The following is a 144,179-nucleotide window of genomic DNA, read 5'->3' on the forward strand; positions in this document are numbered from 1 at the left end:
TCTGTACCCCAATGGATCCTTTCACAAGCGTTGATTACACAAGTGCATACTGAGCTGAAGGAGAGAGAGAGAGAGAGAGAGAGAGAGAGAGAGAGAGAGAGAGAGAGAGAGAGAGAGAGAGAGAGAGAGAGAGAGAGAGAGAGAGAGAGAGAAAAAACACTTCACAGCACATACAGATACAACAGAGTAATAAGAAGGACAAAGGGAGATGGCAGCAGGCTGTTCCAAAGTATTAATACGAGGTTGATAGCTAATCTGTGTGGCTGTGAAGCAACAAGAGCAGCCAAGACAACGTGGAGGCTATGCAGGAAAACCACTTCTTTTTAAATATCTCTAAATGAACCTGTTTCCTCAATGCACTGAAAGCTAAACAAAACAACTGTACAATTTTTACATGTGGCTTGAAATGGTGGGATGTAACAGCTTTATTCTGCAATATATACATGGAAAAAATCACTCAAAGGGTTAAGATCAAAAGCCATGACCAATACTAAATTCAAAATCATATACAGGAGTTAGTTGCGTATCCAACTGCCGTGGGACCACAGTAAGGGCGGATATGTAAAAAGTCTGATAATTGAATCCTGTTTTAAATACCATTATACACAGCTGTAACAATTACTATATTCACACAATTATTGTTTTGAGATTTAGATTTTATTAGAGAGCTCCCCTAAGTCCCTTGTTTAGAAAGATACAGGGTATTAATGCTTGTGACAGAGTAGCCGTCTGCTGTGTGGATGTGTACATTTCCTGCCGAGTGACAGGCAGGAGATCCAGATGGAGGTTGAAGTTGATATGTCCCCCTGCAGGCAAACAGGATTTATTTACTGTACATATCAACACACTGAACAGCTCACGTGACACTACCAGCAATGACAGTGCACAGAGCACATACAACACAGTGTACGAAAACTTAGGAAGGATCTACAATATCGGAACAAGCAGCAGTGTGGAGTAGTGGTTAGGGCTCTGGACTCTTGACCGGAGGGTTGTGGGTTCAATCCCCAGTGGTGGACACTGCTGTTGTACCCTTGAGCAAGGTATTTTACCTAGATTGCTCCAGTAAAAACCCAACTGTATAAATGGGTAATTGTATGTAAAAATAATGTGATATCTGTATAATGTGAAATAATGTGATATCTTGTAACAATTGTAAGTCGCCCTGGATAAGGGCGTCTGCTAAGAAATAAATAATAATAATAATAATAACAAATCTTCTCTGTTCAATAAGAAACTAACATTGCTGAAGAGATTGATCATGGCGGATAAACAGTTATGGTGGATATGTGACAGGCGGATACGCGACTGATTACTGTACTACTGTTATTTAATGTTCTTAATTTATTTTATCTATCATCTATTAATCCTGAATATAGGGTTAATAAAGTGTTTATTAGTAGACCTTATAAAGCACTAATAATGACATTTATAATGTGCTTGAATAATCTCAGCTCCCTATGCTGATTTGTCCTTAATAACCTCATTTATAAATGGCTTCATACATACAGACGTGCTCAAATTTGTTGGTACCCTTACAGCTCATTGAAATAATGGTTCATTCCTCCTGAAAAGTGATGAAATTAAAAGCTATTTTATCATGTATACTTTCATGCCTTTGGTATGTCATAGAATAAAGCAAAGAAGCTGTGAAAAGAGATGAATTATTGCTTATTCTACAAAGATATTCTAAAATGGACTGGACACATTTGTTGGTACCCCTTAGAAAAGATAATAAATAATTGGATTATAGTGATATTTCAAACTAATTAGTTTCTTTAATTAGTATCACACATGTCTCCAATCTTGTAATCAGTCATTCAGCCTATTTAAATGGAGAAAAGTAGTCACTGTGCTGTTTGGTATCATTGTGTGCACCACACTGAACATGGACCAGAGAAAGTAAAGGAGAGAGTTGTCTGAGGAGATCAGAAAGAAAATAATAGACAAGCATGGTAAAGGTAAAGGCTACAAGACCATCTCCAAGCAGCTTGAAGTTCCTGTGACAACAGTTGCAAATATTAAGAAGTTTAAGGTCCATGGAACAGTAGCCAACCTCCCTGGGCGCGGCCGCAAGAGGAAAATCGACCCCAGATTGAACAGAAGGATAGTGCGAATGGTAGAAAAAGAACCAAGGATAACTGCCAAAGAGATACAAGCTGAACTCCAAAGTGAAGGTACGTCAGTTTCTGATCGCACCATCCGTCAATTTTTGAGCGAAAGTGGGCTCCATGGAAGAAGACCCAGGAGGACTCCACTTTTGAAAGAAAAACATAAAAAAGCCAGACTGGAATTTGCTAAAATGCATATTGACAAGCCACAATCCTTCTGGGAGAATTCCTTTGGACAGATGAGTCAAAACTGGAGCTTTTTGGCAAGTCACATCAGCTCTATGTTCACAGACGAAAAAATGAAGCTTTCAAAGAAAAGAACACCATACCTACAGTGAAACATGGAGGAGGCTCGGTAATGTTTTGGGGCTGCTTTGCTGCGCCTGGCACAGGGTGCCTTGAATCTGTGCAGGGCACAATGAAATCTCAAGACTATCAAGGCATTCTGGAGCGAAACGTACTGCCCAGTGTCAGAAAGCTCTGTCTCAGTCGCAGGTCATGGGTCCTCCAACAGGATAATGACCCAAAACACACAGCTAAAAGCACCCAAGAATGGATAAGAACAAAACATTGGACTATTCTGAAGTGGCCTTCTATGAGTCCTGATCAGAATCCTATCGAACATCTATGGAAAGAGCTGAAACTTGCAGTCTGGAGAAGGCACCCATCAAACCTGAGACAGCTGGAGCAGTTTGCTCAGGAAGAGTGGGCCAAACTCCCTGTTAACAGGTGCAGAAGTCTCATTGAGAGCTACAGAAAACGTTTGATTGCAGTGATTGCCTCTGAAGGTTGTGCAACAAAATATTAGGTTAGCGGTCCCATCATTTTTGTCCATGCCATTTTCATTTGTTTTATTATTTACAATATTATGTTGAATAAAAAATCAAAAGCAAAGTCTGATTTCTATTAAATATGGAATAAACAATAGTGGATGCCAATTACTTTTGTCAGTTTCAAGTTATTTCAGAGAAAATTGTGCATTCTTTGTTTTTTGTGGAGGGGTACCAACAACTTTGAGCACGTCTGTATTTATAGTTTGTTCTTTCATATGTAGTATCTATCAATCATTCATAAATGGTTGAAGTGTTTATTAGTGGACATTATTAAGCATTAATAATGGCGCTAAAAAGGGGCTTTATAAATATTTATTACCTGTTTGTTCATAGTTTATATACTATGTATTCATCATCAATAAAGGGTTACTAAAGTGTTTATTATTGGACCATATTATAAAGTGCTACCAATAAAATTAATAAATAATGAAAATATGCACATGTGACAGGGATGGCTAAGTGGTGACGTCAGGCCAGAAGCAGGAACAAAAACAAAGGCAAAATAGTGTGGTGCAAAGGTGCGGCGGCGTTTATTGAAACAAATAAAATAAATATTCAAACAAAAACACTTGCTCACAGAGAGAAATAAAAAGGTCACGCAACAAGTAACGAACACTAAACACACAGATCGCTCAGGCTGGGCAGTAGCCTTCACGGACACAGATTACTTTGAGTTTCGTTTTCAGTTTACCTCACTTTTGTTCCTCCTTCCTAGAACCCACAAGACTCCTCTCCATCCGGAACACAGAAAACTGCAGGCTTTTATACAGATGACCATCTCCCGATTAGCAACATATTAAACAATTAATTAACTCGGGAGATGGTCACCTTCTGCACAAGGTTTTTAATGTGGATGGGGCTTCCCATCCACACTGCAAAAGCAAAATAAACTATGGCTTCGCAATCATATACATACATATATAAATCATAACAATAATAATAAACAAATACAAAATAAAACAACTGTACAGGGGCGGGGAGTACCTGCCCTGCCCCCTTTTATATGTGCAGGGTTTTCTACTGCCTTGCTACAGCATATATTACATTATAATGTTTAACTGCATATACACAACTGAAGTAAGAATTTCATCTTTTGTAACTTGGATTATAAATTAAATTGCTTTCCGAACTCCTAGGATATTTGATATATACTGTATATATATATATATATATATATATATATATATATATATATATATATATATATATATATATTTTTTTTTTTTTTTGTATAAACACTACCGTCTCATACACTATTGTTATTGTGTCTGTCATATGGACAGGACATAGTGCATGCAGCTGAACTACACCAACATAATGAAGCCAGCAAACCAGGACAGATACAATTGGTACATAATAAAGCATGTGTACGAGTCCACTTAATTATACATTAGTATTCCTACAAAGATTGAAGTAATTATTGATTAGTGCACAGACTGCTTAGTAAAGAGCATTGGCGCTGTTCAGTTCACAAAACAAAGTCATTAAGGAAATTGTGTCTGTTTCAGTAGGCTTGGTAGGCAGACTAACAACACACTACCATAATATTGAATACACAAATAAAATACACAAATATAATATTGTACTTGGAAATGACAAAAAAAAGTGAACCCTGACACAATCTGACCCTTTCTGGTTTCGTCACTTTGTGCAAGAGCCGCTGGTCTGTGAAGGCTTTCAATTCTAACGAAGGAGAAATAACGCTGATTTACCTGTTAAACTAATCTGATGTGAAATGTTATTCGATAGGTACACTGTTTCTCAAGTATTTGAGCATATTATTGTGTATAGATAGCAGTCCCAACAAACAGTACGTACAATTATTATATATAAGCTCAAACATTGGTGGTGCTGGTCCTGCATTACAGAATATTGATGGAGCATGTGCATAACACCCAGTGTCTCTGATTGTGAATGCATAGCAAAGAATAGGTAAGCATCGTAAAGCCCATAGGTACTGTAAAGCATGGTAAATGCATGGTATAACCATGGGGAAAAGCACAGAAAATTACTGTGCAAAGCTTGTATACCAGAGGGCTTGTTCAAGTCTTAACCTTCTGCTCTTTCAGCCACATGTCTGTAGTGAACTGTGTGAATACTTTGCATCAGTTACTTGTTAAATATATTAAAGACATGAAAAGCCTTGCAGTACCAGAAGTGGATGTCAATCTTCATATCTTCTTGTGTGCTTCCCCCTCCTCCTCCCCTCTCTCCAGGTATGGGTTATGCCAGTCAGTTGATCGTTGTCTACACAATTATCTTTTACATCATTATCCTGGCCTGGGCTCTCTCCTACTTTTTCCACTCCTTCAGCTGGGAGCTGTCCTGGGCCAGCTGCAGAAACACCTGGAATACAGGTACTCTGACTGGGAGGGCAGTGAGGGAATGGTAGCACTCTTAATGCATACTAATCATGTTACATTATATCATTTATTGTGGTCATGACACATTTATAGTTTGTTTATATTTAAAAACATATTAAGATTATATGTACATAAATATATGGATATGTGATGCATATATGTAACATATAAAATGGTTACATTGCATATATTTATATTTAAAATATGTGTTCTTTCCCTATGGGACATGCCTCTCTCCTTCACACTTCAGCAGGTACTGTTTTATATCTCCAGGTAGCTACCCAGAGCAACCTGCTTCAACAGCGGCTGGAACTGTTTGTCACTTTCCTTTCTGAAGTTATCCTCTGCCTTCCCTTCCCCGTGTCTGACAGGTACCTGTGTGGAATTCGACAAGCAGAACCTCACTTCTAACTGGACTGTTCCCAAGAACGCCACGTCCCCGGCCATGGAGTTCTGGGAGTACGTTAGTTAAATCCACGCATGCACATGTTTGTTTACAGTATTTTTCATTGACTCCCAATATGGTGTAGAAACACTGATTATCCCTGTTTAATTGTATGCGTGTCCTGGTCCCTTTAGGAGGCGGGTGCTGAAGATCTCTGGTGGGATTGAGGAGGTGGGCAGCCTGCACTGGGAGATGACGCTGTGTCTCCTGCTCGCCTGGATTATCTGCTATTTCTGTGTCTGGAAGGGAGTCAAATCCACAGGAAAGGTGAGGGCGCGACGAGGCACACGTGCAGGAATTTGACTTGCAAAGCGACACCAGTCGAGATGCATCCAGCCCAGTTCCTTTCATGTATAACTGGCTCTCAAACCCTCTCAAACCCTCTTCTCCTTTCCACCACAGAATCAACGTGTGTGTGTGTGTGTGTGTGTGTGTGTGTGTGTGTGTGTGTGTGTGTGTGTGTGTGTATATATATATATATATATATATATATATATATATATATATCACAGATTTGCATGTTCCATTGACTTGCAATGTTGTGAAAGCGTGAGAGTTTCATGACGCCACCTTGTGGTTTCTGATATCTGGACACCTGTTTTTTTTTTGTTTGTTTTGTTTTTTTTAGTAAAATTTGCCTTTTTTCCCCCCCATACTTTACATGTTTGTTTTTATTTTATTTCTTTGTTCTCATGTACAGGCTACACGGTACTAAATTTCTGCACCAAGCCGAGTAATGTACACATGGTTTGTGCTGTAGTAGGGCCCTTCGAATGTCTGGTAAAAAAAATATATGAAACGGTTCCTGTGTTATTAATAAGTACTCAGCAAGGAATCCTGCCCCTAAAGCAGTGTGCTTGTTAGTAACAGCTGGAACTAAACTGAACTGGTGGGCTTAAGGCCCCTGTATTTATACAACTATTTATATTACTGGAAAGTTCTAGAAAGTTCTAGAAGTTACTCCAAGTTTACTCAGCACTGAATCTATCTGGAATGTTCTGGAAAATAGGTGAATTTCAAAATATCACTGTCCTGGTCACAAAAGCAAAGTTTGTGGGGAATATTAGCCATTTTCTATACTTTTGAGGCATAAGCAATTAGGAAATAACACTTACACCCAGGAACCAAAAAAAAAAAAAAAAAAAATTGTTACACAGTGTTATTTCTCAACATTCTCTTTAATTCTTTCCTTGTCCTTGCTATCTGTGGGGAACCCCCCCACACACATTTCCTTCTCATTATGTTAAAGATTAACAGTTCTATTGTATAATATGAGCTGCAGTTGAAATCACATCCTGCTGTACAGCTTGCTGTGATAATATCTGATACCTTTTAAACCTGCTGGTTACTGATCCGATTCCAGCCTCAGGGGGACTTTCAGTGTGGAATGTGCATGTTCTCCACATGATCGCGTCGGATTTCAGCAGGTGGTACTCTGGTTTCCTCCCAGAGTCCTAAGACATGCTGGCTAGGTGGATTTATCTCTCTAAATTGTCCCCTAGTTGCTCTGTGATGGACTGGCGTCCCTGTGTCCCATATGTCTACTGGGTTAGACTCCGGCTCACCGTAACCCTCTATAGGATTAAGCGGTTACAGATAATGGATGGATGGATTGATGGTTACTGACCCTCAAAAATAATGTAAATTTGGCAGTAAACTATAATAATAAAAAAGCACAGAATATTTGCTTTCTCTTATGAATGTTAAGCAGTTTATACAGAGTTGGGGTCAATTCCACTAATTCAATTTAATTCCCTGTCCACATCAATTCAGATTCAATTCCAATTTCTTTAGTTTCCATTCCATCCATTATCAATAACCACTTAATCCTATAGAGAGTTGTGGTGAGCTGGATCCTAACCCAGCAGACATAAAGTGCAGGTTGGGACTACACCCTGGACGGAACGCCAGTTCATCACAGGACAAGTAAGGAACAATTTAGAGAGTCCAGTCCACCTAGCCAGCATGTCTTTAGACTGTGGGAGGAACCCGGCTTACCTGACGAAAACCCACGCGAACATGCAAACTCGACACACATCCCTGAGGCTGGAATTGAACCCAGGACCCCTGAGCTGTGAGGCAGCAACACTAATCACTGTGCCACCGTGCCACCCCTAGTTTCATTTCCAATTTTTCTAAAATCAATCTTCTCAATTCCAATTTCACTCATGGATATACACTACCGGTCAAAAGTTTTAGAACATCTCCATTTTTCCAGTTTTTATTGAAATTTACGCAGTTTAATGTCTCAATGTACTCTGAAATTAAAGCATAGAACAAATAAACAATTGGAGATAAAAAATAAATCATGGAATCGTTTTGTTTAACAAAATTTAATCTAAATTTTTGACTCATCAAAGTAGCCACCTTTTGCAGATATAACAGCCGAACACACTCGTGGCATTCTTTCTACAATGGAAATCAAATATTGTTCAGAAAGTTCTTCCCAACACTGTTACAGAAGTTCCCACAAATGTGTTGCACTTGTAGGTTGCTTTGCTTTCACCCTTCTGTCCAGTTCATCCCAAACCAGCTCGATGGGGTTTAAGTCTGGAGACTGTGCTGGCCATTCCATGATTTGAAGCCTACCATCTTGTTCTTTTCTTCTAAGGTAGTTCTGACATAGCCTGGAGGTATGTTTTGGGTCATTATCTTGCTGTAGGATGAACCCCTGACCTACTAGGCGTATACCAGAGGGTATTGCATGGCGCTGCAAAATGCTGTGGTAGCAGTTTTGGTTCAGGGTGCCACTCACTCTGTGCAAGTCGCCGACTCTGGATCCAGCAAAAGAGCCCCAGTCCATCACACTTCCTCCTCCATGTTTGACAGTTGGTGTCACTCACCGAGTAACCATCCTTTCGCTTATCCGACGGCGTACAAAAACCCTGCGTGATGAACCGAAGATTTCAAATTTTGATTCATCGGTCCATAGACCTTCTTCCAGTCTTCAGTAGTCCACTGGCGGTGCTTCATGGCCCAGGCACGCCTCTTTTTCTTATTTTGCCATCTTAGCAATGGCTTTCTTACTGCCACTCGACATGTCAAACCTGCAACTCGAAGTCTTCTCTTCACAGTTGAAACTGAGACTTGCTTACTTCGACCAGTGTTAAGCTGTGCTTGAAGCTGTTGTCCTGTGAGCCGCCTATCACGCAAGCTGTTGACTCTCAGAAACTTGTCTTCTGATTCTGTTGTGGCTTTGGGTCTGCCAGACCTCTTCCTGTCAGAGTTTCCTCCAGTTTCCAAGTGCCTTTTGATGGTGTAGGAAACTGTACTCACTGACACCTTGGCTTTCTTTGCAATTTCTCTAAAGGAAAGACCTACACTTTTAAGGGTTATAATGGTCTGTCTGTCTTCCTTTGTTAATTGCCTTTTTCTCGCCATTATGAGAGCAATATACTACTTCCTGCAGTACAATACTGTCCAAATAATGCTTAAGAGGGTGTAGTAACACAGTCTGTTCCAACACTGCTTTTATACAGACAGAGGGTTTGTAAGTAATCAACAAAAGTTGGGACACCTGTAGGAATTGTTAGCATCAACTTTCAAGGCTTAATTTACTTCCATTGCTGCAGAACAGCTGTAAGTTGTTAACCCATTACTTGTTCCCTGAAAAAGGCCTTTTGTATAACTCTGAAATGTACATTATTTTTCAGTTTTTGGTAACCTAAACTTTTTTTTTTAACCTCTGGCAGTTTACCGCTTACCTTCGTACCATTTCAGGTTATTCACTGGACTTGAACGGCTTAAATTTCAATAAAAACTGGAAAAATGGGGGTGTTCTAAAACTTTTGACCGGTAGTGTATATTCAGCTCCCTTTTAATTTTGTGATTCCAAATCCAATTCTACCTCTAGTCCATGAAATGTTATCATTTTGTATTAAAAGAGAAGGGACTGTGACAAAGAGAGAGTGAATTCTTGTTTTAGATCTCCCTTCCGACCGGTGACGGTGCTGGGGAGGAGGAGCAGACATCACCAGGAGAGGTGGAAGCCGGCCATCTTGGAAGGGGGGCGGGTCCACGGTGCGCAACGTCACCAACCCAGACGGGGAGCGCTGTGGCAATCGCGCATTGGTCAACGGCGGTTGCCCGCGCTGCCCAATGGGAGAGGGACGGAGCGTACAAAAGGGGGCGTGGCCCGGGGTTCTGTTCCTTCTGGCAAGGTACGGTGAGAGACAGAGAGAGAGAAAGAGAGAAAACAGTGGCAACTCAAACGGAGTACAAATAAAGAGGGGAAAAGAAATAAGAAGGACGGTTGGTTGGCACAGAGGTTCCCTGTTAACCCCCTTGTTTTTATTTTACTCATTAGAGCACTAACGGGACGCTCGGGAGCGAGACGGGAGGAGCGAACCCGGAAGTGCTACGCTGGTCCCGCCCTGTTTTACCTCGGGGGAAGGAGGAAGGACGGACGATTGTTTTGTTTTGTTATTTTCCGTCCTCGTTGTTAATTTGGTTCTTTTTTTGTGAAGTTCTTTTTCCCCCTGTTCCTTTTGCTTTGTGGTTGCCGGGTTACACATAGTTGTGTATCCCGGCTCCATTATTATTTCTATTGTGGCCAAATAAAGCCGGGCAGCAGTAAAAGTGAAAATCGAGACAGGGAAATAAAAGAAACCAATCGCCTACTCAGCTACTGATTGCCACTTTTAACAGCAATAATGATAATTTACATGTATTACAGTACAACGTGCATAAGAGGCTGTGTGGTCCAGTGCTTAAAGAAACAGGCTTGTAACCAGGAGGTCCTCAGTTCAAATCCCATCTCAGCCACTGATTCATTGTGTGACAATGAGCAAGTCACTTAACCTCCTTGTGCTCCGTCTTTCAGGTGAGACGTAGTTGTAAGTGACTCTGCAGCTGATGCATAGTTCACACACCCTAGTCTCTGTAAGTCGCCTTGGATAAAGGCGTCTGCTAAATAAACAAATAAATAATAATATCCATGTACAGTAGAGAGTCAATTGTCCAACCTTCGATTAACCAAACTATTCAATCAACCGAACAAGCCTGTAATCACATGATTAATTATGTGCAGTTTATTAAGCATATGACAAAGATGACGACTAAAAGAAAGAGGACTATTTTGGAAACAGAAAAGACTTAAAAGTGGAGAAATTGGCCTATATAACACCAATTTGCAAATACCGACACTTTTTTTAAATTGAATAAAATAGAAAAGGAAGCTTAACATGCATTAGCCTCATATGATAGAATAGGTTACTAGCTATATATCATCAGTAGGAAACGTGTGTACATCTATACATTATTAAATGTACAGTAATTGTTATTAATACCGGTTTGATTATCTGTATAATTTGATAATGCAAACTACTATCGGCCCCAATTAGTTAATTGACTCACTACAGCAATACAAAAGAAAATAAACCATACACAATATTGTACTGTAGTATGTATTGCCTCAATAAGAAAGTATCAAGTTATGTATACAGCCATAAAGATTATCATCATCACTTATCAGTTCTCTTACACCTGATCATCATAAACTTCACCTTTTTAACTGAATTTACATAACCAGGTGCGTAGATCTCCAGGTGCGTAGATCTCCAATTGCATGTATTTTAAAGATGATCCGCACACTATAACTTCAAAAGTGGCAACAACATTAAAAAAAATATATTGTACTGGCCCAAATTTAAGCCTGCTTTGAATCTAAGGTGACTTTTCAAAGAGAAATGATAAAAAAAAGCACAGCACAGAAAATGTACAATAGCCCAAATGATTCACGAAATTATTTTCTCTGAGGGTTGACATTCAGTAGCTGTTCTTTGTGCTCCCGCCACATTGTTTTCGGTGACACTGAATTTTTCAGCAGCATGGCAGCTTCTCTGATAACCATGATCTTAAAATTTGCATCTTATCTTCTTTTTAATCCCTTTGATACTTGCCCCTTTTTCGATAGAAAATAGGGTTGCCAACTCTGTTTGGATCTATATGGGTGGTTTCATCACATGGCGTAATGACATTAATGATAAACGCACATGCGCGGCGTGCCCGCATGCCTGCGTGCATATATATCTGTTACAGCACAGACTTTACATCATGACATAAAGTCATAGACACATGGTAAGAAATGCACTCACAGTGCAACTGTTGGGCAGACAAACGCACATTTCCATAACATTTTACACACTGACTGGACTACTGTATAAATTGGATTCAACATTCAATATTCATTTGTGATGTGATTTTCTCCCGGGTTGCTCTCAGCACTGGATATCTCTCTTATCTCTCATTCCTGGAGTTTCCAGGGCAATCCTGGAGGGTTGACAACCCTATGAGAAAAACCTTGCATTAAATTCGGGGCCAATACGGTAACCACTACACAGTCATTCGAAAACACTTTTACTACAACACAGTGTCTATCTATCAGTCTATTTGTCTATCAGTCTATTTGTCAGTCTGTCTGTCTATCTAGCTGTCTGTTAGTCTATCTCTCTATCTGTCTCTATATCTATCTGTCAGTTTATCTGTCTATTTGTCAGTCTATCTGTGTCTCTGCTGGTTTTTGCTTCCAACTGAGGAGCTGCTCTCAATTACTTCTTTGTCTAAAAGGAACTTGAATTCTCCAACTTTTTATAAGCTAAACAATAATAATAATAAAAAAATTATTAAATTAAGGGTTCAATGAAGTCATTGAGAACAGCTGAGTTGGAACAAAAACCAGCAGAGACACAGACAGACAGACAGACAGACAGACAGACAGGGGGGTCCTCCATGACCAGGATTAAGAACCAATGGTTAAATAGGTAGATAACAGACAGATAGCTAGCTCGTTAGAACAAGCAGATAGATAGACAGATAGATCGACAGATAGACAGATAGCTAGCAACTTAGATAGGCTGGATAGATAGATTGATAGGCAGATAGAAAGACAGATAGACAGATAGCCATTAAGACAGATGAATAGACACATAGGGCCTCATTTACTAAAGGTTCTTACGCGGTAAGGCACGTCTTATCCAAGGATAAGGTGCGTGCTATGCTATGTCGTATTTATCAAACTACTAAAAGGTTACAGAAAAGCGTGACGGAAATTAAAATGTATGACGGAAATAAAAAGGGGCAGCATCTTAAAAGGGTGGCAAATACAGGAAAGCATTTTTTTTATTTCCGTTATGCTTTTCTGTTTTCGCCACCCTTTTAAGATGCTGCCCCTTTTTATTTCCGTCATAAGTTTTTCTGTATTCGCCACCCTTCTCTGTGAATTCGACATGCATCTTTGTAAATTCGCCACCCTTAAGATGACACTGACTTGCACTTTTGGGCCACCGTACCTATGGCAAAATATATGAGTTAACACACACTAGGGCAGCAGTGTGGAGTAGTGGTTAGGGCTCTGGACTCTTGACAAGAGGGGCGTGGGTTCAATCCCCAGTGGGGGACACTGCTGTGGTACCCTTGAGCATGGTACTTTACCTAGATTGCTCCAGTACTCGAAACCGCTCTAATTAATCCAGCTCAAAGCATCCACACTGAACTACCGTTTCATGTTTAGTCAGGCTTATTGCGTCCACACACCATTAGATTAGTTAGTTCAGTTACAATTCACAGCAGCGCAACGAACCGTGGAAATTAATACGACAGTATCCCACCATGCACTGTATTTTATTTTAAAATAATGTGTTATGCCCATATTAACAGAGGTCCATACTGCATAAATTAAATATATCAAGTATTGTGGAAAAAGTAAATCCGAACACACACACCACTTACGGAAAAAACACATGTGATTCACATGGGAAACACATGTTATCACATGTGAAAATAATTATTCACATGTGTTCATATGTGACCACATTAAAATATCATCGATGATCACATGTGATTATAAAATTCTCATCTGAAACACATGTGAATATGAAATTCACATTTAAACACGTGAATATTTCCTGATCACATGTGATTATACCATTTTACATCTGATATGTGATAAGCTCTTACAGCAAATTAAACTTGTTTGATCAAATAAAAACATGTTAAGTTAAAAAAAATATAATATTGGATACAATAAAGAATAAAACTAAAAATACAAGTATAAATTAAAATAAGCCTAGTATTATTACAATGAGTTTACAGAACACCACGTATTTTCGCTCTAGCCTGATCAGACCTCGAGACCCAATTTGAATAGGATATGTTCTTTGTAGTTCTAACGGTTAAAACAGTTAAAATGTCTGCAATAGAAAATAAACACCACCAGTATGTTCTCATATTCTGGGTCAAATCAAAGGAAATTTGAAGAGAGATTTGTACAGGACAAAAATCTCCTCTCTGATCCTGAGAGAACTGGACTTGATTCATGGAAAAAAAAAAAAAAAAAGGAACCAAAAGATGAATGGAAATCATACCCGGCCCGAGTCTTAGCCGTCAGTGGTAAGTACGTTTGAACTATAAATTGTATATATTAATAAATTAGACGCATTAAGTTTGTGAATACAGGGTTTTTATAAACAAATATTAAGAATATTAAGAATAACAATTTATGACAACAAACTCGCAATGACTCCCTCTCTTCCTTGACTTTAAGTTTTCAGGTTTTATTTTTAATCAGGTGAAGTCCCTTTAAACAAATTGAGCTGATTCTGTTTTATAATTAAACTCAAAAAAAGCTTTTAATTACAAAACAATCTTTGTTTTTACCTTCATATCTTGCCTGAGCCTAATTCTGGTCCTCTTAATTTTATTTCAAACAGAGCTGACAAATTACGTGATTTGTTCATTCCCGATCCTACTTTTAACTCTTTTACTTTTAACTCGCATTTCATTTTTGCAGTCGCCTAATTTAACGCTGTGTTTTATTTATTTATTTATTTATTTATTACTTATCTTTCTTTCTTTCTTTCTTTCTTTCTTTCTTTCTTTCTTTCTTTCTTTCTTAGCAGCCGCCCTTATCCAGGGCGACTTACAGTCGTAAACAAAAATACATTTCAATGATCACAGTACAAGTAATAATACGGTTAAGAGCAAGAGAAATACAATGACTTTTGTTCTAGAAAGTACAAGTACGATTCAAGAAAAATACGATTTTCCCCACTAGTTTAACTAAATGCCCTGAAAGATTTTTTGAAGCATAAAAATGAATACCTAGTGCGGAGTGTACACTGATAGCAACAAAGCATTTTGGGATATTGAGGATACACAAAACATGTCGTTTGGTATTACAGCGTCCACACTTCTGATAAACCGCACTACCTGGTGCGATCTAATTAGAACCGGACTCGAGACTACCTCCTGAGGTATTAAATGCTGCGTAGTGTGGACGCAAACCGTATTTAGCACTTTTAAGACGGCTTAAATGCAACTAATACGGTTTAAAGGCATAGTGTGGACAGGGCCTAAGTTTGAAAAGGCTTGAGTAAAACGGTTGTCTGTTCTATCATAAGCTGTGTTAGTTTGACAGTTTTCCAAGTTTTTTTTTTTTTTTTTTAACAAGTTCACTGGAATCTGTCAGGTAATGATTCAGCTGATTTTTTGTAAGGAACAAGGAAACAATTAAAAAGGGTCGGAAAGAGGGAGGAATTAAAATAGCCTAATTGTAAAAAACAAAAACAAAACAAAAAAAGGCAGCTATAAAATGAAGGCGACCTCTTGAGACTGGATAAATGAAAAGTGTGCGAGAGAGAGAGAGACAGAGAGAGAGGCAGAGGGAGGACGGGACGACTTAAAATATATATTTTAGCCTATTTTGATTTTTGCAATTTACACAGGTAATGGTTATATGAAATTGAACGAATACTGATACAAGACGAGCTAAAAAACCGTCAACCCATACATTCAATATATGGAAATATGTATTGAAGTACCGGTTCATATATTTTATATATAGGTTTAATGTTTGTATATTAATATATGGAGGGAATATATTTTGAATATTTTGTTTGAAATTTAATAATAATAATAATAATAATAATAATAATAATAATAATAATAATAATAATACATGGAATATATTATTCATACACAAAAAAATGTATATAATATCTATATATAGTGTGTTGATTTTTTTTAATACAAATGAAATATAATTTCAATACATTTTTAGGCCATATAAGCAATATTTCAAAATATATTTTAAAATGTGTTTATTTAATATTTGTAATACATTTTAAATATATGTGCCGTATTACAAAAAGCGGCCGATTTTGTAGTATTTAAAATCGATTTATATCTTTATTCCTATGTTTTAATACATTTTAAAAACATTCACCTAGTTTTGAAATAACCTACTAATATATATGGGTCATTTATTTAAAATACATTCTTGTCTATATATTTTATATATGGTTCTTACGTAAGGGATGAGCAGCAGGTGAGCCTGGTTACCATATTGTTGTGTTTTCGTTCTGTAAATGCTTTTTTCAATACATAATGCATAAACTCACTATCGTGCCAATAAAGTTCAATTTGAATTTGAAAGCGAGTGAGCGCGAGAGATAGAACCCGTCGAGTAAAAATAAAGAATTTTAAAGAATTACAAAGAACCTCGAGAAAAAGAGAACTTGAGAGAATAAAGATGGAGAGGGTAAGCCTGTTTAAAATGTACAATTTAATGAGAAGAAAAAGATAATATAATGAGAGATAGAGAGACCTCTCTGCTTTTACAATGCTTCCCTGTGCTTTACTGTACTGTCCCTCTCTGTGCTTTTACAATGCTTCCCTGTGCTTTACTGTACTGTCCCTCTCTGTGCTTTTACAATGCTTCCCTGTGCTTTACTGTACTGTCCCTCTCTGTGCTTTTACAATGCTTCCCTGTGCTTTACTGTACTGTCCCTCTCTATGCTTTTACAATGCTTCCCTGTGCTTTGCTGTACTGTCCCTCTCTGTGCTTTTACAATGCTTCCCTGTGCTTTACTGTACTGTCCCTCTCTGTGCTTTTACAATGCTTCCCTGTGCTTTACTGTACTGTCCCTCTCTGTGCTTTTACAATGCTTCCCTGTGCTTTACTGTACTGTCCCTCTCTGTGCTTTTACAATGCTTCCCTGTGCTTTACTGTACTGTCCCTCTCTGTGCTTTTACAATGCTTCCCTGTGCTTTACTGTACTGTCCCTCTCTGTGCTTTTATAATGCTACTGTACTGTCCCTCTCTATGCTTTTACAATGCTTCCCTGTGCTTTACTGTACTGTCCCTCTCTGTGCTTTTACAATGCTTCCCTGTGCTTTACTGTACTGTCCCTCTCTGTGCTTTTACAATGCTTCCCTGTGCTTTACTGTACTGTCCCTCTCTGTGCTTTTACAATGCTTCCCTGTGCTTTACTGTACTGTCCCTCTCTATGCTTTTACAATGCTTCCCTGTGCTTTACTGTACTGTCCCTCTCTATGCTTTTACAATGCTTCCCTGTGCTTTACTGTACTGTCCCTCTCTGTGCTTTTACAATGCTTCCCTGTGCTTTACTGTACTGTCCCTCTCTATGCTTTTACAATGCTTCCCTGTGCTTTACTGTACTGTCCCTCTCTATGCTTTTACAATGCTTCCCTGTGCTTTACTGTACTGTCCCTCTCTGTGCTTTTATAATGCTACTGTACTGTCCCTCTCTATGCTTTTACAATGCTTCCCTGTGCTTTACTGTACTGTCCCTCTCTGTGCTTTTACAATGCTTCCCTGTGCTTTACTGTACTGTCCCTCTCTGTGCTTTTACAATGCTTCCCTGTGCTTTACTGTACTGTCCCTCTCTGTGCTTTTACAATGCTTCCCTGTGCTTTACTGTACTGTCCCTCTCTATGCTTTTACAATGCTTCCCTGTGCTTTACTGTACTGTCCCTCTCTGTGCTTTTACAATGCTTCCCTGTGCTTTACTGTACTGTCCCTCTCTGTGCTTTACAATGCTTCCCTGTACTTTATTGTACTGTCCCTCTCTATGCTTTTACAATGCTTCCCTGTGCTTTACTGTACTGTCCCTCACTGTGCTTTTACAATGCTTTACTTTACCACTGTCTTTAGGCTACATTTGAAAAGCATTTCTTAATGTATTTAACATTAGGTTTTATAAGACTGAAATCATTATTCCGCTGTAGTTTCAATCAGGGGCTGTGGAGCCAGGATGAAGCGTTTGCCTCGGGTTGACCTGGTTGAAAATATGTAGTTTGAAACTGTCTTGTCCAGCTCCGGGACGAATCTGAACCCATACATTGCAGAGTAATACAAATGTAAATGCATGCAGGGCTGAATTCAGGGTTGAGTCACCCAGGGGCAGCTCTGTGTCGACTCAACCTGGGTTTTAATGTGTAGTGTGAAAACAGCTATACATAGTAGCCCAGTGTTTCCCTTTCAATTCGAAGATGACCATCAAACATTATGGGATATCCCTGCCCATTGGATAGGTATCGCTGAGCTCTTTATATCAGAGCTGCCAATAGTCCCCTTCCTTGGATGATGCACTAGGTCCCGCCCACCGAGGGTATAAAACTACTATCCAAAGGAAGCCATTTCTCTTTTTCCTTCTCAAGACAGTACAGTAAGACCTCTGTGTTTAGCTGAGCGTATTGATAAGAAAAGAGCTTCTCGAGTCGAGTCGATTGTATTTCCCTTGGATTCGTGCTGAAAGCTGGCTTGCCGCTTTCTCGGAATCAATGACTTTGATTAGACCAAGTCTTTTGTCTTTCTGTCTTTCAGCGGCCTCCTCGCTTACAATAGGCCATCTTTTGTATCTGTCTGTCATGTGTGAGCAACTGCCTGTGCAGTCCTCCGCGAATGGTTGTCTTTTCTTCCGGAGAGTACACAGTTCCTCCACGGGGCTAGGCATTTTGTATCCCCGCTGTTGAGTGACTATTCCAGCTGCGTCTCCTCCATGGGGCTAGGCTTTGCTACATCCCCGCTGTCGAGTAGACCCTCTTGGCTATGTAGGCCCGCCTGCTGCGGCGGGTTCAGGCCCCCCCCCCAAAAAAAGTATGATTTTTTATTTCTTAGATGCCCTTATCCAGGGCAACTTACAATTGTTACAAGATATCACATTATTTTTACATACAATTATATTATATTATTTATTTATTTATTTATTTATTTATTTATTTTACACATTATCTTTACATACAATTACCAATTTATACAGTTGGTTTTTTACTGGAGCAATCTAGGTAAGAGAAAGTGTCAGTTCTCCTAGTGGCCCTCAAGTGGCCCAGGAGAGTCTGGTTTTTGACCTAGTGCCAGCTGTTGCACGGCCAGCTTTGGGAGATGCACTTCGCTTGGATCTCCTCAGTCAGACGAAAGGCTCTCTTTCGCACCCGGACCGGGCAGGTTCCGGCTATGAGTCTGGCCCCTGAAAGGAACCGCTGGTTAGCCCTAGAGCTATGAGATGCGGTTGTGGGTACATTGCAGAGCGCTAGGGCAGACTCCACTAGGTCTTTGTACACCTATAAGTGGAGGTATTTCCAGGCTTGGTGTCTGGCTGGAAGCCATGACCCCATATCTTGCCCTATGCCAGTCATCTTACAGTTTCTGAAAGAACTGCTTGATGCTGGTAGGTCACCTTCCACCTTGAAGGTGTATTTAGTGGCTATCTCTGTTTGCCATGCCTCGTAGATTCAATGTCTCCGGGCGTGCATTTCTTGGCTACCTGTTTTCTTAAAGGCCCTCGGCGATTACGCCCTCCTAGGAGGACTGTTCTCCCCGAATGGCCTCAATGTTGTACTGGAGGCTCTCACGAGGCCCCGTTTGAGCCCATACACTCCATAGAGTTGAAGTACCTGTCTATGAAGACAGCCTTCCTCTTGACTATCACCTCCGCTAAGCGGGTCAGTGAGCTGCAGGCGCTGTCTGTGCACAGCTCCTGCATGCGTATTGGGAAGATGGCAGCAGGGTGTCTCTGCGCACCAACTCTGCTTTCCTCCCCAAGGTGATGACAGCCTTCCACGTTAGTCAGTCTGTGGAACTGGAGTCCTTCCATCCACCTCCGTTTGCTTCAATGGAGGATGAGAGATTAGATTTTCTCTGCCCAGTGCGGGCATTGAGATGCTACGTGCATAGCACAAGAGCTCTGCGTCAATCTGACCAGCTCTTCGTCTGTCACGGGACACTGACCTTAGGACAGCCCCGCTGTAAGCAGCATCTGTCGCATTGGATTGTGGATACAGTCTTGACTGCATTTAATAGTGCTGGCTTGCCCCCCACCTGGTATGGTAGCTGCACACTCCACTAGAGGGTTGGCTGCATCTTGGGCCCTCTTCAGAGGTGCCTCGATGTCTGATATTTGTACAGCGGCTAGCTGTGCTACCCGCATACCTTCTCCAGGTTCTACCGTCTTAACCCTTTGTGGTCCTATGTGGGACCCTGTCCGACATCATCAAAAAGACGTAAAAAACAGGTCTCTAGTCATTTTTTCTCCAGAAAAAGCCGAGAAAACCATTCAATGGCCGAGTGAGACCAATAGGAGCTGAGAGAAGCCGAAAAAAAGGGGCGTATCTGAGAAACACAGATAGCCCCAGCACCACAGAGATAACACGGACATAAACAAACAAGATAGCTGCTTCTGCACCCAGTGCTCAAAGAATATCACGGACATTTACAGAGCTTTTTTGAGATGTTATAGAAATAAAATAATGACTTGGATCACATTATTGAAGAGTATAGTGATAAAACGAGTGATCAGGAGATGATTTATCGGTATGCACTACTATGAAGAGGTATGTGAAAAATACAGCGAACAACGGGTAGGGCGGGGCTGGAGATGCAGTACTGTGTGTCCTGTTGATATGCAGTGCCTTTTAAACCTGTTTTACCGTGAAAGAAAATACTTTTAAACAGCGTGTCTAAAATAAACTGTGCATGTGAAAATAAATTGGACCTGACGCGCCTGAGACGCACTGAATAAATGGACCGCAAAGGGTTAATGTGGTAGACCCTGCTCTGCCTTCATTAGGCATGAGGGTCCTTGAGGGTGTAAGTTCACACTGCTAACCTCTGGGTTAGACAGTGCTTGTGCGTCCCTCATATGCTGCCGTTCCTTCTCCCTCGTGACGGCTCTGGTATACATTATCCCATACATAATGTTTTAGGTTAATTACCATAACCCTGGTTCCCTGAAAGAGAAGATTACCACCAACCGCGAGATCGCTTCGGTCGTCCTCACGGGTTCGACGGAAAAAGAGAAATGGCTTCCTTTGGATAGTAGTTTTATAACCTCGGTGGGCGGGACCGAGTGGATCATACAAGGAAGGGGCCTATTGGCAGCTCTGATATAAAGAGCTCAGCGATACCTACCCAGTGGGCAGGGATATCCCATACATAATGTTTGGTGGTTGTCTTCTCTTTCAGGGAACCAGGGTTATGGAAAGTAACCTAACGTTCCCAGTCCTGCTCCTGGGAACCCGTTGTGCCTGCTGGTTTTTATTCAGAGTTTTTGAATTATTTTAAAGAGTTGGAGATTAAGTTATATACTGTATAAGGAACTGTATATAAGGAACTTGAAATCTCCCAACTTTTTATGAACTAAATAACAGTTTTCTGTTGTTGCTCTCAATCAAACTCTTAATTCAACCAATAGTGTGCTTAATTCAGACCTTATTCTCATTGTTCATGTAAAAAGTTGAACATTTCAAGTTACTTAATACAATTTTAGACATTATCTTTGAAATATCCTATTCTTTAGCTAACAAATAACTCAAAAACTTTGATCAGGTACATTATTAGTTCAATTAAGGGTTCAGTTAAGTACTGGTAATTAAGAGCAACTCAGTTGGAACAAAAACCAGCAGACACAGGGGGTCCCCAGGACCAGGACTGGGAAACACTGACTAGCATACACAGGGGGTCCCCAGGACCAGAATTGGGAAACACTGACCAGCAGACACAGGGGGTCCCCAGGACCAGAATTAGGAAACATTGACCAGCAGACACAAGGGGTCCCCAGGACCAGAATTGGGAAACACTGACCAGCAGACACACTATAGCGACTAGCACCCATTGATAACGTTTTCATACTCGCCGTGGATCGACCAAACACCATGTTTAAGGTGGTACGGCTGGATTACATTATTAGATGGTCAATTCCGGTTTAAGTTTAGTTTAACAATCCTGCTTTGAAACAGTATGATGTTGTGTCGCTATATGTTGAATTTCTTATATTTGTATTTAGCAATAAAAAGTCAATTTTAAGAATAATAATAAAAAAATGACCAGTGTTTAATTTTACCGTTTTGAAGCCTAGGCTACCTCAAATTCCATTGTGTAAAATAAAGGAATGATATGTAAGGGCTGAAGTAAAAATTTTAGTAATAAAAAGTTTATATTAGCCTAGATAACGACACATAATTAAAATGGAAAATTTAAATAATGGCAGAGAGAGGTTTGTATCACAATACTTAACATGGTTACTCTCTCTCTCTCTCTCTCCATATATATATTTTTTTCTTCCTTTGTCTAGGAGTTGAGAACAATAAGCTTCACAATGGGGAACGAACTCAGTTATGCTTATCACATCTCAGTTATCACTGCAGACTGCTCTCATGCCTCAACTATAGATTCTCTGTCAGTTACTCTGATCGGCACCAAAGGCCAGAGTAACAAAATGAAATTGGACCACAAAGGACTGCATTTCTTTAATGAAAGGGTGAGTATATTCATTATGAGTTTATCAAATACAATGGCTAGATAGACATATATACAGATAGATAAATATATAGATGGATAGATAGATAGATTGATAGATAGATAGATATTTTTATATTTTAAAATACTTTATTAAACACTTATAAAAAGTCAAAAACATTGAGACAAACATTAAACAATATTTCATAACAAATTAACACAATTGTTTCATTAATTAAATATTAATAAAGAATAGCCAATTATATGAATTCAAAAAACACAATATCAAAACTTCATACACAGTTTATCATCTTCAATGTCTCACAACACATCATATATACACCAAATCTGCTGAAAGCTCTCTAAATGATTTGTAATTTTATAATAACTAAAATCTAGCTTCATTCTGCTTAATAACAACATTCTAAAAATGGTAACAGGATCTTGATTACTAAAACAATTCATCTTATTTCTTCTACTTTTTAAAATAGCCAATTTGGCTTGTCCAAAAATACAATTGACAAGTTGAATTTTAAATCTGTCCTTTTTGTTAAATCTAAAACCAAAAATAAAGATTACGTCACTGAACTGGAAACCCAATCCAACAATAATATTTCTCAGCACATTTAACATTATTATTATTATTATTATTATTATTATTATTATTATTATTATTATTATTATTATTATTATTATTATTTGTTTATTTAGCAGACGCCTTTATCCAAGGCGACTTACAGAGACTAGGGTGTGTGAACTATGCATCAGCTGCAGAGTCACTTACAAATACGTCTCACCCGAAAGACTGAGCACAAGGAGGTTAAGTAACTTGCTCAGGGTCAGACAATGAGTAAGTGGCTGAGGTGGGATTTAAACCGGGGACCTCTTGGTTACAAGCCCTTTTCTTTAACCACTGGACCACACAGCCTCCTTACATGGGTTTTAATCTTTTACAAAAAGGAAAACAATGAAAAACAGTCTCTTAGAGCAAAAGGGCAACTATCTTTAGGGTTAATAATACACACAAAAGAATTAACAGCAACAATAGTGTGTAAAATTCTCCACTGCAGATCACCTGATCTTTTTGGTTGTGGTGGCTTGTATAAGGAACCCCCGGCTGGCTGTATATGTCCTTCCACCCCCAGCGTCTCTCCCCAAGGAGTATCAGGTAACGACTCAAGCTGTTTCTGATGTTGTGTTTTTACACAAATTCTATACCGCTTCTTCCCATCTACTGTAGCCAGGGAAAGATCTTTCAGATCTTTAACAGTCAACAGCTTCCCTGGTACATCAGAGTCAGGGTCAGGCAGAGGCAGAGTCTTATTTCTAAAAATATCCTCCAACAGCTCTATGTTTTCCTCAGGCATGGCATTCCACACTTCATTAATGAAACATTCAGCCAAGCGAACAGAGCGGATCCCTGGCTCTGAAACCAAGGGCTCTGACCTCTTCCATGTGAAGCTGCGATAATCCAGCAGCTGTCTCAGTTTTACTATTCCTGCCCTCACTAAATGCTCTATAAAACTGTTGGATTCCCCCAATTTTGTTTTTAAACCAGGATTTGCTACAAGAGGCTCTTCTAACAGCCAGTATAAGGTTACATTCCCAGGATCCCTCTTTACTGTCAGTAGCTTCCATGCTTTAAATAAACTGCCATAATATTCTGGCAGCTGTTTCAGACCCAATGTATTAAACTGACAAAAAAAGTTTTATCTAACCCCATCCCACTCACCTGGCGAAGGAACAATGAAGCAAACTACATCCAAGAATGTCTCTCGGGGAATACAGCAACCTCTGCAGGGCCTGAAGCCGGAACGCAGCAATTCTGCTGGAAATGTCTGTAAGGCCCTGTCCCCCTTCAACCAATGGCAAATAGACCACACTCTTTCTCACCCAGTGCACTCCACTACAAAAGAAATCCAACAGTACTGATTGAACTTGCCTAACCAAACTTTCCGGTGGGTCTAAACAGATAAAACGATGCCATAAGCTAGAGGCCACCAAGTTATTGATTATCAGCATTCTTCCTCTATAGGAGAGTTGGGGGATGAGCCACCTCTATCTCTGGAGTCTGGCCTTCACCTTCTCCAGTTTTCCCTCCCATTTTTATAATGCGGTCATCACCTCGATATACTCCCAGATAACGGATTCCACACTTGCTCCATTGTAATCTACTGGGTAAATCTGGAGGACGACCGCCTTTCCAGTCTCCTATAAGCAAACCACTGCTTTTAGCCCAATTATCCTTGCTGATGACAACCTTTCAAACAGTCTTTGACAGATAGTTAACTGAACAATATCTGCTTGATTGATCACAATAACTCTAATGTCATCAGCATAAGCTGTGATCTTCACTGGCTCACTGGAAACCTGAGGGATGGACAGACCAGTCATGACCAAAGGCTCTGTAGCCAATGCATATAGCATTCCAGACAATTGGCACCCTTGTCTAATGACTCGCTTTACAGGGAAAGGGGTACTCAAACCACCATTAATTTTCAACAGACAAAAAATAATTTAATCTTTTCTATAAAACCGGTCCCTCACTCCCACATTTTACCCTCGATCTTAAATTGAGCAATATTTAAATTTACGTCATTAAGCACCATAAATACCTGTCTTCTAAGTGATACTACATACTTAAGCTGGGGGGATTTACAGCCCAAAGGGATTCTCTTTAACCCCGACGTTAATTGCCCATGGCGAGCTAACTGTCTAGAGTTTCATTTTTTAAAAACGGAGGAACATTACACAGAGTTAAAAACCTGAAACCTGAAAAAACGTATCATCAGTAACAATAACCTGTTCCACTACTTTAGAGACTAAATCAACTGAACCCAAAAAACAACAATCGATCCACTCATCTGAGATGCCGATTTAATCTCTTCACAACCCACAACATCCCCTATTGCCAACACACATTTATCTAAGGGAATCAAAACTTCTGAAACAACTTTAACTCCATGTCAATGGGATTTTCAAATGGGAAATTAGTAAACGCTCCCCACTACTGTATGTATTTGTGTACTTGATATACACAAATACATACATAAATAAATAAATATTACTTTTTTTTCTTCCAAGCAATACATTAACAGTGTAACTTTCTTTTTCAAACAAAACAGATCACATTACAGAACAGTATGAAACAAAGGTTGTTTTTCTTTTTAGATAGCCAGCTAGCTAGCTAGTTTGACAAATAGCTAGCCTTTGTTAGACAGATAGGTAGATAGACAGATAAACTAATAGATACAGTAGATGGATCAATTACTCATGTTTTCTTTTTGCATTTGCAGCACAAGCAGTATAAAATGCACTGCAAGGAGAGTCTGGGAGATATCGTGCTGGTGAGACTGGAACATGCACGCTTTCAGGGGAAACGCTGGTTCTGTTCCAAAGTGATCGTGGAGGACTGTGCAGGCGGGAGGAGCTTCAGGTTCCCCTATAACAGCTGGGTGAAAAAGAATCGGAGTGTGGAGCTGAGAGAGGGCACAGGTCAGCACTGCCTTAGTAGTATTACACTCAGGGCAATTCAAACAGCTTCAAATGTTCTACATTTTCCACCAAACATTCGTATTATAGTGACTAAATGTGATACAGGTATAATACATTTTATGAAAAAGCAGCATTTTTTTTAAAAATAATAATCACAATAATGGCACCAATAGAAACTTCAGAGTCTGACAAAAAATATACATATATATATATTTTTTTTTGGTTTGCCAGGGGTATCTGAAATGGAAAATAGAGTAATTTTAATGTAAACCAGGAGAGTCACAAATTCACAAAATGCCTCTAGCACAGGGAATTACCAGGGCCTTAGCACAGAAGTGGTTAATATCCATCCATCCACCCATTATCATAATTAGAGGATCACAGCAAGCCAGCACCCAACCCAACAGGCAAATATTATTATTATTATTATTATTATTATTATTATTATTATTATTATTGGAAATCTACTAATATATTATTTTCATTTCATTGATAAGAAATAAAAAAAAGTATTATTATTATTGCTTTTTAAGCTAGCCTGACTGACAGATAGCTAGCTAGTTAGACAGATAGCTAGCTAGCTAGACAGCTACCTAGTTAGACAGATAGCTAGCTAGCTAGACAGCTACCTAGTTAGACAGATAGCTAGCTAGATAGACAGAGAGCTAGTTAGACAGATAGCTAGCTAGATAGACAGAGAGCTAGTTAGACAGATAGCTAGCTAGATAGACAGAGAGCTAGTTAGACAGATAGCTAGCTAGATAGACAGAGAGCTAGTTAGACAGATAGCTAGCTAGTTTGATAGTTAGACATATATTTAGTTGGATAGACAGATAGCTAATTTGAGAGCTAGCTAGTTAAACAGATAGGCAGTTAGACATAGCTAGTTTTTCCTATTAACGAGAGTGTAACTGTGACTTGTGTTGCAGCAAAGAAACCCAATGAAGATGAAATGGACATCTTGAAGCAGAACAGAGAGAAAGAGCTGGACCAGCGAAGGAAGACTTTCAGGTACAGTAACCATCAGTATAGCACTTTTATTTACTCATTTAAATTCTGGGAACATTCTATCATCTACTTTCTATAACGCTCAGCACCTATGGCGATGAAAATGTGTGCAAGTTTTTATCTTGCTCCGGATGCATTTCATTTATAATAATAATAATAATAATAATAATAATAATAATAATAATAATAATAATAAAAAATAAAAGTGCAACAATGATGGTTCTTGTTGTTATGTAAGCTCTGGCAAAGGAGTAATCGATTGATGTCGGACACTGTTTAGTGCCCCGTCCGGCAAGGTTGGTCTTGGCACAGCTTTTACCCATTCCCTGATTGGGATGCGGTGGGCTGGTTGGTTTACTATTTATCTAAGCAGTTGTTTAGAAACTTTGGGCTGGTAGTGAAAAACTCAGTCACCTAATTTAATTTCTTGGACGAGCCAGTGACATTCGCCAAATTGTGATTGTTTAATATGTATTTCTCTCATATAAATTTATCAAGTTGAACTACTCTGTTGCCGTGCGTTCATAGTTCAGCGATGGATGATAACAGGGCTGGGTTGATCGGGCGATAAGAGCAGCCTGCTGTAGCTGGGTTTTGGGGTGTAACCCAGCCTTTATGCTGCACAAAATCTGCACTCCATGAGCGGCGGCCATTATTTTGAGGACTTCTTTGCCGTGTGGAACTTTGGAAGTGTAAAAAAACTTGTCAGAATGTTAACAATGAAGGTTACAATTGAAGGGATGTTACTTAAAAGGCTGGAGCAACATGTGTGGACTGAACTCCAGTTAATAAAAATCCCAGATAAGTGCTCTTTAAAGAACTACAGCTCCCAGCATACCTTGCAATTGCCACGGGTGAAAAGGCATGCTGGGAGCTGTAGTTCTTACCTGTCTATGCCTGCTTTGTACAATCTTTCTCTTTACTTTTCACGCAGATGGAAGACCTATGCAGAAGGAATGCCGAAATGTGTGGATATTAAGAAGACCTGCAATCTGCCGCTGGATGTGCAATTTTCATTCAGCAAAAACACAGAGTTTCAGTTTACAGTCACCTCCGCGTAAGATCTCCTTTTCCCTCTCTTTCATCTTTTTTTATTTTCTCTCATTCTAATTCTTTCTTTCTCTCTTTCCTTCATCTTAACTTTTTCTTTTTTTCTGTTGTCTTTTTTCTTTTATTCTTTCTTTTCTCTCATTTATTTTTCTCTTTCTCTCCTTTCTCATGTATTTGTTTTATGTATCATTCTCTCATTTATTTTTATTGTAATTGTTTCTTCCTAATTCTTCCTTTGTTGATTTTTTTTCTCATGAATCCCACAGAAAATGATCAGAATAGTTTTTCTATTGTTTGAAACATTATACTCAAATCACAGAATTTGTACTCAGATCTTGTTTTTTTTCTGAAATGATGAAAGATTTTTTCTGTTTTAATCCTGCAGTCTGGTGAAACTAAAACTAGTGGAATTTATACACTTTCAAACTCACTGGAGATCCATGGAAGACATAGGAAAGTACTTTGGAGTCAACAAAACTGAAGAGTCAGGTACTGTCTGTCTGTCTGCTGTTATCACATTGAAAAGAATAGCATCTGTTTATCTAGTTTTCTGACCATCTGTCTAACTAGCTATCTATCTTACTGTCTATATGTTTAACAACTAGTTGGCAATCCGTTTAACTAGCTATCTGTCTTACTGTCTATATGTTTAACTAGCTAACTGTCTAATTAGCTATCTATATCTAACTAGCTGTCAATCTGTCTAACTAGCTATCTATCTTACTGTCTATGTGTTTAACTAGATAACTGTTTACTAGCTATCTATGTCTGATTATGACTATCTGTCTGTCTAACTAGCCAGCTGTATATCTGTTTGTCTAGCTAGCTATCTGTCTGTCTGTCTAATTAATCTACATATTTGTGTAACAGGGCAGCAGTGTGGTGTAGTGGTTAGGGCTCTGTGCCCAGTTGCATAAAACATCTTAAGTGAAATTTCCCCTTTAGTTTTCCCCTTAAATGTTCTCTAAGTATAAGTTCTCCTGTGACCTCAATACTCAACGGTGGCTCACTAACGTTCCTAACCGTACTATGCCACCTGGTGGCAATTACACGAGATCGAAGGTCAAGTAATTTATAAACTGTCACAGAAACCCGAGATGGAATTGTTTTCCTGTAACTCACTGAAGAGGCCCATCTATTATTTTTTATAATACATGGTTACCCTTGTGATACTAATATTAAAGACGAGGTTCAGCAGTAGAGTGCGTTTTTTTTAAACGTAGTGTTTAAGTGCTGTTCAGACGGTCAATGTCGTTATCCATTATCCATTTCTCCAGTTTCTCTGAGATACGAGTGTACCAGCTTTACATTTTTTTTTTAACGTATTCTCATTTTGTTGATCATTAATGAACATTTCTGTAATGTGGGTGTTGTCAAGTGTTTTAATTTAAAGTGATGGTCTCGAGGCGTTGAATGGGTCAAAGTTCAAGTACATTTTCCTCTAGAGGAATTATCACTTTTTGACGTCACTACTGTGGTATTATGCCTTTTTTAGAATGGCTCAGGATGCAGATATCATCCATGGGTGAACACTGGCCAAAAGTCCTGTACTGTCTAGCTCACAAAAGTGCAAAGTGCAAAAAAAAATAAAAAATCCACAGCAAGCCCCACTTAATCAAAATGGAAACAAAAACAGTGTCCAAAACAAACTCACTATATAAATCCACACTGTAATAAAAAATAAAAAAAACTCAAAGGGAAAACAAATCCAGTTTAAAAACAGTCCACACGCATCATAAAATATCAGAAAAACAATTCTTTCAACAGTGCTGCACCATACCACTGTGAGCGTCGGGCCCTTCCTCCAGACAGCCTGTGAATAGTTTAAGGAGCCACCAGATTCTTCCGTCCACCCTTTGGCTCCATGTTGACTTGGGGAGGTGGATTACTCTCACTGGGCGGACCAGGGGACAAACAACATGAAATGTTTTGTTCCAGGTACTCTCCCTGTGACTGAAATTTTTTTTTAAAAAATTAGTCACCATGCACAGCACCTGCCGTCCCTGTTACTGCCTGGTTCAATGTTTTATTATACACTTGTTCTTTCTTTTGTCCGTCCCGTGCTGCCTCCCGTTCATACACTTTCCTGGTCACGCTACCTTATCTCTTTCTCATCTCAGAAACAACCCCACTTTTTTACACTGAAAGTAATGCGCTTCAGTACCTGCACTGTGCCGCCACTGAGCCACCTCAAGAGATGCATTATACCAGCATTTCTCATTTACCCTTAAAGTGATACCACATCAATGACGCCACAGACACAGAAAATTGCTTCAGTGAAAACATGCCTTAGTTAAGGAGAATGGTTAAGATGTTTTGTGCAACACCCTTAAGCTTTTCCCTTAGCTAAGTGAAAAAATACACTTAAGTGTCATACATAAGTGAAATACTTCAGATGTTTTATGCAACCGGGCACTAGACTCTTGACTGGAGGGTTGTGGGTTCAATCCTAGGTGGGACACACACACACACTGCTGCTGTACCCTTGAGCAAACAGATACTTTACCTCCTAGATTGCTCCAGTAAAAAAAAAATCTGCATAAATGGTTAATTGTATGTAAAATGTAATGTGATATCTTGTAACAATTGTAATATATATCTGGCTAGCTATCTGTATATCTGTTTAACTATCTATATGTTTGTGATGAACCTAATGATCCTTGTGAACCCGGTCAGACAAACCAGCATAAGAGAGAAAAGAACCTCAGCGGGCACAAGCCTGGAGTTAAATGGCCAAGAGCTTGTGAGAAAACTGCATGGGACACAGTAAACACAGATCTCTGCTTTGCATTGGAAAGATTAAGTGGAACAGTTGAAAAGAAGCTGGATAAATTTGGGGACATCATCTACGCATATGGAAGTGAGAGGTTTGGAGTTGAAAAAGGGAAGGAAAAAGTACAAACTATTCCTGGAAAGTCTAGACGGCAGCAGGAGATTGAACGCTTAGTTAGAGAAAGGAGACAGCTGAGGAAGCAATGGAGAAGAGCAGAACAAAGTCAGAAGGAGGGACTCAATCTCTTACAAAGGGTCATAAAAGATAAGCTTGCAACATTGCGCAGAGCTGAGCGCCTACGGAAACGCTACAAAAAGAAGGAGCGTGCAAGAGCTAACTTTTATAAAGACCCATTCAAATTTGTAAAGAAGTTATTCACTAGTGAGAAGAATGGCACACTAAAAGCATCTAAGGTTGAGCTGTAGAGATATTTGGAGGAAACACATACAGATTCAAAAATGCAGGAGCCTATGTCAATTCCGTCAGACATCCCACCTATCAATCCACCAGAATACCAAATGGAGGACTGTGCACCTAAGTGGAAAGAAGTAGAGCAAGCTGTGAAAAAAGCAAGGGCTTCATCATCTCCAGGGCCTAATGGAGTTCCGTACGGAGTGTACAAGAGTGCTTCAGGAGTTCTACGAATTCTGTGGAAATTGATGAAAGTGGCATGGGAAAAACAGGTTGTACCAAGAGCATGGCGCCGAGCAGGTGGAATCTTTATACCTAAAGCATCAGTCAGTTTCGTCCTATTTCCCTATTAAACGTAGAAGGCAAGATTTTCTTCAGCATTATTGCTCAGAGATTGTCAACTTACCTATTAAAGAACTGCTTCATTGACACTTCAATACAAAAAGCGGGCATTCCAGGTTTCCCAGGATGCTTAGAACACATCAATGTGATCTGGCAACAAATTCAATCAGCTAAAAAGGAGAGGAAGGAGCTCCATGTGACATTCCTGGATTTGGCTAATGCATATGGTTCAGTGCCACATTAACTTTTTAGGGCAGCATTTGATTTTTTCAGTGTACCGATGACAATAACAAATTTAGTGAAAGCCTACTTTGGAGATTTGCAATTTAGTTTTTCAACTTCAGAATTCAGCACTACATGGCAATGCCTAGAGGTTGGAATAATGGCAGGATGCACCATTTCTCCACTGGCTTTTACCATGGCAATGGAAGTAATCATTAGGGCATCAAAATGGGTAGTAGGAGGAGAGCGCTTGGCTTCTGGAATGCGACTACCACCAATTCGAGCATACATGGATGACATGACAACCATGACTACAACAGTAGCCTGCACTAATCGGTTATTGGGCAAATTAACCAATAACATTGAATGGGCACGAATGCAATTCAAGCCCACTAAATCAAGGAGCATCTCTATAATTAAAGGCAAAGTAGTAGATAAAACATTCTTCATTAATGGTGAGGCAATACCAACAGTGTCTGAGAAGCCAGTGAAGAGTCTTGGGAGATGGTACGACGGGGATCTAAAGGACACAGTTTGTGTGGGAGAAGTTAGACAACAAACAGTGGAAGGGTTGAAGAGCATAGACAGCTGCGCTCTACGAGGCAAACTAAAACTGTGATGCTTTCAGTTTGGTCTACTGCCGAGGTTGCTGTGACCACTGACTGTGTACGAGGTTTCTTTGACAACAGTAGAGAAGCTGGAAGCTTTAATCAGTTCATACATCAGGAAATGGTTGGGAGTTCCACGCTGCCTCAGCAGAGTGGGACTTTATGGTAAAGGAATACTGCAGCTACCAGTCTCCGCTCTAACCGAGGAGTTTAAGTGCGCCAAGGTCAGACTGGAAATGACATGACAGTAGAGTCACGCGACAAATGCGTAAGGGAGGCAGCACCTGTGTTGAAAACTGAAAGAAAGTGGGCAGCAAAGAAAGCTGTGGAAGATGCAAAGGCTGCCCTTCGAATTGGTGATATCATGGGGCAAGTTCAGCGTGGAAGAGGGTGTCTTGGACTTAGTTCAGCTTCTCCTACATGGCACAAGGCAGCCCCAGCTCAAAGGAGGAAGCTGGTAGTCAACGAGGTGCAAAAGCAGGAGGAGAGGATGAGGTGTATAAAGGCAATTTCCCAGGCCAAGCAGGGAGAATGGATGAGATGGGAGAGTGTGGAACAACGCAAGATTGGCTGGCAAGACCTATGGTCAATGGAACAGAGCAGGATCAGTTTCCTCATCAGGTCAACATATGATGTTCTCCCATCACCACAGAACCTAAACCTCTGAGTAGGAGAGGATCCCTCATGTCCTTTGTGTTCATCACCTGCAACATTAAGGCACATTTTGACAGGATGTAAGGTGGCTCTTAGCCAAGGACGGTTTACTTGGTGTCATGACCAGGTGCTGCAATGTTTGGCCTTAGCATTGGAAGACAAGCGTAACATGACCAATAAGTTGCCACCTGTTCCATCAAAACATTACACACAAAAGACAACATTCCTCCGCCCAGGAGAGCAACCACCAAGAAAAGGTCTTAAAACCAATCCTCACCCAGGACAACTGGAAGCTGCTAGAGACTGGAAAATGCTGGCAGATGTTGGTCAACGGCTTATTTTTCCACCTGAGATTGCCACCACTAACCTTCGACCAGATATTGTCTTGTGGTCTGGATCAGCACGCCTTGTTCACCTGGTAGAGTTAACAGTGCCATGGGAGGATGCTGTAGATGAGGCGTATGAGAGGAAGAAACTGCGGTATGCTCAACTAGCCACTGAAGCGGAACAGCGAGGATGGAGAGTCCGGGTTTACCCAGTGGAAGTGGGTTGTCGAGGATTTGTGGCACACTCTACAACCCGGTTTCTCAGAGACGTCGGATTCAGTGGCCAAGAGTTGCGTCGCACAGTGAAGAACTTATCTGAAGCAGCAGAGAGGAGCAGCAACTGGCTGTGGTTGAGACGGAAAGATTCTGGCTGGGGATCTCAAGCACAATAGAAAGAAAGAAACGCTGATGTACAGGTAAGTAAGCTGGGCTGAGTTGAGTGGGGGACGGAGGGGGGTGATGCTGGGATGCCAGAATCACCGTTGAGCCCTCTTGAGGTGTCGTGGGCTAGTCGACGAAACACTGAGGATGGAAGGTGCCCACTTGAAGACCCCACAGATGTACCCTACTTAGCTCAATCCAGATGGTTGTCATGCTGATGCGCTGGGGAGGCCGCGCTGGGGAGGCCGCACTGTGGTTGATCTCCGGAGCCAGCATCGCAGCCGTTGTGTGTGCTGATGCGCCAGGGAGGCAAAATAAGCTGATCCCTGGAGCCAGCATTACACTTCAGCCATTAACACCAGACAGAAGGATATCTACATCATCATATGGAAGGAAACGTAAATGGATGGAGACACATATGGATCACATTAGTTTACTGTAAAGCTACGTCTTAGTAGGTGCTTATCTTGGCGAGAGCCGAGTTCAAATCAGCATGAAGTTTTAACATCTACTCTCGTGTAATGGAAATCATAACTACATACTTTATTTGTCTATCTGTCTGGCTATCTATCACTCTGTATAACTACACATTTGTCTAGTTATCCGTTTATCTGTATGTATGTCTAACTAGCTATCTACATATCTATCTACATACAGTAGCCTCCAGAATTATTCATACCGTTAATACAATGTAACTGGTTTTAGCAAAATAAATGCAAGTGTACATTCAGTATTTGTTGCATAAATAAATGAAAACATGAAAATTGTAAGACTATCAATATTAGAGATCACAAAAAACATATCTGTCCAAAATAATTGCATTTAAGTTTTAGATGTTCAGATTTATTCACACCCTGTAAATTAAAATACAATTATTTTGGACAGATATGTTTTTGCAATATCTAATACTGATAGTCTTACAAATTTTCATGTTTTCATTTATTTATGCAACAAATACTGAATGTACACTTGCATTTTTTTTTTGAATAATTCTGGAGACTTCTGTATACTTTGTTACATTGTATGAAGGGTATGAATAATTCTGGAGGCTACTGTATACTTTGTTACATTGTATGAAGGGTATGAATAATTCTGGAGGCTACTGTATACTTTCAGTTACATTGTATGAAGGGTATGAATAATTCTGGATGCTACTGTATACTTTCAGTTACATTGTATGAAGGGTATGAATAATTCTGGAGGCTACTGTATACTTTCAGTTACATTGTATGAAGGGTATGAATAATTCTGGAGGCTACTGTATACTTTCAGTTACATTGTATCAAGGGTATGAATAATTCTGGAGACTACTGTAGACTTTCAGTTACATTGTATCAAGGGTATGAATAATTCAGGAGGCTAGTGTATTTGTCTATCTAGCTGACTGTCTGTCTAGCCCTGATTGTAATTATTGTCTTTGTTGAATCATTGTTGTCAAACTTTCTAGAGTTTGTGAAATCAATGTGGGAAGAAGATACGTTTTTCGGTTACCAGTTTCTGAACGGCTGCAATCCTATAATGATCAAAAAGTGCAAAGAGATCCCTTCAAACTTTGCTGTCACAAACGACATGGTCTCAAGATTCCTGGAGAAATCCACTTCACTGCAGAACGAAATGGAGGTTAGAACTACAGAGCAGCCTTGCTCATTTAAAAAAGCTCTTTAAACACTGCTTCGCTATGCTTTGCACTGCTTCCCTGTGCAGAAGTGCATCCCTATGCTTTACACTGCTTCACTGTGTTTTACAGTGTTTCCCTCTAATTTACAGTTCTTCCCTATGCTTTACAGTGCTTCCCTATGCTTTACACTGCATTCCCTATGCTTTACACTCCTTTGCTAAGCTTTACACTGCATTCCCTGTACTTTACAGTGCTTCCCTGTGGTTTACAGTGCTTCCATATACTTTACAGTGCTTCCCTATGCTTTACATTACTTCCCTGTGCTTTACAGTGTTTATCTTTTGTTTTTGTTCAGAAAGGGAATATCTATCTGGTGGACTATCAGCTATTGGACGAGTTTACAGCCAATACAATTAATGGAAAACTTCAGTACCTCCCTGCCCCACTCTGTCTGCTGTACAAAGATCCCGACAATCAGCTCAAACCCATTGCTATCCAGGTACCCAGCATGCACTGCTGCTTACTCTGAAACACAACATGATAACTTCAGCATTATACACTTCCAGTTATTGTGTCAAACATCTGCCTATCTATATATATATATACTATAAAATAAAATTCATTTTGCTAATGGCCTTCAAGGTACATTTTTGCGGACTAAATGTTTGCACCACGTGTATTTTATGAATAATATATTTCATGGCACATATAATTTTGCGAATTTAATGAACACAGAATTAGCAAAACTTTATATAAATAGTATATTCATATATCTGCCTATCTACCCTCTATAACTGTTAATCTATCTATCTATCTATCTATCTATCTATCTATAGTCTAGTGAACTATACCTATCTGCTTATTTAACTATCTACATATTTGTCTGTCTTTGTAACTATCTGTCAACATATTTGCCTATCTAGCTATGTGCCTATATATATATATATATATATATATATATATATATATATATATATATATATATATACATTTGTCTATCTATCTATAGTATCTGTCTACATATGTACCCCTATGCTTTACAATACTTCCGTATTTTTATGTTCATGACAGTTGAAGCAGAAAGCACATCCACAAAACCCGATATTCCTGCCCAGTCACTCTGCAGACTGGCTGCTGGCAAAGATCTACGTGCGCAGTGCAGATTTCAACTACTTCCAGCTTATCACTCACCTGCTGCGCACTCACCTGCTAGCTGAGGTCTTCTGCATGGCAACACACAGGAACCTGGCCTCTGTGCACCCCCTGTACAAGGTAACACTGCATTCACCAGCACAATACACTGAAGAGCAAGTACAATATATACAGAAACTGTCTTCAGTGCTCAATTAAGAACAAAGTATTTTAGACATTAAAATATCAATTAAACTAAAGAATATAAATGTTTAGTTTATATAAAGGTTTTACTGCAGTAATAAACAGGTATTTACAGGGAAATTGTAGAGTTTAAACGTGACAGAATTAAATGTTTGTCTCAGACACACAGTAGAATTCTGGAAGGGCATTAGATCTCAAAGCAGGATTCGGTGTTGGCTCTTAAAAGCGGGATTTGCCAACCTTGAATGATAACCAATAGAAGGTGCTTTAAGAAAGACAGGGGTATGTATCTCATTATAGTATAAGAAAATAATGAGAGCTCAGTTATAAACATGAGGATGTAAGTTTTTTTTTTATTATCTGAAAAGATACCGGTCCAGGCGTCTCTTGAATCGGCCAGAAAATGACTTCATGCGGTGAATTTGGAAAAGCGTGTATAGTAGAGTTTCTTATTAATTAAAAACTGGCCTTGGCCAGTAAACAGGGTGTCTGAAACCTGCTTGTGCAGGCAACTTTTAGAAACAGAGAGAGGTCAGGCATAGTCCAAACATGGCAAAGTTAAATAAGGCTATTATACTTAATATGTTTATTATGGCTTAAATTTGAATAAAAATAACTGAACTAACCACTGTATGCTTATTCAGGCTTGTATAAAACCCTAACTCTTTGTCCCATACTTTGTAACATACCTGTATACAGCATCTTTTGTTACACATATAAAACTTGTATTGTATTGCATTGTATTGTATTATAGCAAGGATTCTGTGAACTCTGGTTCACCTGACTATGAGCTATGAAATCATGATTCAGTATTTTTGGCAAGAAGTTATATCCAATCAGTTTTAAAAAGGAGTTGAGCTGATCCTTCTAGAATGTATAATTAACTCAAAGATAAGAACTGTCAAGGCCGAGTTCAATTGGGACTCCTGATATATTCAAGGGAGGGAAAATCCTATATAAGCCCAGAGCAAGACCCCATTCGATATCACTGAACTTGCTAATTACAAGCTGACGTGACCAATGCTCTGAGGGTCTGTGAAAAACTGATTGCTGTTTGGTCGAAGTCAAGTTTCTGCCTTTTGAAGATTGTGTATTGCATTTTTTTTATATATATATATATATATATATATATATATATATATATATATATATATATATATATATATATATATATCCTACACTATACTTCCATACTGTATACTGGAAGGTAAGCATATATTTGAATTTAATATATCTTTTATATTTTGGATGCATTGCTATAAGGTATAGAAATGATATATTAGTTTTAAAAGGGTGATATATTGAACACTTTAGAACGTAGCTGTAAGTGTTTTAGCTGTTTTCATGGCTGGCCTAAGGGCTAACTATATAATTAACCATATCTGTATTACTGTATTGAAGTACTAATGCTATTAAACCTGTAAAGGCACTGGATCACCCAGGTAGCTTATTACTTGGGATTTACAGTGGTCTGCGCAACCAACCAATCCAATTTTTAAAGCATTTAATAAACCGAAAAGAGCACTGCTACTGCTCTTTGATTATGACCTAACGCGCATGTCCCCCAGCAACACATGATCATCCACGTCTTCTTTTAAAATATGTCCCACAGCATGAGGACTCGGTGGCAGAAAAAAAAGAATATGAAAAAAAGAGAAAGCGCTCTTTTGTGCCAACGTGGACTAAAAAATATTTTTTGCTCACATGTGACAAGGAGAAGAACGAAATGTTTTGCCAGGTTTGCTGGAAAGTCAATCAGATTGCATATCTTGGAAGTCCTTTCATCAGGGGTACAAATATGGTCCGTAAAGATCCCATAGAAACCCATGACTCTTCTGCACATCACAAGAAATGTGTAAACGCTGAAGAAGCCAAAGAAAATCCAGGGCAGATGCCAATGGCAAAAATTGTTGCTAAAATGGACATGTCACATTTTGACATGACACAGCTTTTTTGTAATGCCTATTATGTTGCCAAGGAAGAACTGGCTTGTAATAAATTTGTCAGTTTGTGTAAATTACAGGCAGCAAACGAACTTAAGGACATGCTGGACAATCAGACAGCAAATTGAATTGAACAGAGCAGATTCTTGTTGATTTTAGCTGATGGAAGCACTGACTCCGGTATTATTGAGCAGGAAATAGTCTACATTAGGTTTATACAGGATAACAGAGCAGTTATAACCAAAATGGTCAAATGTAATACTGTTAAAGATGCAGATTCACCTGGAGTTTTAAAGGTGATAGACATAGCTCTTGATAATGTAGGAATTAATCAGGAAGTGTGGCAGAAGAAAGTTGTCTTTGCAAACTTTGATGGAGCTGCCATTATGATGGGACAGAAAACGGGTGGCTCCAGGTTTGAAAGAGCAGGTAGCACACACACTCGAACTGGCTGTGCTTGATGCTGTCAAAAATGTACCTTATTTACATACATTTGAAGAGACAATGAAACCGGTGTTCAAAATGTATTACTACTCTACACAAGAGAGACATGATCTGATAGAAATAGGGGAACTTCTTGATGAGAAGCTTGCTCATTTCAGTGGACTTAAAAGCACCAGGTGGCTATCAAGCAGACTGAGGAGTCTGAAGGTGATCGAGAAAAACTTTAAAGTCCCTGTTACTCATATGGAAAATCTTACCAGTAGCCGCAGCCAAGACACCAAACCAGAAGATGCATCCAAAGCAAAAGGAATAGTGCTAGATTAGTTTGTTCACTTTCTGCACTTCATGCTTGACTACAGATGCATTCTAGCAAAATGAAGCACACATTTCCAGTGTGACGACATTAACATCACAAGGGCTAATCATTTGATAAAGAGCATAACGTCAGAGCTGCTTCAGCTGAAGATGGCACCTGGAGATTAACGAAGAACAAAATACAGTACATCAGAATTCAGTTGTATTACTGTATTACAGTGTCACAGTACAGAACTGTATCAGTGTCACAGTACAGAACTGTATTACAGTTTCACAGTACAGAACTGTATTACAGTTTCACAGTACAGAACTCTATTACAGATTCTCAGTACAGAATTGTATTACAGTTTCACAGTACAGAATTGTAATACAGTGTCACAGTACATAACTGTATTAGTGTCACAGTACATAACTGTATTAGTTTCACTGTACAGAACTGTATTACAGTGTCACAGCACAGAACTGTATTTGTTTGACAGTACAGAACTGTAGTACTGTGTCACAGCACAGTAATAAGAATGATTGTCACATTTTCTTTGCTAGCTCCTGATTCCTCACACGAGATACACGCTGCAGGTCAATATCATGGCGAGGGACAAACTGCTGGGGAAATCTGGAGTGTTTCAAACAGTGGGTACAAGATGTTAGTGTTACAGTAAATGCAGTTCCATTGAAGACAGATTTACAGTAAATGCTTTACAATACAGTAAATGCAGTTACATTAGTCATAGAGCAAGTAACAATGGAGACAGTGGATTCCTATAGAGATAACAATAAATACAGAAAACTACAGCATGCCTCACTGTTGCTCATCTGTGCTGAGGGATGCTGGGAGCTGTAGTTTTTTTTTTTTTAATATGGAGCTGAGTCCCTGTCAGACACATCTGTATTTCTCCTGTATTTTAGTCCTTTAGCACTGGTGGAAAGGATCTGCCTAAACTGCTGCAGAAAGCACACAGCTGTTTGACCTACAGCTCCCTCTGTCTGCCGGAGGATATTGCTGCACGCGGAGTTGAAGACATTCCTTGTTATTACTACAGACAGGATGGGATGAAACTGTGGAAAACAATCAAATGGTGAGAAAGAGAGAGTCCAGTATCTAAACTGCAGTTCCAATGCAATTCCACTAGTATGTTATCTAAACTGCAGTTCCAATGCAATTCCACTAGTCTGTTTCCTAAACTGCAGTTCCAATGCAATTCCTAGTCCGGTATGTACATTGTAGTTCCAGTGTAATTCCACTAGTCCAGTATCTGAACACATTTTCTCTTCATTGATTATTATTTTTTTGTCTGTCAGGTTTGTAGAGGAAATTATTAAATATTACTACCCGAGTGACAGAGATGTGTTTGAAGACACAGAACTGCAGGATTGGGCGAAAGAAATCTTTTCTAATGGCTTTCTGAATCGCAAAGAATCAGGTGAGTTTTCAACTTATCAAGTCACCAAGAACTGTATTACAGTTTCACAGTGCAGAACTGTATATGTTTGATTTTTCTGTTACAGGAATCCCAGAATCCTTTCGGACTGTCCATGAACTAATCAAGTTCCTCACAATGGTTCTGTATACCTGCTCAGTGCAGCACAATGCAGTTAATGGGGGTCAGGTATGTTAAGTATAAACAATTCTATTGCATCTCTATGTCTCTTTGTCTCGCTATCTCTCAGACACACAAAAAGACAGACAGAGACTGCAGTGTTGAACTAACGCTATACCAGCACTCTGTATCCTATTAGTTTAGCCCCCAAACCCTATCTCACCACTCTTCTTTCCCATACAGTTTGACTTTGGACTTTATTTCTGCCAACATTACTATTTTTTTGTCAACACAATATTAATTCATCCTCCTCTATCCTACACAATACATTGTTCACAAACCATTTCTCCTTAAAATTGACCAGGTTTTTCATTATCTAGGCAGATAGGTAGACAGATATATATAAATAGGTAGATAGATAAGTAGACAGATAGACAGATAGATATGTAGACAGACAGGTAGACATATAGGTAGATAGACAGGTAGACAGATAGAAATATGTAGATAAGTAGACAGACAGATATATAGACAGATAGGTAGACAGGTATATATAGACAGATAGATATGTAGATAGACAGATATAAATAGGTAGATAGATAAGTAGACAGATAGATAGACAAGTAGGTAGACAGATATGTTGACAGATAGATTGACATATAGGTAGACAGAGATATATAACATTTACCCCACTCCACGTTCCCCTCAGTTTGATTTTGCAGCCTGGATGCCCAACGCCTCTCCCACCCTGCGCCGCCCCCCTCCCTCCTCTGTGGGGGGGGAACGACTCAACAAGACATCCTGGAGAGCATCGCGGACGTGGGCAGCACCGTCCGAACCCTGGCCGGGGTCTGGCTGCTCAGCCGAAATTCAGATGACTTTGTGAGTGTCAAAAAAAATGAATAAATTTCCCAGCATGCCTCACCGTTGGGACTGGTGGCAGAGGCTCATGGAAAGTGTAGTTCATTTATTAAGGGAATGGTTGTTACCCTTTGAGTGTCAGAGGGGTCTATTCATAAAAATCGAATTTAGTTTAAAACTAATGAAATTCGTCCATATTGATATTCATAAAATGATCTGTGCAGACCGACTGGCGACTGTCACTAAGCAATTTATGAATGGGTATATATTCATTCACGACTCTAGAAACATTCACTCAGTTCTGTCGTTAGCTGTCGGGAACGTAAACAAATGGAATCTACCAACAGCAACAACGAAATAACTCGGCAGCACCCATCGTGTTACAGCTTGCCTGTATGCAGGGGCGCAACTAGGGGGGTTCAACAGGTGCGGTGAACCTGGGCCAAAACCAATATTCATACTGGTTTTCAATGTAGTGCTTCTATTAAAAGCAGTATTTGTATCTTTGTGATCGCATGTATTAATACTTATGGATTTAAACGTAATGCTTAGTTTGCACCATCCTTGCATGGGTTAACAGTATTCTCGCCTATCTAAATCCTTCACAGAGCGTTGCACGCACGCACACTGTGTTGTGCGAGTAAAGTCCCCATTTAGATTGTGTATTGCAAGCTTGCCTCTATATATTTAAATATGGATAGAAAAATTAAATAACTTACTGGGGCTTAGAAAAGAAAAATAGCGAAAGCTGAAGAGGACAAAAGAAAAAAGTTGAAAACGTATATGATGAAGTGGCTTTGCCAATCAACTAGAAATAAAAATGGCTCCCACATGAAATTTCCCACAGGTTATATTTTATGTTTCTGTCTACTCGGTTTGCTCTCAGTAACGGAGTAAGCCTATTGATGTTTCATATTACATAGAGTAATAGTTTTTGTTTTTTTGGTTTGCAGGAAACAATTAAATAATAATAATAATAATAATAATAAAACAACTTGTAAATCACTTATTTCAAACACACATACCTGCATGCAGTACCCTTTTTTTCTCCTCACGATTTGGACACAGTAAATGTATTGCAAATTGTATTCGGCTGGCACGGGGGTCTACTTCTTCAGTGCATACTGCTTTTACTTCTGTACAAAATGTTTCTGAAGACATTCCATAGCTACTATACAAACAATACTCTGCAAATAAGTAACACGAAATTGAAAATAAAATGGGTTGATATACTACAGTCCTAAACAGCGGATACTGTAGGCTATAGGCTACCCAGCCGATATGTGTATATATATATATATATATATTGTAAACGAGCCTTGCGGCTCGGGTTCGTTTTGCCCCTTTAAAATACCGACCAGACACAGAGATGGAGTGTTTGAAAGCGCTTTTGCGCTAATTTTTAATAAAGAACCAATGAACAAAACAAAAACAAATCACGAACACAAAATACCCACAAACAAAATGAACACCTAGCTCTGTACGAGCACTAACTAACACACAGGAACACCCTGACTACAAGTGGGACAGCTAGGCTGTTTCCCCACTAAAAATACACAAAAACCAGACAGGTTGAATACAGCACCTTTTTTTTTCTCACGACTGCCAGGACGCAGAGTACAACTTTCTGCTTCCTTCTTCTCAGCAGTCCTGAGCCAACTGACTGTTTTTCTTTTATACCCTGCACCTGGCTCCAATTTAATAATAAGCACCAGGTGCAGGGGATAATTAAGCAATACAACAATTAACAAACTCCATTAAACAATACAGCAATACAATCAAACAATTACGTTTAAACAAAACCACACATTTTACTGCGGGGATGATTTCACCCCATCCCCATTGTGCTACAATATATATATATATTGTAACCCGGTTGGTATTAGTTACGTAATGTGTAGGATAGCCAGAAGGTGTAGAACAGGGTGAACAGATGGACGCCACACAGGAAATGCAAAACTACAGTAACTTTTATTGTGCTGCTGCTCTTTCTGCGTTATCCACAACACAACATAGAGTGTCCCTGTAGTCTTGAGGGAGTAAATCATACACGTAATAAAGTTCAGGATTGTCTCAGGTCCGTCGCTCACCATCCACTTAAACCTCCTGGCGTGGAACTGCAAGGTGAGTAGGTTCAGCTTTCTAGTGGGCACTCCCAACCCTTATAAACCACAGTTACTTTATTCCTGCGTTGCATACAGTTCCTCCAGTCCCCTCTAGAGGCAGTGCACAGACAGGCCACCCCTCCTCCAGCGAGTACGTTGGTTCAGCTCTGCTGCTCCTGGGTTACAGAGGTCCTGTACTGCAAGGTGGACACGACTGCCCCTCCTGGTACTTGGTGGAAGTCCTTTATATGCTGCAGGTCTTAAAGTTAAAAAGTATACCGTCCAGAGACCAATCCTAACAACTAATAAAACAGTACTTCAAATAAAGCACACGGTGTTTTTTTCTTCCACTGTACACCGTGTGCGCCAATCTCTGCTTCTCTCAGCCTTTGTTCCCCGTAGCTCAGAGATATAACAGTCACTGACTTATATGCATTGTAAATCCACTCCGTTGAGTAAAATAATTAAACACGCTGTTACTTCACGTCTCACAAGAACAGACGCGCACTTTCTGTGTGCACAAGCAGTGTGGTACTTCCCAGCAGCGTCCTCGGTGTTGTTAGTGCACCGCAAGAATCTTAACAATCAGTCAGTCCCACAAAGAACGCCAGTTCCCTGTACACATTAATACAGGCTGTCTGTCTGGTAACAGCGAATGAATAACAATGCAAAAACCTGGGTTTACATACCCTTCCTTTAAGCCTCTGTACTTCGTCCAACTTAAAAAGACGTTTCAATTGCTGGTTGTTTTTATAAATCCGAAGTGCCTCTTCAGGTTAATAAAAGAAGGCTTACAGCTTTCCTTCTTCATAAACTGAACTGTGCTTCGTTGTTCAATTTAAATCTTCCACCGTACGCCGTCTCCAACTACTTCAACAAATTTAATATTGTAGATTTTCGCCGTCTCTACAATCAACACGGAACTCTCCACCGTTCCTACGACCCCCTCTCATTAGCTTCACCAGTCAATTTAAACCTGCGCTAATTACCCAGTACGCATTGACTGGTCACGCTAATGATTATGGGTTCTGTAGTTCACTCTATCCCTTACTTCTCACAACGGGATTTAAAAACAACCAGCAACACATTCATCTCCTTTATACAGCGATTTCATTTTGGTACAACCGTTCCTTTTACTTCATTTACTTTATTGTACCCTCTGTATACCTCATTCCTTCTACAATATATATATATATATATATATATATATATATATATATATATATATATATATATATATATATATATATATATATATAAAAGATCGATACAGTAGACTACCTTCACAGCGTACCCGATTTGCACTTTTCTGTACAAAATGATTCTTTGTCTAGCTTCAGTAGATTATACAGTAGGCTATATAAGGTATAGTTACTCCTAGTTACTGTTACCTGTGCATTTGTTGCAGTTGGTGTCTGTGAGACCCACGTTATGAAACACGAGAATGGCAATTCATTATAAAGAACAAAAGCGTTGATGGCTGAAATGTAATGCAAAACACATGAGCTTACGTATGTACCATCCATGGAAATACCCCATGCCACCTGGTGTGAAACATGGGGTTTCCATGCGAGCTTTTTAAAAATGTCTCATGTAAAATACTTTTTGGGGTTTCCATTCGCTAAGTTTATTTTACTCGAGTAAACCATGCTTTTCACCCGGCATCATGCTAATGAATGGGAAAGGTGGGGGTTGATATGTAAATTAACTATGCGCAAAGTACTCATGCTGTTTTTGAAGATTACTAGTGACATTTTGTGAAAATGTGGTTTCCATGCGCAGAGAACTGGTACACAAGTGTATCTAAGCTGCTGTAATACAGCAAAATACCCTGTGCCAGCTTGGTTAATAATATGTTTTACTGCTCTTGACCAAATTGTTTTTCAATTTGAGGAGGCTCGTGCTGTCAGAGATGCTCTCCTTTTCTTTTAAGTTGTGTTGGATTTACTGCTGTGTTAAATATTAATGATGCAAACAAATAAAACACAATCAATAACAACTTGGATGTTGTTGCGCTGTTTTGGGCGATCGAGCTGGCTTATGACATCCAGTTCACAAACTATATTTATTAACGTGGAGGGCAGACGTGCGTTGTCTTTGGACATAGCTAGGATCAAAAAAAGGACCGGTATTAATTCAGTTAAGCATCTCACTTGCTCTTTGTGTTTGACTGTAGTGTAGTTTTTATAGCAAGAGTATTCTCAAACAGCTGCTTTAATACTATAACAAATGCATAACACAGTTCGTGGTAAGTAGTTTTATATAGAACTGTACACCCACAAGATATATACAACATGACAGACAAGACACAGCAAAAAACAATAATAAAAAAGACCGCCCGCATTAGCATTAAGGTGAACTACTCCACTGCTAACCATAAAATCGCCCATCAGCCACTACTTTCTGCCGTCTTGGAATCCATAGTAACAACTGACCTGATCCCTTGCAATATTTTTAAACATGCTCATTAACATTTACAAGTGAAATGTGGGTTTTCATGCAAAACTGGGCATGGTTTTCCCTTGTGTTTCGTCATTTACACGAGTAAATGAGATTTACCCTATCTCTCTCTTTGGCCGTTTTTTTCGGCCACAAATCTGATTTACACGAGTAATTCTCCCAAACGTGCACGCGCATCGCCAAACTGACCCGCATGGAAACCCCATGAATGCCAACTACTTGGTTGTATTCACTATTTTATTCATGTAGGGGCTGCAGACTAATCTAATCAATTCAATCCATAAATAACAGATAAATAGCCTATAAAAAACAGGGTACTATAGCCTACTGTATAATGTGAAATGCTATTGTTTTCTCTTTTTATAGAGCCGTCAATATGACGGCCACTGGCGGTTCCAGGTAGAAGATTGTTTCAAACTCTTATTTTTGCCATCAGGGTAGACTACATATATCTGAAAAGTCAAGAACGGACAACTGTATATCTTTCACACACTCAGCGTAAATTTTAAAAGTGAAAACTGACTTTAAATTGACTGCATTGGCAGTTCTTATACGGTCAGAAAACTTTTTGACAGTGTAAGTTTAGACACCACCGTACTCAGCATTCATGACACCAAGTTGTCGACAGCATTTTGCAGTCGTTCACGTTTATGATTAGCAGGTTGACGTTCAAAACCGATTAAAACTTTATGTTAATGAGGTGTTGCTAACCTTTCTCTCAGTTTGTTTAAAACAGTCCTTCACAGAAGTCATTTGGGTTTAATTGAGCCTCAGCTATCCATTATGAACAGCAACTGTCGTCCAATAAGCAGCTATTGATGAAATCTGTTAATGTACTCCAGTTTTCTCCCAACGACAGCCGTTAACCTTTTATGAATAGACCCCAGAGTGTCTGTCTCTCTGCTCTGATTCAGTCAGTTTCTTTCTCCCCAGTTTAAACAGCTGAGGACAGTGACTTGCATTAATGTCAATCGCTATGTCAATAACTGCATTTCCCAGCATACCTCATCATTAAGACTGGTGGCAGAGGCTGATGGGAAATGTAGTTTGTTTGTAAAGGGAAGATTATGATGTGAATATCTATATAACTCTCTCTCTCTCTCTCTCTCTCTCTCTCTCTCTCTCTCTCTCTCTCTCTCTCTCTCTCTCTCTCGCACTCTCCCTCTATCAGGTTAAACTAGGGGATTATCCAGAGGAACGATTCACAGAGGAAGCCCCCAGGAAGCTGATTTCAGAATTCCAGTCTGCCCTACAGCACATCGACGGTGAAATCGCTCTTCGGAATAAAACTCTCAATCCTGGATATCCCTACTTGAGACCAGCACTGATGGAGAACAGCGTAGCAATCTAAGCGTTTAAACACCTGTGTATATATTGTACTTGCTCTTAATTTAGCACTGAAGACAATTACTGTATATATATATATATATATATATATATATATATATATATATATATATATATATATATATATATATAGTACTTGCTCTATACTTCAATCAGAAACAAACATGTGAGTGTGGTTTGTGTTGTTGATATACTATTTTGATTGTAATATGTTCTGGTGTTGCACTCTGCAAATTCTCAGGATTGCATATCATTATTTATTCTTAATTATAGTAAATTTAATCTTTCAGGCAAGTTTTTAAAATATATATACATACATTGTTATTTTTATTCCTTTGTGATTTTATTGCTTACACACCTTCCATATTTGTGTATTATCCAACTGTTTAGCATTTGAATAACAAGTATTATAAATGTTCTTTGTTTTGTTGATTGTAATTCAAATAAGCATATAACTGTAATGGCGGACAACCCATTTATATCATATTTATGTCCTATGTAAACAGTTGGGCAGTTACTGCAGTCTGGGATAAATGATCTATATAAACCCCTCAAAGCTCAGTCTTTAGTTTTTATTTGATTTTGTGACTTTAACAGCAGGTTTCTATACAGTACTCTAGTCCCGCCTCTTTTCCTGTATCCGTTCATGTCAGCCAATTGATGCGTTTTGTTTTTTCCAATAAACAATTAAAGTTTATTGTTTATCTTGAAGTACTATTGGTTTATTTCAAAATACATCCATCACACTGAAGGTAAGCATTGTATTATTCAATCCTTCAATCCCTAGTAGGAAATCTACTGGCAGTTTGGCTTCACGTCCAAACATCAAAAAGTAGGGGGTTCGACCTGTTGACTGATGGACAGAGGTATTATAGGCGAATAACATTTGTGGAAGGTGCTCCACCCAGCGGTGTTTCTTTTCAGGGGTAAGGGTGCGTAGTAAATCGTGTAACGTACGGTTAAAGCGTTCGCACTGCCCATTCCCCTGTGGGTGGTATGAAGTGGTACAACTCTTCTGAATGCATTATAGCTGGCAGAGTGTATTCGTCCGGATACTCCAAATCGATAAAACCATTCATGAATCAGAACTTTGGCAACAGTAGTAGCACGCTGGTCTTACGTAGGTATTGCCTGTGTGTACTTGGAGAATACATCCATCAGCACTAGGACTATCTCTCTGCCATCACTAGATGGCTCCAATAGTGTAAAGTCTATAGCCAGAACTTCCAGCGGGCCGGATGCTAACAGGTAGCCCTGAAAAGTACGAACCTTTGGCTGCACAGCCTTAGCAAAGGTACACCGCTCACACACTTTGCACCACCGCTCAATTTCACCTGACATTCTGGGCCAATAGCATCGTCTCCAATAGCCAAGCTGGTATTCCCTGAAAACCTTGGGCATTTTCTTTCCCTAGGTACATATATTAAACATTTTACAGGACCCTCGACCCCCCTACCTGCCCGGTACTTGTACTGGGCAGCACTTCTCTTTCCCGAGGCAGACGTTCATTGTCAGCTTTTAACTGCTGCAATTGTTCTTGTAAGCTAGCCAATTCCAACTCTTGTGCCATAACTTCAAGGTTCTGCTTGAGCCAATATATTGTATATATATATATATCTTTTAAAAAAACATTTAAAACTCATGGCACCAGTCCGAACCCTCGACCCAGTGCAATTCCAGTTACTAAAAACAATTCTCGACCCGCCCTCCCATGGATCCAGGGCACTCCTTGCTCTGGAACAGCATGTCCAAGGTCGCACAACCGTTCCTCTCCAACCTTGCTCTTCTTTGCACCAACCACTGTTTCTCTAATAATTTAAAACAAAAAAAAACATGTACCACAAAAATAAATTCTTTCAAACTGTATTCCTGATCAATAATTACACTGTTAAACTGCACAACTGTCTCAATTAATTTCCATCCTGCCGACTACGCCATATTGTAACCTCAGCCTAGAATTTGCAAAGATAATAAAACCTTCAAATAAATGAAGGATAACTTAGACAGTTGTGCAGTTATTATCAAGTGACACAAGAATTGAATGAGGTATCAGACAGAATCTTCTTCACTAACAAAAATATGTTTTTGCTCATCAATGTACTGAGAATGTAAACTGTAGCTCTATTAGAACCTCCCTCTGACCATACACCAACCAAGTAAACTTCAAAATAAAAAAAAAGAATTAATACAGACCAGAAACAAAGTGAACATGTAACGTAATACAGCAAAACTCAAAAACAACCAAAACCAACCCCAATACAATGCTATAAACCATAGTAAATAACGTGAACTCAAACTCAGTTTAAAGTGACAATTTATCCTGATTGATCACAGTCGGTGGAACAAAGTTCCAACAACCAGAGTAAAGCAATCTTCGATAGCTCTGATAAAGGTATTCAACGAGAATTGTCTAATCATAATGTTAAGTCTGTGAACTAGGCACCATAAGAGTGTGCACTAGTAAAAGAAAATAAAAAACACACAAAATAAATAAAACACAGTCAAATGAATGCTGCACCAGGTGCCTTGATTCAGGATCTTAATTCTACAAATGGTATAATAACGGGTAAGAGCAAACACAGTCATTGCAACATTTAATGTTAGGCGAACATTGAATACAACACCACATCCACACTTGACAGGCAAATGAATAAACCTGCTCATTATTAACTGTTCAAAGTTCTGCAGAGCTAAATAACTGAGATTATTATTATTATTATTATTATTATTATTATTATTATTATTATTATTATTATTATTATATAGTATTTACTATTTTAAATTTAACACCTCTCCCTCCCCCGCACCCCCTCCTGCTCCAACCCCTACACCCACTGCATCCCCTACTAACTCACCCTCCTTCTCCACCTTCTTGCCCCTCTCAGACTCTGACCTCTCCTCCCTGCTCCAGGGTCACAAACCCACCACGTGTGCCCTGGACCCCCTCCCCACTCACCTCTTTCAAGCTGCTGCTCTTGCTCTACTTCCCTTCATCTCCTCCCTTCTCAACACCTCTCTACTTTCTGGTCTCTTTCCCTCTGCCTTCAAAAAAGCCTCTATCACTCCCCTCCTCAAAAAACCTACACTCGTCCACACCTCCCTCCAGAGCTACCGTCCTGTCTCCCTCCTACCCTTCCTCTCCAAAACCCTCGAGTGGACTGTACACCGCCAGCTCTCTGCTTTCCTGTCCAACCACTCTCTGCTCGACCCTCTCCAATCTGGCTTCCGCTCTGCTCACTCCACTGAAACCGCCCTCCTGTCTGTCACCAAATCACTTAAGTCTGCCCAAGCTGCCTCTCTCTCCTCTGTCCTAATTCTCCTCGACCTCTCTGCTGCCTTTGACACTGTTGATCACTCTATTCTACTATCATCTCTCGCTGACCTGGGGATCTCTGGCACTGCTCTGGCCTGGTTCTCCTCCTACCTCTCCAACCGCACTTACCAGGTAACCTGGCATGGAGCAACCTCCACACCTCACCCTCTTTTAACAGGAGTCCCCCAAGGGTCAGTCTTGGGTCCTCTCCTGTTCTCTCTCTACACCCGCTCCCTGGGCCCCCCTCATCGCATCCTATGGTTTCGCATACCATTTCTATGCTGATGATGCTCAGATTTTCCTCTCCTTCCCCACCTCTGACTCCACCATCTCCTCCCGTATCTCTACCTGTCTGTCTGCTATTTCCTCCTGGATGCACTCGCATCACCTCAGACTCAACCTCTCTAAATCTGACCTCCTTTTCTTTCCCTCCTCCTCCCCCTCCTCTGATCTCTCTATCTCTGTTCCTCTGGAATCTACCGCACTCTCTCCATCTTCCTCTGCTAAGAACCTCGGAGTCACCCTGGACCCCTGCCTCTCTTATTCCCAGCACATCTCCACTCTGGCACGCACTTGCCGATTCTTCCTGAGCAACATCCAAAGAATCCGACCCTTCCTCACCAACTACGCCACCCAGCTCCTGGTCCAGGCCTTGGTACTCCCTCACCTAGACTACTGCAACTCCCTCCTGGCTGGCCTCCCTGCGTCCGCCACCCGTCCGCTCCAGCTCATCCAGAACTCCGCTACCAGCCTGGAGTTCTCTCTGGCTCGCTTCTCCCACGCAACTCCACTACTCCGCTCACTCCACTGGCTACCGATCACCGCTCGCATCCAGTTCAAGAATCTTGTACTAGCCTACAGATGCCTTGACCAGACTGCACCCAGCTACCTCCAGACCCTCATCTCTCCCTACACCCCCACTCGACCTCTCCGCTCCGCCTGCACTAGAAGACTGGCTCTACCTCCTCTACGCTCCCCTGCCTCCAGAGCCCGCTCCTTCTCCACCCTCGCTCCGCAGTAGTGGAATGACCTACAGATGTCAGGACCGCCCAGTCCCTGACCACATTCCTGCGCCTCCTTAAGACTCACCTCTTCAGACAGCACCTGTAGAACTCCTCTGTTTTTCCCCTGGGACACTATCACCCTTCCTTAAATGCGCTTTATTTGCTCTTATCTGCCCCCTATTTTACTGCATTTAATCCTGTACTTCAGAGTACTGTAATCTGCCAAGTGTTTAATCTGTAGGATTTTGTATTTAATCATATCTTGATGTAACTATCACTGTCACTGTTATCTGCTGTATTATTGAATTGTATTTTGTCACACTTGTACTTGCTTGAACCAAAGTCATTGAATTTATCTTGCTCTTATTGTATTACTTGTACTGTAACACTTGAAATGTATTTGCTTACGATTGTAAGTCGCCCTGGATAAGGGCGTCTGCTAAGAAATAAATAAATAATAATAATAATAATAATAATAATAATAATAATAATAATAATAATAATAATAATAATAATTTATATTGCATTTTCAAAACATCTTCTGATGTACTGACATGGATTATACTATTCTACACAGTACATGTTATTAAAAATACATCGCGGTGCTGAGCAGATCCATCTGTAGCCTTGTTCACATGACCAGCCCCTATATATAGAACAGGCTTGACTAGAGTAGAACCTGAGGTATTGAGATCACAATAAACTGGAGACTCAATCTTTTAACCAAATGCTCTGGAATTGAATTTATTAGCACATGTAGTCTTATTTTCAGCCAGTAGGTGGCGGTACAGTACACTCATTTCAGTAAAATTAGGTCAGCCCAGCAAAAGGAGATGAGACAACATACACATGCAGTGCATTCAGTATCTCAGTTAGAATAACAGGTTTAAACAGACGAATACACAGACCCCTCATCGATATCCATCACTGCACTAATTCAATACTGCAGAGTGCCTGCAGAGATGGACCTGCTTCTTCTTCTGTGCACAGTTCTTGGAATTATAGGTACAATATCTCGCTGTAGTGCTACATTGTAGGCCTCTTTATAATAACAATTTACAAAATAATAATTCTGACCGCACGTTGTTGTGTTGTAGCCTAAAATCACCTCTTGTTCCCGTTCCACAGGTTCCAGTTTTGAAGATCAAGACTCTGTTACACAATGGCCTGCTGCACTGCATGCACAAGAAGACAGAATAACTAAAACAGAGGTCAGAGAACCATTGGCAAACTCAGACCACAACATGGTCTCATTTGAAGTGCTTTTTAAAACCCCAAAAAGTAACGACTAAAGCTAAGGTTTACAATTTTAAAAAGGCAAACTATGAAGGAACGAAACAGAGACTAATAGAAGTAGATTGAAGTAAAATAGAAAAAAACCTGCACAGAGAAAGGATTGCTATTTTGAAAAAATGTAGTACTAGAGGCACAAAACAATTACATCCCAAAAGTAGACAAATCAAAATCTAAAAAAAGGCCAAATGGTTTAATAGAAAAATTAATAAATATATATTTAGAGAAAAAAGGCACTTTACAGAATGTTTAAAAGGGACCAAGAACAAAGTACACAGATAGAGTAATTGGAACTGCAAGTACAAGTCAAAAGGGAATTTGGAAAGGAAAAGAGAGGGATATAAATTAGCATTGCTAACAGGGCTAAAATTAATTCTAAAAAGTTTACCGATCCACAAAAAGAGACAAAACCGAACCAGGTAACTATAGACCAATAAGCCTGACTTCTATTATATGTAAACTTATGGAAAACTATATCTAAGATCTAAAATGGAAAATTACCTATATGGTAACAGTATGCTGGGAGACAGTCAGCATGGTTTTAGGAAAGATAGATCGTGTCTAACTAACCTGCTTGACTTTTTTGAGGATGCAACATCGACAATGGATAATTGCAAAGCATATGACATGGCTTATTTAGATTTCCAGAAAGCTTTTGACAAAAGTCCTGCATAAAAGATTAATTCTCAAACTGAACGCATTAGGGATTCAAGGAACTGCATGCACATGGATTAGGGAGTGGTTAACATGTAGAAAACAGAAAGTACTGATTAGAGGAGAAACCTCAAAATGGAGCGAGGTAACCAGTGGTGTACCACAGGGATCAGTATTATGTCCTCTGCTCTTCCTAATATACATTAATGATTAAGATTCTGGTACAGTAAGCAACTCGTTAAATTTGCAGATGACAGAAAAATAGCAGGAGTGGCAAACATTGTTTCAGCATCAAAGGTCAAAATGATCTAGACAGCATTCAGAACTGGGCAGACACATGGCAAATGACATTTAATAGAGAAAAGTGTAAGTTACTGCACCCAGGCAATAAAAATGTAATTATAAATATCATATGGGAGATACTGAAATTGAAGAAGGAATATATGATAAAGACCGAGGAGTTTATGTTGACTCGGAAATGTCTTCATCTAGACAATGTGGGGAAGCTATAAAAAAGGCCAACAAGATGCTCAGATATATTGTGAAAAGTGATGAATTTAAATCAAGGGACGTAATGTTCTAGAATACTGTGTTCAAAGGCTCACAACTCTCGTGTGTTGAGGTAGACTTGTACACAGCGAGACTCACAGCTCTCATGGGTTGAGACAGACGTGTACAGAGCGAAGCTCACAACTCTCAGACCGATACAACCGCAGATTTTTGCTTTTTAATATGTGCAGGTATTGTACAGCCTATATTTAGATTAACAAATCTTAATACAGAATATCGTCATTTATTTAGACAAACGTGTTCTGGAGCCGATAGGAAAAATATTGAGCTCAAATATAATAAAATTAATTATAAACTATTACTAATTGCTTTTCAATTATGATAATTAGTAATAATTAATAATTAATTGTATTCCATTTGAGCGCAACATTACAATTATGGCCAAAGTTTAGCATCATCTAGAATTTGAGGATCGAGACTCACTTTTAAAAGAAATCTAGGTCTACATAATTTAGATAGATTTTATTTAAGATACAAAATAAATTTGTATGACAAAGGCGGGCAAACCGTACAAACTACACAAGGTAGGCACATTGTATTTGTATGGCCAAGTCTAAAAGAAATATGTTAACTGCTGTACATATGCTAACTTGGAAAGGGGTGTCATTGAGCAAAGTAAAACACAGGTTTAGAAACGAGCTCTTTCATTCCCACCCGTTATCTAGAGAGGGGTTCATCAGACACGAGTGGAGCATGGAGAATGCAATGATGCACCGAGTTCTATACACAGCCCTGCTTCTCTGTGTCTCCACGGGTATTATGATTGATTCAGATACATTATTTACTGCTTGATAAACATATAAGTCGCCCTGGATAAGGGCGTCTGCTAAGAAATAAATAAATAAATAAATAATAATAATAATAATAATAATAATAATAATTGTATTATTAATTGTACCCTGTTTTTTTGTGTTTTCATTTAGAAACATCTCAGAGACAGTCAGTGAGCCAGTCTTCAGTTCTAATAGTAAAAGAAGAAGGAAATACCGCTATACCCTGTTCTTATAAAGACGCTAAGCAGCCATTTCTTTTCTGGTACATTCAAAATCACAACCAAGCTCCCCAAATCCTATATTATGAACACATGGATGCTACAAGTGTTCCAGCAAGTTTCAGAAATCGAATTTCAGTGAAGCATGATAAGGACAAGAAGACATTCGATCTGCAGATAACCCGAGTGCTGCTTTCAGACTCTTCAGTGTTCCTCTGTGCGCTGAACCCCACAGTGTGAGAATCTACACACAGCTTCATACAGAAACATCCTGCCAACTTCACATAGCCTGCTACCATGTTTCCACAGCGAGCCTTCAATAGAAAAGATGAATAAACCCTATAGAACAAGGGAGTAGTAATTACCCGATTTCAAAATATTCTTTAAAGCAAATTCAGTTATACAGAACAGGGGAGAAAATATTCACTGTATCGACCACGACAATAACTTAGAAACAGACCAATTTAATCGCTTTAAATAATATTAATAGTAAGGCCTATAAACCGCTATGAGGCACCCGAGCACGGGCCTCGGTTAAAATCATACTAATAGTAATTTATTTAGGCTCTTTTACACGCTGCTTTGCCGCATATAAAAACACATTTCATCCCTGGTTGTGTGCGCACATTAATTCTCAAGTCCTGCTGATATCTCTGGGCTCTTCAGAATCTTTACTGTCATTGCAGACTACAGCGACACAGACTCTATTTTAATTCAAAACTGAAAATGAATTGCTCTGTATTTTAAGCAGTGCTCTTATAAAACAAACATATAATTAATCATTGCAATTATTATTAATGTTATTTATAGGGCTGCGGTTTGCGGTGATTTTTCATGGCTGGCTACGACCCTGTTAATAGTCAAGCAGACATATCGGCTGATGTCTTTATCAGTAACAACAGCCAAGCCACCTTGTATAGGTGACTGTGATGGGGTGCAGCCTATTTTGTGGTGGTTCTGTGTTTTTTGTATTGTTTAGAGTGGATGTGAGTGAGTTTGGGGTGTGGTTCAGTGAATTTGTGTGAGGAATGTGTGGAATGTGCCTGGGCTAATGAGGTGCCAATTGCCCAATTAGCCCAGGCACCTGTATAAAAGGGAGTGGTTGGGTATGTTAGGAGGAGAGTGTTTGTAACTGTGAGACGACGTGTGTGAGAGAGAGTGTGAGTGGTTCTTTTTGGTTTGTTTAAAGTCTGTTTTTGTGTTTGTTTTTTTGGTTGGCCATCGTGCCTTTTTATTTTGTGTTTTGTTAATTAAAATATTTTGGTTTCACTGCACTTTCTGTCTCTGAGTCTTCCCTCTGCGGCTATCCTGCCACAGGTTGGTGTCAGAAGTGGGATAGCGCCCCCTGGAGACTCAGAGCGGAAGTGCAGTTTTTTTGTTTTGTTTAAAAAAAAAAAAAAAAAGGGAAGAGAGGATGAGGTGGAGGAAAATGGAGCTGGCCCAGGAGGAGGCAGATGACAGCTGGGAGCTATTTTTAAAAGGGCTCGCGGCAGAGTTGTGCCCCGGCTGTGGGGCATATGGACACACAGTGGCCATCTGCCCCACCCAGTATGAGGAGGAGGAGCTGCCGCTGCAACAGCCCGAGTGGGAGGCGCCCGAACGTCCACAGCCCGAGTGGGAGGAGCCCGAACGTCCACAGCCCGAGTGGGAGGAGCCCGAACGTCCACAGCCCGAGTGGGAGGAGCCCGAACGTCCACAGCCCGAGTGGGAGGAGCCCGAACGTCCACAGCCCGAGAGGGAGGAGTCGGTGCGTCCACGGCCCGAGAGGGAGGAGTCGGTGCGTCCACGGCCCGAGAGGGAGGAGTCGGTGCGTCCACGGCCCGAGAGGGAGGAGTCGGTGCGTCCACGGCCCGAGAGGGAGGAGTCGGTGCGTCCACGGCCCGAGAGGGAGGAGTCGGTGCGTCCACGGCCCGAGAGGGAGGAGTCGGTGCGTCCACGGCCCGGAGGGGAGGAGTCGGTGCGTCCACGGCCCGGAGGGGAGGAGCCGGTGCGTCCTAGGTCCGGAGGGGAGGAGCCAGTGCGTCCTGTGTCCGGAGGGGAGGAGCTGAAGGCCCAAACCCCTATTTTTTTTTGGGAGGGACGAGGGCGTGAAGCTCAGGCTCCACAGCAGCCGCTGTTTTTGCTGCTGAAGGGAGCCCAGCGGAGACGCCCGCCACCAGCTCTACTCCCGCTGTCGGAGGAGCCGGCAGCGCCACCAGCCCTACCCCCGCTGTCGGAGGAGCCGGCAGCGCCACCAGCCCTACCCCCGCTGTCGGAGGAGCCGGCAGCGCCACCAGCCCTACCCCTGCTGTCGGAGGAGCCGGCAGCGCCACCAGCCCTACCCCCGCTGTCGGAGGAGCCGGCAGCGCCACCAGCCCTACCCCCGCTGTCGGAGGAGTCGGCAGCACCAACAGCTCTAACCCCGCTGGCGGAGGAGCCAGCAGTGCCACCGGAGGGAGACAAGCTGCTGTTCCCGCCGCCACCACCCGAGGGAGAGGAGCAGGAGCTGCCTCTGCCTCCACCACCACCACCCGAGGGAGAGGAGCAGGAGCTGCCTCTGCCTCCACCACCACCACCACCCGAGGGAGAGGAGCAGGAGCTGCCTCTGCCTCCACCACCACCACCACCACCCGAGGGAGAGGAGCAGGAGCTGCCTCTGCCTCCACCACCACCACCCGAGGGAGAGGAGCAGGAGCTGCCTCTGCCTCCACCACCACCACCCGAGGGAGAGGAGCAGGAGCTGCCTCTGCCTCCACCACCACCACCCGAGGGAGAGGAGCAGGAGCTGCCTCTGCCTCCACCACCTGAGGGAGAGGAGCAGGAGCTGCCGTCGCCTCCCGAGGGTCCGCTGCTGCTGCCGTCGCCTCCCGAGGGTCCGTTGCTGCTGCCGTCGCCTCCCGAGGGTCCGCTGCTGCTGCCGTCGCCTCCCGAGGGTCCGCTGCTGCTGCCGTTGCCTGGGGTCGCCAGGGATCCTGCTTCGCCTGGGGTCGCCAGGGATCCTGCTTCGCCTGGGGTCGCCAGGGATCCTGCTTCGCCTGGGGTCGTTGAGGGTCCTGCTTCGCCTGGGGTCGCTACACTGTGGCCGGAGCCCCACGGAGGGGAGCTGCCGGCCATGAAGAAAGGGGGGGAGATCAGGAGACCAGCTCCCCTCGCAGCAGTTTCGCTGCCGGAGATCGTGTGGTCGGAGCCCCACGGAGGGGAAATGCCGGCCACGAAGAATTGGGGGGTGCCGGACCTCCCACCATGGCCACCCCCATGGACACTGTGCTTCCCCCTCTTCTGGGACTTTGAGACTGAGGGGGGAGGTGGCCATTTAGGCCATGTTGTGCTGCACACAAGGAGGGGAGGTGTGTGATGGGGTGCAGCCTATTTTGTGGTGGTTCTGTGTTTTTTGTATTGTTTAGAGTGGATGTGAGTGAGTTTGGGGTGTGGTTCAGTGAATTTGTGTGAGGAATGTGTGGAATGTGCCTGGGCTAATGAGGTGCGAATTGTCCAATTAGCCCAGGCACCTGTATAAAAGGGAGTGGTTGGGTATGTTAGGAGGAGAGTGTTTGTAACTGTGAGACGACGTGTGTGTGAGAGAGTGTGAGTGGTTCTTTTTGGTTTGTTTAAAGTCTGTTTTTGTGTTTGTTTTTTTGGTTGGCCATCGTGCCTTTTTATTTTGTGTTTTGTTAATTAAAATATTTTGGTTTCACTGCACTTTTTGTCTCTGAGTCTTCCCTCTGTGGCTATCCTGCCACAGTGACCCATTCATAATAATAGTTATTGTGCCTACTAGAGTCCAATATATAAATTATTTTAATTACCATAAACCCTATACTTATTATACATTATTTTGATTACTATAAACGCGTGTAAGACCCATTTTATAGAGTTCATGTTTTTCAACATCAGTGAATTGATGCTTTTCTATAAAGAGAATACATGCTGGTAATTTCATCTACCAATCAAACACAAACAAGACGTCTAACCGACACGTCAGTACAATCGTTTTCTAACTGTGGCCCGTGTAACATTGAGAACATGCACTACAACGAGACAATAACTGGTGTTCGTTAAATTAGAAAAAAAAGACTACCATGAACATCTTAATAACATTCTTCCAAATCCACATATAACAAACACTACATTCACAGAGAGCTGTCAGTGCAGCGATTGAACAACACTGCAGACCATTTTATATTAGGGCAAAAATAAAAGCTAACACATACTGGCATTGTATTCATACAATGGCTATACTGGTGCATAAAATGCGACATAGAAATTGACGTTTATGAGCATTCTCGCCTGCAAAACAACCCAATAATCTTTATTAACATGTGTTTGAAAACAATTGGATTTTATCCAAAAGTGACAGCAATTTTCAGTACCGCAGCTCTTGTCTCACTTCCCTAGAAGAGAGTCGGATTACTGTCTTGATGGATTTTAACTTGTTAAAAAGAAGCTTTGTAAGCTGCGGTCACCGGGTGGCACTGTTTAACTACAGTCGCAGTATTGGCACCCTACACTTAGGATACCATCATTCCATATAAAAGATTAAGGACAAGCATTTATTAAACTTGAACCACTTTTCAATAAAACAAACAAATAAAAATACACAATTTCTTAAAACACAACAAAAATATTTAATTTAAAGTATTCGTTCATGACAAAGGTATCATGAGCTCACTGACAGAACTGTCCCCCCTATCTTTTACAATTGAGACAAAATGCCAAGCATCTCGTAAGATTGTTTCATAAGATCGTTTCAGAATCAGTTTCCTTTTTTTCTGGCAAACCAGACAGACATACACAGATAGACAGGTATAAAAAACAAAACAAAACAAAACAAAAAAAACACCTTTTAAAACCACGTGCTTTTGCTTCTTTCTTTGTCAGACATCACTGCACGCACTCCTCAAGCTGTCTGACACGCCTTCAATGTGACATCATACACAACTGAGAGCACTGTGTCCACAGAGCACTTCCTATCCTTGCGCACTGGGGAGGGCTGTCACAGATTCTCTGGTCACGGGTGAGAATGGCGCTGATCACTTTACTGCTCTGTTCACTTCTATTAGGTAAGTCTGATAACGAAGCGAGACAATGAGGAATTAAATGAAGGTACTTTAGATTTTTTAATTATTATTTCAGTTGTGTTATTTACAGTTTACACCACTAATGGACTTTACACAGTAAACGATCTCCAAAATAACTTGTTAAAAGTGTCAGCGTCTTATCTTAAAAAAAAAATAGTTATTTAGTAACAAGATTAATCTGTAGATCTGCATTGTTGACAGACACCTACATTGAAGATGATAGTTTAGACTTTCTTTGTTTTATTTTGTCTGCAGAAGGAAGTTTTGGAAACACAATTACTCCAATATCCGGTGTGGAAAATGTTAAACAAGGAGATAATGTGACCCTCCAGTGCAACTACACGGGTGCTGTAAGCAATTTGCAATGGTACCGGCAGTACCCCGGACAGGCTTTGGAGTACCTGCTGATGAGCTTTGAAACGGGTGGTGGATCTAAAGCAAACGAGGAAGAACACCGAATCTCAGGAGAGGTTGATAAAGTCAATAAACACATGTTTCTAAAACTGATAGACACTGAAGTGACTGACGCAGCCGTGTACTACTGCGCCCTGAGTCCCACAGTGACAGAAACCCATCCAGCACTGTACAAAAACTACCTGACACTGAAACACAAGCTGCTCTTCACAAACTGATATATTTCACCAGGAGGTGGCGCTGTTGTGTCATGAAACAAACTTATTCATAAAGTCAAGGTTGTGTTCTCTGAATCTCCAATGCCTTCCATAATCTCCAATAGAAACCAAAAGGCCTGGTCACACGGGCAACTTATACACGGCAACAAGAGGAACACATATGTTGCGTGCGTGTTGCCTTGCAGTTTGCAGTGGTCACATGAGAGACAATCATGCGGTCCACAAGATGGCAACACACAGGCAACAACGTAATGCAACCCATAATGCACGTTTGTGTCACGAGACCTAAACATGCAGCGAATGTAATAATTACATTAACAAACGTGTAGATCCTTCTTAATTAAATAAAAAGGTGCACATCATTAGAGTTATTTGGTTAGTAGGTCTACATATTTAATATGCCAGACATAATAAATATATTGGTTTTCATTATCCTAAGCAATGCTTTCAATACTTTTAATATAGGCTTTCGAGAGCAAGAAGGCAGACCTGAGATTTAAAATAAATAAATAAATAAATAACTTCATTTACTGTTAAAATGAAGGATGTTATGCTTGGGGGTTAATGTTAAGGAATACCGCATACAAGGCAAATTAATTTAAAATAAAACAGAGAGAGAGAGAGAGAGAGAGAGAGAGAGAGAGAGAGAGAGAGAGAGAGAAATATCCACATTTGGATGTAAAACAAAAACTCCAGATTTTATAAATACAACAATCTGGATATAATTGTACTCCATGAAAGCTGGACCCATGCAGATGTGTGTACCCACTGTCCCGCAGGCTACAGGAGTTAATCTTTCCCTCCCTAAAGAATGCCCAAACCAAACGGGGCAGAGACTCAGGGGGCATCATTGTGTGATACAAAGGGGATCTCAGACTGTCGCCCCCATAAAAATAAGGGAGACACATGTATGGCTCAAAATTAAAAATTAAATCTTCCAATCCCAATCAGACACATATCTGTGTGCAGATTACATGCCACCAACTGACTCCACCAACTGTGCTTTCAAAACCTTCAATCTGAGATTACCCACTTCCAGACTAGGGGCACTCTGCTGCTGTGTGGAGATCTCAACACTAGGACTGGTAGAGAGATTGACTACAGCCACATGACTGGACAGATCCCTTTGTACCACACACCCATCACTGGACAGATTCCTTTGTACCACACACCCATCACTGGACAGATCCCTTTGTACCACACACCCATCACTGGACAGATCCCTTTGTACCACACACCCATCACTGGACAGATCCCTTTGTACCACACACCCATCACTGGACAGATCCCTTTGTACCACACACCCATCACTGGACAGATCCCTTTGTACCACACACCCATCACTGGACAGATCCCTTTGTACCACACACCCATCACTGGACAGATCCCTTTGTACCACACACCCATCACTACATAGAGTAACAGGTATGTGTAGTAAACAAGAGTGGGAAACAGGTACTGCATCTCTGTAAAGGCCCTGGGCAAAAGTGTGATAGACTACGCCATTACAGACATTTACAAAGAGTCTATTAATTCATTTATAGTCTGGCAACAGACTCATCTATCAGACAATTGTCAGACAGTCCTGTAACTAAAAAGAACTGATCAAAACATTTCCAATCTGAACCCCCCCCCCCCCCCTCCCCCCCCAGATTATACTACCTCAAACCAGCCTATAAATGAACACACAGCAGTGCTGAGGAATACAGTAAAACAATGTATATTGCACAAATAGAAAGTATGCTAAACAGCTTTCGAACCAAAACATTTCAAATCAACAGAGATGGAATAAATTCAGCCATAAATTATATAAATTACATATTTGAAACAACAGCGACAAATTCAAAACTCAGGAAAACAAACAGAAAAAAATACAACTTAAAAAATAAACTCACAAAAGTGAAGACAAATTAGAGCCCAATGATTACTGAGGCATCTGTGTGAGCAGTAACCTGGGGAAGGTGTTCTGCAGTACCATAAACGCCCGGATACTGGCCTTCCTTACTGAACACAGTGTCATGAGTAAGAGTCAGATTGGTTTCTGCCCATGAGGAAGCTGCAGGATAGATGAGCTTCACAGGAGAAACAAAGTGAGGACAATAAGAAGGAGAACAGTGAAACAAGAAGGGGCTTGTGAGAATGCTGTTATGTGAATGAGATGCAGTAAAATGCCCTTGATTTTGATATCAATCATTCCATATTGAAAGCATTACAGATTCACGATCACTACAATGTACAGCTTAAGCTATAACAAGCGAGGTGGTTACTTTGTTACCAGAACATTCCACAGCACATCTATTGTAAAGAACAGGAAATAGCTGTGACAAACACCACTGTGAATGAATGCACGTGATCTCAAGGGTAGATTGGTATGAAGAGAAAGATGCATATTCATCCACTTGTGTTTCTCTCTTCAAATTAACACGCTGGATTACTACAATGACAAGACTGAAATGTGTCATTCTGTGCATGATTTTATCAGGTATGAACTCCAAGAAGCCATGATCATCACTTTGCTTGTTAGTGTGTTTGTGTGTTTATGATTTGTTTATCTGTGTTTTTTATTTTGTGTTATTTTGATTCAGGTGCGCACAGTGAAGACCAGGTGACTCAAAGCCCTGATTCACAGCGAGTTTCAGAAGGAAAATCATTTCAGATAAACTGTCACTATCAGACAAGCAGCTTTAATACAATGCACTGGTACAAACAAGCTCCAAACCAGGGTTTAAAATACATTAACCAAGCCTGGGGCTCAGGAACACATGGAGACAATTCTGGGAAATATAAACCAGCAGTAGATACCTCATCTAAAACTGGCTCCCTGACAATACAGCCTTCAGTTTCTGATTCTGCCATCTACTACTGTGCAATAGAACCAGCACAGTGATACAAAGCAATGCCTTACCCATACAATAACGCTGGAGTGTACAGAGGCTAGTGATTACAATGCTGATGGCATTTCCAGTGACAGCTCTTCTGTGTAGAAGGGTAACCACAGTCCACATTATAATGTGGTGAGGGCTGGATTTCCTTTTTATACTCTAGTTCTGGGTAGGCTGACTGAAAAGTGGGCAGGAGGATTGCAGTCAAACAATGAATCATGAATTGAAACCTGATAGAGTCGGTCAGTTACAGCACATCTCTGTGTGAGTCTTTTGAGAATATGAGAAGCATAGCATACAGGTAATGTGTGGATGATAACATGCTGTACAAGTCTTTCATATGTGGAGTCCTGCTCACCTATTTATTTTGTAAGCGTTTTTGTGAAGCATGGTGGTTTTTGTCTATCTATCTGTACACCTATCTATATTTAACTAATCATTTCAACATTTTATTTTCAGACATTTCTACAGGAAGCCAGATCACTCAAAATGACCCGTCCATTTTAAAGAGTGAAGATGAAACAGTGGAATTGAAATGCTCCTTCAGCACCAGCAGCTCCTCATATTGGGTCAATTGGTATCGGCAGTATCCTGGGGAACCTCTCCAGTTTATACTCTTGTACTCTTGTATATCCCAAAGAATGAATGCTACACTAAAACATGGTTTTCTTTATTCGTTTCAAATACAGGATTTTCAACAGAAACATATTTTGACAAAACTGTGCATTGGCAGAATTATAGCTGAACAGCATCACCACAAAAGGACGATCTGAGACAAAGATTAGAACATGCTCTCAGAAAAATATGAACATCTTTCGGACCTGAATTTGTGGTGTGCAGGCGTTGGAGAGAAGGTTCCAAAGCACTATAAACACTACAGAACATACAGTAGTATATTACAGGAAACTACAGAGCATTTTTTATATAGGCATGTGTAAACAATTGAATTGCAATATTTCCATCAGTTTATCAAACTGCATTCAGAGCCATTTCTGTAGATGACCCTCTGGGTGTGTAGGAGTTGACTTCTTCCAGGACTTCAGATAGCTTCTTGTATCCTTGTATCTTACTTTCTGAACTGTATTGCAACTCCACGAAGTGTCCACTGAACTGAAAAGCAACACCGTTATATACTATCTTCATATAAACATTAAACTACAATGGATACAAGAATGTGCTTCTTCATTTCATTCAATACCCTTCCAGCTATTTACAATTGCATTCTTCTTCTTCTTCTTCTTCTTCTTCTTCATCTTCTTCTTCTGAATGTGTTGTCAATGTTGAGTGGGGGACGGAGGGGTGTGATGCTGGGACGCCAGAATCACCGTCGAGCCTTCTTGAGGTGTCGTGGGCTAGTCGACGAAACACCGAGGATGGAAGGTGCCCACTTGAAGACCCCAGAGATGTACCCTACTTCGCTCAATCCAGACCGTTGTCATGCTGATGTGCTGGGGAGACCGCACTGTGGTTGATCCCCGGAGCCAGCATTGCAGCCGTTGTGTGTGCTGATGCGCCAGGGAGGCAAATAAGCTAATCCCTGGAGCCAGCATTACACTTCAGCCATCAACACCAGACAGAAGGATATCTACATCATCATATGGAAGGAAACGCAAATGGAGAGAGACACAGATGGATCACATTAGTTTACTGTAAAGCTACGTCTTAGTTGGTGCTTATCTTGGCGAGAGCCGAGTTCAAATCAGCATGAAGTTTTAACATCTACTCTTGTGTAATGGAAATCGGCCATGACCAGCTGCTCTTATATCGCAAGTAGCGAATGCGTTTATCTCTACTGGTATCAGCAGAATTCAAACCGAGCCCCAGAATACACACTGTTTAAAGAACCTGCTCATGAGGTAGCCATGCTGATACTGAAGACGTTGCTAAAAGATGGTTTACTTCTACAAATGACACTGGTTGATGTTAATGTGTATATGCACAATATAAGTATTTTAAAATACCCAATACCTGGACAATTAATTTTAAGTTAGGAGAGCAAGATATTATTTTGTGTTTATTGATTGTAGTTGATGAGCCCCAGCCTCAATGCTCCTACACAGCAACATTGTAATAGTCAATATTCTCAGGTAGGATAGAGAGCTGCTTCAATTGCCTATTGTCTCTTCTCAGGATTTGATACAATGTTATATCAAGGAACTCTCAGGGAAGGGCTGAAGGAGGCATGTCTCCCAGGTATGAGAAACACAGAGAAAAGATGAACACAAAGAAAATTATTATTATTATTATTATTATGTATTTCTTAGCAGACGCCCTTATCCAGGGCGACTTACAATTTTTACAAGATATCACATAATTTTCACATACAGTTACCCATTTATACAGTTGGGTTTTTACTGGAGCAATCTAGGTAAAGTACCTTGCTCAAGGGCACAGCAGCAGTGTCCCCTACCAGGGATTGAACCCACGACCCTCCGGCCCACGACCCTCCGGTCAAGAGTCCAAAGCCCTAACCACTACTCCACACTGCTGCTTACAGATAATGGAGAATTCAAGCTTCTTATATCCGTGTCTCATACAGTCTGTGAAACACGTACTGCAGCCTCTAGCCTGTATTGAAATCTTTTTAATCAAGTGCTTTCTCATTGGGTTACAGACATGTGACGTTTGAAAGCGGTAATGTAACAGAGTGGCACCAGCAGCAGAATAACAATCTCCACACAGATAGAAACCGTCAATCCTGTCCTCATACAAACAGTGAACTGCAATGGAACCAAAAATAGTTTTCTTCATTGCATGCATTACCCTTCCAGGTATTTACAATTACATTTTAAATGATTATTATGATTATGATTATGATTATTATTATTAGTAGTAGTAGTACTGACTGTTTTGTATTTTCATTTTTCTTCCTCAATATTCAGTCATGACATGCGGGGATTCCATCAGTCCTCAACAGACAGCAGAGTCCAGAACAGAAGGAGAGTCAGTAACGCTCAGCTGCTCTTATACTGCAAGTGGCAACAATGTTCTTCTCTACTGGTATCGGCAGAACTCAAACCGAGCCCTGGAATACATACTGCAGAAAGGAGCTAGTTCAGTGAGTAGCTATTCTCACACTGCAGACTTTGCTAAAAGCTGGTTCACTTCTACAGCAGACAGCTCTTCTACTACAATCACCATTTCCAAACTTGCTCTGAGCGACACAGCAATCTATCACTGTGCTCTGAGGATAGCATGGTGTGAAAACTCATTGGGACGCTATACAGAAACTCTCTCAGCACTAACTGGCACAGGCCCATTACCTGGTAAAAGATGAAAGAAAGTCGTGTTGAACTGCTTCCACACACTATCATTGGCATGAGTCCATTATAAAGGAAGTGGTTTCAGTGCAGGCAAACTGCTTGCATTTTGAGTCACTTTCTTCTCTGCACTCTTTGGAAATGTGTTCCCTGTTCATAGAATTGGAAAAAGAGAGCAGATTATGATGAACCACAATGAACAATATAATATAATAAACACATGTTTGATACAGGACTTCATTAACGTATCAAAGTGCTGTGAAGGCACCGGATGTGAAGACTCCACTGAACACACCCCTGAGCTGAATACTCTGCAAACGCTCCACCTCAGTCTTTCCCTGACTTGTGATCTTAGTTCTAAGAATAACAAGAGCAAGAAACCATGTATCATGACTTACCACATCACAATGGATACAAACAAATAGAATGTGCTGTACCAGTAAATAAAGAGAACAAACACTTCAATCTTATTGCCAACACTGATGATTTTATTTTCTTCAGTTTATTTTCTGTTGTAGTGGAGGGATTGTTTTTTGTGGAAGTTATTTTGTCAAGTTATTTTTTGTTCATTCTTCATTCAATCAAATCAGCATACAATAATGTCTCTGACACTCCACTTTGAAGACAGTCCTGACACTTGTGATCCTGCAATTCAAATAATATATACTGGGGGGCGTGTCACTGTGCAATGCAGTGTTGAAAACATTCACAGAAGAGCAGACAAGCTGTCTGAATGAATGAATATATATTCTCAAGCTTGGGATGCCAAATATAAATAAAGCATGACGCCACATTACAACTGCTTCAAGTGCACATTACTCGTGTTGTTTCATATCATCATGTCTCCAGTGAACACTCCAGAGTGGAATAGTTCTCACCTGCATCATTGGTCACGTGTGCAGCTTCTGTCTCATCTTCCAACACTGCAGTTCTTGAGCTCTCCTCATTCTGCACTCACACAGGCACCGAGCATGGGGCAAGGAAATCAGCAGTGCAGTGTTCTACCTACAGCTCTTCTGCTGATTCTGATAGGTGTGTATGCAGGGCTTGGGTTCAAATCAAATACTCACATTATTCACATAGGAGCACACACATATTCTATATCTTTAACATGGATTTATTGAACTGTATTTCAGAGAGAAGTCTTGGAGTTTCAGTGGCACAGTCTCCAGCTGAGATATTAACTCCTGAAGGAAATTAAACAACATTAACCTGTCAATATAATACAACAGACAGCAGCCCTGATCTATACTGGTATAATCAAAGCCCTGGGGAATCTCCTGAATATATACTGCACACCAGCCAGTATCTGAGTGATCCCTCAAGTGAGTTTCCAGCCCGTTTCTCTGCTGAGCTGAACCCCAGCAGCCGAACAGAGCCTTTGAGAATACAGCAGTGTGAGCTCACTGACTCTGCAGTGTATTACTGTGCTCTGAGGCCCACAGTCACAGGAACTCTACACCTCGCCCTGCAACAACCACCTGCTGCTCTTTGCACTTCAGTATTGCATTGGAAATGTGAATGCTTTAAACTGTGGCAAGCAGCTGTGATGTTAAAGTTTTAATTGAACCTTTTCCCAGACCCCAAGGTAAAAGTACCGTTGTCTGTTCCCTATTGCAGTATTGCTAATTGTGTAGATACCAAACATGAACAAAAAAAAATATTTTAAGCAGCAAGATGAAGAACAAGATAGGTATATCCCAAGTTTCAGGTCATGTGTAGTGGTTATCATGTGTTGCAGCATACACACCATTGTTCTTTCTGGCTCTGTATCTGTAATATTTCATCTGTGGTTGATATGAGTGACAGAATGTAATTATGGTTAATTTAATCGTCTAGCCTGTCATCTTGTGGTCAAGAATATGTTGGCAGTTTCTTAATTCTACAAACTGTATAATAATGGGTAAGTGCAAACACAGTCATTGCAACATTTAATGTTAGTCTTAAGGTATAACTGAATAATACAACACAACACCACTTGATGAAACAGTCAACTAAATAAACCTGCTCATTTGTAACTGTCTAGAGTTCTGTAGAGCTGAATAACCTTCTTCTTCTTCTTCTTCTTCTTCTTCTTCTTCTTCTTCTTCTTCTTCTTCTTCTTTAGTATTTCCTATTTTAAATTACAATGTATCTTACATTTTTAAAACATTTTTTGATGTACTAACACAGATGATCTTATTCTATAAAGTACATATTATTAAAAATACATCACGGTGCTGAGCAGATCCATCTGTAGCCGTGTTCATATGGCCAGCCCCTCTATATAGAACGGGATCGACCTGAGATATTGAGATAATAAAAAACTGGCTACTCAATCTTTTAACCAAATGCTCTGGAATTTAACTTATCACACATGTAGTCTTATTTTCAGCCAGTAGGTGGTGGTACAGTACACTCATTTCAATAAAATCAAGTCAGCCCAGCAAAAGGAGATGAGACAGCATACACATGCAGTGCACTCGGTATCTCAGTTAGAATAACAGGTTTAAACAGACGAATACACAGACCCCTCATTGATATCCATCACTGCACTAATTCAATACTGCAGAAAAAGACCTGCTTCTTCTTCTGTGCACAGTTCTTGGAATTATAGGTACAATATCTCGCTGTAGTGCTACATTGTAGGCCTCTTTATAATAACAATTTACAAAATAATAATTCTGACCGCACGTTGTTGTGTTGTAGCCTAAAATCACCTCTTGTTCCCGTTCCACAGGTTCCAGTTTTGAAGATCAAGACTCTGTTACACAATGGCCTGCTGCACTGCATGCACAAGAAGACCAGTCGGTTACAATACACTGCAATTTTACCCATTCAGCTTCCAGCAACATATACCTGCAGTGGTACCTTCAGGACCCGGGAGAGCGAGTCAGATACATTCATGTTAGATTTTGAAATGTCACATTTTTCATTTTTTGTCAGTTTTTTTTTGTGAAGTAGGGTATATGGAAAACTACAAAGTGGTCTGTGCAACATGTTAAAGTAAAATTATGCAGCAGATTTCATTCGACTTTCTGAAGCAAAATGTATTAAATATTTTTTAGTCATAGCATTAGTCTTATATTTTTTTTTCCTTGTTAAATTTTGTTTTGCTCTATATAAAACACTCAATTTAAAAACTAAAAAAAAACCTTTTAAAATCCAGCGACTATTTTAAACACGCAAATCATTTGAAATGAACAGCGGCTAACTTCATTGTAACTCCACTCTTCAGCAGAGTGCCGTTTTCAGGTTTTATATTGTTCTGATTAAACCAATTCATGCTTTACGGTTAGTAGATGTCTCGCCACATTTCAGCACCACAGGTGGCTCATGACTGTCTTCCCGCATTGATCATCTCAGACTTAAAGTTCGCTCAGTGTTAGGCACAAGGTAATGAAACAGTTATTTAAGATACAAAATTAATCTGTATGCCAAAGGCCGGCAAACCATATAAACTCCACAATGTAGGCACATTGTCTTTGAATGTCCAAGTCTAAATAGTTTAAGAAATATGAGAACTGCTGTACATATGCTAATTGGAAAGGGGTGTGTCATTGAGCAATGTGAAACACAGGTTTAGAAACGAGCTCTTTCATTCGCACCCGTTATCTAGAGAGGGGTTCATCAGACACGAGTGGAGCATGGAGAATGCAATGATGCACCGAGTTCTATACACAGCCCTGCTTCTCTGTGTCTCAACGGGTATTATGATTGATTCAGATACATTATTTACTGCTTGATAAACACGTATTTGTATTATTAATGTTTTTTTTGTGTGTTTTCATTTAGAAACATCTCAGGGACAGTCAGTGAGCCAGTCTTCAGTTCTAATAGTAAAAGAAGAAGGAAATACCGCTATACCCTGTTCTTATAAAGACGCTAAGCAGCCATTTCTTTTCTGGTACATTCAAAATCACAACCAAGCTCCCCAAATCCTATATTATGAACACATGGATGCTACAAGTGTTCCAGCAAGTTTCAGAAATCGAATTTCAGTGACGCATGATAAGGACAAGAAGACATTCGATCTGCAGATAACCCGAGTGCTGCTTTCAGACTCTTCGATGCTCCTCTGTGCGCTGAACCCCACAGTGTGAGAATCTACACACAGCTTCATACAGAAACATCCTGCCGACTTCACATAGCCTGCTACCATGTTTCCACAGTGCGCCTTCAATAGAAAAGATGAATAAACCCTATAGAACAAGGGAGTAGTAATTACCCGATTTCAAAATATTCTTTAAAGCAAATTCAGTTATATAGGACAGGGGAGAAAATATTCACTGTATCGACCACGACAATAACTTACAAACAGACCAATTTAATCACTTTAAATAATATTAATAGTAAGGCCTATAAACCGCTATGAGGCACCCAAGCACGGGCCTCGGTTAAAATCATACTAATAGTAATTTATTTAGGCTCTTTGCCACGCTGCTTTGCCGCATATAAAAACACATTTCATCCCTGGTTGTGTGCGCACATTAATTCTCAAGTCCCGCTGATATCTCTGGGCTCTTCAGAATCTTTACTGTCATTGCAGACTACAGCGACACAGACTCTATTTTAATTCAAAACTGAAAATGAATTGCTCTGTATTTTAAGCAGTGCTCTTATAAAACAAACACATAATTAAATCATCGCAATTATTATTAATGTTATTTATAGGGCTGCGGTTTGCGGTGATTCTTCATGGCTGGCTATACGACCCTGGTAATAGTCAAGCAGACATATCGGCTGATGTCTTTATCAGTAACAACAGCCAAGCCACCTTGTATAGATGACCCATTAATAATAATAGTTATTGTGCCTACTAGAGTCCTATATATAAATTATTTTAATTACCATAAACCCTATACTTATTATACATTATTTTGATTACTATAAACGCGTGTAAGACCCATTTTATAGAGTTCATGTTTTTCAACTTCAGTGAATTGATGCTTTACTATAAACAGAATACATGCTGGTAATTTCATCTGCCAATCAAACACAATCAAGTCGTCTAACCGACAGGACAGTACAATCGTTTTCTAACTGTGGCCCGTTGAGAACATACACTACAACGAGACAATAACTGGTTTTCGTTAAATTAGAAAAAAAAGACTACCATGAACATCTTAATAACATTCTTCCAAATCCACACGTAACAAACCTTACATTCACAGAGAGCTGTCAGTGCAGTGATTGAACAACACTGCAGACCATTTTATATTAGGGCACAAATAAAAGCTAATACCTACTGGCATTGTATTCATACAATGGCTATACTGGTGTATAAAATGAGATATAGAAATTGACATTTATGAGCATTCTCGCCTGCAAAACAACCCAATAATCTTTATTAACACGTGTTTGAAAACAATTGGATTTTATCCAAAAGTGACAGCAATTTTCAGTACCGCAGCTCTGGTCTCACTTCCCTAGAAGAGAGTCGTATTACTGTCTTGATGGATTTTAACTTGTTAAAAAGAAGCTTTGCAAGCTGCGGTCACCGGGTGGCGCTGTTTAACTACAGTCGCAGTATTGGCACCCTACACTTAGGATACCATCATTACATATAAAAGATTAAGGACAAGCATTTAGTAAACTTGAACCACTTTTCAATAAAACAAAAAAACAAAATACACAATTTCTTAAAAAACAACAAAAATATTTAATTTAAAGTATTCGTTCATGACGAAAGTATTGTGAGCTCACTGACAGAACTGTCCCCCCTATCTTTTACAATTGAGACAAAATGCCAAGCATTTCGTAAGATTGTTTCATAGGATCGTTTCAGAATCAGTTTCCTTTTTTTCTGGCAAACCAGACAGACATACACAGATAGACAGGTATAAAAAACAAAACAAAACCAAAAAAAAAAAAAAAAAAAAAAACACCTTTTAAAACCACATCGGCAGCTGCTGGTATAAAATCCACGTGCTTTTGCTTCTTTCTCTCTCAGACATCACTGCACGCACTCATCAAGCTGTTTGACACGCCTTCAATGTGACATCATACACAGCTGAGAGCACTGTGTCCACAGAGCGCTTCCTATCCTCGCGCACTGGGGAGGGCTGTCACAGATCCTCCGGTCACGGGTGAGAATGGCGCTGATCACTTTACTGCTCTGTACACTTCTATTAGGTAAGTCTGATAACGAAGCGAGACAATGAGGAATTAAATGAAGGTACTTTCGATTTTTTTATTATTATTTCAGTTGTGTTATTTACAGTTTACAGCACAAATGGACATTACACAGTAAACGATCTCCAAAATAACTTGTTAAAAGTGGCAGCGTCTTATCTTAAAAAAATAGTTATTTAGTACAGTTATTTAGTAACAAGATTAATCAGTAGATCTGCAGTGTTGACAGATACCTACATTGAAGATGATCGTTTAGACTTTCTTTTTTTATTTTGTCTGCAGAAGGAAGTTTTGGAAACACAATTACTCCAATATCCGGTGTGGAAAATGTTAAACAAGGAGATAATGTGACCCTCCAGTGCAACTACACGGGTGCTGTAAACAATTTGCAATGGTACCGCCAGTATCCCGGACAGGCTTTGGAGTACCTGCTGATGAGCTTTGAAACGGGTGGTGGATCTAAAGCAAACGAGGAAGAACATCGAATCTCAGGAGAGGTTGATAAAGTCAATAAACACATGTTTCTAAAACTGATAGACACTAAAGTGACTGACGCAGCCGTGTACTACTGCGCCCTGCGCCCCACAGTGACAGAAACCCATCCAGCACTGTACAAAAACTACCTGACACTGAAACACAAGCTGCTCTTCACAAACTGACATATTTTACCAGGAGGTGGCGCTGTTGTGCCATGAAACAAACTTGTTCATAAAGTCAAGGTTGTGTACTCTGAATCTCCAATGCCTTCAATCATCTCCAATAGAAACCAAAAGGCCCGGTCACACGGGCGACTTGTACACGGCAACAAGAGGAACACATATGTTGCGTGTGTGTTGCCTTGCAGTTTGCAGTGGTCACATGAGAGACAATCATGCGGTCGACAAGCTGGCAACACACAGGCAACAACGTAATGCAACCCATAATGCACGTTTGTGTCACGAGACCTAAACATGCAGCGAAACGCGTAGATCCTTCTTAATTAAATAAAAAGGTGAACATCATTAGTGTTATTTGGTTAGTAGGTCTACATATTTAATATGCCAAACATAATAAATATATTGGTTTTCATTATCCTAAGCAATGTTTCCAATACTTTTAATATAGGCTTTCGAGAGCAAGAAGGCAGACCTGAGATTTAAAATAAATAAATAAATAAATAACTTAATTTACTGTTAAAATGAAAGATGTTATGCTTGGGGGTTAATGTTAAGGAATACCGCATACAAGGCAAATTAATTTAAAATAAAACAGAGAGAGAGAGAGAGAGAGAGAGAGAGAGAGAGAGAGAGAGAGAGAGAGAGAGAGAGAGAAATATCCACATTTGGATGTAAAACAAAAACTCCAGATTTTATAAATACAACAATCTGGATATAATTGTACTCCATGAAAGCTGGACCCGTGCAGATGTGTGTACCCACTGTCCCGCAGGCTACAGGAGTTAATCTTGCCCTCCCTAAAGAATGCCCAAACCAAACGGGGCAGAGACTCAGGGGGCATCATTGTGTGGTACAAAGGGGATCTCAGACTGTCGCCCCCATAAAAAGAGGGGAGACACATGTATGGCTCAAAATTAAAAATTAAATCTTCCAATCCCAATCAGACACATATCTGTGTGCAGATTACATGCCACCAACTGACTCCACCAACTGTGCTTTCAAAACCTTCAATCTGAGATTACCCACTTCCAGACCAGGGGCACTCTGCTGCTGTGTGGAGATCTCAACACTAGGACTGGCAGAGAGATTGACTACAGCCACATGACTGGACAGATCCCTTTGTACCACACACCCATCACTGGACAGTTTCCTTTGTACCACACACCCATCACTGGACAGATCCCTTTGTACCACACACCCATCACTGGACAGATCCCTTTGTACCACACACCCATCACTGGACAGATCCCTTTGTACCACACACCCATCACTGGACAGATTCCTTTGTACCACACACCCATCACTGGACAGATCCCTTTGTACCACACACCCATCACTGGACAGATCCCTTTGTACCACACACCCATCACTGGACAGATCCCTTTGTACCACACACCCATCACTGGACAGATCCCTTTGTACCACACACCCATCACTGGACAGATCCCTTTGTATCACACACCCATCACTGGACAGATCCCTTTGTACCACACAGCCATCACTACATAGAGTAACAGGTATGTGTAGTAAACAAGAGTGGGAAACAGGTACTGCATCTCTGTAAAGGCCTGGGTCTGTACATTATTAACGGCAGGATCAGGTGGATTATCTGGGCAGATACACATACAGTTCAGCCCTGGGCAAAAGTGTGATATACTACACCATTACAGACATTTACAAAGAGTCTATTAATTCATTTATAGTCTGGCAATAGACTAATCTATCAGACCATTGTCAGACAGTCCTGTAACTAAAAAGAACTGATCAAAACATTTCCAATCTGAACCCACCCACCCCCCTCCCCCACCAAATTATACAACCTCAAACCAGCCTATAAATGAACACACAGCAGTGCTGAGGAATACAGTAAAACAATGTATAGTGCACAAATAGAAAGTATGCTAAACAGCTTTCGAACCAAAACATTTCAAATCAACAGAGATGGAATAAATTCAGCCATAAATTATATAAATTACATATTTGAAACAACAGCGACAAATTCAAAACTCAGGAAAACAAACAGAAAAAAATACAACTTAAAAAATAAACTCACAAAAGTGGAGACAAATTAGAGCCCAATGATTACTGAGGCATCTGTGTGAGCAGTAACCTGGGGAAGGTGTTCTGCAGTATCATTAACGCCCGTATACTGGCCTTCCTTACTGAACACAGTGTCCTGAGTAACAGTCAGATTGGCTTCTGCCCATGAGAAAGCTGCAGGATAGATGAGCTTCACAGGAGAAACAAAGTGAGGACAATAAGAAGGAGAACAGTGAAACAATAAGGGGCTTGTGAGAATGTTCTTATGTGAATGAGATGCAGTAAAATGCCCTTGATTTTGATATCAATCATTCCATATCGAAAGCATTACAGATTCACGATCACTACAATGAACAGCTTAAGCTATAACAAGCGAGGTGGTTACTTTGTTACAAGAACATGCCACAGCACATCTATTTTAAAGAACAGGAGATAGCTGTGACAAACACCACTGTGATTGAATGCACGTGATCTCAAGGGTAGATTGGTATGAAGAGAAAGGTGCATATTCATCCACTTGTGTTTCTCTCTTCAAATTATCACGCTGGATTACTACAATGACAAGATTGAAATGTGTCATTCTGTGCTTGATTTTATCAGGTGTGTACTCTGAAAAAGCCATGATCATCACTTTGCATGTTAGTGTGTTTATGATTTGTTTATCTGTGTTTTTTATTTTGTGTTATTTTGATTCAGGTGTGCACAGTGAAGACCAGGTGACTCAAAGCCCTGATTCACAGGGAGTTTCAGAAGGAAAATCATTTCAAATAAACTGTCACTATCAGACAAGCAGCTTTAATACAATGCAATGGTACAAACAAGCTCCTAACCAGGGTTTAAAATACATCAACAAAGCCTGGGGCTCAGGAACACATGGAAACGATTCTGGGAAATATAAACCAGCAGTAGATACCTCATCTAAAACTGGCTCCCTGACAATACAGCCTTCAGTTTCTGATTCTGCCATCTACTACTTTGCAATAGAACCAGCACAGTGATACAAAGCAGCGCCAGACCCATACAAAAACCCTGGAGTGTACAGAGGCTAGTGATTACAATGCTGATGGCATTTCCAGTGACAGCTCTTCTGTGTAGAAGGGGAACCGCAGTGCACATTATAATGTGGTGAGTGCTGGATTTCCTTTTTATACTCTAGTTCTGGGAAGGCTAATTGAAAAGTGGGCAGGAGGATTGCAGTCAGCCAATGAAACATGAATTGAAACCTGATAGTCTGTCAGTTACATCTCTGTGTGAGTCTTTTGAGAATATGAGAAGCATAGCATACAGGTTACATGTGGATGATAACATGCTGTACAAGTCTTTCATATGTGGAGTCCTGCTCACCTATTTATTTTGTAAGTGTTTTTGTCAAGCATGGTGGTTTTTGCCTATCTATCTGTACACATATCTATATTTAACTAATCATTTCAACATTTTATTTTCAGACATTTCTACAGGAAGCCAGATCACTCAAAATGACCGGCCCATTTTAAAGAGTGAAGATGAAACAGCTGTATTGAAATGCTCCTTCAGCACCAGCAGCTCCTCATATTGGCTCCACTGGTATCGGCAGTATCCTGGGGAACCTCTCCAGTTTATACTGCTTGAGGGGTCTAGTAGTTACACTGCAGATTTTGCTAAAGATCGATTCTCATCCACTGCAGACAAAAGCAGAGGAGTCACAACTTTAACTATCTCCAGGATTGTCCTCAGAGACAGTGCACTGTATTACTGTGCATTGCAAGTACACAGTGATTCAGCTGATGGGATAGCTGTACAAAAACCTGCTAGACATTCAGAGGGAGCAATTCTGCTAAAAGTGTTTCTAAACAAGATGGTAACCACAGACATGCAGCGCACAGTTTCATTTTCTGACTCTCCACATGTTTTCTTTGAAGTTCATCTTGGTTATTCTGTGAATTAGCTTCTCTGTTCTGAGTATGCCTATAACTAGAAATATAAACCATATGAACTACATGTGTAACAATAAAAACAACTAGGCCTTTTTATTAATAATCCCAAAGAATGAATGCTCCACTAAAACATGGTTTTCTTTATTCGTTTCATTACAGGAATTTTAAGAGAAACATATATACAGCAAGCAGCTTGTATGCCATGCACTGGTATAAACAAGATCTCTACCAGGGTTTAGAATATATAAATAAAGCCACAAGAGATGGTTCAACATATGGAGACGATTCTGGGAAATATAAACCAGCAGTAGACACCTCATCTAAAACTGGCTCCCTGACAATACAGCCTTCAGTTTCTGATTCTGCCATCTACTACTGTGCAATAGAACCAGCACAGTGATACAAAGCAGCGCCCTACCCATACAAAAACCCTGGAGTGTACAGAGGCTAGTGATTATAATGCTGATGGCATTTCCAGTGACAGCTCTTCTGTGTAGAAGGGTAACCGCAGTGCACATTATAATGTGGTGAGTGCTGGATTTCCTGAGTTCTGGGAAGGTTCATTGGAAAGTGGGTAGGGTGACTGCAGTTAGTCAATGAAGAATTGAAACCTCTTTGACTTGCATCCAGTTAACTGATAGTTTGTAAGTTAATAATGTAAATGAACTCCCTCCAAATCAGTGGCTTCTTTCAACAGTCAAAAGTAAAAGATACTGTATCAGTAAAATCCCCTCCTGTGTATTAGATGATCTTTATTATTGGTTACACACAGAAACACTTTGATATCAGAAGGAAAAAAATAAATAAATAAATAAATAAATAAACTTTTTTTATCTTGTCAGTGGTGAGTTCTTCTGTTTTTTAGATTTTATTATCATAAAGACCACATTTTACAGTAATATAAAACAAAGATATATTATCATTATTATTATTTATTTCTTAGCAGACGCCCTTATCCACGGCGACTTACAATCGTAAGCAAATACATTTCAAGTGTTACAATACAAGTAATACAATAGAAATACATACACACACACACACACACATACATACATACAATACTAATCAATGTAGTACCATCATTGGCAAAATGACACAATTTAACAATTAAACATGATCGATGTTCTTCTCCAACTATCAAAAAGACTATCTCTAATTATCAAGATCAATTTGTTTTGCCTCTCCGTCATTCCGTTATCCTTTACTCGTTAACACCTTGATCAGTGTTTTCTTCTACAATACTGCTGTGAAACAAGTCACCTCTGATGATGAACATATAACAGTGTTTAAGAGGGAGGGCGTGTGTGTAACCGTGTTATGTGTGTTCACAAAGGAAATGATACGTCAGACTCTATGACTATGACACAGCGGGGTGTGTACTGGAGCTTCATATGTTACCATGACACGAATATTCAGTTCAGTCCGTTAAAGAAGGGAAGCCACGACTGCAGAAGAACAACATGGAACAAACACTGCGCGCGCTGGTGCATATTATTACACTGTTCTGCTGTTTAATAGGTATCCATCGTATTCATTATCAATTCAATTCCCTCACAGGTGTGGTTATTAAATGTAGCCTATACTTGAACACGCTAATAACCGGTCTTTTTCTTTCTTTCTTTCTTTCTTTCTTTCTTTCTTTCTTTCTTTCTTTCTTTCTTTTCTATCTCTCTTTCTTTAGAAAATACACAGGGGCAATCTGTGAATCAAACTGCTTCCTCGGTCACAGTAAAAGAGGAAAATGCGACCTTACCCCTGTTATTATAAGGACGCTACAAACGTTTACTTGTTCTGGTACATTCAACCTGGCAGCAGAACTCCACCCCCAATAGATTTACGTGAATAAGAATGATAATGGAATGGTGCTGAATGTTATTCCACACAATTAAACTGCAATGAAAACAACAGAGGTGTTGTTCTTGAGTGATGGAATGAGTTAGTTTATAAATCACTTTTCCCTTAAATAACCTCTAGATCCTTCCACATGGCGGCGCTCAAAGACTAAGTGAGTGAGGTTGGCTGAAGGCTGTTATCTAACAGATATGTTCAGACTCTTGGTCTGTTTTTCCTTCAATAAGGTGATTTGTCATTTAAGGGACCAAGTTTTTGTTTATTATTTATTTTTTAGGCGTAAGAAACGGCAACAAAATCACATATTCAACTATTCAATTTACCTGATGCTATTGATATTTAATTCAGCTGTACTTATCAAAATAAGTTTCAACGTAGGAAAAATAAAGATGATGTGATCTCACTGGAATACTCTAATAATGTTTCTTATTTGGGCAGCTTATAACAGTTTATATTTAGATTCTGCTTATTGTTTGTTTTATTAAGATATTATAGTTTAATTAATTAATAGATGCTTAATAATGAAGTTATAAATTGTAATAGAGCATTATAGAAATACTATTACAATGTGATATCACACTTACAAAGAAACACATTTTAGTCAGCTGTTTTAATTTGTGTTATTCAAAGTCATTTTAATAATCTACATATAACAATTTAATAATGCTCTAGAACACAATTATTAACCATCTTTTACTTATTTATAACACACTGCACTAGAGTCTCCACAGATGTGATGTTTAACAAGCCCTGAGGAAACACTGCAAACTCTCATGCAGTGCAGAAGACTGCAGAAAAGAGTGAGAGCAAAAGAGATGAACAGCATTTCCCTTCTGTGTCACAGGAACCCCTCCGGTCAACAGCAACATTGAGAAAGCAGCTGCCATATGCTCTGCTTTCATTATTCTTTCAGGTATTTACAATGCACACAATATTATTATTATTATTATTCAGGTATTTACAAGAGACAAAGATGTTTCAGAGTTTCCAATTTATTGTGTTTTCTTTTGTTTTGTCAGCCATGGCAACTGGAGACTCCATCAGTTCTCAACACACACAGAGGTCTCTGGGATATAATGGGAATCAGTGACTCTGAGCTGCTCTACTCCACAAGCAGTGACAGTGTGATTCTCTACTGGTACCGGCAGTATTCACACAAGTCACCTCAATGCATGCTGTATAAAGGAGCCTGTTCATTGAGTGGTAGTATTCCATAATAATAATTATTATTATTATTGCAGGCATTTAGCAGACATCTTTATCCAAGGCGAATTACAGAGTTCATAATACAATAAAATACAATCGACTATAAAAAACAACATTACAGCATAACAACCTCAGCATCACTATAACAAATTGAGACACACACAACAGTGAACGTTAAAAAGGACAGAGTAAATAAATACAATAGAGAAAGAAAAGACATGTCTGCAGATTAAACAGGACAGCTCAGAAATAGAAAAGAAAAAAGATAGAAGAGAAGTTCTGCAGGATCTAGTATAGTCTAAACAAGTGAGTTCTGAGGAGCCGCTGTAATGTGGTGAGACACAATGTAGTCCTGGTGCTCATGGGCATCTAGTTCCACTACTGGCAGGCAAGAGAGGAAAAGGAGCAAGCAGAGGCAGCAGAACACCTGAGGGAAGGCATGAGCAGTCAGCTTGCAGAGGAGGAACAGAGAGGGTGAGAGGGGATAGAGGGAGAGATGAGAGATTGAACAGAGAGGGTGAGAGGGGATAGAGGGAGAGATGAGAGATTGAACAGAGAGGGTGAGAGGGGATAGAGGGAGAGATGAGAGATTGAACAGAGAGGGAGAGAGGGGGTATAGGGAGAGATGAGTGATTGAAGAGAGAGGATGAGAGGGGATATAGGGAGAGAAGAGAGATTGAACAGAGAGGGTGAGAGGGGATATAGGGAGAGATGAGAGATTAAACATAGAGGGTGAGAGGGGATACAGGGAGAGATGAGAGATTGAACAGAGAGGGTGAGAGGGGATAGAGGGAGAAATGAGAGGAGATATAGGGAGAGATGAGAGATTGAACAGAGAGGGTGAGAGGGGATATAGGGAGAGATTGGAGGTAGGAAGGAGTAGATTGGTGAAGAGAGCAGAGGGAAAGGATAAGGGTCTTAAATTTGATATGAGCAGTGATAGGAATCCAGTGAAGAGTATGAGAGAGAGGAGCAGCCTGTATTCTAATACTACACAATTTGTGCAAGGCTGTTTCAGCTCTGCTACAGACAGACTCCACCACCCTTACCATTACAGTTGTTAAAGTGGGGTTACTGGGGCTTTCTTCTTGAAATGAACAGGAAAAATAAACACAAATAGATGTTTAAAGATGAAGCAAGTTCCCCGCAAGCTGCCTTAATGTCTTATCAGTGCATAGTTTCATATTAAAAGATGTGGTTTCAATATTGGCAAACAGAACACATTCCCAAACCCCAACATATCCTGTCTTGACTGCTTGGTGTTGATGTTACACTGAACAGCAGAACAGGCGGCAGCTGCTTGGATAAAAAAAAAAAAGATGAATTAAAAGAAACAACAAGAAACTTGCACCAACTTGGATTTCTGTGTATCTATTATTCTCTCTCTCTCTCTCTCTCTCTCTCTCTCTCTCTCTCTCTCTCTCTCTCTCTCTCTCTCTCACACACACACACACACACACACACACACACACACACACACACACACACACACCTTCACTCTATATTCTGGTGCAAGGTGTTTCTCTTCCAGTGAGCTGGATGTCACATTTCTGAAGATGTATCTCTATGTAGGGCTGTTGTTAAGCATTGCATTCTGTAAGTAATCTTGTCAATCTGATGGACAGCTATGCATTCATCATTTTATCCATCCCACTTTCATCTTCACTGAAGTCAGTATATATGTCATTCTATTATTTTCAATTGCTGTTATTATTTTAACAGGTATTTCCTCTGGAGACCAGATCAGCCAGAAGGAAGCGTCAGTGTTAAAGACAGAAGAGGAGACGGCTACACTGGAATGCACCTTCAGCACAAGCAGCAGCAGATACTGGCTCCACTGGTACCGCCAGTATCCCGGGACAGCACCTCAGTTTATACTGTTCAGTGGATCAGGCAGCTTCACTGCAGATTATGCCAAAGAACGATTCTCCTCCACTGCAGACAAAAGCAGCGGTTTAACAACGTTAACTATTTCTAGAGTGCTCCTGGAAGACAGCGCTGTGTATTACTGTGCACTGCAGCACACAGTGATACAGTACTGGGGACACTCGTACAAAAACCTGCTGCGCGCTCAGAGCACTAATTACACTTGTTCTTATATTGTTTATAAACCAGGAATGATACTGAGGTTAGCCTCAACAGGAAGACGGTTGACATATTATAATTTAACACACATTTCATTTGACGTGCTGTAATTGTTTGGCTTAAGTTTCAAAGAAGTGTGGTCAGATTGCATTTCAGATTCAGAAATGTTGGTTCCTCTTACAGTAAACTGTCATTTATTTCCACTTATTTATGCTTTATCATTAAAGTCATTCTCATTATCCCTTGCACTTGAGAAGCAACAATTCTGTGAATCTTGAGCCCCAGCACCTTACCAATTGTGCCTATTTGCTTGATGCTTGATAAGGTTGCCCCAATTGCTTCTCCTAACTTGGACTTTTGTGTTTGATATTAACACTTGAAATGTATTTGCTTACGATTGTAAGTCGCCCTGGATAAGGGCGTCTGCTAATAAATAAATAATAATAATAATGATAATAATAATAATATCACCCCTTTAAACGGCTGTTGTATTTTTCTAAGTTGTTTTTTTTTACATTGACAATATTTTTGTTATAGAGCAATACAACAATAATGCATTGATGCTTTCATTCAATGTTGTGAGGCTGGACCCTCACTCGCACTGCAGCCCGTGGACTTGTCTGTGTGACGAGCTGTTATCTGATCACTTGATTACTTACCTTTCCCTGAAAACAAAGATGTAAAGAACTAAAATTAAACATTATACTTCCCTGTATCACAATGTTCCGCAACCAGGAAGTGCTGTTAAATCGTCAGGTGATGAGAGAAAAGAAAAAAAAGAGAATTATTGTTAACTTTTCAATTCTGATAATTTGTGTGTTGTTTAGTATGTTAAATTGACAAGTGTTTAGTAAATATGGCTAATACAGTGGCTCTCAAAAGTATTCACCCCCCTTGGACTTTTCCACATTTTATTTTGTTACAACATGGAATCAAAATGGATTTAATTAGGAGTTTTTGCCACTGATCAACACAAAAAAGTCCATAATGTCAAAGTGAAAAATAAAATCTACAAATTGTTCTAAATTAATTACAAATATAAAACAGAAAATAATTGATTGCATAAGTATTCACCCCCTTTGCTATGACACACCTAAATAAGCTCTGGTGCAACCAATTGTCTTTAGAAGTCACATAATTAGTTGAATGGAGTCCACCTGTGTGCAATTAAGGTGTTTCACATGATTTCAGGTTAAATACACCCTTCTCTGGGAGGTCCCACAGTTGGTCAGTACATTTCCTAACAAAAACTACATCATGAAGACGAAGGAACATTCAAAGCAAATCCGGAATAAGGTTCTTCAAAAGCACCAATCAGGGGTAGGATATAAGAACATTTCCAAGGCATTGAATATCCCCCGGAGCACAGTAAAGTCCATTATTAAGAAATGGAGAGAATATGGCACAACTGTGAATCTGTCTAGAACAGGCCATCCTCAAAAACTGAGTATCCGAGAAGGGCACTAGTCAGGGGGGCCACCAAGAGGCCTATGACAACTCTAAAGGAGTTACAGTCTTCCACGACTGAGCTGGGAGACACTGTGCCTATGGCAACAATAGCCCGGGTGCTTCACAAAACTGGCCTTTATGGGAGAGTGGCAAAAAGAAAGCCATTGTCGAAAAAATCTCACATCAAATCTCGGCTAAAGTTGGCCAGATGGCATGTGGGAGACTGAGACCAAGTGGAAGAAAATTCTATGGTCTGATGAGACCAAAATAGAGCTTTTTGGCCTCAACGCTAAGCATTATGTTTGGCGCAAGCCTAACACCACACATCATCCTGAGAACACCATCCCTACCGTGAAGCATGGTGGTGGCAGCATCATGCTATGGGGATGCTTCTCTGTGTCAGGGCCTGGAAAGCTCGTGAAGATAGAGGGCAAAATGGATGCAGCAAAGTACAGAGAAATCCTGGAGGAAAACCTGCTGAAGTCTGCAAGAGACCTGGGACTTGGGAGATGATTCATCTTCCAGCAGGACAATGACCCCAAACATACACCCAAAGCCACACTGGAGTGGCTTAAAAACAAAAAGGTCAATTTCCTGGAGTGGACCAGTGAACACTCCAGTGTGGAATAGTTCTCACCTGCATCATCGGTCACGTGTGCAGCTTCTGTCTCATCTTCCAACACTGCAGTTCTTGAGCTCTCCTCATTCTGCACTCACACAGGCACCGAGCATGGGGCGAGGAAATCAGCAGCGCAGTGTTCTCACTACAGCTCTTCTGCTGATTCTGATAGGTGTGTATGCAGGGCTTGGGTTCAATTCAAATACTCGCATTATTCACATAGGAGCACACACATATTCTATATCTTTAACATGGATTTATTGAACTGTATTTCAGAGAGAAGTTTTGGAGATTCAGTGGCACAGTCTCCAGCTGAGATATTGACACCTGAAGGAAATGAAAGAATATTAACCTGTCAATATAATACAATAGACAACAACCCTTATCTATTCTGGTATAAACAAAACCCTGGAGAATCTTCAGAATATATACTGCACACCAACCAGTATCTGAGTGATCCCTCAAGTGAGTTTCCAGCCCGTTTCTCAGCTGAGCTGAACTGAACCCCAGCAGCTGAACAGTGCCTTTGAGAATACAGCAGTGTGAGCTCACTGACTCTGCAGTGTATTACTGTGCTCTGAAGCCCACAGTCACAGGAACTCTACACCTCGCCCTGCAACAACTACCTGCTGCTCTTTGCACTTCAGCATTGCATTGGAAATGTGAATGTTTTAAACTGTGGCAAGCAGCTATGATGTTTAATGTTTTAAATGAACCTTTCCCAGACCCTATGGTAAAACTACCATTGTCTGTGCCTCATTGCAGTATTGCTAAATCTCTAGATACCTACATGAACAAGAAAACTATTTTAAGCAACAAGGTGAAGAACAAGATATGTATACACCAAGTTTCAGGTCATGTGTAGTGGTTATCATGTGTTGCAGCATAGACACCATTGTTATTACTATCTCTATATCTGTAATATTTCATTTGCGGTTGATATGAGTCACAGAATGTAATTATGGGTAATTTAAGGGTCTATGCTGCCAACTTGTGGTCAAGAGTATGCTGGCAGCATCTTAACCCTCTATTATACAGTGTATCTGTGGAGATACGATAACAAAACCCTTGCTTGTAGAGGCTGTGTTTCATTAGAGTCACCATAAGAAACTGCATTTAGTAAAAAAAAAACAAAAACATCAGTTAATCCTCCAACCGAACAGATGGCACTGTGACTGTCCTTTACCATGTTTTGACATCCAAACTCTCTGACATCCTATTGTGAGTCGAAGCACATGGAAACCTAAAACGTAAGACTTTCTTATAAATAAAATAATATAGCTAGAGTGTTGGTGATTTATTTTTTTTTTAATAACATTTGTAAGCCTAGGCTATTGATTGTATGAGTAATTTATATATATATATATATATATATATATATATATATATATATATATATATATATATATATATATGATACCGACTAAATTTGAAGATATGTGTGAATATATTAATGTATGTCCAGAGATACACTGTACGGGTTTGACTTGGAAGGCATAAAATGCAAAATTCTAAAGGTGCATGAATGTCCTTATTTTATACAGCATATATGAGGGCAGACATTGCAGCGTCTGTGTTTCATGAAGGAAAACAGCACAAAACAGCATTCCACCGGATAGCAGTGATGAGGAAGGTGAACTTTTACAGTGCAGTCTATTTTTGTATTATTTATTATGATTTTTTTCCAATAAAAAGCGAATATGAGTCTTTCCAAAGATTCCTGAATACTACCTTTTAATTCTTTGCCTCCAAAGACATGTAATTAAATTTTAAGAATGAATCCTACTGTTTCGTTTTCTGTCTCAGCAATTTGTCAGTCCCAGACTGTTGTGTAAAATGATATGTTAAATAAACAGGAGAAAAAAGAAATGTGTTAACCAGATTATTCTGCCTTTTATTGCAACTGTGGTACCATTCAGTGAGCGAAAATTGTAAAGGGTACTTTAGCTGAAACCTCCCGACAGAAGGGGTACAGTTTCAAAAAAGAGGTTGAAAACCCCTGGTCTACCGACATTTCTGGTGACTTTAGAATGTCTAAATAGCGACATCTAGCGACTTGGTGTGGTTTCTCTAGCGACTTCCTGCTTTGTGGAGTTGGCAACACTGAACTCAGCATGTTTATATTTTAAATAGCTTGCAAGTGTTGTGTATGGAATTGGTGACTACATCTTTAATTGTGCCCAGTTCTAACATGGAAACAGTATGCTGCTGCTCCCATGCGCAATGTTAGTGAAGTCCAGATCTGACAGCAGGTAACACAGACAGGTCTTATGATTAGATGAAAGCAGAACGCACAGAAATGCTGTAATTAGGGCGCGTACTGTTGAGAAAAAGGAAAAAAAAATGCTGATGTTAATACAGTACTTCTCTGCGCTTACAAGCATTTGCACTCGATGAAATTGTTACTGTCCTTCTTGCACTGCAGTTTATATTAAAAAAAAAATCATATCACATGTTTTAATATGCACACCAACTTCATGTCGCATTCATGAATATTGACACAGGCTTTTAAATGGAGAGGCAGTATTTTTGTGAACGGTTATTGTCTTAAATGAATAAAGCATTGAGTTAAACATCATTCTGAATATGTAAATCAAACAACATACATTGACATTCATTTAAACTCCGTCCATTATAAATGCGGGGAAAAGAAAAACACACGTGTTACATGATTTAAAGGTTTCATTTTACACTGGAAAAGCCTGTCTGGCGGATATCATTGCTGCTACTAAAATAAACACAGTTATGAAATGCGATGTTGAACCGTTTCTCTAACTTGTGATAACTGTTCTTTTCAACTTTATACTGAATATCTTCACACTGAGTGTAATATAAATTCAGTTGACACCTATCTCTCACTCTCTTCTGTGCTGAAAGGGAAACCTTATATCATTATTTAATTACTGAAGTTGTATTTGTAAACGTAGCCTGCTAATTTTCACATGCCATTATATATATATATATATATATATATATATATATATATATATATATATATATATATATATATATATATATATATATATATATATATATATAATCACACAAAACTAGTACCAAACCACTAAGTTATATATTTCAAGTCATTTTAAAGACTCTCACTGTGTTCAGTTTTTCTTTTCTTTTTTTTTTTTTACATAAACATGAATTAATTAAATAATGGAGTAAACACCTTGAAAAAATATGGTTAATGTATTTGATCTTGTGTACAGTGTATTCATTGTCAACATATATCGCCTGCCTGTACCTCAATACACAGGCTGCATTCACACCGATTGGCCGAGAACCTTGTTGTGTCATTCTCATATATATACCTGTCTGTCTGCTATTTCCTCCTGGATGCACTCGCATCACCTCAAACTCAACCTCTCTAAATCTGACCTCCTTTTCTTTCCCTCCTCCTCCCCCTCCTCTGATCTCTCTATCTCTGTTCCTCTGGAATCTACCACACTCTCTCCCTCTTCCTCCGCTAAGAACCTTGGAGTCACCCTGGACCCCTGCCTCTCTTATTCCCAGCACATCTCCACTCTGGCACGCACTTGCCGATTCTTCCTGAGCAACATCCGAAGAATCCGACCCTTCCTCACCAACTATGCTACCCAGCTCCTGGTCCAGGCCCTGGTACTCTCCCGCCTAGACTACTGCAACTCCCTCCTGGCTGGCCTCCCTGCGTCCGCCACCCGTCCGCTCCAGCTCATCCAGAACTCTGCTGCTCACCTGGTGTTCTCTCTGCCTCGCTTCGCCCACGCTACTCCACTACTCCGCTCGCTCCACTGGCTCCCGATCACCGTTCGCATCCAGTTCAAGACTCTTGTACTAGCCTACAGATGCCTTGACCAGACTGCACCCAGCTACCTCCAGACCCTCATCTCTCCCTACACCCCCACTCGACCTCTCCGCTCCGCCTGCACTAGAAGACTGGCTCTACCTCCGCTACGCTCCCCTGCCTCCCGAGCCCGCTCCTTCTCCACCCTTGCTCCGCAGTGGTGGAACGACCTTCCTACAGATGTCAGGACTGCCCAGTCCCTGACCACATTCCGGCGCCTCCTTAAGACTCACCTCTTCAAACAGCACCTGTAGAACTCCTCTGTTGTATCCTGGGACACTATCACCCTTCATTTAAATATGCTTTATTTTGCTCTTATCTGCCCCCTATTTTACTGCATTTAATCCTGTACTTCAGAATATTGTAATCTGCCAAGTGTTTAACCTGTAGTATTTTGTACTTAATCATATCCTGATGTAACTATCACTATTTAATCATATCCTGATGTAACTTTCACTATTATCTGCTGTATTATTGAATTGTGGTTTGTCACACTTGAAAAAATTATTGTATTTCTTGCTCTTATTGTATGACTTGTATTTAACACTTGCATGTATTTGTATTTGCTTGCGATTGCAAGTCGCCCTGGATAAGGGCGTCTGCTAAGAAATAAATAATAATAATAATAATAATACTGTTTTCATACAGATAGTGTTGGAAAGCAGCTGCTCCAGGAGATATGGCGAGTGTGAGCTGACTGTGAAGGATCATTGAACAAATGATTGTCCTATACCGCCCCCTGGTGGGATTCCCTTGAACTGTCGTACAGACGTAGGGTTAAACTGGTCATTCCTATTTCGTGTGTGGGTAATGGCAGTGATTGTGGCGCGGACAGGAGAGAGCGCTGCATTCTTGTACTACAGTTCAACTAGAATTATGAAGCTTTTTTTTATTTTCTGAGTTTTATTTCATTTTGATCTATTATATATATATATATATATATATATATATATATATATATATATATATATATATATATATATATATATATATATATATATGTGTGTGTGTGTGTGTGTGTGTGTGTGTGTGTGTGTGTGTGTTTTACTTTTATATAAAAAAGAGTTAATTAAAGACGGGAGTCAGCGCTTTGAAAATACTGTGTAATCCTAATGCACTCACTACTTGGTTCTGTCTGTTTGTCTTAGTATTGGAACACAACTCATGACACGAAAGAACCCCGTTCTGGTGCTTCACTGTGTAATGAAGAAGACAGAGCGCGGCGCGGGTTCGTGGGTTCTGATTGGACATCAGAGAAACATCCCGACACAGGGAAGAAACGCCCACTGATCCGCTCGGTGGTGCGGCTGCAGACTGACATTGAGTACTGAGCAGAAACCAACAGAACAGACACAGAGAACTCATTCAAACTGAATGAACAGCGATAACCATGTTGTATGCAGGTCTTCTCACTGCAGTCTTCTGTTTAACCTTTGGTAAAGATGTATTTTTGTTGTAATAACAATTTCGTGGATTCAGCTGCAGTTACTAAATCGTGCATAACTCTATTTTTTATTTTACAGATTCCAGTCGTGGGGATGAAATTAATCAACTCAATGACACGATTACCTCGAAAGTTAGCAGCGACACGAGGATATTGTGCACTTACTCCCTGAGCAGTAGCGCTAGAAATGAGAATCTGTTCTGGTACAAGCAGACTCCAGGCAGCCCCCCTCGGTATCTGCTTCATCGCTTTAAAACCAGCTCTTCCACTGATGAACTCTGATCAGATGAAACTGAGGCCAGGTTTTCCAGTCAGTTGGACACATCGCAGAAGACGACTAGTTTAACAATCGTGAACACGCAGCTGTGTGATTCTGTAGTGTACCTGTGTGCGCTGAGTACCACGGTGCTGTCTTTACATTACTGCCTTCTACAATAACACAGCCCATTCAGTGCGCACTAATTAACCCCTTCACTTGAAAAACACACAAACAACATCACGTCTGTTTTATTTGTGCTGTTGCGGTTTAAACATCTCAGTTACAATGTGTATGTACAGTATGTTATTATTAGGTACTTACGAGAGTGAGGAGTTTAAAACAGCAGTCAAATTAATGGGAATATTAGATTTTTTTTTTTTTTTTAATGTCTTATTTCTTAAGTTAAATGTATTTTGATTACTATTTATTTGATTTGAGTTGATTAATTTTATTTATTCATTTAGCTTGTTGCTAGTGTTGTTGTAGTTTAGAAGTTACAAGCCAAGCCATGTGCTGTTAGTCCTGTCATATCACACACACATTCACGCACACACACACACAAGGTGTCGATTCCTTTTAACCCTAAGTGGCAAAATAGGCATGAATGGGGCAGGCAGAAAGGCGAGTCAAATATTATATTATTTGTTTTCTCTTCTGTCAACAGTAAATGGCTTTTCACAAACACACATCTAAACTACAATAATACATATTACATTGCACAGGAAACTCAACATGTACAACATCTAGTAAACAACCAAACAATGCGCACACACCTGCGCTTCAATATGAAGTCGGACAAGGACGTGCTTGGTATCAATATAAAGGGAATCGATTCACGTTTAATCACAGGTACGGATATCCCGGATTTAAAGAGTTTTGCCTTGTGTTCATTTTAAACACGCTTTTTTCATGTGTTTTATTTAAGCGTTATATTAGGGTCATTAAAACGTTTTAAATGTGTATTTACAATTATTACATAAAGTTTAAGGGATATTTTCATAAAGCATTTACCACCGGGCTTCTGTCAAAAGTGCATTTGTTTTGACATTGTCCTTTTTTCTGCTCTTTTTAAATCCAAAGGGTGGAGCGAGGTTTGAGGTTAAAATCGACGAACATATAAAAGAAAAGCGGAGTGGATATTGTGTTGTGGGTATAATTACTACAAGGATCTCCTATAGCAGCCAGGAGATTGTGTTCCTCTGAATCTGCTGTTTGTTTCTTGTTTTTCATTAGAAATGTCCCAAGCAGATGTAATAACTCGGTCTTAAAAGAACAATATGCTTAATAAATCCCTTTACACTGTCCTGTATTGTGTTTAGAAACTACCCGCATTAAACAGCACACATTGTTCTGTAAACTGCTTGATAAACTCAGTCAATATACCATGACAACAAATAAGCAAAGAATACATTCAAATCAGAGACCCCTTTCATTTGCGTTTCGTATCTGACACAGTAAGAACCGCGGACAGCGTCAACTTTATCCGCAATGAATTTGATCACGTATCGATAATACAAACCTTTATTTACCCATATCGTAGAGATTACATGAAAGAAATGGCCGAATGGAAAAGTATTGCACGTACCAAGTACCTTGATTTAGCAGGACCTGCTCACTGCTGCTCTCACACAGGTCAGCACAGTGAGCTCTATTCACAGGACCCTGCTCACTGCACCTCTCACACAGGTCAGCACTGTAAGCTCTATTCATCAATGTGTCCGACCCAACATTCTGTATTAAGGATGTCTTACAGATTTTCCCCGAAGGTTTATGATACATCAAAGCCTTCTTTTCCTTTTTTGACTGCAGTATCGAGTCTTTTGAGAATACCGAAGTTTTTCAAAACTCCAAAGAATTGCTAAAAAAACGCATGTTTTCCTATTTTACACATCATTAACTCTGCCAATTTGTAGTTAGCTGTGATTCATCATTGTTTAGTACATTTTAATGGAAACTTTTCCATGACATATTTTCAAAGGAGTTTTCCTAAACCCTTCCCAGAGATAATTGATTGACGAGAAAATGACTTTCTGTATCTCGGTTTTTGAAAAAGGAAAAATTATCAATCGCTTGCACGGTTCGAAAAAGAAACCTACACATTGACAAATGCAGCCCATTGTCACTTCGCCTCTATAGAAACACATGGTTCACAGGTCCAGCTTCAGATTGCACCAGACAGCAGAGGGAGGTTTGTCGTGTTAAGAATGGAACAAGAACGTACTTGGGTTACTGTGCTGCTGTTCTGTTTAAGCATAAGTAGGTCCATTTATACATACTGGTTATGCAATTTGTCAACATGTGTGTCAGTCTATTATACGATATCGTGCAATATAAAAATGAAATGGATTTTAAAGTTGTACAGATTAGTAATAAATTGCAAACAGAAATAGTGTTTTATATTATACAGTAAACAGTGCAATTGGTATAAATTGATTATTGGAAAATGCGAAGTGAGTTCAAATAATTGACACACATATAAAATCGAGTTCACATTATCTATAGGTATGTATCATGTCATGTTGTATATGTTTGTAAGTATGCTCTCATATAATCTTATTAATTCTTTGTCTTTTCTTTTAGAAATGAGCCGAGCAGACTCAGTGACTCAATCTTCAAATTCAATTGTTCTTAAACAGAGAGAGAGCACCATTATTCAGTGCACGTATGAAACAGCAAGCACACTTAACGGTCTCTTCTGGTACATTCAGGACCCCAATCAAGCCCCACAGCTCATACTGAATGAACATTCTCAGGCAGAGGACATTCCACCAAGGTTTCGAAATCGTTTCTCTGCATCTCATGACAATACAAAGAAGACCTTTCATCTGAATATCACTGCGGCTGTGCTGTCTGACTCTGCCACGTACTTCTGTGCTCTGAGTCCCACACTGTGAGAGTCTCTATATCACTTCATACAAAAACCTCCTGCTGCCTGCCGAGTGAGTCTCGCTGGTGAAGATGGCAGTGCAGCCTGTGTTCTGTGTAGAAACTACTAGAGAAAACAGCACACATGAATCTGTACCTGCTGGTAACTATCCCCCTGCACTCTACTAGAGAAAACAGCACACATGAATCTGTACCTGCTGGTAACTATCCCCCTGCACTCTACTAGAGAAAACAGCACACATGAATCTGTACCTGCTGGTAACTATCCCCCTGCACTCTACTAGAGAAAACAGCACACATGAATCTGTACCTGCTGGTAACTATCCACCTGCACTCTACTAGAGAAAACAGCACACGTGAATCTGTACCTGCTGGTAACTATCCCCCTGCACTCTACTAGAGAAAACAGCACACATGAATCTGTACCTGCTGGTAACTATCCACCTGCACTCTACTCAGTAAACAGCACACATTAATCTGCACACTTTATCCCCGCAACCCTTCTACTCTCTGATGGTGTAATACACATTTGAATTTGATCCACAGAGATTAACATAGTAAATGTCCTGTTTAGAATACATATAAATACATATCAATCAATCAATCAATCAATAGAATTATCCTGAAAAAAACAACGCATTTAATATCTAACCGTATTTGATTAATCAAAAGAGACATCCTTCAAATAACTATATATGCAACAAAAACACAAATGCATAGATATATCTAAAGTGTTTATTTTTATTTTCATACATACCCAGCAGTCGTGACAATGATGAGAGATATGTAGGACAAATATCTGTCTGTGTTCTAAGCTCCCATACAGCGAGACAACACTTTCCTCTCTGTTTCACAGAGCGCACTCATCTGTGCCAGACACAGACCACAGCTCCGAAGTGAATCAACTTCTAAAAGGTATTGACAATGTCGACCCAGGGGACTTTTTCGATCTGAAAAAAGAAACAAGGACCAGGGGCGATTTGATAAAGGAGTATTCAGAACAGGAATTAGGAGGCACTTTTTAACACAGAAAATTGTGAGGGTCTGGAACCAACTCCCCAGTAATGTTGTTGAAGCCGACACCCTGGGATCCTTCAAGAAGTTGCTTGATGAGATTCTGGGATCAATAAGCTACTAACAGCCAAACGAGCAAGAAATTACAATGCTGATGGCATTTCCAGTGACACCTCTTCTGTGTAGATGGGTAACCGCAGTGCACATTATAATGTGGTGAGTGCTGGATTTCCTGAGTTCTGGGAAGGTTCATTGGAAAGTGGGTAGGACGACTGCAGTTAGTCAATGAAGAATTGAAACCTCTTTGACTTGCATCCAGTTAACTGCTAATGAAGGTGTTGATAAAACAAGATGGTAACCACAACTATGAACCGCAGAGTTACATGATTACATCACATTTATATCACATATTTCTGTTTGCTGATTGGTTACAGACATTTGACATTCAAAACCTCTAAGCAGAATATTTCAGAGCAGCATTGTGAAAAGAAAAGCACCAGAATCAACACAGACACAGAACCATTCAATTCTGTTCTTAAAGAAATCAGCACTGAGCTAAAATGGATCCATTAATCATGTGTATGTTTATTATCCTGCCAGGTAATTACAACACAACAAGAAACATTATTATTATTATTATTATTATTATTATTATTATTATTGTTTCTGACTATCTATTAAATGTTATTTTTCTTCCTCAATGTTCAGTCATGACAAGCGGGGATTCCATCAGTCCTCGACAGACAGCAGAGTCCAGAACAGAAGGAGAGTCAGTAATGCTCAGCTGCTCTTATTCTACAAGTAGTGAATACGTTTATCTCTACTGGTACCGGCAGAACTCAAACCGAGCCCTGGAATACATACTGTATAAAGGAGCCCGCTCAAGGAGTAGCTATTCTCACACTGCAAACTTTGCTAAAGGCCGATTCACTTCTACAGCAGACAGATCTTCTACTACAATCACCATTTCCAAACTTGCTCTGAGCGACACAGCAATCTATCACTGTGCTCTGAGCATAGCACAGTGTGAAAACTCATTGGGACGCTGTACAAAAACTCTCTCAGCACTAACTGGCACAGGCCCATTACCTGGTAAAAGATGAAAGAAAGTTGTGTTGAACTGCTTCCACACACTATCATTGGCATGAGTCCATTATAAAGGAAGTGGTTTCAGTGCAGGCAAACTGTTTGCATTTTGATGCTTTTTCTTCTCTGCACTCGTTTGAAATGTGTTCCCTGTTCATAGAATTGGAATAAGAGAGCAGGTTATGGTGAACCACAATGAACAATATAATATAATAAACACGTGTTTGATACAGGACTTCACTAACGTATCAAATTGCTGTGAATGGAGGGGGGATGGAGAGTACCTTGATTGTTTCAATGCTGTTATATTGCTTTTTTGCCTTATCTTGCTTGTCTGCCTCTGAACTTAATTCATGTTCGATATTTTCGTATTTAGATTAAGCAGGTTATTTTGCATAGTTTTTTTTCTTACCTTTGATTTTATTTTTAATACCCATAACTGATATAAAGGTGTTGTCCTGGAATGTGCGAAGGCTTAATTCTCAACAAGCGTGTTAGCTGCCTTGATCTCTTGCGTAGAAAGAAAATAGATGGAGCCAAGATACAGGAATCCCACCTAAAACAGCAAGATGCTCCCAGATTTGCTAACAAATATTTTTCAGAGGCCGCTTCCTACTCTGCAGATAACAGAACAAAGGGAGTGTTGATTGTATTGAGGTACACAGAATGTTACATCCGCTACACTGCAGAGATTTACTTCTGACTTCGGTATAGTTTATATGTCACGGGTGACAAATGTGTTGATTTATTATTTATTTAGTATTACCACTTATGATTTTTGAATGTTTTAATTTTATTGGTTTTCCTTTTTTTCCCACAATTTGTTTATTTGAATTATTGGTTTATTACTGAGCACATTAGATGTATTGTATGTGTATTTATACACTTAATTGATTTTGTACCCACGCTGTTGGCCGTTTCCACAGCAACGCCATTGAAGTGTGCTGCACGGAGCTACTGACTTGTTGCTTTTGATTCCAGGTGTAGATAATAGGTAATCAGATGTGTACTATAAAGGTTGGGGCGGGGGGGCTACCAAAAGGAGATGGAGGAGCGCGATCGAGGAGCGCATTGGACAATCAGTTGATAGACAATTGGTGAATTGGGAATTCCAGAATGAGACGAAGAGTCCGGAAGTTGAAGCGAATCAGGGTGCACAGAGCCAAGTGCAGAGCCGGTCTTTCACTGTAGTGGCTTTGGGACGCGAAACGCGAGCAGCTGAACACGACCGTCCAAGAAGTGCGAGTCGAAGAGAAGCAGAGAGCACGGGCAGTCTGAGAGCGATACACGGCGAGACGTTGAGCATCGTGGAGCGCTATATTTAACTACTAATCGGCTAAGTGGTTGCTTTATTGTCATATATTGCTGTTGTAGTATATTATAATCGAGTAGTTCTTAGGAACAGCTATATTATAGCACTCACTCGTGTGGTTTCCATTTAGTGTCCCATATGAGTGCTACATTATACTATAGTTGATTGATTGTGTTATATATGATTGCTACATTATAGTACAGCCGATTGCTTTATAGATTTCTGCTACTTCATACTATGGTTGTGTGATGTCCATTTAATGTTCTATACTGTTGCTATAATATATTTTAGCTGAGTATCTTCCAATTATTGTGTATATGTGTGTGTATATATATATATATATATATATATATATATATATATATATATATTATATACTGCTGCTGTAGTTTAATGACTGATTATCTCCCATCTACTGCTATATATTGTTGCATTATACCATAGCTGCGGACCAACTATGTATTGCTGTTGCTGCTACATTGTATCATAATTGAGTGTCTTTAGGCTATTGCCGTGTGTGTGTATATATATATATATATATATATATATATATATATATATATATAATATATATATATATATATATATATATATATATATATATATATATATATATAAAAATTGCTGCTATTGATTGGTCCCTAATTAGCATTATAGAAAGTAATTTTAGTGTTTTTAGTAATAACATTTCTTTTATTAAATGTAAGTTTTTCCTAATTTACTTGTATTTATGCGGATAGACAAATCTGTGGAAATCTAGCAACATAAATGTGCCCTTTTTATTTGCCTCTATTTCAGGAACTGGGAATGTGTGCAATACCCAAACAACTCTGAACCTGAGGGGGGAGTAGCGATTGACTGCCCAGCCAAATGTGGGGTCCAGTGGTTAAAGAAAAGGACTTGTAACCAGGAGGTCCCCGGTTCAAATCCCACCTCAGCTACTGACTCATTGTGTTACCCTAAGCAAGTCACTTAACCTCCTTGTGCTCTGTCTTTCGAGTGAGATGTAATTATGTGACTCTGCAACTAATGCATAGTTCACACACCCTAGTCTCTGTAAATCACCTTAGATAAAGGCGTCTGCTAAATAAACAAATGGAGAGAGTTTACGAGGCTATTAGTCTGTCGGCTCAGACTCTGTGGTAGTGGTGCCCCCTGTTGGGGAAGGGGTAATTGAGCAGTCGAAATTGGGGTGGCAGGAGACTGGAACCACATCCTCTACCAATGATCCAGCCAGGGCAAGTGCAGTATTGATTGGGAATTAACTGTGTGTAATTATTGCTTTCTTTTATTCTGTAATTTCATAACAAATCATTGAGTTTTTAAGCAAGTCTGTTCAAATTTAAAACAAACAAAAAAAGTATTTACATTACTTCCTGCCTGTTCTCCTTGGTGTGGGTGGTGGGCTGATTGCTGTCTTCCCTCCATGGATGCCTTGAACCTGTGTGTAATAAACAAATAGAAACCAAGTATAATAGGTTGGAATTCCTTATTTTCTATAAACATAATGTGGTGTAGTCTGGCGGTATTGCTTATAGGGGGTATTAGATTATTTCACCCCTCACCTGCGACAGATATTTGGCGATATTCTTCTGATGACTGTCGGGTCATAGCACAATGTATTGTAGACTGACATCCTGAATCGAGCCACACAATGGCGCTTTAGTAGTACTCTACTACCTAATGAATCATTCTCAAACTCATTTCAATCCGAACTTGCTTTTAATCGAGATTGTGAGTGATCCTCGTATCTTATGGGATGTAATAAAGGGCTTTATTAGAGATACTGCTATATTATTTGCCTGTAATCTTAATACATCACGTTTGGGCAAAATTCGCTCTGTTAGAACATACTTTACGGAGCTCTTTCTCGGAAACCACTGCGCTTGAATCGGATATTGCTAGGAAGGATCTTAATATTTTATTTAGACGACGTGCAGAGTTCCTCATTCTTGGGACTAGACAGAATTATTTTCATGGCAGCAGAGCGAGTCACCTTTAGCTTTAAGCTCCACAACGAATGTCTCGCAGACATTCCATATAGCTTCGGACCCACTTCTAATGAATGCTGAATTTCTGTCATTTTATTCTAAATTGTATAGTTCAGATATCTCAGTTTCTTCAGAGTCTTCAATTGCCACATCTCTTGGTTGATGAATCAGCTGCACTGGGTGCTCCAATCTCTCTGGAGGAGATGAGAGGCGGTACAAGGTATGAATAAGGGCAAATCTCCTGGTTTTGATGGCATACCTCCTGAGTTTTCTCACTTTTGTAGAGATGTTAACACTGCTATCATTTCATTGTTACTGAAAAAAGAAAAGGATCCCTCTCCTGTGTGCTCGTTATCACCTCCTATCACTGATAAATGCGGATGTTAAATTGTATGCTAAGGTGCTCTCATGCAGACTTGGGACCTACATGATTAAGCTAATCCACCATGATCAAACGGGATTCATTAAGACACGGTTGTCGACAAATAATGTCCACCGTCTCCTTCATGTTATCCATGCAGCCATGGACATAGATGCTCCGTGTGGGGTCCTTTCATTAGATGCCAAAAAGGCATTTGACCATTTGGAATGGGCTATCTCTGGTCGGTCTTGGGTCACATGGGTGTGGGGGTAGAGTTTATCAAAATGATACGAATCCTATATGCAAATCTCTCAGCGCTAGTGCTTACAGGCACTAGAGGTTCCTCACAGTTTGCTATTTCAGGGTTGCCCTCTCTCACTGCTGTTGTTCGCTCTCTCACTGGACCCCCTCGCACAAGCAGCTAGTGAGTTTGCTACCTTTCCCCCTGTCAGTATGAGTGGCTCCCTCATTTGCTTGCTCTTTTTAATGATTTCAGTACACTTCCTGGATTTAAAATTAACTGGGCTAAGTCTGCCCTGATGCTTCTGAATGCTGCAGTGACAGATACACGCTTGCCTGCAAACATACAGGGAGTTAAGCATTTTAAATATCTTGGTGTGGAAGTCCACCCATGCTTACACTTAACTGCACAAACCAACTTTAATCAGATATTCAGACAGGTTGATGACGATTTAAACAGATGGATGCAACTTCCTAATTCGATCCATAATAAAAATGAACATACTCCCACATATTAACTTTTTCAGTTCAATGCTTCCTCTCCCTCCCCATGCTAGATATTGGGATAAATTGCAATCGGTTATCTCTAGGTTTGTGTGTAGAGGGAAGCGTCCACGTATCAAATTCTATACATTACAATGCGAGAAATCCTCAAGAAGACTGTCTCTACCAAATTTCAAATATTATTTTTGGTCATTTGTACTGCAACCGGTTTCAAGTGATGGTTTTTAGCTGCCTGTATTGTTGTTGTGTGTTTTATTAGTGAATCTGTTCATAAACTGCTGCTAATTCTCCTGTGCACTATGATGTTTGGGTTGAGCACTTTCCCCACAGTCCATAGGAAGTCCCGCCTTACCTGACAGTCCAGCCAATGATAGTCATGGGCTGACTATAAAAGGAAGGAACAGGGACCAGGACAGATGGGTGTTTTGGGAAGAAACACACAACATGTCTGGAAGAATAGCGAGGAGACAGCAGTATTGGAAAGGAACAGCAGCATGGAGAACGCTCTTTGGAGCAGTCTCTTTTTTTTCTATTTGGGACTTTGTTGCAGAGGAACTTGGTTGGGGTATTTTTGTATGGATTTTTGTTTCTTTGAATTTTGTGTTTTTTGGGGATTTTGTTTTATTATCACCTGCCACTGTTGGACTGTGTTTGAGCTACCTTTTTTTAGTGGTAACGGGTTGGTGTAGAAAATTACTGACACTGAAGACATTTTTTTGGTTTATTAATAAATAGATTTTTATTTTGGGTAACTGCCTTGCTGTGTCTGTTTGGAACTCCTTGGACAATCCATTCCCCAGTAGAGTCAAGGTCGTGGTCCCGGGAGATGGCTAAGGGTCTGAGGATGAGAAGAGATAACATTATTTCACTTGCACTTTAATCATTTCCAGAACTGCTCTAACTTTAATATTTTTGGATTTTGCACTTCCCTACGCTGAGCGATCTCTTTGTAGTCCTGTCAGGATACGCTCAAGGTCCGCCAGCATTCTACTTACTGTTGTCCCAAGGTTCGAGGTCCAGCATCCGGGTCCGGAGATACTTGCCAGTCAGCGCGGGGTTTCGAGGTCCAACGTCAGTCTCCAGCGTGCCACGTCGGGGTTCCAGGAACGGCGGCAAGAGAGAAAGGAGACACGTGGGGTTTAAAGATAGGTTAAGGGGAAGTAACCAGAATCCCTGGGTAGAGGTGGTAATTTTACTTACCTGAGTGTGCGTTTCCTGATGGCCATTTTCTTTGCCCTACTCCTTTCCAGGTTCATTGACGGTGTTGGTCCGCGGCAGGTTCGGGCTGCGAGGGAAGTGGACGTCGGAGAGGGGTCTCTTGGGGACCCCCCAGAGCTATCGGAGACGGATTCCTTCCTTTTGGCTTATCTGCCATTTTGGACAGTAACCTTTTCTTAGAGAACTACCAACAGGAGCGGACTGTCTGGTGTGGTTTTTATTTTTTGTGGCTTTCCCTATCTCTTGTTTTTTTTAAACTTGTTGCTGTGTGGTTTTTATTATTCTATTTTAACCCTGTTGAGAAATAATAAAAATAGCTTTTACCTATCCAAGCATCCAGTGTGTGTATATTGGAACCCTGGGAAAAAAAGAACCTGCATAGGGGAAATTACTATCTACTCGGTCATCAAGATCCTTGTCCTTGCCAAACCCAAGGTGGCGTAGTCGTTACAAATTCTACAAGCAGGTTTACTATGGTTACCCCTGGTCACCCCACCCATGACACAGACACTCCTGTTTCATGGCGACAGCTAGAAGAAAATTGAGTTTCTCCACATAGGCTGCAAGATTGGTTTCTTCTGGAATTCCACTTAAGCAATGCAAACTACACTATGGTCCTATAATCGCCTATTTGATTACTACTTCAAACAAAATGGTATATTCATTCACCTATCTTTCACAATGCTGTGTTCTTATCAGGCGGCCGCCCTTTTGTTTTTCCTCAGTGGAGTAATAGGAGTGTTCATACTCTGGCGGATGTTGCTAAAGACAACTACCTTTTCACATTTCAGGACCTGCAATTGCGTTATAATTTACCAGGTACTTCTTCCTTTCTTCTATCTCTGTCTTCGCTCTGCACTGCGTGCATATGGTGTTCCCTGGGGGATAGAGTTACCATCTCATGCTTTACATGATTTATAGAACACAGGCTGGTGTCTATATGCCTCAGTGGCAGCCACGTGGGCCAGTAGGGAGCAATTGTATTCCTTTTTAATTGTATGTGTATGTAATACACATAAACACAACCTTTCATAAGTACAGGGCTATATTGCATAAAACATCATACATAGTTATTGGAGTTCAACCCACACACATTAGGATAGTTTCCATAGAAACTTTTTCTCACTCTATTTTAGCGGTACCTTTCTAGTGTGTGAAGTTTTCTTTTAGCCAGCGAAATGCTTGTTCTAAATGCAAATAACCTAATTACTATTAAAATACGGAAGAATATATTTAAATACCTTCTAATTCGGCCTCAAGCGACTGCAGATATCGTGCAGCTTTCTTAACCTGGTTTCCACGAAGGTGTAAGTTTTTGTTGAAGCACCGCAAGTACAGCCTGTCTCATTTGGCCACCGAAAAAATGTAATAAAAACAAAACAAAAACCGAGGTAGCGTTACACAAATACAATAATAATAATAACACTAATAATAAATACACATTGCATATGAAAGCGCTTGTGCTATCCTTGTATTTGATAAACGTTTTTTGACTGCATATATATTCATTATAAACCTATTTATTTTATATATATAATCTCTACACGTTTTCCTACAGGACCATAGCTTCAGCAATTCTGATCAATCGAACACCAGCATTTAGATTAATGATAGAACAATGATCCAGTTTTTAAATATCGATAGTATATCTACAATGGGCTACCCTACACGTCCACATTTCCCACTTCTAAAGATGTTGTTATAATAATAATAATAATAATACATACATACATACATACATACATAGATCCAAATTCCACAGGGACAGAGCAAGGCTTTCTTTTTTTTCAACAAATGTGTGGAACTAACAGTTTTTTTTAGGATAACTTCAATATTTTTTTACAACCTTGCCTTTAAAACAACATAACTATTATAAAGCACCTTTTTATGAATCAAATGGCAATAATCTGAAACGCTGAACACATGGTGTCACTTAAAAACAACACTAAGCCCCTCGCAGCGACGTGGTACAATGATTCAGACACACACTTCCTATGACACGTGGAATGTGCGTGCTACGTCACATAAATAATGACTGTGGAGAGCGATGAATTTCTAACATGGGTAGAAATCCAGCATGTTGACAGTGCATGACCACATTACTGCTACACTGCCCATTCGATTACTAATCCTAGCTGTTCATTTGATTATTAATCCTAGCTGTTCATTCGATTACTAATCCTAGCTGATCTTCTGATTGCTAATCCTAGTTTACCAGCTGATTCTGTTTACACATTCAGAAGACACTCATGTGACTTATTTCCCATTTTACAACACATTTGAAGAAGCAAATGTGACGGGTTTAATTCTATGTTATTGTATGTATCTCAGCCATCTATACAGTTTTAATGTTCCTTATGTGCCCTTTTTAATTGTAGTCAATTGTATTTAAATAGATTATTTTACTGTGTGTATCCCAGACACTTGTGTGGTTATTTATTGCCTTATGCGAGCTATTTGATTGTATTTAATCACTCTGGCAAAGTGTAGAGTGAATACAGGTGAGTGCAGTGCAGAGTGGATACAAAACAGACAGACAATGATTTCCAGGTGCAAGGGTGTCTATTGATTTAATTAACAATGTCCAGAGCCTTATGGCAAACACCTGTAAATAATAATGATGCAGTGATACAGCGGAGTGTATCACTCGGTAATTGTAATCCTTGGGTTTGACCCGCAGTATATCTCTGTGTGTCCCTGTGCTAGGCTGGGTGCAGTATATCTCTGTTTGTCCCTGTGCTAGGCTGAGTGCAGTATATCTCTGTGTGTCCCTGTGCTATGCTGAGTGCAGTATATCTCTGTGTGTCCCTGTGCTAGGCTGGGTGCAGTATATCTCTGTGTGTCCCTGTGCTAGGCTGGGTGCAGTATATCTCTGTGTGTCCCTGTGCTAGGCTGAGTGCAGTATATCTCTGTGTGTCCCTGTGCTAGGCTGAGTGCAGTATATCTTTGTTTGTCCCTGTGCTATGCTGGGTGCAGTATCTCTCTCTGTGTCCCTGTGCTAGGCTGGGTGCAGTATATCTCTGTTTGTCCCTGTGCTAGTCTGGGTGCAGTATATCTCTGTTTGTCCCTGTGCTAGGCTGAGTGCAGTATATCTCTGTTTGTCCCTGTGCTAGGCTGGGTGCAGTATATCTCTGTTTGTCCCTGTGCTAGGCTGAGTGCAGTATATCTCTGTGTGTCCCTGTGCTAGGCTGGGTGCAGTATATCTCTGTGTGTCCCTGTGCTAGGCTGAGTGCAGTATATCTCTGTGTGTCCCTGTGCTATGCTGAGTGCAGTATATCTCTGTGTGTCCCTGTGCTAGGCTGGGTGCAGTATATCTCTGTGTGTCCCTGTGCTAGGCTGAGTGCAGTATATCTCTGTGTGTCCCTGTGCTAGGCTGAGTGCAGTATATCTCTGTTTGTCCCTGTGCTAGGCTGGGTGCAGTATATCTCTGTTTGTCCCTGTGCTAGGCTGAGTGCAGTATATCTCTGTTTGTCCCTGTGCTAGGCTGGGTGCAGTATATCTCTGTTTGTCCCTGAGCTAGGCTGAGTGCAGTATATCTCTGTGTGTCCCTGTGCTAGGCTGGGTGCAGTATATCTCTGTGTGTCCCTGTGCTAGGCTGAGTGCAGTATATCTCTGTGTGTCCCTGTGCTAGGCTGAGTGCAGTATATCTCTTTATTTATTTTTGTTCAAATAAAAATAGTGCCGCAGTGCGCTTTTGCACCTGAGTACTGCCTGCCTGTGTGGTATCTGTTTCTGACCTGATGTCATCACTCAACCATTACTGTCACAATACTTATTAACTTTCTGTGAATGCATTAAACTAAGCATTGTGATTTCCACATCAGGTAGCAGCTTCGTCAAGTAAATATCCAGGGAGACCCAACTCTAACACTTCCAATAGCTGGTACTACACAAGTTATGTAACTTACTAAAGGAGGTGGGAGCTTTCTAGCACTACACCCAAACCAGCTGCGCCAGATCCCCCACTATTTAAACAGTCACTCCAGAGACAACTATATTGAAGACCAGCAACAGCTAGCTTGAAGGGTAAAAGGTACAGTTTACAATTCTTTGTGTTTGTTCAGTATTGCAGCCCTTCTGGACAGGTATACAACCCTTTTCAGTTAAAAGTGTATTTTAATGTTGTTGTTCTAGCAGCTTACAAGCATATTGGAGCCTTTAAAACTCTAGAGTGAAATAGGTTAAAAACGTGTATTAAAAAATATTGTTGTTTCACTAGCAAGAGTCTAAGAAAGAGAGAAGGGGGAGGGAGCAAATGAGAAAGGTGCTTCTTATCATTATTCTTCAAATAATTTCTGCGTTTTTCAATAGTTCGTTGTAATTTAATAGATGTGTTTCAAATGGTATTATCGTGTGTTTGTATATTTACTGAACCTACAGAACGAGCTGCACTTCCCTGCCTTTTTATACATGTCCTTATGGTTTATATTGAACACTTAAAGCCTTGTTTTGCACTGCAGGTGCTTGTGTTGTAAATGTGACAGTCGTTGTCTATTTCCAGAACATTTCACCTGAAAGATGTGTTATGTAATGAGTTCGCTGTCACAAGAGAATCTCAGTACTGTTCCATTTTATTATTATTTATTATTTATTTCTTAGCAGACGTCCTTATCCAGGGCGACTTACAATCGTAAGCAAATACATTTCAAGTGTTACAGTACAAGTAATACAATAAGAGCAAGATAAATACAATGATTTTGGTTCAAGCAAGTACAAGTGTGACAAAATACAATTCAATAATACAGCAGATAACAGTGACAGTGATAGTTACATCAAGATATGATTAAATACAAAATACTACAAATTAAAAACTAGGCAGATTACAGTACTCTGAAGTACAGGATTAAATGCAGTAAAATAGGGGGCAGATAAGAGCAAGTAAAGCCCATTTAAGGAAGGGTGATAGTGTCCCAGGGGAAAAACAGAGGAGTTCTACAGGTGTTGTCTGAAGAGGTGAGTCTTAAGGAGGCGCCGGAATGTGGGCAGGGACTGGGCGGTCCTGACATCTGTAGGTAGGTCATTCCACCACTGCGGAGCGAGAAGACCAGTCCCACCTCCCCGTCCAGTGAGACACGGGGTATTGGACAGGACGTAGAGAGAGGACAGGGCAGCAGGAGTTACAGTGTTATCAGGGGACAGCCAGGTTTCAGTGAGAGAAGGAAATCGCGAGAGAGGTGGGAGGCAAAGGCAGAGATGAAATCAGCTTTGTTAGCAGAAGAGTGACAGTTCCAGAGTGCACCAGAGAGTGTGCTGGAGGAGGGGAGAGGCAGAGGGATGAGGTTAGATGGGTTGGAGGAGCAGCAACATTTGTCATCATGTTTTTGGGTTAATTATATATATATATATATATATATATATATATATATATATATATATATATATATATATATACACACAGTACTGTGCAAAAGTTTTAGGCAGGTGTGAAAAAATGCTGTATAGTAAGAATGCTTTCAAAAATAGACATGTTAATAGTTTATATTTATCAATTAACAAAATGCAAAGTGAGTGAACAGAAGAAAAATCTACATCAAATCAATATTTGGTGTGACCACCCTTTGCCTTCAAAACAGCATCAATTCTTCTAGGTACACTTGCACACAGTTTTTGAAGGAACTCGGCAGGTAGGTTGGCCCAAACATCTTGGAGAACTAACCACAGTTCTTCTGTGGATTTAGGCAGCCTCAGTTGCTTCTCTCTGTTCATGTAATCCCAGACAGACTCGATGATGTTGAGATCAGGGCTCTGTGGGGGCCATACCATCACTTCCAGGACTCCTTGTTCTTCTTTACGCTGAAGATAGTTCTTAATGACTTTCGCTGTATGTTTGGGGTCGTTGTCATACTGCAGAATAAATTTGGGGCCAATCAGATGCCTCCCTGATGGTATTGCATGATGGATAAGTATCTGCCTGTACTTCTCAGCATTGAGGAGACCATTAATTCTGACCAAATCCCCAACTCCATTTGCAGAAATGCAGCCCCAAACTTGCAAGGAACCTCCACCATGCTTCACTGTTGCCTGCAGTCACTCATTCATGTACCGCTCTCCAGCCCTTTGGCGAACAAACTGCCTTCTGCTACAGCCAAAAATTTCAAATTTGGACTCATCAGTCCAGAGCACCTGCTGCCATTTTGCTGCACCCCAGTTCCTGAGTTTTCGTGCATAGTTGAGTCGCTTGGCCTTGTTTCCACGTCGGAGGTATGGCTTTTTGGCCGCAAGTCTTCCATGAAGGCCACTTCTGACCAGACTTCTCCGGACAGTAGATGGGTGTACCAGGGTCCCACTGTTTTCTGCCAATTCTGAGCTGATGGCACTGCTGGACATCTTCCGATTGCGAAGGGAAGTAAGCATGATGTGTCTTTCATCTGCTGCAGTAAGTTTCCTTGGCCAACCACTGCGTCTACGGTCCTCAACGTTGCCCGTTTCTTTGTGCTTCTTCAAAAGAGCTTGGACAGCACATCTGGAAACCCCTGTCTGCCTTGAAATTTCTGCCTGGGAGAGACCTTGCTGATGCAGTAGAACTACCTTGTGTCTTGTTGCTGTGCTCAGTCTTGCCATGGTGTATGACTTTTGACAGTAAACTGTCTTCAGCAACCTCACCTTGTTAGCCGAGTTTGGCTGTTCCTCACCCAGTTTTATTCCTCCTACACAGCTGTTTCTGTTTCAGTTAATGATTGTGTTTCAACCTACATATTGAATTGATGATCATTAGCACCTGTTTGGTATAATTGTTTAATCATACACCTGACTATATGCCTACAAAATCCCTGACTTTGTGCAAGTGTACCTAGAAGAATTGATGCTGTTTTGAAGGCAAAGGGTGGTCACACCAAATATGGATTTGATTTAGATTTTTCTTCTGTTCACTCACTTTGCATTTAGTTAATTGATAAATATAATCTATTAACATGTCTATTTTTGAAAGCATTCTTACTTTACAGCATTTTTTCACACCTGCCTAAAACTTTTGCACAGTACTGTGTGTGTATTTATATATATATATATATATATATATATATATATATATATATATATATATATATATATATATATATATATATAAGCTTGAATATATATTGCTAATGTCAGTATTCCATATTTACATTGATGGTTGTAGGCTACACATGATTGATGGACTATACAAATGACAAGTTATCTTTTGAAGTTTAGGATAATGAAAAACTGTTAATATCAAGTTTGCTTAATTAAATAATAGTATACTCTTCATATAAAGGTTATTCAATTGCTTATAAAATGACTAGATTAACTAATACACATAGGATAATTGATTGTTTGCCTAACTGATTAGTATACTTGTATACTAACCTCATTATTCAATGTTTTATTGAGTAAATAAATGATCTAATTGAGACACATATGCCATATTAAACTAATTGTTAGCTGAATGGTATAAATACAAAGCCACGCTCTAATTCACAATGAATGTGAATCTGATGAAGACACGTTAGGTGTCAAAATACCTTGTTTGTCTGTCTGTTTTACAACCACGTTTTTAAACAAATAAAGAGATTCTTTAGATGCATATAAATGGGCAGGAGTGAAGTATTGAATCCTTCTGATTAAGAACAACGTGAGAGTGCCACTATGAATGTTTGGCTCAAAGATTTTTGAACTTTTGTATTACCGAAGAGACTCTACCTTCACTACATACAATGACCTTGTACTGGTCAGCACCTCTTCAATAGTAAGCATTGTAGGGCACAAATGACTCTCTTGTTACACACACACACACACACACACACACACACACACACACGTATACAGTATATACTGTATGTAAAACTATGGTCCCCAAGGGAAGAACTGTAGTTACGTACAGGGGACTATAATGCCCGAAGCCGCAGGTAACTATAGTTAGGTAAGTATAGTTCTTCCCTTGGGGTCTCCAGTTTCCCACTATGAGCCAAGGTCTGTAGTTCATATTTGTTTTATGAATCAGTCAAGACTATTACTTGAATTAAATGTTAGTTTTAAATAGTAAATTACTTTCTCGTTGTGTTGTATTTTTATATTGTCAAGGTGGATTTGTTTGAATTTAGGAAGTCATAAAACATTGAAAGTGATGTTTTTATGATGGTTTTGTGTTTGCAGCATCTTTGTTTTGTAGTATGTTTTGTAATTCTTTTTCTGTTATGTCACAAAATCGATGAACAAACGCGGGTTTGTCCGGCATTGTGCTTTGCTGTGTGTGGAGAGGAGGACGCTCAGTGTGATGAGAGCGGAAAAAAAACAAACTATTGACCGAAAACAGTGCCACAGAGCAATAGATATTTCTGTTTTTGGTCATGTGATGAGGTTTTAACCAATCACATGGCAGAATTTCTAAGGACTGTGTAGAATACTTGAATCACGCGTGTCCTACTGCGTGTGTATTGAATGGGACACCGTACTTTATATTCTACATCCGAGTACTGTTGACACTCGGTGCTTGTTCTACGATGGCTGGAGTGAAGGCGTCTAATGGATTTCTGTTATGCTAATAAATACAAACTTGTTTAAGTGAACTAAACTGTCTTACCACTCGTCACTCGACATGGTGTCAGAAGCGGAGCTTAATTCCAAGGAATAATAATAAACATTATTGTTAATAAACAATAATGGCAGATAGATTTAACAGACCAGACCCTCTTGTCTTAGATGGTAATGTTGCTGTACATTGGCAAGTTTTCAAACAGGAAAAAGACAAAGACATTTTCATAGTGGCGGCACACAATGATAAACCTGCCAGAACGCAAGCTTACATACTCAACCTTGCAGGACCAGAGGCTATTGAACAGGAATGTTCATTTGTTTATGCTCCAGCTGTACTAGCTGAAAGGGGCACAGACATTATCACACCTGCTGAATCCAGGGAAGCTCCAATATGTCTCAAACAAATTGTGAGCTCTGCAATCCACAAACAAATATAACAATGGAGAGACACACGCAATGAAAAACAAGGAGAAACAATTGAAGCATACGTGAGTGACTTGCAAAATAAAGCAAAAAGCTGCAGCTTCAGCATTCTGCAAGAGAAACTAATCAGAGATAGACTTGTTTGTGGTATTATCAGTGATAGTGTCAGAACAATACTTCTACATGAAAATGATTTCACTCTAGCAAAAATATAAGTGTGTGTCAAATAAATGAACTTACTGAACAGCACTCCAAAACACTGGCAACTCCAAAGCACACATCAACCAATGTTGGCAGTATACAGCATAAAGATACAAGAAATAAGCGACAGGAAACAAGGTCAAAGCCACAGCAAGAGTGGTACACACAGCAATGCATTGTAAACTGCAACAATTGTGGAGGCAACCACCCTGCAAAACGAGACACATGCCTAGCATATGGACAGCAGTGCCACAAATGTGAGAAATGGAATCATTTCAAAAGATGCTGAAAATCTTTGCAGTACACACAGAACCATACAAAAGGCCAAAGATCTGTCAACAAGCTGGAACCAGCGCATAGCTCAAGCGACAGTGAGGACTTGTTTTATGTTGATGGACTTACAGCAATACACCATTGAAACATGGGAAATAAACAAGAGCAAAGATAACAATGAAATCTACTGCACAATTCAAATTAATGGAAATCCTGTCAAGCTGAAAGTGGACACTGGCACAAAATGCAATGTGATGTCAATGGACACATACCTTCATGTGAAAGACACAGAGAATCTGAACACAGCAAAGATCACAAAACTTATTGCATATGGAGGCAATGTGATCCACACTGCAGGCACAGCTTTCCTTGAGTGTCACACAACAGGAAGATTGTACACCTTGCTGTTTCATGTAGTCAAGAGAAATGTGCAACCATTACTTGGTATACCTGATTGTCTTCGCATGGACTTGATAACTATAAACAAATAAATCCACCAGATAGATATCAACCAAAATTCCAGTCTGTCTTAGATCATATTTTCAGATTTTGCTGATTTCTTTGATGACAAACTAGGCAAACATTATTATTATTATTATTTATTTCTTAGCAGACGCCCTTATCCAGGGCGACTTACAATTGTTACAAGATATCACATTATACATTATTTCACATACAATTACCCATTTATACAGTTGGGTTTTTACTGGAGCAATCTAGGTAAAGTACCTTGCTCAAGGGTACAACAGCAGTGTCCCCTACTGGGGATTGAACCCACAACCCTCCGGTCAAGAGTCCAGAGCCCTAACCACTACTCCACACTGCTGCCCAGTCACATCCACAAACATCCAGTCACATACTCAATGATGGTTGATTCAAATGAAATTCCTGTTGTGAGACCGCCATGCAGAATCCCTTGGCAATGCAGAACAAAGTAAAAGCTGAACTGGACAGAATGGCACTTTTAGGAGTGATCACACCCATCTCGACATAATGGGTCTCATCAATGGTGGCAACGCACAAGAAAGGCTCTGATCACATACGCATTTGCATAGATCCACAGGACCTCAATAAAGCACAAAAGTGTCCAAACCACCCCATGCATACCATTGAGGAAGTTTCAGCACAAATGCCAAATGCAACAGTTTTCTCTGTACTGGATGCAAAGAGCTCTTTCTGGCAAACAACTCTGGACAAGGTGTCTTCATTGCGCACAACATTCAACACTCCTTTTGGGAGGTACAGGTTTATCAGAATGCCTTTTGGAATCAATTCTGCATCGGAAGTATTTCAACATACCATGGAACAAATCTTTGCAGGATATCTCTGTGTCATCATTGTTGATGACATCATTGTTGGAGGAAATGGTTTCCAAGAACACAATGCCAATTTAAAGAAAATACTAGACTGTGCACACAAAGTCAGTCTAAAACTCAACCCTCTTAAGTGCAAGTTCAGACTGAAACAAATGGGCTATGTTGGACACCTGTTTACAGACGAAGGTCTGAAGCCTGACCCAGTAAAGATTAAAGCAATCAATGAGATGCTTGCCCCAGAAAACACTACAGCTATCCAACGCTTTCTGGGAATGACAAACTATCTAAGAAAATGTATCCCTAACTTCAGCGACATATCAGATCCATTGTGTTTGCTAACATACAAAGACACAGAATGGTGTTGGTTGAAGCAACACCACGCAGCTTTTGACTCATTGAAAGCAAGTATAACCAGCCCACCAGTTCTCAAATATTACAACGTTAAAAAAACCTGTCACTTTAACTTGCGATGCATCTTAGTATGGTCTTGGTGCAGCATGCCTTCAGGGAGGTAAACCAATTGCCTATGCCTCCCGCACACTCACACAAACTGAGACCCGTTACGCACAAATCGAAAAGGAACTTCTAACAGTTGTCTTTGCCTGTTTCAAATTTTACGACTACATCTATGGAAAGCCAGTGACCATTGAAACCGATCACCAACCACTGGTTACAATCAAGAGCAAACCACTGCACACTGCACCAGCACGTTTACAACGCATGGTGCTCAAACTGCAGAAATTCAATATAAATCTAATCTACAAGAAAAGAAAATAACTCTACCTTGCTGATACATTGTCATGTGCTCCGAAAAAAAGTACTTCACAGCACAGTGATGAGCAAGATGAATTTGAAGTCATGACAGTTACACACATCTCGTCTACTAGACTCAAGGAACTGTGTGAACACAAAGCTGCAGACACGGCACTCCAGAAGCTGTCAGACACAATCATGCGTGGATGGCCCAGCCATGAACAAAGTGTACTCCCTCAAATACGCTAATACTTCCCATACAGAGAAGAGTAAGCCAGTAATCCGTGACACCTGCGTGATGTGAGAAATCCGAGAAAACCCAGCAGAGCTCAGTCAAGTGTGTGTAAAGTGCCACACGATCCAGGACTTAAACTAGTAAGCAGGCTAGAAATGGAGCTGGAGGAAATGAGACAGCAACAGGAGCTTGAGGAGTTGGCACACCCACAATTCATGCAATTCATGGAAGTCAGCACCCCTATTAGACTAAAAGTCACCAGGGAGATGGAAGATGGTCAAAACAGCTGGGTTGAGGTAGGCAGAAGCACGGAAAAAAGAAACTTTGTCAAACACAACCACCAGAAATCAAAACATCCAACAAATTTGAGCCACTTCAGAATTTAGATGATCAAAACCAACATCAAGAGAACAAAAGGAACAATATCCAGGACCCTATAAACAGTGCAGCAAAAAGAAGGGAGGTCATGATTGTTGGGGACTCCATATTCAGAAACACAGCAAGTTCAGTTCGCAGTTTGGACCCCCTTACTACAACAGTATGCTGCCTTCCAGGAGCCTCTGTCACGCACATCACTGAGAATGTGGACAGGCTCCTAGAATGAACAGGAGACGACCCGGTAGTAGTCGTCCACATTGATACAAACAACATTGGAAGAGACAGGCCAAGATCCCTGCAAAACAAATTCAGAGAGCTAGGAAGGAAATTAAAAGACAAGACCAAAACTGTGGTATTTTCTGGGATACTGCCGGCACCGTGCAAAGGACCATACAGAGAGCTGGAAATACAAAATCAAAATGCATGGCTGAAATCGTGGTGCACACAGGAAGGCTCCATCTTTCTTGAACATCGGAGCACATTCTACAACAAGGACTATCTATATAGGCGGGACGGACTGCACTTAAACAAAAATGGAACCAATCTACTCACAGAAAGGATCCTTGAGGAGGTTCAGAAGCATTTAAACTAGAAAGGAAACAAGAGAAAACAAGAAAAAACAGAAGGGAGACCACATCAAAACAAGGACAACAACTCAGGTAAGACAGCCATTAAATCCATTAAATGTATTTATCTAAATGCTATAAGTCTCAGAAACAAAATGATAGAACTTGAAGCTACTGCACTAACAAGTAGCTACGATGTGATAGGTGTTAGAGAAACTTGGTTGTCTGAGAGTGATGGAGACAAATATAATGTTAGTGGGTACACGCTGTATAGGAAAGACAGGCAGAACAGAAGAGGCGGAGGGGTAGCGCTATATATAAGAAATAGTCTTGAAGCCGAGGTGTTAAATCTGGACGAAGAAAACAATGCCGATTCACTATGGGTCAGAATAATGGACAAAAATTCAAAGGGCACAATACTAGGAGCATGCTATAGACCACCAAATTCAGACGCTGAGCAAAATAATCTGTTATACAATGACATTAGAAATGTGTGTAGCAAAGGAGAAGCCATACTAATGGGGGATTTCAACTTCCCCCATATAAAATGGGAAAACCCGGTGGGGAGCACGATGGACAAAATTGAAATGGTGGAAATGACAAATGACTGCTTCTTAATGCAATTTGTCAAGGCACCGACTAGAGGGGAGGCATGCCTTGATTTAGTCTTTTCAAATAACAAAGACATAATAACTAAAACAGAAGTCAGAGAGCCATTGGCAAACTCAGACCACAACATGGACTCATTTGAAGTGATTTTTAAAACCCTAAAAGTAATGACTAAAGCTAAGATTTACAATTTTAGAAAAGAAAACGCAAAACAATTACATCCCAAAAGTAGACACATCTCAATCTAAAACAAAATGGCCCAAATGGTTTAATAGATCAATTTTAAAAAAAAATTCAGCAAAAAAGGCACTTTACAGAGCATTTAAAAGGGACCAAAAACAAAGTACACAGAAAGAGTACTTGGAACTGCAAACACAAGTCAAAAAGGAAGTTAGAAATAAGTTAGTTTATTAATAATACTAATAATAATAATAATACTAATAATAATAATAATAATAATAAAAAGGCAAAGAGAGAGATAGAAATGAACATTGCTAAGGGGGCTAAAACCAATTCCAAAATGTTTTTCCAATATTATAACAGCAAGAGAACATTCAAAGATGGGGGTTAAATGTCTAAGAGACACAAATGGCAAAATCATAGACGAAGAAAAAAAAAATAGCAAATATATTAAATGATTACTTTTCACAAGTTTTTACAAAGGAGGATACAGACAACATGCCCCACATGTCGACCTGTTCCTATCCAGTTTTAAATAACTTTAGCATAACAGAGGCAGAAGTGTTAAAGGGACTAGGAGCTCTTAAAATAAACAAATCCCCTGGGCCGGATAAGAGCCTCCCAATAGTACTTAAAGAAATGAAAGAAGTTATTTACAAACCGCTAACCAAGATCATGCAACAGCCTCTTGACACAGGGGTTGTACCGACAGACTGGAGAATTGCAAAAGTAATACCAATCCACAAAAAGGGAGACAAAACCGAACCAAGTAACTACAGACCAATAATCCTGACTTCTATTATATGTAAACTTATGGAAACTATAATAAGATCCAAAATGAAAAATTACCTATATGGTAAAAGTATCCTGAGAGACAGTCAGCATGGTTTTAGGAAAGGGAGATCGCGTCTAACTAACCTGCTTGATTTTTTTGAGGACGCAACATCGACAATGGATAATAGCAAAGCATACAGCATGATTTATTTAGATTTCCAGAAAGCTTTTGACAAAGTCCTGCCTAAAAGATTAATTCTCAAACTGAACGCAGTAGGGATTCAAGGAAATGCATACACATGGATTAGGGAGTGGTTAACATGTAGAGAACAGAATGTACTGATTAGAGGAGAAACCTCAAAATGGAGCGAGGTAACCAGTGGTGTACCACAGGGCTCAGTATTAGGTCCTCTGCTATTCCTAATCTACATTAATGATTTAGATTCTGGTATAGTAAGCAAATTTCTTAAATTTGCAGACGACACAAAAATAGGATGAGCGGCAAACACTATTGCAGCAGCTAAGGTCATTCAAAATGACCTTAGCTGCAGCTAAGGTCATTCAAATGAAGGTTATGCAACATTGCAGCTTCCCCAGCAATGACCCTCCCAAAGTGTAAGCAATCAAGTGTAGGACTGCCCCCCCCCCCCATCCCATCTCTATACACTGCCCTTTGAAGACTGACAGCAAAGTATGGCAACCTGCATTATGAAATAAGTCTTTACAAGCTGAGATTTGTTTGCTGGGCAATGTGATGGTTCTGTCCAGCGCTACTGCAGTGAACTCAATCAACCCCTTTTCTTATGATCTTCTTGTGTGCAGGATGGAAGTTCAGAAGGGGGCAACAATCAAGGCGAGGGGCCAATGGGCAAGCAAAACAGAGTTCATCCTGGCTGTTGCCGGGCAGATTGTCGGGCTGGGAAATGTGTGGAGGTTCCCCTATCTGTGCTACAAAAACGGAGGAGGTGTGTGACAGTATTGTGCATTTCCCTACATTTGTGTGCACTCTTCTTCTGTGGCAGTGTAATAGTCAGCAGTCTCTTGTTTGTGTCACAGGGCAGAGGGTGGGCGTGAACTGGTGACCCTGCATACTCCCAGCGAGCATCTCAATTACTCTATAAAAGAGCCGGGCTTGTCTGCATTCGTGGTTATAGAGCTTTTAACCTCATTAAATCGACCAGGGACATAACTATCAATTACATTTTTCCTCCCATTACTGACAAATTTGTTATGCAAATGGAATTGCTGACACGTCTCACTTATATGTAAATATAAAAGCTGCAAATGAATCTTGCTTCAGTATTTGGCCTAATTCCACAGTGAGATAAACTGTCAAGGAGTATTTAGCCTACCTCACAATGTTTCTTCAAACAGGCGTGTTCTTCGTCCCTTACCTGCTGTTCCTGGTGTTCTGCGGGATACCTCTGTTCCTCCTGGAGACAGCTCTGGGGCAGTACACCAGCCAGGGGGGCATCACCGCCTGGAGGAAAATCTGCCCCCTCTTTGAAGGCAAGAGAATCATTGTCTGTTAATTAACTCTTTAATCATAAATTATTATAAGGCACCAAACAAAATCCAAAAGGAAATGTCTTACCATCACACCGAGGAAGGCATTAATTTATAGGGGTAATCAAGGCTTTTAAATAACACATTCTTGCACATCCTTAATAACCTTCAAGTGTCATTTTTCTGAAGATTTTATTTTCAATATCCACACCGATGTAGGTAATAGAAACGTTTGCCTGCTGAGTTTTCAAACAACACTGTAGACAGGGCTGCAATAAACCTGGGTGCAAATCTATCTGTTAATAAGTGTATTTACTTTGCCATGTAAAACAGAATTACACAGTATCTGTACCCCAATGGATCCTTTCACAAGCGTTGATTACACAAGTGCATACTGAGCTGAAGGGGAGAGAGAGAGAGAGAGAGAGAGAGAGAGAGAGAGAGAGAGAGAGAGAGAGAGAGAGAGTTCACAGCACATACAGATACAACAGAGTAATAAGAAGGACAAAGGGAGATGGCAGCAGGCTGTTCCAAAATATTAATACGAGGTTGATAGCTAATCTGTGTGGCTGTGAAGCAACAAGAGCAGCCAAGACAACATGGAGGCTATGCAGGAAAACCACTTCTTTTTAAATATCTCTAAATGAACCTGTTTCCTCAATGCACTGAAAGCTGAACAAAACAACTGTACAATTTTTACATGTGGCTTGAAATGGTGGGATGTAACAGCTTTATTCTGCAATATATACATGGAAAAAATCACTCAAAGGGTTAAGATAAAAAGCCATGACCAATACTAAATTCAAAATCATATACAGGAATTAGTTGTGTATCCAACTGCCGTGGGACCAGAGTAAGGGCGGATATGTAAAAAGTCTGATAAATGAATCCTGTTTTAAATACCATTATACACAGCTGTAACAATTACTATATTCACACAATTATTGTTTTGAGATTTAGATTTTATTAGAGAGCTCCCCTAAGTCCCTTGTTTAGAAAGATACAGGGTATTAATGCTTGTGACAGAGTAGCCGTCTGCTGTGTGGATGTGTACATTTCCTGCTGAGTGACAGGCAGGAGATCCAGATGGAGGTTGAAGTTGATATGTCCCCCTGCAGGCAAACAGGATTTATTTACATATACTATGTATTCATCATCAATAAAGGGTTACTAAAGTGTTTATTATTGGACCATATTATAAAGTGCTACCAATAAAATTAATAAATAATGAAAATATGCACATGTGACAGGGATGGCTAAGTGGTGACATCAGGCCAGAAGCAGGAACAAAAACAAAGGCAAAATAGTGTGGTGCAAAGGTGCGGCGGCGTTTATTGAAACAAATAAAATAAATATTCAAACAAAAACACTTGCTCACAGAGAGAAATAAAAAGGTCACGCAACAAGTCACGAACACTAAACACACAGATCGCTCAGGCTGGGCAGTAGCCTTCACGGACACAGATTACTTTGAGTTTCGTTTTCAGTTTACCTCACTCTTGTTCCTCCTTCCTAGAACCCACAAGACTCCTCTCCACCCGGAACACAGAAAACTGCAGGCTTTTATACAGATGACCATCTCCCGATTAGCAACATATTAAACAATTAATTAACTCGGGAGATGGTCACCTTCTGCACGAGGTTTTTAATGTGGATGGGGCTTCCCATCCACGCTGCAAAAGCAAAACAAACTATGGCTTCGCAATCATATACATACATATATAAATCATAACAATAATAATAAACAAATACAAAATAAAACAACTGTACAGGGGCGGGGAGTACCTGCCCTGCCCCCTTTTATATGTGCAGGGTTTTCTACTGCCCTGCTACAGCATATATTACATTATAATGTTTAACTGCATATACACAACTGAAGTAAGAATTTCATCTTTTGTAACTTGGATTATAAATTAAATTGCCTATATCTCCTAGGATATTTGATATATACTGTATATATATATTTTGTATAAACACTACCGTCTCATACACTATTGTTATTGTGTCTGTCATATGGACAGGACATAGTGCATGCAGCTGAACTACACCAACATAATGAAGCCAGCAAACCAGGACAGATACAATTGGTACATAATAAAACATGTGTACGAGTCCACTTAATTATACATTAGTATTCCTACAAAGATTGAAGTAATTATTGATTAGTGCACAGACTGCTTAGTAAAGAACATTGGCGCTGTTCAGTTCACAAAACAAAGTCATTAAGGAAATTGTGTCTATTTCAGTAGGCTTGGTAGGCAGACTAACAACGCACTACCATAATATTGAATACACAAATAAAATACACAAATATAATATTGTACTTGGAAATGACAAAAAAAAAGTGGACCCTGACACAATCTGACCCTTTCTGGTTTCGTCACTTTGTGCAAGAGCCGCTGGTCTGTGAAGGCTTTCACTGCTAACGAAGGAGAAATAACGCTGATTTACCTGTTAAACTAATCTGATGTGAAACGTTATTCGATAGGTACACTGTTTCTCAAGTATTTTAGCATATTATTGTGTATAGATAGCAGTCCCAACAAACGGTACGTACAATTATTATATATAAGCTCGAACATTGGTGGTGCTGGTCCTGCATTACAGAATATTGATGGAGCATGGGCATATAACCCAGTGTCTCTGATTGTGAATGCATAGCAAAGAATAGGTAAGCATCGTAAAGCCCAGAGGTACTGTAAAGCATGGTAAATGCATGGTATAACCATGGGGAAAAGCACAGAAAATTACTGTGCAAAGCTTGTATACAAGAGGGCTTGTTCAAGTCTTAACCTTCTGCTCTTTCAGCCACATGTCTGCAGTGAACTGTGTGAATACTTTGCATCAGTTACTTGTTAAATATATTAAATACATGAAAAGCCTTGCAGTACCAGAAGTGGATGTCAATCTTCATATCTTCTTGTGTGCTTCCCCCTCCTCCTCCCCTCTCTCCAGGTGTGGGTTATGCCAGTCAGTTGATCGTTGTCTACACAATTATCTATTACATCATTATCCTGGCCTGGGCTCTCTTCTACTTTTTCCACTCCTTCAGCTGGGAGCTGCCCTGGGCCAGCTGCAGAAACACCTGGAATACAGGTACTCTGACTGGGAGGGCAGTGAGGGAATGGTAGCACTCTTAATGCATTCTAATCAAGTTACATTATATCATTTATTGTGGTCATGACACATTTATAGTTTGTTTATATTTAAAAACATATTAAGATTATATGTACATAAATATATGGATATGTGATGCATATATGTAACATATAAAATGGTTACATTGCATATATTTAAAATATGTGTTCTTTCCCTATGGGACATGCCTCTCTCCTTCACACTCCAGCAGGTACTGTTTTATATCTCCAGGTAGCTACCCAGAGGAACCTGCTTCAATAGCAGTTAATTATCCCCCCAGTCTGGAACTGTTTGTCGCTTTCCTTTCTGAAGTTATCCTCTGCCTTCCCTTCCCCGTGTCTGACAGGTACCTGTGTGGAATTCGACAAGCAGAACCTCACTTCTAACTGGACTGTTCCCAAGAACGCCACGTCCCCAGCCCTGGAGTTCTGGGAGTACGTTAGTTAAATCCACGCATGCACATGTTTGTTTACAGTATTTTTCATTGACTCTCAATACGGTGTAGAAACACTGATTATCCCTGTTTGACTGTGTATGTGTCCTGGTCCCTTTAGGAGGCGGGTGCTGAAGATCTCTGGTGGGATTGAGGAGGTGGGCAGCCTGCACTGGGAGATGACGCTGTGTCTCCTGCTCGCCTGGATTATCTGCTATTTCTGTGTCTGGAAGGGAGTCAAATCCACAGGAAAGGTGAGGGCGCGACGAGGCACACGTGCAGGAATTTGACTTGCAAAGCGACACCAGTCGAGATGCATCCAGCCCAGTTCCTTTCATGTATAACTGGCTCTCAAACCCTCTTCTCCTTTCCACAACAGAATCAACGTGTGTGTGTGTGTGTAATATATATATATATATATATATATATATATATACATATTGTAACAAATTGGTGGGGTACCCTGCGGGTTACTCCTTTGCTGCTTCCACCGACTGGCACAGACACGTAGAACTTTCAGGCAAGTAACTTTTATTTACAATATTCAGACACCAACACTTTCCTTTTATAACTTATTGCCCTGTACGGGTCACTAACTGACTCACTTCTTCGCCCCTCTCTAACTATTTCAGAATACCATGTCCTGCAGGCCGAGGCCTGTACAAGTCCTCCCAAGAGGGCCGTCTACGGAAAGGGGTCACCGTAGGCTCTCCCAGCGGTAGTAGCTTTGTATTCCAAGTAGTCAGACGGGCTCCCTCGGCTGGCGGGTTTCTGCAACACGGGTAAGTATCCACAGACTCCCCCTTGCTGGAGTCTCTCTGCAACACAGGTAAGAATAAAGAAAACACCCTCTGCTGGAGTATGGAACGAGCCCCTCTGAAGAAGGGCTCCTGGAAGGCCACTCCTGTGACCCACCTCCAAAAGACGTACCCAACAGCGTTAATGAATAATATCCAGACTGTGGGGAAAGGACCCCGGCAGCCAATGTCCTGGTAGATTCCAGAACACACACGAGTGTCCCAGAGTCCACGCCCAATGTCCACACTTTCCACACACCTGTATATAATGTGGTTCCTGTATGTCTCACAATAAACTGCGTCCTGCAAACCAGACTGTTGCCTCAGTCCACTTTTTTTTGTTTCAACCCGCTGCTCCTGCAGCGCGTGCATGCACAATTACCCTTCAGGTCCCGGGTATTTTACACAGTCAATCAGACGGCAGCTGTGACGGTGCCCAACCGTCACGGAAGCTGCGGGACTGCTTCAACTTAACACTGTGGAGCGGCGTTTATCTACAAACGTTTCATAAAATAAATTAAACTCGTCAAAACAAAAGACTACCTCACCAAGATGAAAACGCTCACAGTTTACCAAAAACAAAACTCTTATTCAAACCAAACAAAACGTTCACTTTACCTTACGATACTTTGTAACACACTCTTTACTTTCTGGGTACTTTTCAGCAGGACGATCCAGCGGTGCTCCCCACAATCACCCCGTACTGTCCTGCCCTACTTCCTTATATACCCCAGGAACCCCGCCCTATCCATTAGTGCTCAAGTTCCTGGGTGCTGTTTGTTTTTTAATGGCGCCGCCATTTCTTAAAGGCGACGCTACTCTTTCTTATAATATATATATATTACAGATTTGCATGTTCCATTGACTTGCAATGTTGTGAAAGCGTGAGAGTTTCATGACGCCACCTTGTGGTTTCTGAGATATGGATACCTGTTTTTTTGTTTGTTTTGTTTTTTTTAGTAAAATTTGCCTTTTTTCCCCCGATACTTTACATGTTTGTTTTTATTTTATTTCTTTGTTCTCATGTACAGGCTACACGGTACTGAATTTCTGCACCAAGCCGAGTAATGTACACATGGTTTGTGCTGTGGTAGGGCCTTTCGAAGGTCTGGTAAAAAAAAAAAAATATATGAAACAGTTCCTGCGTTATTAATAATAATAAAGACAACCGGCTAGTACTCAGCAAGGAATCCTGCCCCTAAAGGAGTGTGCTTGTTACACGAGCCGTTTGCTGATTGGGTCAGCAAAACTGAGTAAGTGACGTCAGGCCACTGGGATCTGTAGTTCTGGGAGAGCCTGTAAACAATGCAATCACATAGACGCGCGCTCCAATCTGAACTACAGCTCCCAGAATGCATACCAAAACGTCATTCAATAATACAAGGTGAATGAGCACTTACATATATTTAGGGCTTCTGTTTTTCGGGTTTTATTAATTGTATTTTTCTGTGCTTATTTTTTTTAGCTATTTTTAGAGATTATAATGTGGTTTTAAATCTCGCAAGCGGAGTCTCCAATAGAAATGTAGGAATGTGCTGTCATGCCGTAGTTGGGGCGGGTTTAGAGTATTCAGAACGAATCAATGATAGATGCAAGTCAGGAAGGCGGGACATTGCCCAGCAGCACTGGGAAATGTACTTATTATTATTTTCGTAGTAGATTTTATTTTTTTAATGGGGATAGGGGAAAGGCAACGTGAATTGATTAACCATTTCCACAGTTTTTCCGGTGTTTATTGGCTATCCACCAATTTCATTTTTTTTGTATCGCTTGGGATTGCTCATCGAGAAGCTCTTACTGGTAATATGGGGTCGGTATTTCCAGTTTCATTATGTTACACGGGTACAATTTCTTCAATGTGATGTGACACAGTTTTAACCAAATGTATAGCCTAGAGTGCGGAGACATCTAACGAATTTAAAACAATCTGTGTGAAGCTTTCATTTCTGTTCAATGATGATCGAGACATATATATATATATATATATATATATATATATATATATATATATATATATATATATATATATATATATATATATATGTATGTATGTATGTATGTATAATGGTCTCATATTAGAAAAGGTTAAGGAATAGAATTTTGTTCCCATTAGCAACACTGGTACCTTATCAGAATGTGTCTTTTATAACAAACAAACAAAAAAAATGCAAGTTGCCCTCTTTGACACAATTTTTTGTGACACTTTCAACGGAGATGTATAATCGCATTGTAAGTGCAGTTTAAGATGACATTTGATAGAATCACGTTGTAACTGCAGTTTAACACCAAAACAGCAGTAAAATCACACTGTAACTGTAGTTTAACATTACATTAATAGAATCCCTTAAAATTCTAACTTTAGTGAAGTGAGCAATGTGTTAAACCCTTGCTAAATTGTAAAAACTATTTATATATATATATATATATATTACTGTTAATGTTTCTATTGGATAATAATTAAACAGGTTTTTATGGACAAAACATAAGAGGCATTTTGAGACCTTGTGAAATGAACCTTATGTCTTGTCCACTAAAACCTGTTCAAACTATGTTAAGTCACTTATGTTGTCTAGTGTGAACCCACCTTAAGAGACACTTCATTTCTTACCTTACAATAGATCATCATAGATTTAAAAACTACGTAGATACAAACAATCAACATTGTTTTACTATTTTGCTGGAATTCCTGAGTCTGCACTCTTTGCATTAACATGTCTAATAAAATGTGTAAAATGCAACAGTCATTTAGGGAACACCTCCACAGAAGTGGTGTAGTTCATAATGAAAATAAAATGAAAAGCAAGGACGTTCATTGCAAAAAACTATGTTAATGCAGCAGTTAGGTTTGAACTCATCACCACAAAATCAAGGAAATGTGGCGTTAGGGTTTTTAAGCAGCCAAATGAACCAGACAACACAAGCTACCACAGACTGCCTTCATCAGGTAAGACATAGAACATGCAACTGTTTCCAGATGACACAAGAGACATCCATCATCATGGTCCACCGGTGCTGTAGCAATGGATATACATGTACACGTCAACACATACACAACCACTTCAGGCTGCAGAACCTTATCAACTTTACAAAAATAGAACGATAGGTTGCGGATGCAACCCCGGTTCCCTGAAAGAGAAAATAACCATCAAGGTATGGGATATTGCCGTCAGGCAGTAGCGATTGGCTGAGCTTTTATAGCAAAGCTGCCAATAGGCCTCTGCACGAGCTGCCACGTAAGCCTGCCCCCTTGGGAGCTTACTATACGCAGCGCGCAGAGACTCACTTCCTCTTTTGCTCTTCAGGCCGTGAAGGCTTCTGGAGCGACCACGCGGCTTGATGGTTATTTTCTCTTTCAGGGAACCGGGGTTGCATCCGCAACCTATCGTTCCCTTTCAAGTCGAAAATAACCATCAAGGTATGGGAACAGTGTACCCAAGCCGTCGCGAGGGAGGATTCTCGGCAGTAGGACAGACTTATGTCATAACGCAACTGCATAGGCAGTACATCTACGCATATGCGGAGCTGCGCCTCAGCGTCTATGCTCGCAATGACACCTGTCCTAAGGTGGAATAGTCACACCATATTGTCAACCACTCTACACGTCCGCAACCTGAGGCGTCATAGAGTGTAACACAGATGCTCCAAATGACGGAGCAGAGGATTCCAGTACATTTAACCAGTAGAACCTCGTAAATGTATGCGGTGTAACCCAACTGGCTGCAGCGCAAATGTCAGACATCGGCACCCCTCTAAAGAGGGCCCAGGATGTTGCCATACCCCTAGTGGAATGTGCCTTCAACTGCCCTGGTGGCGGAAGGCCCATAGAATCATATGCTAACTGAATAGCATCCACTATCCAATGAGAAAGGCGTTGCTTAGACAACGGCTGACCCAAAGTCTTAGAACCATGGCATATGAACAGCTGTTCTGTTTGCCTCACAGTCCTTGTGCGGTCAATATAACACCTCAATGCCCGCACAGGGCAGAGCATGTGTAACCGCTCTTCCTCTGGGGAAGAAAAAGGAGGAGGATGGAACGCCATCAACTCGACTGGTTGGTTCATGTGAAACGGGGATATGACGTTGGGTAAAAAGGCCGGATTTGGACGCATGGAGACCTTAGAACCGTCTCCTGCAAAACGAGTACATGATGAATGCACCGAAAGTGCATGTAACTCGCCCACGCGTTTTGCTGATACCACTGATAGCAAAAACGCAGTCTTTATAGACACGAACTTCATATCCACATAACGAACGGTGCCTTGGTAAGGGCTTCTAGCACCACATCAAGGCTCCATGACGGTAAACTGGTCGACCTTGGAGGCCGCAAGCGTCTTGCGCCCTTTAGGAACTGAGATGCCAGAAAATGGCAACCAGGTGATAACCTGTCAATGCGTACATGGCAAGCCGAAATACCAGCTGAATACACTTTAAGTGTAGAGGGAGATTTCCCCTCATCTAGCAGCTTCTGCAGAAACTGTAATATCACTGCCATAGGGCAGGAGACCGGGTCATGGCCCTCAGCCAGACACCAACTATGAAACAATTGCCACTTATACGCATACTGCGACCGAGTAGAGGGCGCTCTCGCACTCTGAATGGTCGATATAACCGCCGTCGAAAGCCCTAAGGCTGACAGGCGCTCCCGTTCAGGGGCCAAGCCCATAACTGCATGAGTTTGGGGTTTGGGTGCCATAGCCCTCCTTGGGCTTGGGAAAACAGGTCCGCTCGGAGAGGGAGCTCCCTCGGGCGACCGTGCAACAACTGCACCAGACTCGGGAACCATATCCTCCGAGGCCACCGAGGAGCGATTAGAATCACTGTCGCTTGCTCTACCCTGACCTTCTCTAAGAAGGCGGGGAGCATCGGAATCGGTGGAAACGCATATAGGAGCCCTGGCGGCCATTCGTGAGCCAGTGCATCGACTCCTAGGGGGCTGTCGAGATCCTTCACTGAGAACCATAGGGGGCAGTGCGTGGTCTCTTGCGAAGCAAAGAGATCTACCTGGGCTGTGCCGAACCATTCCCAGATGCGCTCTACCACTTGAGGGTGGAGACGCCATTCGCCTGCATGCGGGCCTCCCCTGGATAGGAGATCTGCTGCGTAATTGACTCTGCCCGGTAGGTGAACCGCACGCAGAGAGGTTAAACGCGGTTGTGCCCATAGCAACATCCGTGCTACCATCCGGTGAAGACCGGGGGACCGCAAGCCGCCCTGGCGGTTGATGTACGCCACAACTGTGGTGTTGTCTGACCGCACTAACACATGCTTGCCTAGAAACACTGGCAAGAAGTGCCGGAGGGCGAGGTCCACCGCTCTGAGCTCCAGAGCATTGATGTGGGCTGACCTCCAGGGTCCTGACCACACTCCATGGGTCCCTGTCCCGTTCCAGACTGCTCCCCAACCGTGGTTGGAAGCGTCGGTCGTGATGACCTGCCTTCTGAAAATGGGACCCAAGCGTACGCCTTGGCGGAGGTTTGACGGAACTTTCCACCAGCGTAGCGCTTCCCAGCAGGCTCGGGATACCCTTAGCCTGCGGTGTTTGTCTCTCCGCGGATGCAACGCAAAGGCATTGAACCAGGCCTGCAGAGGTCTCTGGTGTAGTAAGCCCAAAGGAAGGGCTTGTGAGGCGGCAGCCATCAACCCCAGCATGCGCTGACACAGCTCCATGCTGACTGTTTGTCTCAACCTGAATAGGGAAAGACACCGCTCTATTGAGGCAACTCTTTGTGTCGACAGGGTCGCTTCCATGGACACTGAGTCCAGATGCAGACCCAAGAATTCGGTCTGTTGGCTCGGCACTAGGCGGCTCTTTTCTGAATTGATCTTCAGACCTAGCCGCTGAAGATGGTCTGTAACCATCACTGTGTGCTGTGCCACCTGCTCCTTCGACTGCGAGCAGACGAGCCAGTCGTCCAGATAATTCAGCAGTCGGACACCTTGAGCCCGCAAGGGAGCTAGAATGGCATCCATACATTTTGAAAAGGTTCGAGGAGCTAGTGACAGGCCGAATGGAAGGACACAAAACTCGTACACCCTGCTCTGAAATGCGAAACGCAGATACTTCCTGTGACCCGGGCAGATGGGAACGTGAAAGTACGCATCTGTCAGGTCCACGGTGGTGAACCAGTCGCCGTGTCGGACTGACTGGATGATGTGCCTGTGCGTAAGCATCCTGAATGATAACACCTGCAGGTATTTGTTCAGTACTCGCAGATCTAAAATAGGACGGAGCCCGCCGTCCTTCTTGGGCACCAGGAAGTATTTGGAATAGAACCCCTGGTCGATCAGAGCAGGGTCTACTTGTTGAATGGCACGCTTGCTGAGCAATGCCTGTATTTCCACATTCAGAGCTGAGGACTGAACTGAGTCCTTCACTGCAGTTACAACCACTCCCCGGAAGGGGGGAGGTTTTAACTGGAACTGAAGGGTGTACCCGGTGGATATAGTTTTGTGCACCCAGATGTCGTTGGTGCATTGTTGCCAGAACTGGAGCTGGGAGACAGTGTAGGGGCGGGTTAACAGCTGTCTGGTGTTCTCAGGGCTGTTTAGGCTGGGCTCGTTTGCGAGGGGCCTGGCCAGAGCCCCGAGGGCGTGGCCTGGCACCACCTCTAGGGCGCCACCCTCCGCACTGCGGTCTTGAAAAAGGAGGTTGACCGCGCGCTGCTGTGCTTGAGGGAGAGGTCTTAGTACCCCCTGGCCGTGGCTGGTGCTGCGGTGGTGTCCTGCGCCACTGATGTTCCTGAGGCCGCTTCGGCTGGAACGGCGGTTTTGGCCACATTTTCGCCATTTGCTGCGACGCCTCCCGCACCTTGGCGGAGCGTTGCAGCATCTCCTCCACCACTGGACCAAATGTGTGTCCCGGTGTAATTGGGGCATCCAGCAACGGGGCCTTATCAGGTTCCTCCACTGTCGCCTGCGAGAGCCAGAGCTGCCTTCTGGCCACCACCAGAGACGCGATGCTCCTGCCCTGAGCCCGCGCGTTGAGCTGAGCCAGCTTCACCAGCAGTTGACTGACGGTCCCCAACTCGCTTCTGAGGGCCGCCGAAGGGCACTCAGGTAGGTCTTTAATTAGTGCCGCTTGGTAGACCGTCAGCAAGCTGGCCACATTAGAGAGCTTGACCGCCTCTGTGGCCGCAGCGTACCCCTTTTTGAGGTGTACCTCAGTGGTCCTGCACTGCTTATTGGGGCATGCAGGATCTTTCGTCAGCCCCGATAATGTTGGCGTCTTCACCAACGCGGCGAACGCAGCGTCCACAGGTGGGAAGGACGCCAACCCAGCCTCATTTGCCCCCTGCATGTTAAAGGCCGAGGCCTTGCGAGAAGTCGCCGGGGCAGAGGCCGGAGCCCCCCAGGTGGACTGCAACTCCTTAATAAAGTCTGGGAATGCCGGAAGCATCCTGGACTGATGGGACTGGGCTGAAGGCGACTCAAACAAGGAGCGCCGAGGTAGTTCCGCCATAGGCCACTCGACGTCCAAGTGGCGGGTTGCTCTGTCCACCACAGACCACGTTGGGTCATTGGTATCTAGCACGTGGAGCTCGGTGTCTTCCTCAGAGTGCTGGGAGGCTACCTCAGCCTCTGTACTGTCCCCCTCTAGGATGTCAGATGCGTCTCTAGACAGTGCATCGATATCCCACTCCCCTTGAGACTGCACTGGAAGAGCAACGACCGGTGCAGGTTGTGGAGGGGCCACTGGCTGACTAGCAATGGGCCCAGTCGGTTGTTCTGGGACTGGAGGCACCACATTTGCTAGGGACATGAAGATGGACTGCTGCCCCATCATAACCTCCATAAATTGAGACATTTTGGAGGTTAGCTCCGCCACCCCCAACCTGTCTCTGTATCGCCTGTCCCGACGAGGGGAACGAGAGCGTGCTCTCCGTCGAGGCGATCTGGAGTGCGACCTAGACTCCCGACGGGGGCGTACCCTATGAGGGGAGGGGCTGCGTTCCCGAGCGCGTCTGGTGGGGGACCTCTGACCAGCCGTTAGCTGGGAGGACGGGCTCCTGAAGAGCTGCAGCTGCCCTGGCGGCGTCGCCGTAGACGACGGCGGGGCAGAAATGGTGTGGGACGATCCAGAGGAAGGAGAGTGCCCACCCACTGCTTTCTTCGCCCTTTGGCGGAGGGTGCGTGTCTGGAAACCAGCACAAAGATGGCAAAAAGCCCTATCCGCCAATGCGGATGCGGCGTGCTCTGGCCCCAGACACGCCACACAGTCCTCATGGGGATCGCTCGCTGGCAATTTTGCCTGGCAGGTGACGCAACGGTGGAACCCGGACATGGTTGCCACTCTGACCCTGAACGTCGAACGGCAAAGCGTTGAACGTGAAGGTACGTGCACCAAGCGTCGAGCGCCGAAGCGTCGAGCGTCGAGGTGCGTGCACCGAGCGTCAAGGCGTCGAAGCGTCGAGCGTCGAGGTGCGTGCACCGAGTGTCAAGGCGTCGAAGCGCCGAGCGTCGAGCGTCGAGGTGCGTGCACCCAGCGTCGAGCGCCGAAACGTCGAGCATCGAGGTGCGTGCACCGAGCATCGAGGCGTCGATGCGCCGAAGTCCCCAAGCGCAGACGCACTAGCACCAAGCGCTGATGCGCTGCACAAAGCGCCGAAGCGCTGCACCACTGATCGTTAAGGCGTCGATGCGCCGAGCGTCGAGCGCCGAAGCGTCGAGCGTCGAGGTGCGTGCACCGAGCATCAAGGCGTCGAAGCGCCGAGTGTCGAGGTGCGTGCACCGAGCGTCGAGCGTCGAGGTGCGTGCACCGAGCCTCGAGGTGCGTGCACCAAGCGTCAAGGCGTCGAAGCACCGAGCGTCGAGGTGCGTGCACCGAACGTCAAGGCGTCGATGCGCCAAGCGTCGAGCGCCGAAGCGTCGAGCGTCGAGGTGCGTGCACCGAGCGTCAAGGCGTTGATGCGCCGAGCGTCGAGCGCCGAAGCGCCGAGCATCGAGGTGCGTGCACCGAGCGTCAAGGCGTCGATGCGTCGAGCGCCGAAGCGTCGAGCGTCGAGGTGCGTGCACCGAGCGTCAAGGCGTCGAAGCGCCGAGCGTCGAGCGTCGAGGTGCGTGCACCCAGCGTCAAGCGCCGAAACGTCGAGCGTCGAGGTGCGTGCACCGAGCGTCGAGGCGTCGACGCGCCGAGCGTCGAGCGCCGAAGCGTCGAGCGTCGAGGTGCGTGCACCGAGCGTCAAGGCGTCGAAGCGCCGAGCGTCGAGGTGCGTGCACCGAGCGTCGAGCGTCGAGGTGCGTGCACCGAGCCTCGAGGTGCATGCACCAAGCGTCAAGGCGTCGAAGCGCCGAGCGTCGAGGTGCGTGCACCGAGCGTCAAGGCGTCGAAGCGCCAAGCGTCGAGGTGCGTGCACCGAGCGTCAAGGCGTCGACGCGCCGAGCGTCAAGGTGTCGACGCGCCGAGCGTCGAGCGCCGAAGCGTCGAGCGTCGAGGTGCATGCACCAAGCGTCGAGGCGTCGATGCGCCGAAGTCCCCAAGCGCAGACGCGCTAGCACCAAGCGCTGATGCGCTGCACAAAGCGCCGAAGCGCTGCACCAAGCGGCAAAGCGCCGACACCAAGCGCCTAAGCGCAGCACGCCGGAGCGTGAGTACCGAGCGTAGAACGCTAGCACAGACGCCTAAGCGTCAGCTGACCCGCAGAGCGGAGACGCTAAGTGCTGGTACAGTGTCCTGGATGCTGTGCACTACTTACCTGTTGGTGCTGGGGATTGGGCTTAGTGGTCGTCTTCCTCTGTGTAATGAATGGGATTTTTTTTTTTTTTTTGAACGCTGCAGCAGCACTAATGGTAGTGATTATGTGACTGGGGCACAAATATATGTGGGCACAGTACAACTACCATGCGTGTTTTTTTTTTTTTTTTTAACACACCGCAGGCAGTATGTGGGAGACAGCAGTGCAGGCTCCACACACGCGGTCTAGCCAAGGCAAGACCGGGGCTGCAGACACGCGCGCGGCCAAGGCCAACGCAACGTGCGTCCTTCACAAAATATATAATACACACAGAATATATACAATTTTAATTACAAAACCCAAAACACAACACTAATAATCAAAAATAATTATTAACACAGGAAAGACGGAGACCACGAGACAACGCGATGCAAAGCAAAGCGTGAAGGAAATATATAAAAATATATAAAAATATATACACAATTTATATAATCCTTAACAAATAATAACGACTCCGAAGAGTGTAACTGAAATCAACTCAGAGAAGGGGCAATAACCAGCTTCTCAAGCTTAAGCTTATCGAGTACAATCAGCTACGGGCTCTAATACCTACCGCTACCAATGCTGAAGACAAAAGAGGAAGTGAGTCTCTGCGTGCTGCGTATAGTAAGCTCCCAAGGGGGCGGGCTTACGTGGCAGCTCGCGCAGAGGCCTATCGGCAGCTTTGCTATAAAAGCTCAGCCAATCGCTACTGCCTGACGGCAATATCCCATACCTTGATGGTTATTTTCGACTTGAAAGGGAACTATATTTACATGCACTTTTGATCTCAGTGCAAGTATGAAAGTAATTGACATGTCTCAATGCACTATTACCATTTTCTAGCATTACCTGGAAGTCAGCACAGACCTGTACCACCCATTACCATATCCACCTTGAGTTACGCTGGGATGCTTGTCTTGCAGCCTTGGTTCTGCAGTCGCTCTTTCCTAAATAGGGGGTGTGCACCTTTAACCCTCCTCCCAGAGAGCTGCTAGGAGCCTGCCATAAGTGTGGATAGTGTACCTTATTCATTGGCCCTAGAAATAAAGTCTGCATTGGTTTTCCGTTTCACTAGACCTTGGGTGTTTACTTTAATGACCCTAACATCGGCAGATCTAAATACTTCTGCTTGACAAACTCCCCTCCCACCCCCACACCACCCCCAGGTGGTGTACTTCACGGCCACGTTCCCCTACCTGATGCTGGTCGTCCTGCTGATCCGTGGACTCACTCTGCCTGGAGCCATGGATGGGATCATCTTCTACCTCTACCCAGACCCAGCGCGGCTCGCCGATCCACAGGTACCTCAAGACAGCTTTCAAAATGATACTGAACCAAAGAGGCAGCGCAGGGGTGTTGTGTGATGCACTTATCACTACAGATTGTGACCCCTCTAAGTGAGATGGGTTAAAAGCTCTGTAACCACATCTGCAAACTCAGCTCAGTGATAATAATATTAACTCATGGCAAAATCAAGTTCCTCATCATTCTTATATAGAGCATTTAGTTTTCTAGATTTTAATTTCATGATTATAAAAAGTGAGATGTGCAATACATGGAGTTTAATGTTTCACTTGGGGTCCTACTACCTGCAGCAGAGATAATGAATGTGGAATGTGGCAGAAGGTTAAATCGATTTTATCAGGGTCAGAATAAAGTGGGTTTGGGGCATTTGATAGATGTTTCTATATTTCTATCTTATTAGGTGTGGATGGATGCAGGCACACAGATTTTCTTCTCTTATGCAATCTGCCTGGGATGCCTGACCACTCTTGGCAGCTACAACAAGTATAACAACGACTGCTACAAGTAAGTGCCTCTGCCCTGTTATGGGCAAACTAGAGAGGCGCGGTCTTGGCATGGGGATGAACTGCTTTCCCATTGGCCCATTGCCTGGATTTTTGCTCCCTTCTGAACTTCTGCAAACAGGATCCAAGTTAGAATCCTGGCATTGCAAGTCACACATCTCCCACAGCTTCATAGAAACACCCTGGAGAGCTGTGCTGGTGCAGCTGAGTACATTCACAATGAGACAGTGTAGTCTAGTGTCAAGAGGCCAAGGCCAAACACATTTTTCCACGGATGCGAGCACAAATGTGCTGTGCTGATTTAAATTTGCTGTGCCTATAGACGTGCCCCGGACAACAGAGCGCTGTGCCCGAGGTGCCAGCCGACGTAAATCTGCAATACTAACGTAGCTGTACAAGAACTGAAGCAGCTAGTCGACTACCGTATTATCTTAACCTCTCCTTTTATGCCATTTGAGAATTAGAATGTAATTTTTATATTTTGGATGTATTTTAGAGAAAAGGTTTTGTATTTATGATGAGACGGGAAGTCTTTCCTGTAACATCTGTGTCCATGGCCAAAACACTGAGTACCATTGTCCTAATGAGGAGAATGCGTTTCTAATGATACTGTCCTTGTGATTTCAGGGACTCCGTGTACCTGTGCCTGCTGAACAGCGGAACAAGCTTTGTGGCCGGGTTCGCCATCTTCTCAGTGCTGGGCTTCATGGCGTACGAGCAGGGAGTGCCCATCTCGGAGGTCGCAGAGTCTGGTAGGGGGGGATGAGGAGTGCTGAGAAGCTTGGTGTTTCTTCATATGCAGTTGTCATCATGTTTCTCGATTCTTGAGTTCCTCGGAACCTGTGGCATTAAAAAGCTGTATACTCAAAGATACAACATGAGTAATGAACGTAGTAACTTCAGATTACATGAACTTCCCCATCTTATTACAGAACCCCACACCCGTCAATTAACAAGAGAACTTTACAATATTTTACTCATCCTGCACCCCCAGTCCAGGGCTGTGTTATCAATCCCACCGCTGACACCACACATAACGATTCCACTACTGCACCCTCAGTCCAGGGCTGTGTTATCAATCCCACCGCTGACACCACACGTAACGACTCCACTACTGCACCCTCAGTCCAGGGCTGTGTTATCAATCCCACCCTGACACCACACATAACGATTCCACTACTGCACCCTCAGTCCAGGGCTGTGTTATCAATCCCACCGCTGACACCACATGTAACGACTCCACTACTGCACCCTCAGTCCAGGGCTGTGTTATCAATCCCACCCTGACACCACACGTAACGACTCCACTACTGCACCCTCAGTCCAGGGCTGTGTTATCAATCCCACCGCTGACACCACACATAACGATTCCACTACTGCACCCTCAGTCCAGGGCTGTGTTATCAATCCCACCCTGACACCACACATAACGATTCCACTACTGCACCCTCAGTCCAGGGCTGTGTTATCAATCCCACCGCTGACACCACACGTCACGATTCCACTACTGCACCCTCAGTCCAGGGCTGTGTTATCAATCCCACCCTGACACCACACGATTCCACTACTGCACCCTCAGTCCAGGGCTGTGTTATCAATCCCACCGCTGACACCACATGTAACGACTCCACTACTGCACCCTCAGTCCAGGGCTGTGTTATCAATCCCACCCTGACACCACACATAACTATTCCACTACTGCACCCTCAGTCCAGGGCTGTGTTATCAATCCCACCCTGACACCACACATCACGACTCCACTACTGCACCCTCAGTCCAGGGCTGTGTTATCAATCCCACCGCTGACACCACACGTAACGATTCCACTACTGCACCCTCAGTCCAGGGCTGTGTTATCAATCCCACCCTGACACCACACATAACGATTCCACTACTGCACCCTCAGTCCAGGGCTGTGTTATCAATCCCACCGCTGACACCACACATAACGATTCCACTACTGCACCCTCAGTCCAGGGCTGTGTTATCATCCCACCGCTGACACCACACGTAACGACTCCACTACTGCACCCTCAGTCCAGGGCTGTGTTATCAATCCCACTGCTGACACCACACGTAACGATTTCACTACTGCACCCTCAGTCCAGGGCTGTGTTATCAATCCCACCCTGACACCACACGATTCCACTACTGCACCCTCAGTCCAGGGCTGTGTTATCAATCCCACTGCTGACACCACACGTAACGATTCCACTACTGCACCCTCAGTCCAGGGCTGTGTTATCAATCCCACTGCTGACACCACACGTAACGATTTCACTACTGCACCCTCAGTCCAGGGCTGTGTTATCAATCCCACCCTGACACCACACGATTCCACTACTGCACCCTCAGTCCAGGGCTGTGTTATCAATCCCACTGCTGACACCACACGTAACGATTCCACTACTGCACCCTTGCACAGATGATCTCGGATTTGAAATTGTAACCTTCCAGCTCCAACTCTACTGGTATGCCATTTTAAATACACAATGTAATCAGATTCTCCCTATTTAAGGACTCGATTTCCTGTATTGGCAATATATATTGCATATCAAACCAAGCTGGAATTTAATAGGATTCAAGTGCACACTAGCAGATTTCTGAACCCGATTAAATTTGGCTGCAAATCATTTGTAAAAATCCAGAATAAAAAAAATCAATTACAAAGGATGCATTTTACTTGTGCATGAAGACATAGTACTGGGGAGTGACTAGGGAGTTCCATGTATGAGCCTGGTCAGGCCTTGCCTTATTCCACAGCTCATCACAATGTGATTAATTTGTATTGTCTCCTTGCGCAGGTCCTGGACTGGCATTCATCGCATACCCGCGCGCTGTGGCCATGATGCTATTCCCCCAGCTGTGGGCCTGCTGTTTCTTCCTCATGGTCATCTTGCTGGGGATGGACAGCCAGGTGAGTTCATATATGCTGGACTAGGTTAACATCAAGCCAGCCTGGCCATCATTACAGCAGGTAAAGTGAGTCACTGATCACTCTCTTCCCCATGGTTATACAATGCATTTACCATGCTTTACCATAACTCTGTAAATGTGTTATTACATTTTGCTATGCTTTTACTGTGGTAAGCTTTTAGAAGGGCTACCCTCATTTGAGAAACTCTACTAGATTTTCATTAGCACCATTTTTTTTTAAACACACAGATAAACGTGGCTTTCTTGCGTAGCCTCCACATTGTCCAGGCTGCTCTTGTTGCTTCACAGCCACATAGATTAGCTATCAACCTCATATTAATACTTTGGAACAGCCTGCTGCCATCTCCCTTTGTCTTTCTTACCACTCTATTGTACCTGTATGTGCTGTGAAGTGTGTGAAAGGTAAGGGCTTGTGGTGCAATATCGCAGTCCTGAAGTTTGTGTTACAATCCATTAAGAATCTGGTCCCGTCCACTCTCTCTCTCTCTCTCTCTCTCTCTCTCTCTCTCTCGCTCTCTCTCTCTCTCTCTCTCTCTCTCTCTCTCCTGGTACAGTTTGTGGGTCTCGAGAGCCTCACCACAGCTATCTCGGACATGCGGCCTGCGTTCTTCCAGCAGGGCTCTCGTCGGAAACTCCTCCTGCTGTTCATCTGCGTCTCCTGCTTCTTCGTCGGGCTCCTCATGGTCACAGAGGTGAGCGCTACTATTAGAAAGCTGTTGGTGTGCGGCTAACTCTTCTCTATGTTGGTGCATACAGCTGATGGTGACCAACCGTCTGTATTTATGGATTTTATGCAGTACCAAGTGACTGACTTGACTATGTTAGATGGGATCTGGTGTCATGAAGACTGGCACAAAATTGCGCTATTGTCTACACATAGCCGGAAGCCACGTTTTCCTACACTTCCCAAGTTTCCCATGAATACGTTGGCTTTGCCACACAGTACTGAAGAATTAGAACTATTTTTTTCTCAACTGAACCTTGTAAAAACAGAGGTAAGAAATCAACTGTCTATAGAGATTCTGGATCGAATTCTGACTATCAAGACTGCTGTTAGAAACTGCATCAGCTTCAGCTAACGAAGCAAATGATCCAGTCTGCAAATGTGTCCATGTATGGCAATGAAAAATAAGACTTAAATAAATGTAAGTACATAGAAATCGCTCATTTTATAATGTATTTTATTGTCACTAAAAACTAAATTGCAAGATTGGCAACCCTGCTTCTGCTGAACCAGAGAAGCACCAATCACATTTAGTTCTTATTAACAAGTCATTTGTTTCCGTCACACGGGACGATGCAGTCAAATAAAACGTGCTGGATACTTGGTGAATCACCACTTAATGCTGTGAGGGGATGACTCAGTGATTTCTGTGGTTAATTGTGCTTGCTAAACAAACACCATCCCATCACCATGTGTTTCTGATGCTAGAGATCTGAGGCTATGCAGAAGCTCCCCTTAATGCTTCCAGACAAGCTGTGCTGCAGTCGTTGTGACCCGACACAGACAGGCGTGTTCCAGCTCACCTTGCATACCGTTCCCATCGCTCTCTCTTGTTCTGCAGGGTGGCCTGTATCTTTTCCAGCTGTTTGATTACTACGCCTGCAGCGGGATCTGCCTCCTGTTCCTCGCCATTGTCCAGTGTGTTTGTGTGGCCTGGGTCTACGGTGAGTGATGAATAGGGCTGTATTGTTTTCATGGGAAAAATGTGCTTATTTCATGGCATTTCATAGTATAAAAACATAAATAAATTGTGTTGTTCCTACATATTTAAATGCTTATCTGAAAACAGTAAATGCTAAATTGCAGAATACTTTGTTTTGTATGTCCATCTTTTAAAGACATTCTATTTTCACCATTAGTGGATTATCAAACAAAATAAATAAAAACATAAATACATGTAAAAATAACAACAGACACGTGGAACGTGGTGGGTGATGAACAGCAGCCCGCAACTCCTGACCAGCTTGAAATCACGGACTATCGTAATAATAATAAAATAATAAAATAAATGAATGTGATATTCATTGGTTTCCGAAGGCTGTTGCTCTAATACTGATAAGAGTATTTTTCTCTATTGTCAGACTGCCATCTTTCTTTCTTGCAGGCCTGTGGTGTTAAGCAGTGTTTTTGTTTATTGGTGTTGCTTCCTGGTTCTTCAGAGATCATGTGATATTGTGGTATTGTATCGGCACCCCCATGGAACTGCACTGACTCTTCACTGTAAGGAGTTTACTGTCCCTTCAGAACAGTGTGACAGAGCTGGCAGACTGCGGGAGCCACTGGAGCAGGGGAACTGTGTTAGCATTCTCATCCAGCTTCTTACCTCTTGTGTTTAATTCTTTAGGTGCTGACCGGTTTTATGACTGCATAGAAGACATGATTGGCTACCGGCCTTGGCCTTTGATTAAATACTGCTGGCTCTTCTTCACTCCAGTCATCTGCACGGTAAGTGTCCCAGTGTATACACTTCCCATTCTGTTATTTCTTATCATATAAATACAACTATGATATTTTGTGTAACGCACTCTCTCTCCACTAGGGGACCTTCATCTTCTCCCTGGTCAAGTACACCCCACTCAAGTACAACAGGACATACGAGTACCCAGCCTGGGGATACATCCTCGGCTGGTTCCTCGCTCTCTCCTCCATGGTCTTGGTTCCTCTGTGGATCGTCTTCAAACTCATCCGGACCAAGGGGACCATACGCGAGGTAGGTAAAATCACATCTCGCGTGTCTGTGCCTTTATCGGTCGGTACACCAGCAGAAACCTTTGTCTACCTGATGTTCTTAGAATGTTTAGAAAGGTTTACCATATACAGTGCTCCCTTGTTAGTTCCCAATATTTGATAAATCACAAATTCATGAATTCACAATCGGACCATTTTGATAGTTACTAGTCATGCTCTGTGCAGTGTAAGGGGTCCCATTTTTTATCTTTAAGTCAGATAGCAATTTATTTATATATATATATGTATATATACAGACGTGCTCAAATTTGTTGGTACCCCTCCACAAAAAATGAAGAATGCACAATTTTCTCTGAAATAACTTGAAACTGACAAAAGTAATTGGCATCCACCATTGTTTATTCCATATTTAATAGAAATCAGACTTTGCTTTTGATTTTTTATTCAACATAATATTGTAAATAAGAAAACAAATGAAAATGGCATGGACAAAAATGATGGGACCACTAACCTAATATTTTGTTGCACAACCTTTAGAGGCAATCACTGCAATCAAACGTTTTCTGTAGCTCTCAATGAGACTTCTGCACCTGTTAACAGGTAGTTTGGCCCACTCTTCCGGAGCAAACTGCTCCAGCTGTCTCAGGTTTGATGGGTGCCTTCTCCAGACTGCAAGTTTCAGCTCTTTCCATAGATGTTCGATAGGATTCAGATCAGGACTCATAGAAGGCCACTTCAGAATAGTCCAATGTTTTGTTCTTATCCATTCTTGGGTGCTTTTAGCTGTGTGTTTTGGGTTATTATCCTGTTGGAGGACCCATGACCTGCGACTGAGACAGAGCTTTCTGACACTAGGCAGTACGTTTCGCTCCAGAATGCCTTGATAGTCTTGAGATTTCATTGTGCCCTGCACAGATTCAAGGCACCCTGTGCCAGGCGCAGCAAAGCAGCCCCAAAACATAACCGAGCCTCCTCCATGTTTCACTGTAGGTATGGTGTTCTTTTCTTTGAAAGCTAAATTTTTTCGTCTGTGAACATAGAGCTGATGTGACTTGCCAAAAAGCTCCAGTTTTGACTCATCTGTCCAAAGGACATTCTCCCAGGAGGATTGTGGCTTGTCAATATGCATTTTAGCAAATTCCAGTCTGGCTATTTTATGTTTTTCTTTCAAAAGTGGAGTCCTCCTGGGTCTTCTTCCATGGAGCCCACTTTCGCTCAAAAAGCGACGGATGGTGCGATCAGAAACTGACGTACCTTCACCTTGGAGTTCAGCTTGTATCTCTTTGGCAGTTATCCTTGGTTCTTTTTCTACCATTCGCACTATCCTTCTGTTCAATCTGGGGTCGATTTTCCTCTTGCGGCCACGCCCAGGGAGGTTGGCTACAGTTCCATGGACCTTAAACTTCTTAATAATATTTGCAACTGTTGTCACAGGAACATCAAGCTGCTTGGAGATGGTCTTGCAGCCTTTACCTTTACCATGCTTGTCTATTATTTTCTTTCTGATCTCCTCAGACAACTCTCTCCTTTGCTTTCTCTGGTCCATGTTCAGTGTGGTGCACACAATGATACCAAACAGCACAGTGACTACTTTTCTCCATTTAAATAGGCTGAATGACTGATTACAAGATTGGAGACATGTGTGATACTAATTTAAATAAACTAATTAGTTTGAAATATCACTATAATCCAATTATTTATTATCTTTTCTAAGGGGTACCAACAAATGTGTCCAGGCCATTTTAGAATATCTTTGTAGAATAAGCAATAATTCATCTCTTTTCACAGCTTCTTTGCTTTATTCTATGACATACCAAAGGCATGCAAGTATACATGATAAAATGGCTTTTAATTTCATCACTTTTCAGGAGGAATGAAGCATTATTTCAATGAGCTGTAAGGGTACCAACAAATTTGAGCACGTCTGTATATATATATATATATATATATATATATATATATATATATATATATATATATATATATATATATATATACACACACATTGTATACGGATTGTTACAGAAGCGTCTGCATTGATCTGAATGGTCTCTGCTGTTTGTGCCCCCCCCCCCAGCGTCTTCGTCTGCTGTGCCTCCCTGCCAGCGACTTGCCCCTTGGCAACAAACGGAAAGCATGCAGCTGCCCTTTCAACTCTGAGCTTCTCACTGCCTCCAGCGTACAGCACAGGAAGAATGGACTGAAGGACTTCAGCACAGAGACCGGGGTCCTGTAAGACTGTGCAGCGGGGAGAGGGGGTCTGAACAACGTGTCTGTGACTGAGGAGGGACAGTTTGTGCTGCATTTTCTGATAATGTTTCAAATTGATTCAGGTGACTGAAGCAGAGATTAAAATTAAATGTGATGTGATATCAATGTAGCACCCAGTTTGTAAAAAGAGGTAACATTGCAATTTTAGAAGTTTGTGTATTTATGTTCTCTATTGCAAAGATATATTTCAAAGAGGAAGACAACATTATAACAGTAGACAAATAGCTAGAAATGTGGCTGTTATCTGAAAACTTCCTTGCTCGCTTTGCACTGTTAAATCTGTTCATTCTTTTAGAGAAGCTGCATTTGCCTTGACACTCGATGCTTCAAAATAGGGTCCTATATTTCTTTTGGGCTTAATGTTGAAAAAATAAACAGCAGATCACAGAACATCTTGTGCAAGCTTCTTTTTTTGCAAGTCATATCGTTTATACTTTAGACATCTGCAATGTTGACTGGCTATTTATTTACTGCTTTCTGTGCAAAGGAACTGGGGGAAAGTGAAATGTTAAGACGCACACTACACAGTAACCTGACTAACCGTACACATACTGAGCTGTTCAAATTCACAGATCATTTACCTTGCCGTCATTGTGCTGTACAATTGTCGGCTAGCCAATATAAATATAGTAGATGCACTTTAACTTATATTGTAAGATTTCATTGTAGTTGTCTAAAGGTAAAATGAAAGTCCTGCACAGTGTGAGAGAGGGGGAGGAAAAGGAAAATGTAGTTTTAAACGTAGTCCTAAAATAACCAATCAAACCCCAGAATACCGTGGGGGCTGACCGGCTCTTGAGCCAATGATGAGGCACACCTGCTCCCAATTGAGAAGGTATAAAGCAGGTCTAAAATGTTTGTCTGTCTGCCTTTGGGTGAGAGGCCTGCATGAAGCCTGCATGAAGCCTGCATGCTCTGACCTGGAAACGTTTTAAAAAGAACTATGTAATACTTGTACTGTGTGTAAAGTATTGTGTAAATCAGTAAAGGGTTAGCTGTCTGATATTTAGTTATGTTTAGTTAGTGCTTCTAAATGGAGGTGTTTTCGTTTGTTTTCTTAAAGGGCCAGTGGCCTATCTTTGTTTAATTGTAAATAAAATGTGCAAGCATACTTAAAACTGCAGTTCTGTCTCTTGAGCCTTCAAGAGGCTGTAAACAGAGCATCTCCTCCCGAAACACACCATCTGACTGTTTTGGAAAACGTACCCATACAAGTACTATCATTATTACAAGGATCTCCAATAGCAGCCACGAGATTGTGTTCCTCTGAATCTGATATTTTTTTGTTTGTTTCATTAGAAATGTCGTGAGCAGACATAATAACTCAGTCTTTAAAAAAAAAAAAAGATTAATTGGAGACATTTTCCATTTGTGTTTTGTATCTGACCAGTTCAGGACCGCGGACAGTGTCCTTTATCCTTATTGAATTTGATCAAGTATCGATAATACAAACCTCTATTACCCATATCACAGAGACTGAATTGAACACATGGCTGAATGGAAAAGCATTGCATGTGCCAGTTACCTTGATTCAGCAGGACCCTACTCACTGCACCTCTCACACAGGACAGCACAGTGAGCTCTATTCATAGGACCCTGCTCACTGCAACTCTCACACAGGTCAGCACAGTGAGCTCTATTCATAGGACCCTGCTCACTGCACCTCTCACACAGGTCAGCACAGTGAGCTCTATTCACAGGACCCTGCTCACTGCACCTCTCACACAGGTCAGCACAGTGAGCTCTATTCATAGGACCCTGCTCACTGCACCTCTCACACAGGTCAGCACAGTGAGCTCTATTCATAGGACCCTGCTCACTGCACCTCTCACACAGGTCAGCACAGTGAGCTCTATTCACAGGACCCTGCTCACTGCACCTCTCACACAGGTCAGCACAGTGAGCTCTATTCATAGGACCCTGCTCACTGCACCTCTCACACAGGTCAGCACAGTGAGCTCTATTCATAGGACCCTGCTCCTGCACCTCTCACACAGGTCAGCACAGTGAGCTCTATTCATAGGACCCTGCTCCTGCACCTCTCACACGGGTCAGCACAGTGAGCTCTAGTCATAGGAACCTGCTCACTGCACCTCTCACACAGGTCAGCACAGTGAGCTCTATTCATCAATGTGTCCGACCCAACATTCCTTATTAATGGAAGGCTTACAGCTGTTTTCTGAAAGTTTATGATACAGCAAACTCTTCTTTTACATTTTTGACTGTACTATCGAGTCTTTCGAGAAATAACGAAGGTTTTTCAAAACTCCAAAGAATTGCTAAAAAAAAACACGTTTTTTTTGTTTGTTTACTGAGCCCTCTTTTTATTGTCTGTGAAGGATAGATTAGGACAGATGAAAACACCTGTGATAGTTAATGTGAGAGTCGGGCATCAGCAATCTTAATCTGTATCAGGTGTTGGTGCTTAAGCATCATAAATCAACAATAAATAAATAAAACAAAAGCAAAACACATGCAGTGATAATAAAAATAAGAAACCAACTTAGTGACACACACAATAATATTAAAAATCCAAAACGCGTTCATAATAATAACAGTGAAAAGTAAAATATTCAGTCCACATAATAATTAAAAACGAATTGAAATCTGACACTCGTTCCATCCTCAAACTGGTCATTCATAACACACACATGAAACTGTACCTGCTGGTAACTATCCCCCTGCACTCTACTAGAGAAAACAGCACACATTAATCTGTACCTTCTGGTAACTATCCCCCTGCACTCTACTAGAGAAAACAGCACACATGAATCTGTACCTGCTGGTAACTATCCTACAGAAAACAGCACACATGAATCTGTACCTGCTGGTAACTATCCCCCTGCACTCTACTAGAGAAAACAGCACACATGAATCTGTACCTGCTGGTAACTATCCTACAGAAAACAGCACACATGAATCTGTACCTGCTGGTAACTATCCCCCTGCACCCTACTAAGAGAGACATATTTGTTCTCATTGGATTCTATGAATCAATACAAACCTCCCGCTACTAACGTGTGACTCATATGAATAGAATCCGTGGTGCATATTTACAACATATCAAACAAATCCGTTATGTTGTTATATTAATAAAACATAATATGTAAATCAAACAACACACATTGACATTCGTTTAAATTTTGTCCATGATAACTGTTGATAAAAAAAAATGGTTTAAAGAGTTTCCTTTCACACTGCAAACAGCCTGTCTGACGGATATCATTGCTGTTATTAAAATAAACACATTTATACAATATACTGAATAATTTCACATAGTGTTATAGACACAAAATTGACACCTTTATCTCACTCTCTTCAGTGCTGAAAGGGTAACAATATAATTATTTAAAGTTTAAAGTTTTATTTGTAAACGTAGCTACTAATTTGCACATGACGTGTATTATTATTTTAATTATACACAAATAT

The 144,179-nt window shown here is 41.2% G+C and overlaps 2 protein-coding genes, 1 long non-coding RNA gene, 1 pseudogene and 3 gene segments (V, D, J or C); all 7 read left to right on the forward strand.

Annotated features, from left to right (window-relative positions):
• LOC117427045 (sodium- and chloride-dependent GABA transporter 2-like) overlaps positions 1 to 6,083 on the forward strand; it is a 7,111-nt gene extending 1,028 nt beyond the window's left edge. The window contains exons 3-5 of the mRNA XM_034925428.2: positions 5,161 to 5,301; positions 5,679 to 5,766; positions 5,887 to 6,083. Of these exons, the coding sequence (XP_034781319.2) occupies positions 5,161 to 5,301; positions 5,679 to 5,766; positions 5,887 to 6,055 (398 nt within the window). The 3' untranslated portion in view covers positions 6,056 to 6,083. The remainder of the gene's footprint in view (positions 1 to 5,160; positions 5,302 to 5,678; positions 5,767 to 5,886) is intronic.
• A 9,215-nt stretch (positions 6,084 to 15,298) lies between these two features.
• On the forward strand, positions 15,299 to 47,594 carry LOC117968604 (polyunsaturated fatty acid lipoxygenase ALOX15B-like; annotated as a pseudogene).
• A 12,707-nt stretch (positions 47,595 to 60,301) lies between these two features.
• Positions 60,302 to 61,430, forward strand: LOC117973353 (T cell receptor alpha variable 5-like). The segment is given in 2 exon segments: positions 60,302 to 60,383; positions 60,657 to 61,430. Coding segments are annotated over 2 exon segments (417 nt in total).
• A 414-nt stretch (positions 61,431 to 61,844) lies between these two features.
• On the forward strand, positions 61,845 to 67,102 carry LOC117968605 (T cell receptor alpha variable 38-1-like; the record flags this gene model as incomplete). The annotated part of the segment is given in 4 exon segments: positions 61,845 to 61,941; positions 64,375 to 64,534; positions 66,530 to 66,554; positions 67,028 to 67,102. Coding segments are annotated over 4 exon segments (357 nt in total), but the record flags the coding sequence as incomplete, so codon positions are not given.
• Positions 67,103 to 73,181: 6,079 nt separating this feature from the next.
• On the forward strand, positions 73,182 to 74,578 carry LOC117973301 (T cell receptor alpha variable 21-like). The segment is given in 2 exon segments: positions 73,182 to 73,289; positions 73,572 to 74,578. Coding segments are annotated over 2 exon segments (417 nt in total).
• Positions 74,579 to 96,612: 22,034 nt separating this feature from the next.
• LOC131739420 (uncharacterized) lies at positions 96,613 to 99,222 on the forward strand. Its single transcript, XR_009330518.1, has 2 exons — positions 96,613 to 96,966; positions 97,734 to 99,222. It is a non-coding gene; the product is annotated as an uncharacterized LOC131739420 (long non-coding RNA).
• A 5,946-nt stretch (positions 99,223 to 105,168) lies between these two features.
• On the forward strand, positions 105,169 to 141,134 carry LOC117973351 (sodium- and chloride-dependent GABA transporter 2-like). Its single transcript, XM_059033381.1, has 15 exons — positions 105,169 to 105,282; positions 116,276 to 116,418; positions 116,828 to 116,962; positions 119,915 to 120,055; positions 120,444 to 120,531; positions 120,652 to 120,784; positions 132,209 to 132,343; positions 132,748 to 132,851; positions 133,478 to 133,602; positions 135,655 to 135,767; positions 136,342 to 136,479; positions 137,353 to 137,455; positions 138,136 to 138,236; positions 138,331 to 138,501; positions 140,557 to 141,134. The coding sequence occupies exons 2-15, from the start codon at positions 116,277 to 116,279 to the stop codon at positions 140,713 to 140,715; spliced, it is 1,788 nt and encodes a 595-aa protein (XP_058889364.1). The 5' UTR covers positions 105,169 to 105,282; position 116,276; the 3' UTR covers positions 140,716 to 141,134.
• Positions 141,135 to 144,179: the final 3,045 nt, after the last annotated feature.

This window comes from Acipenser ruthenus, chromosome 11 (genome assembly GCF_902713425.1).
Source record: "Acipenser ruthenus chromosome 11, fAciRut3.2 maternal haplotype, whole genome shotgun sequence".
In the NCBI taxonomy this organism is placed as follows: Eukaryota; Metazoa; Chordata; class Actinopteri; order Acipenseriformes; family Acipenseridae; genus Acipenser; species Acipenser ruthenus.

Bases quoted from the DNA above. Each gene is read 5' to 3' on its own strand.
- LOC117973351 (XM_059033381.1), top strand. From the start codon at position 116,277: ATGGAAGTTCAGAAGGGGGCAACAATCAAGGCGAGGGGCCAATGGGCA. The intron at 136,480-137,352 runs GTGAGCGCTACT...CTTGTTCTGCAG, and splicing joins GGCTCCTCATGGTCACAGAG to GGTGGCCTGTATCTTTTCCA. The intron at 138,502-140,556 runs GTAGGTAAAATC...CCCCCCCCCCAG, and splicing joins CCAAGGGGACCATACGCGAG to CGTCTTCGTCTGCTGTGCCT.